At 38.6% G+C, this 128,370-nt stretch overlaps 2 protein-coding genes across 6 annotated transcripts; one reads left to right on the top strand and one right to left on the bottom strand.

Moving 5' to 3' along the window:
- The first annotated feature begins 13,836 nt into the window (after positions 1-13,836).
- On the top strand, positions 13,837-37,037 carry NSG1 (neuronal vesicle trafficking associated 1). Of its 2 annotated transcripts, none has more exons than XM_066185454.1 (5): positions 13,837-14,047; positions 14,508-14,658; positions 18,318-18,434; positions 29,018-29,128; positions 34,395-37,037. In XM_066185454.1, exons 2-5 carry the CDS (start codon positions 14,530-14,532, stop codon positions 34,593-34,595), a joined length of 558 nt encoding a protein of 185 aa, XP_066041551.1. In that variant the 5' UTR covers positions 13,837-14,047; positions 14,508-14,529; the 3' UTR covers positions 34,596-37,037. The 2 variants fall into 2 exon arrangements, with proteins under 2 accessions (XP_066041551.1, XP_066041550.1); XM_066185453.1 differs by having other exon boundaries at positions 13,838-14,047; positions 14,419-14,658.
- Positions 37,038-37,378: 341 nt separating this feature from the next.
- STX18 (syntaxin 18) lies at positions 37,379-96,941 on the bottom strand. Of its 4 annotated transcripts, XM_066185450.1 has the most exons (12): positions 96,729-96,773; positions 92,939-93,051; positions 63,589-63,656; positions 53,254-53,369; positions 52,086-52,163; positions 51,916-51,982; positions 47,813-47,928; positions 43,277-43,365; positions 40,259-40,317; positions 39,449-39,518; positions 38,795-38,875; positions 37,379-37,498 (listed from the first exon to the last, which is right to left on the bottom strand). In XM_066185450.1, the coding sequence occupies exons 2-12, from the start codon at positions 92,957-92,959 to the stop codon at positions 37,403-37,405; spliced, it is 861 nt and encodes a 286-aa protein (XP_066041547.1). In that variant the 5' UTR covers positions 92,960-93,051; positions 96,729-96,773; the 3' UTR covers positions 37,379-37,402. The 4 variants fall into 4 exon arrangements, with proteins under 4 accessions (XP_066041547.1, XP_066041546.1, XP_066041549.1 ...); XM_066185449.1 differs by lacking the exon at positions 92,939-93,051 and having other exon boundaries at positions 96,729-96,941; XM_066185452.1 differs by lacking the exons at positions 63,589-63,656; positions 92,939-93,051; positions 96,729-96,773 and adding an exon at positions 60,251-60,307.
- Positions 96,942-128,370: the final 31,429 nt, after the last annotated feature.

The raw sequence follows: 128,370 nt of genomic DNA, 5'->3' as shown, positions 1-128,370 counted from the left end.
GCACAATGCAGTGCTGAGGAGCGTGCATGCATGAACTACAAGTCTGCCAGCTTTTTGTGAAGCTCTGCATGGGGCAGTATACTGAAATAAAGCCTTTCAGACCCTTTTAATGTAGTTCTGACCTTCCACTCTATATTAAACAGATGACTGGAACCAGAAAGATAGGTCATTGTGATTGCAGTTAATATTTGTAAGGACCAAAGCAGCTCTCAGCCTTTGAGGTAGAAGGGAATCATCTTAAGTGTGAAAATGTATCATCACAAGAATGGAGAGGATCAAAGGAAGGCCAGCTGGTGCTCGGACATCTTTTCATAACCTTTATTACAATGCTAGAATACACTAACCTCAATGGGAAGTCCATTCAGTTCATGTATTTCAAATAGATAATCTGTATTCTGGTGAAACAAAGAATGTGAAAAAAAGGCCTTTTCTAAAAAGGGGGTGGTCAGCACAAATTGCCTATGATTTAATCATTTTGGTTTTTCTAAAATCAGCTTAGCTTTTTCAATGCAAATATATGAATGTTTAACATGCTTATTTTAGAAGTAATTGAAAATTTGTAAAATTTATGTGCAGAGAGTTCCAGCTGATTTTAATGTGGTCTACTTCCACTTCAGAATAAATGCCCTCCACATATTCACTTGCCATGTACAAAAAGTAAGATACAGTATTTACAGAAAAAAAAAAAAAAAAAAAACCACAAAGCAACAACAACAAAAAAACCCCAAAACACAGAACAACCATAAACATTAAATCATCCAGAAGGCATGTATATGTGAAATTGTGAAAAGGCCAAGATTAAGGCTGACTGGTTTTGACAAATACCCAAAACTTAAGTTTGGGCCTTCAAGGAACATCGCATCACTGTAAACATTTATGAAATTAGCAATATCAAAGCAGAAAATCAATGAAGATTGCTCTTTGTTGGTCAGTTGCTACAGTAAAGTCCTGTGCCCACAGGCTGAGGGCTGTGCTACCACATCCATGCTAAATGGATAGGGAAAAGCAGTGGGACTGTAGGTACAGACCAGACATGGAAACTTATGCCATGATATCTTTTAGATGGGGAGTCCTGTATGTCACTAGAATATCAAAGTTCAAACTCAATTGGTAAATTGTTTAGTCATTGCTTTTGGATTTGGATTTCAATCAATCGCTTTCTGGATTTGCTCTGTGGATGCAGATCATGGAAAGTATCCTTCCACGTGTTGAGCAGGAACTTGCTTACAGCCAATTCTATCTAATTTTTTGACTAAAGATTGACACCAATGTCGGAGTTGCATTATTTATGAAATTAAGACTTGCCAGGAAATGCAGCAGTCAGTCTCTTAATATTGCAAAATGCCAAATGGACAAAAGAATAATACCTTTTCCTACCCAGAAAGTGATGGCAGACAGTCACAGCATCAGCTGGATAACAACAGTAGCCTGTGGAGCAGATTTGAGGGGCACTGAAATTCTGACAGCTCCAGGAGATGCAACTTCATTTCAATTCAAAAGTCATTAAAATAATTCCTAATTTCTAGAGTTCAGAAGAAATGGTATTTAATTTCTTTTTCTCCAAGTAATTTGCATGTCAAATCTCTCACCCTCTCTCTCACACACGCTCTCCCCCTCTCTCTCCTGTCAGTGATGTCTCTCTCAGCAGCTGTCTAGTCATGAATCACTCCTGTCATCTCAAGCATATTTTTAACGCTTCTGGACGTGCTCTAAAAGCAAATGCTGTTAAGCAAACAATTTGCACTGTTTTTCCATACACTTCCTTCACTTCCCAAAACCCTTCAAAATCATTACTTTAAAAGCTGGGTCACAGGGGAATCAGGTACTGGAAAATACAACCTTTTGTACTTGTAAGAGTATCATAATGTTACATCAAGTTCTCATGTAATGCAGATATTGTCTGACTTGCAGAAGACTTGAAGTTGCCTGAAGCTTGAGAATTCAACTTCATTAAGATTCATATAAATGTTGCCTTTGGTTTCACCCATTGTATTCTGCACCCTCTCAAGCTCAAACATCACTTTGAGTTTAGGAATTGAGCAGGCAAAAAGAAAATCACTGTCAAAGCTTAGTTCAGCTGCTGTTATGGTAAAGTAGATTAGATTATGCCATGTTTGCTTCAGAGCAGTTACTTTACAGCCTGAAATGGAGAACATAATTATGGAGCTGATAAATTATTTTCCTTGTAATCATAAGTTTCAGAGCTACCAGAAAAATTACACTGACCAAAAATGTTTTGATCTTAAAGGCTTCTCTGTTTTCTCATCTATTCTTTGGCAAAAGGATGCCCGCTGGGGCCTTAGGGCACCAAGGATATTTTCTAAGTGCCTAGAAGGCCTTTGGAACTATCCAGTAATAAGTCAGAGAAGAAGAAAATGTTCTTCTGCCACTGGCTAGTAAGTGACTCTTCTGGTAACTTTAACATTTGTCAGGAATACAAGTTTTTGAGCTCCAGATCCAGATCCAAATGATTACATTGGCACATGGGCGAAACAGGAATTCTGACTGTGCCCAACTGGAAAACACCTCCTTTTTCCAAATAAAATGTGGTTTTTAAATACCCAGGACCAAGTTATGTTTACTTTTTCAAAGACTAGAAGCAATAACCCTAAAGAATGCTTTTCTCTGAAGTACTAATGAAAGTGTTATACAAACTATGAGCCATGTATTTCCACTTCATGTTTGCATCTGGAAATTTTCTTTCTTGCTGCTTTCATGTCACATCCCTTTGTATTTTGAAGTGCTTAGAAGAACACTTCTGTGACAAAACACTAAATAGTACTCGAAGTTTAGAAACTATCTAATGTACTTCTGATCAGGAGTGCTCTTATATGTGGACTGTGATGTGGATAAGCACCTTGAGTGCTCTGACTGTCTTGGGTATATAATTTCATCTTTCTGAGTAGCCTGGCTGTAGTGGAATCACCAAAGCTTTATCACGTTGGAAAGCTTTGTTTTAAATACGGAAGCTTTGTCAGCCACCAGTAATCATATCACCACTATTCAGAAACTTAATTATATGATTTGTGCTACTTCGTGTTCTCAAAAATCCCTCCCTTTGAAAAAAGGATTAAATAAAACCTGCCTTTGAAAAGGGTTAGCCCTTGTCATTGCATGAAAAGCCTAACATACTTTAAGTACCTAGAAATCGGAAGACAAAAAGCATTTCAAAATATCTGTGGCCATCGGCAGGTCACATTCATGACGCTTTAGGATGTACCCACATGATTCTTCACTGTGTGGTTCGTATCAAATAACCGATTCTTTACTTGTCCCTTATTCCTCCATGAGTATAAGCTGAGCAGTTTATTTTCTCCCGCGAATCCCCAGAGCCAGCGCACCTGATGCACCACTCCCCATCGGTGGGTTCAGAGCCCGTTCGCCCGCCGGGGGGCAGTGAAAGCCCGAGCTACAAAGGGGCTGGGCTGAGCTGGGCCGGGATGGGAAGAGCTGCGCTGGGCTGCGCGGGGCTGCGCTGGGCTGCGCTGGGCTGCGCTGCTCCGGGCTGCTGCGCTCTGTGCCCCCGCGGGGATCGTGCGTGCCTCCCGCACATCCGCGGCAACGAGGCTGCGGCGGGATCAACAGTGATAAGGCTCCTTCCGTTTTGTTAGGAAGCGATAATGTGTTAACTGCTTTGTTATCCGCATCTTTAATAAACTGCAAGGACGTAATTTCTTGCCCTTGGGCATTCCTGCCGAGCAGAGCTGGAGATTGCATTGCCGGCGACAGCCAGAGCGCGGCCGTGCTTCAGTCTCGCGGATATTGTGATGTGTGACATGAACACCACGAGTTCTGTGATGTTTTATCTCTGTTCTTTGTGACCGTGCCCTCCCGCCCCATGCCTTAGCCCTTCCCAGCTGTTCGTCTTGCTGCAGGTTGTCACACGAAGTGCGTGCCAGTTCCCTGGCACTCCTGCAAAAGTCCCTTGGGAAAAACTGACCCCTGGCAGAGCTCCGTGGGCTCTCGGGACCTCTTACATGTCCTGAGACTATTTCTCACACAAACCCTTAATCATTTCTTTCACATGAAGTGCAAATGCTCAACACAACAACACTCCTCTGTTTTGATCTCACTGGTAACCACCTTCTGCCATTCTTCGACTGCATGATGCCCACCTGCCATTTTAGGAAGTCATTCCCCTTTAACTTTCCCCACAGAATAAGTGTTTTGGCTTCTGCTTCTGGCAAGGATCTGGAAATATTGCACAGCTGCATGTGTTCAGGCTGAAAGGGCAGGGATTGCAGAAGCCAGACTAAGCATAAACAGTGAGAAGTCTGTGTTCAGAATAATTAGAGTATGAGTGGGAAATGAAAAATTGAAATTGTTCAGCAATTTCTTCTCCAGAACAGGAGGAAAATAGGTCAAAAATAAGAATAATAAAAAATCTGAAAGTACTTCCTGTAAGAGTTAGCAGAAATTATCTTCAAAAGTTTTCAAAAAGAAAACTCTATTAGTAAAGTATGGATTTTGGTCTCTACGTGTAAACTCCAGGGATGTCCTGATAATGGAGTTTTAATATTTGGCTTTGTGATTTTGGCTGTACAGCTTGGTAAGAGATACAGATCAAACACTATCATTAGTTTTAAATCTACTTACACACCTGGAAGCAATAAAGGTATCTGTACCGTGTTAGGAATCAAACAGAATGACTTTGTCAATACCGCAGGTTTACGGCCCAGCTATATTTCATTGCTGTACCACTTGTGGTGAGTGCTGGCTGTGACTGGCATTTCCCTGTTGTTAGTACCTGTACCATGGCAGAACAGCAGATTGCCAAAAGTGATACAGGATGTGCCCCTCCCTCTTGCTCCAACAGGAATTTAACTGCTGTAACATTCTCAGCTCTGTTCAGTTGTATTTTTCCAAGGGAATGTCACTGTTTATTTTCACATTATTACTCTTTGAAAGCACTGTGCTTTCACAGAGTAACAATTTCCAGAAGTTTGCAGAGTGCACAGCAGCTGATAACCTCAAGTACTACTCTTGTTCATCATATTGTAAGTACTCAGCTCTGCCAGAACTGACAATTGCTCTATTAGAAGGCAGTTTTGTAATACAGTAATACAATACTCTTCAAATACTGTTCCATAAAACCCTTCTAAAATGACTTGAACCAATTATTTTCTAGAAAACAATTACTTTCCAAATATTTTTAATATTTTGGTAATAGTATTTTCTTGTTAACTGGATTTTCTTTAAGTAATCTAAATGAGTTACGTACATTGGATGTAAAGGATATTCAGGTTCTTTGTTAGGCTTATGAAAGCACTTACGTGTCTCAAAAACACACCCTCCTGTACCTGTAACCATAGAAACATGTAGAAATGTCTCTAAAAGTTGGGTTTGAGTTTCCAGCACAGCTGTGTAAAGTTTGTGTATACACAAACTTTAGAGTTTGTGTATACAACGCATGTTGTGTTAGTTACACTACTGAATGAATGTAGGGTTCATCTTTGCGCTCTGTTTGTAGTCCTTGTTATTTGGAGTCATTATTTATGCTTGACATACATAAATGTAATTTTTCCCAGAAGAGAGGAAGAATAAGCTTGATAAGGATGAAATGTCTTTACAGAAATGGAACTGCCATTGTGTGTTGTATTCTGTAAGCATGATGACACTCTTTGTTATTTTTTTAAACTAGACCATGTTCCAACTCATATAGCTGTAGCCTAAGCAAAAAATCATGCTTTGAACGGGCCTAAATTACACTGAAATACCATGAGTTAATACACTGATTCTCCAGAAAAATGTTTTAAGAAAGTAATTAAAAACCTCTATGCATTAGGATCACAAGTTTTCCCCAAAAGAAAACATTAGAGACTTAGACTTACTGAAGCTCAGTGGGATCTAGTTCAAGAAAAAAATGTCTATATGGATTAAAAGTTCTTCCCTTGAAGTGGGAAGAAGGGAACCAATCCTTGCTGCTGCTACTTCTAGATGTTCTCTAATATCCCAAGCTGCCCAGTAGGACTAGACTGGGAGAACAGACAGGATAGCTCTTGAACGGCTGATGTCCTTCTTTAGGAGAAGTGATGGATTCTTCCTTGTCACTGCCAAATATTTCCTTACACTCCTTTTTGATTTTCTAGGAGTTGACATTTATATGATAATTGCAGACAGATGAAAACAAGACCAGACTACTGGGAAACAACAAAAATATTCACCTGCTCCTCTCTATGTCCATTGAGCTGTTGCTTTATGATCCTATGACTATCTGCAAATTCTTTTGCTGGCACAAGCCAGTTGGATTGAGTTCAGCCAAGCAAAATACAGTTAGGCATCTGGGAGTGTATTAAAATATACCACTTTGGACTTTTCTGTAGGAATTATCACTTGGAGATATTAACTAAACTACTACTATTAATTAGTTTGACCATCCCAACACTCTTGAAGAATTGTCCTTTTCTGTCTCTCAGGCCTGAGGCCTGATTTGCTTTTCTTTTGGAATTCATCTTTGTCTGTAATGTGAAATGGAACAGGGAATTGTTAGTTCATCTCTGTCCAGTGCTTTGAAGATGTAAAATATTTTTGGAAGCTACTTGGTACAATTGCTCATATTCTCCTCAGGGAAACTAATATAACATTTGCTCTCCACAGCCCTTAGTTGAGTATTCAAGGAAATCTCTCTTCCCTTGTGTCCACAGAAGGCAACTGGATGTCTTTACTGCCAGTTCTGACTGAAGGAGCTGATTCAAGAACCCAGTTTACAGGGAATCTTGAATGTGTTTGGTAGATTTCTTCAGCTGATGTACTTTAATGTTCAGTGGGAATCCTGTCTTTCTGGAATTATTCCTCATTTCTCATTCTTACTTTCTATTTGTCACAGTGTTTTCATCTTGACTAATTCTTTTTAGAATGTGCACCATGTTTAGAGATTTGATTGATTTAAAATTCATAAGTACTGGATTTAGACTTCTTAGTGTGTAGGGTGCTTAATGCCCTCAGTTGCAGTTTCCTAAAGTAGCAGAAGTAATTCAAATGCAGCAGTGACAATGTTGTGCATTTTACAGAATACAAATAGAGGGCTTTAAGTTCTTAGATCTCTTGCTGTAATCCTGTGGTAGTCAACATCTGTGCTGTCTGGATGTAGTTGGTCTTGAGTTTAATTTTTTTTTTCAGCTAGCAGGGAAAGAATTATTCCTGTGGCAACAAGATCCTGCAGAGTTAATACTATTTCTTTGAAGTTAGGACTGAAATTGCTTGTTACATCCTTTTGTCATTGTTTTTCAAAGTATCTCCTGTTGCATGGATTGATTGTCAGTTTAAAGGAATGCAAAATGGGTTACCAGGAAAGGAAAAATTCTGCTGTTTTAAAGCTCTAATCTTACAGATGAGTGTGATATGCAGTGCAAATAAGCTGCACTCTACACCACAGTTTTTTGCTTTTACAGTCTTAATCACAGTCAAGTGTAAAACCCTTCCCATTCAGAATATAAAACTAATGATGTTATATGTAAACAGCAGTACATTTTTAATCCAAGAGTACCCTTGTGATATTAATTAATTAGCTACACAGTTCTATTTCATTCATTGAGTTACTTTACTTCACATGGGGATAGTTCAAAGGTGCACCACGAGAGGTTCCAACTGGACATCAGGAGACATTTCTCTGCCAAGAGGGTGGCCAAACACCAGAAGAGGCTTCCCAGAGAGGTGGCTGATGCCCCAAGCCAGTCAGTGTTTAAGAGACATTTGGACACTGCCCTTAATAACTTTTTATAACTTTTGCTCAGCCCTGAATAGGTCAGGTAATTAAACTAGAAGATCAATTTGGGTCCATTCCAGCTGAAATACTCTATTCTACACTGTCCTATACCATTATTCCGTTCCCATTCTCCACTCTCCCTGAAAAATACGAATATAACAGTAAGCACCTTGTTTTTTTGTAACATCTCTGTTTGCAGTTTTGTTTTCCAATGTACCACATTGAAAGCTTTCTAAAAACAAACAAAAAGCAAAAAAAAAACCAAAAAAAACCCCACCAAAAAACCCTTCAGTAGATAGCTGCTGCAGTGTAGGCACCTAATTCTAATAATTCACTTCTTTCTAAAAGGAATAATTCAGCCTTTCAGTAAAGGTGGCTGGCTCATTCATGAGCTGCTTTGCAGGCTCCCTCTTATTTTTCACTTTTTAGTCATCTGGAGTGAGCAGATGTTTTGTACATCCCCCTCTTTTGTCTTTTGACATTTAGATATCTGTGTAAATAAGCACATTTAGGAATCCACAAAAACCTGCCATAGTCAATAACAGAATTGCCTACAGGTTTAGGCTCCTCTGTCATTTGGCTGTTTTGGACAACTTTTCCCATAATGCTACACCCCTTTCCATCCTTTTCAGCATTTCTTCTTATCTAAACTTTAAATATCAAACATCTTTTTAAGGTGCTGACCTTAATTATCAAAAGTGATTTTTAATTTCCTTGGCCTCAGATTTTAAGTGCCCAAAAAAAGAGTGAATCTTGATGAGCTGCCTTTCTTCCCTTGAACCCTGTGAGATTCCCTGCTAAAGATACCCCAAAATCACTTGGTGCTTTGAGCAATTTCAGTCAGCAAATACTGAAGTGAAAGTGCCATCTTGGAACTCCATCACAAGTACAAATTGAATGAAAGAGTACAGACACGAAAGATACAGAGCTTTGAGTTTACATGTACATTAGAAAATGTCTGATTGCTTTTTCTCCCCACCCCCAGCCAAGTTCTATCTGCAAGCTGAAATAAATCAAGATCAATGCCATGTGCAAAAACTTAAATGGCATCTTTTGAAAAATTGTCCCATTAACCTGATGAGTTTCTAATTACAATAAGCTATAAGAGCTTTTTTCCTCATGCTATGTAGGATTTTGTCCTAACAGGTTTTTTTTTTAAAGCTACCCTGCTGTTAAAATAATTTAACTGCAGTGTTTGAGTATAATTTGTCCTATATTTCTTTTGCTTTCTCTGAGGAGTTACATAACTTTTTCATTTCTAATGAGGTTTCCTAAATATAAATTGTGATGTTATATTATGCACCTCCTTTGGCTGCAAACCAATTAATTTGAAGTGGTTCAAGGCCAAAGAGAAGTTTAGGATCACATTCCAGCAGTCCTGGTAAATGGTTTGTTTATGCAGTTTTGTTCTTTTTTTAATAAATGGTTTAGTGGTTAAGTCCAGCTTCTGTTGGAATTGATCTTATCCTTTAAATTCATGTAATACTCTAAATTTAATAGAGGATCATTTTGGACTACATGACCTTGTGTTACTTAGATGCTGTTTGAAATCCATTTGTATAATAGCCAAAACATTATTGTGCTTCTCTAAATCAGGTAACTTTAGCCATTCAAATGACTGTTTAAATCATAAGCAGGATTAACCTGGGAAGAGATCAGTAAAAGATCAACCTCCCTTTACCCCTAAAGCTGTTCTTCCTTGTGTTTAAGTATATCCCATCACTGCTGTCTCCCTCAATCCCTCTGCCAGACAGAGCTTTGCCTCTTCATCACAGGACTGTCACTTTTCTGCCCCAGCTTAGCAACGTGGTTATTTGGGAACGTGATATTTGGGAATAACAGGAGGCCTGGAGAACAATTCATCTGCCTTTACTGATCCTCTCCTCCCCTCCCTTTCTACGCAGACCCAGAGCACTCATCTCCCTGCTGTATTTTGGCACCTTCCCTGCACCAAGAGGTGAACCTGCAGGCCTACAGATGGTGTGAGGTGGCACAGGACATAATCTGCCTTGCAGCACAATTTATCCCTTCTGCTGCACCTGCAAGCCCAAAGCACTGATTCTCAGAGCAATTCTTCTGGCTTTTACTGCCCTGTATTTTATGTGGGTGTAGCACCAATGGTTTTGTCACCCTTTGAGGAATGCTGCTCTTGAGAATCTGAGTGCTTAGAACTTGTTCTGTCTCAGCACTATTCCAGTGTGTGGCCTACATTCTTCCTGAAAAAATCTTATTTAGATATCTATGTATGAATTCAGTATGATTGACCTAAGGATGCCATACTTGAAAAATGGTTCAATGTTTTAAGAATTTCACAGCTTTCCAGTGACCATTTCTCAATTTTCCCCAGAGAAGAATGCAAACTCATCCTTTTCAGTAGTTTTGGAAATAACAGATCTGCATTCTTCAGTGTCAATATTTTTATTTTCCTTTGACAGTTCTACAAATCTGACAGTAAGTGAAAACCACCATTTTTCATATTGCTATTTTCTGTCATCAAGGTGTCACTTTTGTTCATGCACAGGTTCACTATTCCTTTATCCATTACCCATTTCAGTATGAATGCCACAATTCTAGAGTTGTTCACACATAAGCCTCTCACATATAGAAATCCAAGAATAAAATCCTAAATGCAAAGTTAAGTTTTAGCTTCTCTGCTCTCCCAGTCTGGATTTGCTGGGCAGAGGGGGGGACAAAAGGGGCTGTATAAACTTAGCACTGCCTGGTGAGGTGAACTGCTGGTTGTATCATGTGCTAGTAGTCATGTAGCTGGCTCTACCTGGCTGGCTTCGCCATACATTTCCTGTACCTCCTTCGGTACATCACTTAATCTCAGTTCCCCTATTGCTGACCAAGAGTTTAACATAATTTCTGAAGCTTATTGGCTTCCTAAAATGGGTTGGCGAGAATGCTCTTCTTTGGTATTTGTAAGTAACCTCAGACACTGGAGGGACTGGATGTTTTAGGGACAATAAACTGCTGGGACACCTGACAAACAGCAATAGGTAGTGCTGCTTTCCTTCAGCAGAGCTTGTTCCCTTTCGTGAATGCTTATGTTGCACAAGCAATTGCAGCATTGCACTGCATCAGCACTGTTCCTAATCCTGATTTGGAAACATCAACTGTTAACTTGACAAAGCGTGACACATGGCATATTGAAGTGTTTTCAGCTGCACTCACACAACAAATTGTAATGGCTCCAGAAGAGCCATTTCAGTTGATTGTGTCAGTAAACTACAACCCACAAAGACATGTGGCCAACCTGAATAAAGCATCATCAAATAAATAATAGATTAATTGTCACAATTTTTGCCTCATTTTTAGAAAAACTATTCTAGATTTTAGAACTATTTTAGAAAAAATGTCAGGAAAAAAAATCCTGTAATTTATAGATATTTTGCCCATGATGAAGCAGATGTCCAGTCCTATGGAGCATAGCAGTTTACAAGATTTCCTTAATTTCCATATGTAGAGACTGTGTCACTTTATTCTTAACGTTTCTGCTTCAAAATGAGGGTTTGGCAAGTGGTGAAAATGTAGGCTGTCCCATGCAATTGGTCTTTCTCCTGCTTTTGTGAGACATGGGCCTAGTCGTATTTAAAAAAGACTTCTGTATCATTTCCTAGAACAAGTGCCAGCAAACACAAGCTTCACATTACTTCCAATTTTTTTTTCTTCATTGGGAAGTACTACATCTACCTGATGTTGAAGTGCAAATTTTCTGCTTTCATAGTCAGGCTGATGGTACACACGGTGAATTCTAACCTCACTGAGACCATGAAGGTTTCAGAGTAAGTAAATCAGGGTACAATCTGACTTAATGAGAGTAGCCACTAGATCATCAATTCTGTGCGTTGGCTGCTTTTCCTGTTGCCCACATACCCACAAGGAGCTATCATGTTTCTTCAGAGGTAACAAACATGAGATAAAGATTGCTGGCTATGATACTACAGTGGCTCAGCAAGGATGTGGGTTACTTGTTAAGCACCTGGAACCTGAGTTACTTTGTAGAAGATAGAGGACAGTTCCTTCCCCAAATTTAAAACCCCCTGAATAACCACAGCAAAATGACCTACAGCAGGACCCCTAGAGAAAAGAGGTGTGCTAGTTCTGACAAATCAATTCATTTTCAAATCATGTCTATGCTAATATACACCTTTTTGCCTTGTTAAGGCAGCAACTTCTGACTAGGAAGCATATCACTTTTGTGACCACCAAGTTACTTCATTTTTTCTTCTAAAACCATCAGTAGCAAGCTGTAGTTGGCTATTTGATACCAGAAGTTAAAGCCTTTTAACTGTTCATTTTACATAGCTGGCAAATAAAGACGCTTATTAGTCACAGATATTTGTGCGTGCATGTACATGCACACAAAAACACGGCTTTTTTTTCTTTTACATCACAGTACATGGGATGACATGCGCTTAAAATGAAAAAAATATAAGCCACTGAGTGTAAAAAATGTAAGTACTGAGTGGCAAAAAGTGTAGTGTCCAGTTCCTTAACAAAAATATTTTTTCTGAAAGACTAGAGAACCAGGTAAGACTAGTCAGCATAAGCTCCTAAAAGGCAGATACCATTAAAGAAATGCACAGTGGCAAAGAGAATAACTCACTCTTTAAACAGGCTATCAAAATTTCTCATTTTCTGTACAACAGACACTAAACCAGAGTAACCTGTGCACATGCTCACGTAACTAAAAAAAATACCTCACCAGCCAACTGGGGAATTTACATCCATTCATCTTAATCCAACACTGATACTTCCTCAGGCATACACTTAATACACAATTGCCCTAAGCTTTTGACCTTCTTCAGCCAAAATGGCTCAAATACAAAATCACAAAAGCTAGACATGAAAGAACCTAGTCAGTCAATTTGTTAAAACATTTGATGTGTTATTTGGGCTCCCTGTAGTATACTGTCAAACACACTTCTGATCATCACTTTGACTTTTGATGTCATTTGGATTCTGTATGACTTTGGCTTCACATCCAAATGAATGGATTACACTCATCCATCTGTGGGTTATTCATCTGTTCTGTTCAAGAACACTTGTAAGACAAGAGCTTTACCAAAATTAAATAATTCAAGTGTTTCTTGTTTTCTGAGAAACCCCTTCATTTCCAGTCGCAGGTGCAATTTTCTATATAAAATGAGACCCTTTTTCTTCTACTTAACACATGCAAGTATGATTTATGAAACGTTACTCAGGTAAGACAAGCTTATTTTACACTTTATTTACTCAGGACAGAACACTGATAGGAAAAATAAATGGGATAGACAGGATGATCCATAGCTGGAGACATGACTTGCTTTGTGCCATAGCCAGAAAGGGCCTTTGGCATTACAGACCATCGACCTCAGGAAAACGGGATGCATGTCGGATTGAGCAACTGGAACAAACCACGCAGAGAGGCTGCTCATGACAGCACCTGCGAGAAGAGGTTGGTCGGTTTTGAAGCATGAAACTAGCTCCAGGCTGAGCACCTGTCTCCTCTCTCAGAGCTGCCTACCATCCCAAGCACTTGTTGTATCGCCCACAGCGCTTTCCCTCCGCTGGCTGGGAAGCAATGCACCTGCCAGACTACAAGAGGAGCATGCTGGTTGCCTTGGGTTATAGGAGACAGCGCGGTGAATAGGAATCACTGTGGGGTTTTTCCGCCCCGAGCCAGCCGAGCTGTAAAGATTCCTCTCTCCGTCTCTCGGCTGCAAGGCTCCGCAATACGCCTTTGCCCCGGAGTGACGCGAGCGCCGGCTCCAGCGTTCGCATCTCCTTCGCTCTGCAGAGCGGACACGGGGCCGGACTCTCCCCGTGCTGACCGCACGCTCGTCCCTTCCCCGCAGGAGCGGCCGGAGGGAGCAGAGCCGGCGAGCCCGCCCCGGCTCCGGCGAGGGAAGGGGCCCCTCGCCGCAGCCTCGTTTAGCACAGCTACCCCACCCGAGCTACCGCCGCTGCCCTCACCGAGGCTGCCGGGGCTCGGCGTGCCGGGCACAAGCGGCACCGAGCGGGCCAGGGCGGCGGCTCCGGCCCCGTTAGCGCCGGGCACGGCGCGGCCCCGCCCGGGGAGGGGCGGGGGGCCGGGCGGGACGCGCCGCCCCCTCCACCTGCTGCCGCTGCGCCATCGCCGGCCGGGGGGAGCCGCCGCCCCCTCGTCCCCGCGGGGCCCCTTTGTGCTCGGCTCCAGAGCTGCCTCAGCCAGCCGGCGGCTGCGTCACGGCCCCGGCGCTGCGGCCGCCCAGAGCCACCCGCGGAGGGAGAGCCGCCGTCTCGCCCCCCGCTCCGCCATCGCTGCGCGGCCGCGGCGGAACGACGCGCCCCGAGCCAGCGCCGGCAGCCGCGGCGGTGAGTGCGAGCCGGGCCCTGCGCTGCCCTGCCCTGCCCTGCCCTGCCCTGCCCTGCCTTGCCCTGCCCGGGGAGCCCCGGGAGCGGCGCGGGGAGGGGGCCGGGGCGGCGGGGATGGCGCTCCCGAGCGCTCCGCATCCCGCGGGCTGCGGGCGATGCCGCACCGGGCCGCGCCGGCGGGCATCGCTCGCACCGGCCTGACGTGTCGGGGATTTGGGGTGCTGCTTTGTGTGCGTGGTGCTTTGGGGCTTTTTTAAATTTTGATAGTAGAAGCTCTGGTCATCGTACTTCCCAGAATGCCAATACCTAACCGAGTCATAGCGACCAGCACTTTTTTTTTTTTAATTTTTTTTTTTTTTTTTCTTTCACAGAAGATATTTCGGGTCCCGCGAGGGCTGGGAAAAGGTCTGGTTTCTGATATTTTGCATTTCTGTGCGCGTGTGCCTGTGTGTGCCAGCAGAAAATCCCTCTATCCTGGAAGAATGGTGAAACTGGGGAATAATTTCAGCGAGAAGAGCACAAAGCAGCCCCTTTTGGAGGATGGATTTGACACCATCCCCCTGATCACACCCCTGGATGTCAATCAGCTCCAGTTCCCACCTCCTGATAAGGTACAGTAGGCTTTAGTTTCCACCCTGGAGAATCACACCCAAATCTCAGGCAAACAACAAAAGAATAGGTTATGGGTAAAGAGCAGCTTAGAAACGACAAGAAATATAGGGTGTTTCAAGGCATGCTAGTTCCCTCCAGGGAAAAACCCAAATAGCTAAGCTCATGAAAATCCATTAATGGGGATTTGCATTTAAAAATCAGTGTGAAATATTAGCAATAAGCATGTAGAGATTTCGGTGCTGCTGTATGAAACATACACGATACAAATGCAAGCTTCTCTATGCTGTATTGTCACAGCCCTTCCTATTCTGTATCTTTCTTGCATCTGCAAGGTCCTGTGTGTTCTCTGTGAATAATACCAATTTTCTCTGCCCAGAAAATGCCCCCCTGATGGGGGAATAGAGCCCTGCCTTATTTCACTGTAAGATGGACATGGGCATATTAGCAACAGAGAGAACTTCCATTTTCCTTCTGTGCTTCAGTAAGAAACTAATGCTAACCCCAGACAAGCTAAAATAGTGAGATGAGAACAGACCATTGAGGTTTTTTCCTTGGCAATTTATTTTGTTCAAAAATCTCCAAATAGGTGATTCAGATACCCCCTGTAGCTGGAAGGGGGCAGTCCAATGAGCTGCTTACAGGTTGGTGCTTCCTGCGTTCCTCATTAAATGTCTTGATTATTAGGGATTTAATTTTAAAGATTCAGAAAGGTGATGTGGTAGCCTGTAAATATGTTTATTGTCCTCACAGTAAAGAATTCAGTAACTGCTGCTACATGTTAGGCACACAGGAGTAGGATTTTGTCAGGGTTTTCAGTATCTTGTTTTAATAGGATTCTTACTTGTAATTTCCCCCACACATCTGGTAATAAAAAGCTTTATGGTCTTCATACAGTTTTTATTTTTTGGCTTTTTGTCTTCCACAAGCTGAATTCTACTTCTAGTTAAACTGCTAGGTATACATCCCTCAAACCTAAAAAAAAATTCACATAATCTTAACTTAGGGTAAAGAATTTTAGCTTGTAAAATTTTCCTCGGTAGAATGTTGCTTGTGGGCAATACAAATAAATGTGTGACCTCCATTTTAATTGCTAACACCATTCTGTGTTGTGTGTGGTGACCAGTTGGCAGGCATAAATGGAATAAGCCATAACAGCTGTTGGGGAGCCTGAGGGTCCATTTTATGCCTTCAGTTACATGGGTGTAAATCTTGTAACTGAGGACAAAATCACACCCTAAGGCTTTAGAACAAGTTAAGTCTTACCGTGTCTGATACGTCTGCCAACTGGTGATTGGACATAACCGATTACCAAGGACCAATGGCCAAAGGAATTTGTTCTGTTCCTGCACTGCTGAGCAGAAGGCTGAAGGAGGGATCTGCATGGTAATAGCTTTAACCTGAGCAGAGCCTCTGTAGAGAGCCCGGGGGTTCTGTGCCAGCCCCTTTGCTCCTACTAGAATGGGGCAGGACTCCTCCCACCTGGATGGCATTTGCCTTGAATAAAAGCAAATGTCCAGCTAAGCTAGAAACTTAAATAAAGGAATATTTGATTGGTTCTTCTACTCTCCACTGTCCAATTGTATATTAGCTTTCTTTTCCTTTTGCAAACAGAGGGGGAAAATTAAATCCACTGGTCATGCTGGTGTCCTTCTGTAACTGGTTACTCACGTCAGTGTCTCTTTACTGGTTGCTAGAGAATCAAAGGCAGGAGCAGAACAACTGATGTGAAAAAAAGAAACAGTATTAAGAAAAGATTGACACACAGATCAAATTCTGAAGTATTCAGACACTCATGTATAACGAATAGGAATACATACTTCATATATCTGTGCTTATTATTCACTTGCAAGGCTCCAGCATGGCAGGGAAGCATAACTTCTTGAACAGTAGTGACTACAGCGCTAAGGATTTGATGATTTTGACAGTTTCTAAATTAAAGGGATGAAGTTATTTAAATTCATATTTAGATATGTTAAACAAAAGAAGACATTACATAACCAAGCAGTTAGAACTGTACATTCAGTGTCAGCTGAATGTGATTTGAGTTGCCTGAGATTATGCAACGTAAAGGGGGGGAGGAAGGGAAGTATAATGTTAAAAAGTATTCCAGAAATCATCAGGCAGTTAACTTCCATGATGCTGTTAGGCAGTTATAAAGTTAAATAGGTAATAACTACTGTCTTACTGATTACAGCTGAAAATAGGTACTTTTAAATAAGTAGCTTTTAAACATATGTCATGAGCAAATATCTGTAATACTGTGAAAATGTCTAATAAACTTTATGGTACTGAGTCTAGGTACAGTTCCACATTACAGTACCATTCAGGGAAGTGAGAAGAAGGGAACTCAAAACTTGTCATTTCAGTGTCTGGCTAACTGAAGTGTCGCCGTCTTAACTTCAGAAAGACGGAGAGAGATTATTTACAAGGGGATGTAGTGACAGGACAAGGGGGAGTGGCTTTAAAATGAGAGTAGGTTTAGTGTGAGGGTGCTGAGGCCCTGGCACAGGGCCCAGAGAAGCTGAGGATGCCCTGTCCCTGGAGGTGTTCAAGGCCAGGCTGCATGGAGCTCTGAGCAGTCTGGTCTGGTGGAAGGGGTCCCTACCCATGGCATGGGGTTAGAACAAGATAATCTTTAAGGTCCCTTCCAACCCAGGCCTTTCTGTGATTAATGTATTTGCTGTTAATACCATGGGCTGTGCTAAAGGTAGAATTTGGTTCTCAAAAATCTAAAAGAGTAGATATTTTTTCCTTGGACGAACAGAGGAAATTGAGCAAATTGTAGAAGCACCATCACTGCAATAAACGGTACCCTAGCTTGAGAACAATACTTGGAAAAAGTTCCTGAAAAATGCAGAAGACAAAAATGAGGCAAATAGGTTAGGTATGTGAAAATTTTGTATGATTAGGATGCCAAGGAGAACACTAGAGATACGACTGACGTAATGAGTATTTTGGGAATACAGGTAAGGTGCTAAATTGTGTAACTTGGGGCAGTAGTTCATAGCAAGGAGTAGACTGAAGAGCCTTGGTGTTTGAAGAAATCTCATTAACACAAGGGTTTGTGTGTATCTTACTGCTTGCAGCTGATAAGTCAGAAATTAGATGTTAAAAATAAGAGTGCCAAGGGCCATAGTCTATCACATGGTGAACAGCAACTAGACTACATGTGTTATTTCACTTTTTTTTTTAAACTCAAAATCCTGCCATCAAAGAACATGGCATTGTTATCTGAAAGATTTTTATGGGTACCCTTCAATAATCTTCTGTTGGTGTCAAGTTTGAAATCCTGTTAATGGAATTTCCTGAAGCAAATAGAGGTGGCTATTTTCAAACTATACAAAGTGGGAAGGTCCATGATTTGGATTTGACCTATCCTTGCCTAGTATAAGATCACAGTTATCACCACAGATGAAAAAATTTGAACCCTTGTGAAACTGTTGCATAAGAAGTCTTCCTGTAGGTCCATCAAAACCACTTTGAGAGGTAGGTCTGTTGATGATTGATAAACTGGAAAAAAAATAATAATTTAGAGCTTTCAAAGAAGAATTACACAAAGTGGGGATGGGAAAGATATGGTGCTAAGAGTTAAAGAATAATTAAGGTTTTTATGGCCAGCTTTAGTTGACAGTTTTGTGATTGCTTCTTTTTCTTAAAGGTTGTGGTCAAAACAAAAACAGAATATGAACCTGATCGCAAGAAGGGGAAGTTCCGTACTCCTAAAATAGCTGAATTCACAATCAGCATCACTGAAGGGGTTTCAGAAAGATTTAAGGTAAGCAGTGCTATGTGAAGATGTTAATGACTCAGTGCCTAAAATCAATTGCTGATTGTAGTCAGAACTGGCTATACCAGAGTGCCTGTTGTGGATATAGCTGGACATGAGAAAAATTAATTCCATGTTATAATAGTTCAGTATTTAACAGCTAGAAGCAAAATCAAATCCTGCAGCATTATTGGTTGTAATCCCTCACTGGCAGATGAATTCTGAAGGCGTTTCTGTCAGTGTGTGGGTGTCAGAGTGTGGCTTGCCAGGGTGTGTGTGGGCTGCACACAGGGAGTGCTCATGGCATGGATAAAGCTCCTGTTTGTGCTGAAGGACAAGAACCACTAAAACATTTATTTTCTTTTTGGCTTCTTATTTATCACTGTGGCCAAACCATTCTCTTAAAAGCACTGTCATAGTCTATTATATATATTTTTTATAGTTATATGTATGACTTGGCAACCCAGGGATATATGCCAGAGCTCCTTCCTATCGGTTTTCCTGGTCCAGTTTAATCTTACGGTTTGGTGATGGCTGTTACTGTCACATGGCAGTTCAGCAAGAATCTGACTCAGATTGTGTCCACACCCTTATCATTCCCTTCATTAGTCCTATAGGAAACCTGAGAGTTTAACTGGTGCAAGGTTTGAATATCCTTTCCCCCTTCCCACTAGAGGATAATTTTTCTTGTTCTGTGTAATTCAAACAAAGCAGGAAAGTTGGCACTTCAGCTCATGCTCCCCTATTCTTTTAACAGTAAGACTGCAGGTTTTCAGTTTTTAATTTGGCATCTTACCCAAGGATACCAAAGCATGTTTAAGCAGTAGACAACTACACTCTTCGATGCACAAGTAGAAATACCTTTGGAAAGCCTAACATTTAGTATGAGGGGAAAATACAGAGTTTTAGTAAAGGTGTGGATTCTCTTTCTTTTGCACAGTTCTGAACTGTCTGCATGGTAGGAGTTTTAGGACACACACAGATTTTGGTACTGTTGTGCCTGAGCAGTGCTCTAAAAACTGCCCAGGCCCAAGCTGACCTTCAGAAGTGTATATGCAGCTCTCAGTGGAATCAGAGCATGCTAAACAAACAAAGTGAAGGCTCAAGGAGGGATTAGACTATATTTGGAAAGGAACTTTGCAGAGTGTTGCTGCGACAAATGTTTTAAGTGCCATTCACCTGGTGGAGTCTTCAGCCTTACAGTGAAGCATGCAGGTTCCCAGTCAGCTGTGTGGGGAACCACCCCAGACAGACAAGATGATGTTATGTTATGGGATGTGGTAGGGTCTTACCAAGGAGCTAAGAAACCTAGCTCCAGCTTTTCCTCTTCCTTGGTTTGGGGCAAGGACATCCCGTTCCTCAAGGAAAATGCTATTTTCTGACTCACATTTTCTCTTCGTCCTCCTGGCACCATAGTACCAGTCCTTGAGACTAATCCCCTTCCTCTCAGGTGAGGGTAGGGTAAATGCAAATGGACAGCTCAGAACAAGGAGAGCTTATGTCTGGCTGTCTTTGTGCGTGTCCTGGTCACACTAAGGTGATTGGAAAATGCTTACTATGTTGTAGAAAGAAAGGAGAGGCAGTTTTTAGTTGGAGTGCCCTGACAGGACTTTGGTTCCGAGCAGCTGAGCAGAGCCTCTACCTGAAGAACTCTGCACTTATGGTTTAGCAGTAGGGCCTAAGGGATTTCATTGCTGGAACATTAAATTGTAGCTAAAGAAGGGGTTTGAATGTCTTAGTCACATCTAAAAGGCTTGTGCATCCTTTTGTAAGTATGGGGAGTTTTATCTGTCTTTGTTGGAAGAGCTGAGCAAATGAGACTGCTGAAAACAAATAAATAGCTTGTTGTGCTGTTGGGTTGTGTTTTCTAATTTGTGTAGCTGAGCACCTAAAAGCCTGAGGATTTTTGCATTGCATTTTTATATACCTTTGGATGGCATACTTAAATAAAATATCCTTTAGATATTACTTTATGTGATCGCTTTGGGATTAAGCTCACACTACAGGGTTGCTAGGTTTTGCTGCTAGGTAACTACTGCATCAGAGAGAGGCTTCTGTAAGATTTGGTATCTCTTGGGAATTGCAGGGTGATTCACATTGTGGCTGTAAGTCTAGGTTTCCAAAGAAGAGTATAGGGATGGATCAGTTAGGAAAATTTTGGTTCAGTTAATTGAAAACAATGTTCATGCAGAACATTCAGGTCCTAAAAATGTCCCTTAATTGCTCTATAACAGTTCTAGAATTGAATTACGCTGCTTGTAAGATCTTAAAGAAAACTGACTAGTTGTCTAGCGAGGATGATGGTTGTATTCGCCACTCCCAGTAGTAAATATTACATGAATAGTTGATAACATTTCATAAATATGTAGATGAAAAGTACTGATTATGCGAGGTTTTCTCCTGGGTTCCTATTAATTGTGAGCCATCATGTTAACTTCTGCTGTTGATTCTGAGAGAGCAAAAAGATATTTGTTTGAAAATTAAATATTTGCTGTAATTATGAAATGCATTATTTAACTGGTGAGATATTGACTTTGGCTTGTGTTCATGAAAAAAACTTTCAGATGCCGTTTTAATGACTTCAGTATGGTACATCACCAATGCACAAGCTTGCCACAAGACACAGCCCAAGCCTTGTGCTAAAAATAAAGCAAGTCAGTCATATTTACAAATAATTCACATGTGTATTCTAGGATGTACTTTGTAAATAATGACAAAGCAGATTGCATCTTTGGGATTCAGCAGTGCAGATCATCTAAAGCTGTTCTTGAGAAGTTACACATTTTTAACAAATGCAGTCACCCCAGCATGTGCAGATGTCATGTAGATCATTTAGTGTTTTAGCACCTGGTGAATAATCAATTATAAAATGTATTTTTCTGCATTCAATTCACATTACCACAGTTATTAGAGCTGAGAATGTTTTCAAAGAAAACTGCAAGTGTAATTTTCTCTATGAAGCCACATTCTGAATTCAAATCAGAATCTCTCAAAAAGAATGTGAAGATTTCCTGATTCTGGGAACTCTGTTGTCTTATTTTTCTGGCACTAACCACACCAAAGATGTTGTTTTTTCACTTAAGGTAAGATTATTTCCCATTGAGAAACAGAAGTCTTGCTTTTGTTCTCTGAACAGTGTAGGCTGATGTGGGGAGTTGGTTCTTCACATCTGGAAAGCAATTTTGAACAAGGCAGATTCTTCTCTCTTGTCAATTGTCCACTCTACAGAGTAACAAAGGATCCTTGTGAATCAGGAAACAGGAGGAAGTTAGGGCAGAAGAAAATTGATGGTGTGACTTAACCAAGGCCAAACCTTTGCCTCCCCCATTGACAGAGCAGTGTTTTTGCAACCTCCAGTTGGATTTTGTAGTGGGATGTCTACTCTGGCACCCACTGATTGGGCTACAGCTGGCAGTTGTGTACAAACACACCAATTTAAAAAAATCCGTTGTAGCAAAGCATGACTTTTCATTCTGTCTTTGAGGAAACCTCAATAAAGAACATTTGGAGGTATTTTGAAAGCAAGCACTGTTTTTTTATAATAAATTTCAAGCCCTTAAATCAACCCAAGCTGTGATACGCCTTCAGCCTTTGGTTTCTGTTCAAAGGCAGTTCAGTTCTGGCTTTATCCTTGACATCTTTACATACATCTAACTGCAGAGCCAAAGCCTCAAGCTTACCCATGCAAACTGTGTACCATCAAGTAAGCAAGCAAGCAGCTGTTGAAATGTCTGCGTGAGGTTACGGAAGAGGAATTGAAACTTCAAGATCAGTTCTCGCAGTGTTACCTGGTCACTTTAAGACTGCAAAAATGTATGCAATGTATATCTAACTGTTTAGGGTTCTTCTTCTACCTTAAAAGGGGCATCCTTCAAACATGTTTCTGCCTCAACACTTTTGTACCTTTTCTTAGTAATGCCAGTCATTTTTATTGCTGCAAAAATAATCAGAAACCAGGAGAATGGTTCTCTCTTTGCTGCTGTGTGATTACTTGGTGTGTTGAGTAGCTCTTTGCTCCCACTTTAAAAGTCTGTTAAGAGCAGGGGATATCAACTGATTCCTGTACAGGTATCACTTCCTTAAGTAGATTCTGTGTCTGTCACTTAGTGCTAGAAGAGTGACAGGTACTTACTGTCACTAGTAGTTCTTTTTCTCCAGTGGAACTACTCACAGGATTAAAGCTGCTCACAAGTATGTTTGGCAGGCTTCAAATTTTTTTCATTACTATTTCAAGTAAGAAAAATAAAGGAGGTGATTCTTTCAATGTAACAATTATTTTAAAACAATTGATGTAAGTAAAGGCACTGCATGGTAACTGTCACTTTTTAACATTTGATATTCTCTGATATGACACCGACAATCCTCCTGCTAAATTTTTAGTTGAAAAGAATTTTATAGTCAGAGTTGGAAGATTTAAGTAGAGTGGATGCTTAACACAGCTCCCCTGCTATAAGTCAGGTGTCCTCTGCCACTGTCTCCATTAGAAATCCTTTTACTGGAACAGAACCAGTCACACGGGTGACACAGAAGATGTTTTGGATCTTTCCAGATGCATCACTTAAATAACCTTTCCTCTTCTGTAATAACATTATGCAGCCTTTTTCCTGGCCTCAATAATGTCTTCTGGGTTTGTATGGGAAGGTAGTAAGGTTCTTATCTTGGTGCCACAGGGTTTCTTGAACTGCTTCCTCAGATCCCTGTTTTTAAGAAACAATATATGGTGCTGTGTGATAGAAGATGACAGGAACATTGCCGTGAACAGCTGAGTTAAGCTGCAGTTCTAGGATCTCAAGGCCAGTGCCTTGTTAACCTGCTTTTGTGTAACAGTGTGTCCCTCAGGTTTCATTAATTAATTCCCTTGCAGACTGGTCCTGTTGTCTTGCACTGTCGCTGTTAATGAGCTCTGGTTCTGTAGCTTCTTTTTGGTTACTGTTCTGTTCTTTTTTTCTGTTCTGTTACCTCATGAATCTGCCTGCCTTTTTTTGCCTTTTTTTGCTGCTACTCCCAGGCATATCCAGGAAAGCATCCAAGACATTCATGACTCTTTGTAATTTCTATTTGAGAAGGACAGTGTTTTGATTTTTATTGCTTTTTCTCTACAATCTGCCCCCAAATTATCACCCTCTTTGAGTGCAAAGTTTTGATGGGAATGTTGTGGTGAAGAAGCTGAGTTTAATAGATGGATACCAGTCATACAGCTAAATGTGACATGTAATGTTAGAAATACTCTTCTGAAACAAGGCATCTGGTTGTCTTTTGGAGTCACTGGTCATCCTATATATTTCCATAGCAAGTACAGGGCACTGCACCAGGCTTTCCTGTGTAATTTGCATTACTCTGTAAATGAATAGAGTCAAACGTTGCATGTACAGATGTAAATGTTCCTTTTTCTTTCACATTGCCATTTCCCACAAGGTGGTATTTCTTAATCCTTGAGTGTGTTGTTTCAGACATGTTTTTCATTTAAACTTCCAGGGACAGGCTGAGGTAATAGCAAACAAGGACATAATTTTGCAAAAGCAGTGATAAGTGGAAAGCTGATTTTTGTGTTCTCTAAGGTGCTGGTAGAGGGCATTGTGTAGCTGGAGATGCAGGATTTTAGTGGAGAGAGGTGAAATGGAGGTCATGGCCATTAGCAAGAAAGTCAATGCAATATTTTACGAATTTTTGTCTGTGGGATGTAGCCAGACACAATCTATTGTAATTACAGGCCGTCTGCCTAAAATTCTCATGTAGTTTAAATTGGATAGCAATAATCTTAATTTCCTGTCCTAAGTGGTTGTACAGAGTTGCTGTATTTCACCCCAGAAGTCTCTGCATTTTACTGGTGAGCAAAGCATTAACTGGCTCTAAATCATTTCCTATGAAAGGTGTTCTGTAAGTGTATGTTTTCACTCTTCTTGTTCAGTGCTGACAGCAGGTCTGTGCCTTGCACTTTACAAAGCGCTCAGAAATGAAAGTTGTGTTCCCAAGAGGCTGCAGTTGAAATAGGTAATGCACAGATGTAGAGCAGAGATGAGACGTGACCAAGAGCCAGTGACTGAGTAGTGAAAATCACTGCATATCTTGTTAGTTCTTCTAATAACAGGAATGTTTCTACATGGGTTTGTGTGCTGACAGCAGGAAAAGCACGAAGGAAGGCGTGGTGCAGAACAGCACAGTATGAGTGGCTTAATGAAAGAATCTCAGGCAAGAGGAGGCATTAGACAAGTAGAAATGAAGGCAGAGGAGAAATGGATGGTACCCAGGCTTTAGTGGGACAGTGGGATAAAATAAACAGCAAAATGCATGGAGCTGAGAGGAGCAAAAAGGGCAGACTTGTGCATGCCTTGAAATACGATCAGGAAAGGGTGTGAAGAGAAGGAGGCATTGTTGGTGCCGTTGATGAATTTTGCTTTTTTCCCCCAAGTATTCCAGCTTGATTAAAAAGGGAGTCCAAATAAACATTAGTGGAGTGAGGAAGGAGGAGAACTGCAGTAGCCAGGCAGAGAAAATATGGCTTGCAGTTGAGGCAAAGTGGCATGGACTGATGGGGAAGATATGCTAGATCTGGTACAGGCCTTATCACAAGCTGTTTACATGATAATGTAGTTGTCAGATATGGTGAGTTTCATTTGTTCAGCTAACTGCTTACAGAGTCTGAAGACAGGTTTTCTTGCTCTAGGATTGCTTAGTTCAGTCATTAGTCATCTCTCATTTCGATTACTCTAATGGCTTCTGGCTAGACGTTGTCCTTCTTCTGCTCTTCACTTACAATCTATTCAAAAATCTGCCACATACATAATATCTTGTCATCTTCTCTGTTTGCTTCGTTTTGCTGCCAGATCCCCTTAAAACTAATTTTAAATGTCACACTCAAGATGAAAGCAAAATCACACTTTGAATTCCTAGTTAAAAGAAATGGTTGTTTGTCCTATCTTACAGTTACTTCAAGAAAAGTATTTTAAAAGCCCATCACTCTTGAGGTGTGATAGTGTGCAGGATGTATGTGGCAGTGAATGATCAGAGCAATTCACAAGAGTTCTGCTTGTGAATGTACTGTGTAGGGTCCTGCATTGCCAGCTGGCTACCACAGAAAAGAAGATTCAAGATTTCCTTCCAGAAGGGAAGTAGTGCTCGTTCATGCATTGCAGCCACTGCTGCCTGAGGGAGACAGCAAGTTGTGAGTAGTGTGCTAGTAAGAAGAGAATACTTTAGCTTTTAGCGAGTGTGCAAAGCTGTTGTGGAAGAAAGCAATAAAATCACAACGTTGGGGTTGCTTATGGTCTGAAGAGCTGCTTGTTGCCTTCTCTTTTTTCATGCTCTTATTTCTGAAAAGCTTCTAGGAGGAGGAGAGGGCTCAGAAGGTGAGGCACAGAGGTAGGGTTGCACTGTGTTAGTGCAGGGAAAGAAGCTGACTGCCTCAGGTTCACTAGTGGACTGGGGTTCCCTAGGGGATCTGACCACTGTGGACCATCAGTGGTGGGTTATTATGTGAAGAGAAATGGCTATCAGAAGAAAGAAAAAGGATTTTCAATTTAAAAGGGAGAAGTGGATTGGATTAACAGGTGATGGCAATCACCTTGGAAAGAAATCCATTGCTAGATTCAGTCTGTGCCATTTTCATCTGCAACTGTCTTTAAATAGAAGTTACTGATATCCTGAAGGATGGTGAGAGAAGGGAGCTTCTCTCCTAATAGGAAGGAGACAAGAGCTTACTTGATTAGGGATTTGCACATGGAGTGTGATTGCTAATCCTTGGAGATAATGAGAGTAAAAATCTACATGTTAATACCAAAATTAGTCACATTAGGAAATACAGTAAGTGAGAGAGGAAAATTCTGTGAGATTTTTGAAGCAGGATCCCAGAGAACTCTTTCCATGGCTTACTGTGTGGCAATGGAAGAACTTGTACAAACAGTGAGAACTCACAGCTCCACGGTGTCACTGAAAACAGGTCTCAACAAATCATCCCTGAGGCCATGGCTTTGCTACTTGCCAGGATCCAGCAACCAACACAACGCTGGGCTTTTTTCTTCTTTTAAGAGGCAGTTACTTCTCATAGCAGTTTTGCAGCTTTGAAGAGTGATCCTGCAGCAATTGTGGAAGTACAGTTTTTTCTTCCTATCTTAACATTTAGTCTCAATTACAAAACAGCTTGTTAGTGTGTTGTCTCAGTATGTTCCCAAGACCTCCTCTATATGTCAGAATGGTTACATCTGGGAAATAACGTTACAATTCTACTACTGGCTGCTAGTGGAAGGGCCAGGAAATACAGTTAAAATACTTAGGGACTAGAGAATATTTTTCAAAACATTTTAAACTCTTAGCTCCTATCTGTGGTGGAGAGAAATATGAGCTGAGTTGATCTGTGCCACAGCTGATCTGATGCCCATGTTCCTAAAGGGAGCAGCCTTTGCTGAAGGCTGTGTGGAGTCTGATAAAAAACCTATCAGAAGGGCTGAGCCAGGGCATAGCTGGGCCAGGAGTGGGGACGTGTGTGTGCGTGTTATGTTGTTATTAAACTGGGCCACAGAGAATGACCAGAAAGGAAGGTGAAAATGTACTTTTTCTCTTGGATTCACGCAGGACATACTAAGGCATGGGAGATGTAATGAGAACATACAAGGTTGGCTAGACAGAGTGAGCTATCCATGTTAATTTTTGTGAATACAAACAAGTAATAAACTTGGAGAAAGACTAATTAGATATGAAAATCATTTTCAATGTGAAGTTTTCAGAAGTTAATTAAGAATGCTTTTTTTTCTTTTTTATATCCAGTGACTGTTGAAAAACTGAACCATGTTGCTGCTATTAACCAGAAGGGTCCTTTACTCCATGTCTCATTTCAATTTTTTTTTTTTTTTAGGTTAATATCTACATTTTGTCTGCTAAATTACTTTTTGATCTGCAGTTCTCCTTACCTCTACTTCAGCCTTCCTTTTTTTTGTTTTGCTTATTTTCTTTCTATCCAAAGTCCCTACTAAATCCTTGGCTTCAGCAACACACAATACTCAACCTTGTTTCAGCCAGGAAATACAGCACTTGCTGTTGTCTGCCCATGATGAGATTTGCTTTCACAGGATGAGAAGTCTCTTAAGTTTACTGTTGCCCTGAAATGTCCTAATACCACTGCCACACACAGTTTGCAGTGTTGCAAACTCTGTTAGTTCAGGAGTTTATCAAAAGGGGGGTGTATTGTGGTTGTTTTCACCAAGAGGCAAAGATACAATTTTTTGTTGTTTTGCTTTTTCAAATACCAGATTATTCTTGTTTCAATTAATTGACCCTGATATGCCTAAGTTCTCTTCTCAGGAGGTGTATGTAGCTGGTTTACTCATCTTACTTTAAAATTTAGATCATATTATGCTTTGTTTTAAAAAATGAATCATATAATCTTGTTTCTGTTTATTACTGTTTCTTATGCTGTAGCACATGCCTGCTTCTTTCTAAATTGCCAAAAAGAAAATTCATCTCAATCACTCTTACCGTGCAATCTCCATGACCTACTAATTTGTCTATCAGTAGAAGTTTTAGAATAATAAAAACACACATCTGGGATACTCCCCCAGGTAATGAATGCTATTTGCTCAGCTCACACCTTCCACAGAAATGGGTCTGAATTAGAGAGCTTTGTACTGTAACTGCTGGACAAAATTTCGTGCTTTCTCGTGTCAATGGGTGATGTAATTCTAAAGGTAATCCTGTCTTGTGACACACCAGAAGGCTGCTGGTCTCCAGCTGCTCAGAGTTTGTGCCTGGGAAAGGTTAGCTTGATACTGACACTGATTTCAGGTTTGTCTTAAGGTGTCTTGGACTTCTCTGCAGCCCAGGTTCAGGGGCAGAGAGGTGTTGAAGGACATGGTGAAAAGCCATGCAAGGCTGTCTGTAATGGCTTCTCTGTGAGCACTGTGAAAGAGGAGCCACACAACTCCTGGAGGCCAGCCCAGTGTTGAACATGATGTATTTCCCTACAGATCTGGCAGTGAACTACTCCGGTACAGGCTCTGCGTGGTGAAGTAGTACTGGTTCAACCTATACATGAAGGAGTATTGAGCAACCAAGAATGCAGACTACTGGTGTAACTTTCCCTAAATTCAGAGCAGGTGTAACAAACTCTAATCCTAACAAGAAAGGGCAGACATTACTTTCTCCATGCCCTGCAAGTCACCTCTGGATGACACCTGTGCTAACTTATTATCACCTGACTCCATTCTTGGACAGGCACGGGGAAAACAAACATGCCTATCAGCTGACATAAACTAGACTTAGACTTACATCATCCACATACTGAAAAAACAGCAGACACAAAGCTGCCTTGGCATGTCCTGGCCTCATGTGCCTTTAACAGAAATGCAGTCAAAAAAAGCCTTGCAGTACACAGGCAATGGGCCACTGCCCAGATGATCCTCTTTCTTCTCTGAGAAGGGCAGGGTAGAAGCACTTCTGTACTACTTCTCTGTTCTCCCTCAATAATTAAGTAGCTGGTTTTATCCTTTGCTTGATTTTACTGTAAAGTGCATTCACAGCTGACTTCTGCTGCCTGCAGTAACAAGCAGCAATAGAATAAGCAGTGCATTACTAACATAAGCATGTTTTATTTTTCTTTACAGGTAACTGTGCTGGTTCTTTTTGCCCTTGCATTCTTAACGTGTGTTGTATTTCTGGTAGTCTACAAGGTTTACAAGTATGATCATACCTGTCCAGAAGGATTTGTTTTCAAGGTAAATCATATACCGGTTCTAGAAAAACAGTAGAGTATGTAATATTCTGTTTCGTTTTAGGCATAACCTTGATTAAGGTATGCCATATTGCATAATTTGGTGTTTCTTTACATAGGTTAGTGTGCTTCCTGCTATGCACAATACTACTATGTACTATTGCACAGTATTAATAGTGTTATTTTACTAATGTTATAAACATGGAACATGTAGCAAAAGTCTAAACACTGGTGTCTTTCAGACTTACTTCACCTGCAGTTGTCTGGACAAAGGTCTCATTTATGGATCATACAGTTTAATGTTGCATGTTCCTCCAAATTACTGTGTCTTAGGAAATAAGAAAATGATAAAGTGTGGAGAAAAAAATCTGGAATATGTGTCAAAGAAAAAGTAGAGTGATGTTCTCATTAAGAGTAGTAGAGTTACTTCAGGGTTATTTTTGTAGGAAGAACTTCTTGTTCTAGAACAGTGACCTCTGAGCCCTACTGCCAAAAGTGATGCCAAAAAAGGGAAAACACTTTTTGTAAAAAATTTATTGTAAAAAAATACTGGTTCTAACCAAAAGGGAGACTGGGCTCACTTATTTGTGTGAGATGGTGGTGCTGGCTCCTTTGCTATGACCTGGGCTGAAAGTCAGAAAAGTAACATTGACTTTCCAGTTGTAAATTTAGCAGAGTTGAACTTGGCTGTAATGAGGTAAGGAAAGTGGCAGTGATAATGGTATTCTTCCCTTTAATTTTTTAATAATACTTAGTCATGTAATAAATCAAATGGGTACCCAGTACAAACTTCAAAAGGATTTGAGAAGGGATGGCTGCCTCAGCACTCTTCAACAATCCTGTTCAGGATTTTATCTGTCACTTCAAGCACATAAATATCTTACAAGAATCTAGTCCAAAATTATAATTAGTGATGCCCTTCTGGATTAATTTAGGTTCGAGCATTCAGTTGGTGACTGCTTCCCCTTTGTTCAAGGGCAAAAATACTGTGGTTAGAATACTTGGCTGTAACTCAGGAGATCCAGCTTTTGGTTCTGCTGTTGCCTTTTTGTATTGTCTCAGACAGGCACTGAAGCCCCTCTTGAGTTCATGTCTCAGGGGACAATAAGCCTTTTTCCCCCTAAGCTTTCTCTTGGCATTGAGCAGTTTGGAATATGGGCTGTTACGTTACTTTCAAGCCTGTCTTGATGTGATCCTGACTTGACAAGAACAGCCAGTTAACATGTTCCTGTGTGAGTCTAGCAACAACCTCCTGCTTTTGCCTCCTTTCACACCAAGTTGTCCTCTCCTTTGAGTTGCAGCTTTCTGGCTTCTTGTTGCTCTTCTTGCCAGTGTCACAAATATTTAAGGAAAGAACACTTTCTCATTTTTCAGTTACATATTTCAGTTGCCTTGTGACCAGAATCTGGTTGTGTCTCTCTTTCGGATCCTGTGCTTGGGACAGAAGTTAGGCAGAACATCCCATAGCTCATGCTCTGTTTATAAGGTGCTGCACATACATAGGGCTGCATCATGGTTACTCTTGGTGGTTTTGTTGGAGCTGATGTTTTGCTTTCAGCTGCTTGGTGGCATAATGCCAGGAGACACAGCATCTTTGGTCATGTAACTCTTTTAAGAAAGAGTTCTACAGGATAAGGATGTTTGCAAATGACACAAGGCATGAAAACTGACACTGTTAGGATGACTTTGTATTTATTTGTGTATTTTTTTTGGTAGAGTCCATGATATGTGATGTCATAGCTTGGCGCAGATGACCTAGGAAACATGAAGTCTGTCACCTTGTGACCAGTGTCTCTGTGGACTGGCTTCATGTTTCGGGTGGACTCAACATCATTGTCTGGCCTGAATATTCCCAGTTTTTAGATGCTGATGTGATTTCCTGGTTAAGGGCAAAGGTGTGCCTGCCTCAGGAAGCCTGGTACTGCAGGAATCTCTGCATAAAGGCTGAGCTAACCACAGCTCTGAGTCAGACTCGCTCTCCTCTGCTTTGATGCTCTCATACATGGAGCAGTTCCAAAGGTTTCTGCTGTATTACGCCTCCAGGGCATGAAGGTGTGCTTAAAAAGGTGCTCCTTTTCCTTTGTACAGCAGTCTTATTTCTGTGCTTGCTTAAGCTTTCTGAGACAGCCTTAGTATTGCTGCTGTGCAGATTGCTTCTCTGGAGCACTCACCAGAACCTATTGGTGAGACTCGCCACAAAAACCTGAGTGCTCTTACATCCTGAAGAATTTCCCCAGGGTTTCAGTATGTTCTGTACTGGATCTGTTACCCAGCTTTTGCTGCCAAAGCACCTGCGTTCTGACAGACTTGTGGACAGTACAACAAAGTCATTTCAGTGCTTTGAAGATCACACCATCATCTGTTAAATTACTGACCCAGCAAAGTTAATGTGACAGAAGATACTATTTATAAGTGAATACCACTGGGGTCTTCATGTCAGAGGAACAAAAGGAATCCTCTTAATTCAGCGAGATATAGACTGACCATCAGGGTTTTCTTTGGCATCAAAGGTCATAACCTGTAACTAATTTCCAAAATAGAAGGGTTGTGAAAAAAAGACTGGCAAGTCACTCCTGGAACATCCCAGTTTCTCCTCATGGCCTTTCCTTCTTCTCTCACCTGGGAACCACAGAAACAAATAAAAAGGATGGAAATAAGTATTCTACATAGCTGAAAGTCTCAGGCAAGTGGCAGGGTTAAGAAGCAGCAGCAGTTCCCATCACTCAGTCACTGAGTGCTGCATGGCTTGCCTTGACTGGGAACTAAGCCAAGGGGCTGTCCTTAGGCAGTACACAAGGGGCAGTGAGTAAAAGGAGAGGTTTTCTCATCTCTTCTAGAATCATGAAATCCTGGGAGCAAAAATGCAGTCAAGAGGGAAACTGATGTGTGTTTCTTTAGGCTCTTCTGTCAGATGCTTTGCATGTTTGTGATTACAAGCCTCCCCCCCACAAAAAAACCCAAACCATTACTGAGTCATTTTTGCCTGGTACAAAGCAAATTGATTCTGAAGGCAACACAAGATTCTGTAGGGTTTTTTCAGACTGTCAGTAATCTTGGCTTGTCTTCAGCTCTAATAATTGTATTTGCTTGAATTTTCTTGGCAGATTTCATTAGTTCAATGGATTGTGTTCCTTTCCCCACTTTAAATATTTAGAATTGTGATTACATCCCATGACTGAGTGAAATAATTGCTACAAATATGTCTGTGTCTATATGCTTCTTAGTCATTTTATCACATCAGGACTAGTGAAAGTTATCCCAGATAAAACATGGATAATACTTCCAGAAGATGACATGGTTGATGTAAATGAATATGCATATCAAATAGCTCTATTCCCTATTCCTGGATTATGTTTTTTATAAATCAAGATCCCAGTCTTGCAGCTGGCAAACACATTGGCTATGAGCATGGGAAAGCCTCTCTTGTTTTACAGTGCTGAACACAGGTGCTGTTTAGCCAGGGTTAAATCCCATCTGCTTTGTGGTGCTCCTTCAATAAAACTGGGAGGGAGGCTGGCCCCGGCTGCTGCCTTGACAGAAGATTACAGATAAAGGGAAGCAGGGTGGCTGTGGAAACTCTGGGCACTCCTGGGAGTCTGATACACTTCAAGGCTTCTGTCACATCCACGGGTTTGAGCCAGTGAGGTGCTGACTGTGGGAGGGCTGTTAGTCTTGTGACAGCCAGGCATCTTTGAGCCATTACATGTGCCACGTGAGTGCACTCATCAGGGGCAGGCAGGTTCTAAGACTACCTGTGGGCCTCTTTGTTTTGGCAAGTATTCCTTTCGTCTTTTTTACCTTCTGATGATTTTTTTCATGCTAGCCTTTTTAGGAAGCAGAATTTGTATTAAGCCGTGACAGTGTGCTGGGTCTTCACCCATCTTGTGCTTTATGACTTAAAAACCATTTGAAACTGTTGTTACTGGTGCTTATTTATGCCTTTTTTTTTTTTTTTTGACATGGACAAAAGTCGACTCAGAAGTAAATGTGGACACTTTTAAGGGAGAATCTGGTCCTGAAAGCCATGGAATTTTTCCATGTGTTTTTCTGCTGAGAAATTCCCAATATAAAATTTTGTTTGCTGACTAGAAGGACAGTAGCAGTTCAAAGCTGCTGTGCTGTAGTATTATAAATTTTAGTCCTCTGGTGCTGAAAACAAAAAGACTGAATATCCTATTTCTTTTTTAAACAGCCAGAGTAGAAATTACTAAATTAATTTTTCCTCAAGCTACAGCTACTTCTGGCTTACAAGACTCAATTCAATTGCTCAGGTGACTGCCCTGACATGTTGAAGTATAAGGCAAGGCTGCCTGGACCGGCCAGTGTGGCAAGAGGACCTGCAGAGACCCCCAAGACCTTCTGGGGCAAAACCCGGGGGTCACAGTATATGTCTCAATAACTTTTTTCTTTGGTGCAACAAGCTGCTCTGTAGGCTTTTCCTGCACTGTGACTGCAGAAGTTCCTGGGTGATGATACATGTGACAAACCCACTACACAAGCACATTCACTTGGGCTTTTAAGATGACAGCAAAATGGATTTGACTTTTATTTTACTCTCTAAATTATCTATTTCACTTTCCAAAGCTCTGAGCATCTAGCAGGTTCTATTTAGTGCTCTTACAGTCTTGGGAAATGAAATAATGTAGTCTCACAGCTCCAGAGAGCTTTTTAAAAGCCTGCTGTTGGCTGCATCTTTCTGACAATCAGGAGTGAAGTATTTTGTATGTGTGTACACACTTGCACATACGCTTGGCCACCCACAGAGTTTTCCCTATAATGTGTGAACTACTGGGCTGTAAAACTGTTCATACCTTGGCACCAATATATTTGTATTAATTTCTGTCCCTCAGACTGCAAACACCAGGGTAAATTGCCTGAAGTTAATCTAACAGTAGGATACGAACAGCTGTAATTGTAAACCAAACAGTTGGAATTTGGTGGGCAGGAATAAACAGCAAAATGTGGCTGGAACTGAAGATTGAACACATTAAAAAATAATTTAGGCAAGCATATTTATTGTATGTTAATAATTCTGGCATATAAACCCAGATTGGTCTTCCTGGCAAATGCAGGAATAGTTTAAGGATTGCAGGAAGAACATTTTGAACACAGGACAATACTGTAGTTAATTGCTGTATGTTGCATCTTGACTCACAGAAAGTGACTGTTGGATTATGACTAAAAGGAAAAGGAGAAAAAAACCCTAAACTGCTTCATGTGTGTGTGGGGGAGGCTGTATCTGAAATCTAAGCAATGGATTTTCTTTTCAGAACAATCAGTGCATTCCAGCTGGGTTGGAAAACTACTACTCTGAACAAGACTCCAGCGCTCGAGGGAAGTTTTACACAGTCATAAACCACTACAACCTGGCCAAACAAACCATCACGCGCTCCGTGTCCCCGTGGATGACAGTACTGTCAGAAGAGAAACTGTCAGAACAGGAGACTGAAGCTGCTGAGAAATCAGCTTAGTATGATAAGCTAATTATTAAAACTATGTCATTTGAAGGTAACTAAGGGACTTCAAGGAACTTTTCATTAAATATAATTATGGATAATTTAGAGGTTACTCATGTTTATGGTGTAACTGCTTCTGTTTGCTGATACTGCTTTGCAAAAAAAAAAGAAAAAACTGAAAACAAAAACTTGCTGCAGAACATTCATGGGCATAACCCCAGGTGCATATCAGCATTGCTGTAGAGCTTTGACACCATTTTCAACGTTAAAAAAAAATCCAGTGTTAGATATGTTCTTGCAGTTCATTGGATACTGATAGATTTTGTCACTGGATTTTCAGGGCTTGGACCTTAGATAAATCATGTGTTCTGTTGTCTGAACAGATACTTAATTTATTAAGTTTTTGAATTCTTTGTCATTTTGCAAACTGAAACACCCCAGCCATAACTAGAGTGATCTCTTGTTTAGATGAAAGCTGTAAGTAATGTTTAGTTTGGACTCAAGCAAGAATGATAGCACTGACATTGGGGCGTAATGTAATGACTTGTGTGGAGAAAGAAACTGTCAGGTCGCATTTTTCCTTACATTTCCTTTACTGTTTTTTGTAAGTGATAATGAAATTCCCTGCAACAAGGCATGCTCAATGTTTTCTTATTGCTGTCAACAGGATTTAACTGCATTTCCACTGTGGCTTTAGCATCTTGGTAAGGATGTGCACTGAAACACAAACTAGATAGACATTATGGAAAAACACAGGCAGTTTTAGTGGTGGGTGTTGAGGATAGTGTAAAAAATATACAGTTCAGGATGTTCTAATGAGAAATGATATCTTTTGATTATAGTAAAGAGGCAGAAGGCCTGTTCACAGTACATGTAGTCCACTATGTCATTTGTTGGATACAGCTGAAGGAGTAGTATGTCTAAATTTTCCCATGTATTACATTCACATTTTCCCTTTTTATTAGTTAGAAAGAGCTTTCTGTTTAAGTATGGTTTGCAGTTTGATACTTTTTGAAACATGGAGCATCACAAGTGAAACAGTAATGTATTAGATCCCACAACTGGCTGTTAAAGCTCCATGTGAAACAGAGTGAAGAGTAGAACTGTTTGTGTATGGCTTGGGAGGGGAAAAGATGTAGAAGAACATAGTATTGTGGATGCACGTTAAAGTTCCATTGTAATGACAAACTAACGTATTCTTTGTGTGAAATCATGTTTTCATTTTTATTATAAATCTTAAATATACATTATAAAAAGACATCTTATTAATTTAATGTACAAAAGTGTGTGAAGCATCTGAGCAAGCAAGTTGCCTTTTTATTCATGTAACTTGAATGGGACAAGGGAGAGTGGACATGTCAAAAGTTCCTTTTTCTTGGTAGAGTCTGTACAAAAATTAAGGGAAAACATCAGTATAGTCTGTTTCTCAAGATCTACAGTAGAACAAATGTGGTCAGCTCTACTTCTGTTTTTCTCCAGCAGAAGCCTGTCATCCCAATATGGTAAAAATAACCATTATGACTCAATGCTCTAAATTTGAAGGAAATGTGCATTACACAGTGCAGCTGTAAAAGGCTTTTTATTAAGTCATCGTGGTGTGTGGAATGCCTAAGAAGCAATAAACTATAACAAGCTTATGTTAAGATCTTTAAAACATACCATGTTTGCATTTTCTAACAGGCATCTGCTTTGTTGAATATAATTAATCCACATGTAACTTTTGACATTTTCACTCTGTGCAGAGTAAAGAATAAGAATGATGCTGCCTGTTGCATAAAATGTATAGAAATGTACATTTCAGAAGAGAGATAGGAAAACACACACATTTCATGTCAATGTACTTGTAGGGGACATTCAGATTTTATAGGATGGAAAGGTCTGTTTCCCAAGACTGCCCTAAATAGAAATGATTCACGATACATCTCCTCCCCTTAAATTTAGGACAATAAAAACTTCAATGCATAAGTAAATACTGATGAGAAACAACTTTTTTTTTCCTCCTTGTAACAATAAACAATAAAAATTAGTAAGCCTTATGCTCTAGGAGAAACAGATTGTTTATGCTTCTTGAAGTCAAAACCATTTTCCCTCTGTTTTATCAGGAGGGAGTTTATTGAGTCTTACGTACACTTGGTCTTGAGACTTGTTTTAGTCAACAAATTGCTCCCAGTTTTAGTACTTTGAAGAGTTTGACTTTGATTGTCTATCCTTTGGCTTTGTTCCAGCATCCCAGAACATGTTTCTTTGCACAATCTGTTTGTGTTGTATTCTCTCTTTTCACTTACAAGTAAAGCTCTTTTGTTGACTCCTGATCATTATTACTACCATTAGATCAAGCCGATTTCTGAGTCAAGTAGTTTCAAAGGATTAGAAGTAAAGGTCATTTATGTGCGAAGTGATCACTGTGTACTGAAGTGGTGTGATGAAATAAACGCCTGAGACAGAGTAGATGCTTTTGCACAGTAACAGTTTTCTCTTGATCTGGGATGGGAGCTGGACTTTCCACAGCACTGGTGGGTAGCTGTGATAAAACCAGCATTGTTTTTTCCTCTGTTAGTTCTGCTCCAGCTTGTAGCTTTCTTCACAGCTCTTTCAAAGACTTTCACGTTCTCCAGAGGATAGGTGTGGTTTTATGTTTGATACAGGGATTTAAAATGAATGTACTAATGGATATGTGCACACACTTATTTACTGGAAAATATTTCCGTCATAGAGGTACGAGAAAATTAATAAAATACATAGGTATGCTGTTATACCCCCCTCCACTAAAAAAAAATATCAGACCATTTACAAACAGAGCATGGAGCCAATAGTATGTTTAATTAATTATCATACCAGTCCAGGAAAAGCAAGGAGAATGAACACATCACAAGGAAGAAGAGGATCCATACTCTAAATCCAGCATTGTTTTTGATGGCCTGTGAGGGAAGTCATCCCTGTTACCATTACCAGTAAATACAGTTTCAAGAGTGGCAACCCAGAATGCCTGTTTGTGGCATCACCCTTCCCTCCCACAAGAGAAACAACAAAATTTGCCCTTAATTTCAGGTGAATACAGGTCAGGTTAGCTGTAACTCTTTAGATTTTTCACACTGAAGTCACACTCAAAATCTTAAAATTGTGCATTTGGAAAAAAACTAAAAACCATCAAAATCCCAAGATCTCATGCAATCAAACACTAAGTACTATATCAGAAAGTACACGCTTCTAAACTAGTTTTAAGTTCCAAAAGTGAAATTCCTTAATTAAAAGTAATCAGGCATTCATCTTTCTAATAAAGGTCTGACTTGAATCAAATGAAAAAACAACAGACAGAAACAAAATCCCTGACACCTCTAGAGAAGACTCAGTCACTTACTTCAGTATTTTTCTTGGCTTCTCCTTTCCAAAACAGAGACCAGCAGGAGACTTGTTTTTCGCTCTCAATTTTTAGGTTTACATACAGAATTTTTTTTTATATGATACAAACACTAATGTGAGTAATAAAGTTTTTTGTTTTACCACCTTTCACTACTGTTTCTCAAGATGATTTAGGAAACTTTGTTCTCCGTAAAAATGTGAAAAGTGAAGCAAAATACAGCTTCAGTTCTTGCCATGTTTGATGCGCTTTTCAGAAGAGCAGAGCAGTGGATAACTCATCCTTGAGATACCTTTTTGGTGTGCTCTCAGGAGGGAGAATGAAGTGAGTCATTTACTCAGTAGCCTAATTTAGGAACTCAGTTTTTATTGAAATCTCAGTTCCCAAAAGAAAACATCCTTTCCTTCTAATTAGTAAAAGAGTGGAAGAGATTTGTTTACTAGGAACATGCAAGACATGTTCAGGGTGGTCAAGAGTCTCTTCTGCTAACACTCAGCATTGTTTCAACTGTTTCAGCATTGTCTTATAGTGGTAGTCTGCAATTTCTGCTCCCAGCCCCTTCTTTTTTAAAAAAAACTTCACAGGTGCTTAAATCCAAGCCAGGTGACCTTCATGTTTAAAAAACTGCTGAGGCCAAGTAGATTTCTGCAGTCCTGTGTAGCTATTCAGATCATGCTTAGCAAGTGTGAACTATTGAGAAGCTCAGCTACCTTGAAGAGTTTTCCCAAACCCCTCTCCTGACACCCAACACCCACTGCACTGGTCCCACGGGTGAGCTTGCACGTGCTGTTTTTAAAGCAACACCTGGAAAAAACTGAAAGTTAAGAGAGTCTAAATCACAACTTCAAGATATTACCTCTCTTATGTCTTCATTGCCTTCTTTTATATTCTCTGTTGCACCCACAACTAATTGATGGATATTGTCAATATCAGTTTCCTGTTTAAAAAAGAAATAAAATTGAGAAATAGTAAGGAATGTCACCAAAAAAAAACACTTCCAAGGACTTGGGGAACAAGCAGAACTCAAAAGTAAAATAAAATCTGGTATTACTGACATCTTTGTTTCATTGATGCAAAGGCAGAGAGTAATACATTTAAGTTGTAATTTCTTTATCAGTGATTTTATGAACCTGAATGGAAACCACCAAGACCACTAGGATATCTCCCATTTATCTAGAGTCAAATGTAACCTGTCTGATTTTTCCCATCTCTTTTGGAAGAGGTGCCAACATTTCCAGAAACGATGCTGTTAAATAACACATTTAACAGGACACCAGTTCTGAGGCAGAGGGATCATTCTAACACCTATCTCTCATTTTCCATTCCTGGTACGTACTAGTGAGTAACAACAGTAAATATTATGAAACTGAAAAACAAACAAAAATATTTTCCTTCACATTTGTATCGAAGATTTGTTAATTTTATGTTCACAAGCTGGCAATCAAGACCAAAATGCCCCCAAGAAAATCTTCAAGTTGTATTTACTGCTGTAGTATTACATTATACTAACCTGTTGCAAGACTTTCTCAGTGAATATCTCTTGTAATCTGGAGATTTCCACCACTTTTCCTTCAATTTGTCTTGGCAAAGAACAGAAATACTCCATTAGAAACTAGCACAAACATGTCTTGCTGCTGCAGATTCAGACCCTCCAGCCCAGTAAGTGGCTGCTCAGGAGGCCACTGCTTTGTCAGTTGTCTGTGAGGCAGCAATAGCCTGGGACTAGGCTTGGACAGTGCCTGGTCGCCCTGGGAAAGGCATGCCCAGAAGTGCTCGGTGAGCAGCTTTCACTGCCAGGGTTTGACCCTTCTTCCATTTCATGCAAGAACATCCATGCTGGGCCTTAAGCAGTTGATTTTGTCACACCCTTTTCAAGTGCTACTCTGGTGTGTGCAGTTCACCTTGCCTAGGACTGGTATCCAGAAGTCAATATCTAGCTCGAGTAGCTGTTTGGGTGCTTTGCACAGCTTGGGAGAATGAATGACACCACTGCCTGTCTCTGCATGGGGTCAGCAATGGCACCTCCCCTATTGCCATCTAGATGTCCAGCAGACAACAGGATAGAAATGGAAAATTTAGTACTTTAAAACATGGATAAGGGAGATTGTAAACCTTCCAAATGTAACCAGTGCTACCATTCTTGACACTGTGGGACAGGACATGGTTCCTTTCCTGGGCACTGGTGTTTTGTCCCCGCTCCTCCCACACCCCTAGAGCAGGAGCAGGCAGGTGTCTTGCAGCCAATGCCCTGCACTCGGGGGCTGACTGGGGCACAGGACTGGCATGGGCCACCGTCTGTTCAAGTAACTCAAAACTGTACCTGACTTCATCGAAGAGATTGTTCATTTCACCAACAAGTCTCTGGTTCTCCTGTTCAAACTGGAAAAAGGGGAGAAGGAAACGACACACAAAATTTATAGGTTTAATTTCCCAGAAGTGAGTCTGAAATGACAGGTATGTCTTCGAAGAAGGTAACACTAAATCTCACAGAGAAAGGTTCTGTCTTCTGACATGGGCAATTTCTATCATAAAGAATGAAGGAAAAAAAATTATTTCTTTTAACATCCAGATTTCTTTTTCTACTAGAGGCTCACTGTCTACCTCATGGGTAAGAACAGCCTCCTCTCCTGGGTTAAAGGATTCGAGTCTAAGAGGAAGGTTACTGGGCACTACCACCTTCACCGTGAGGTAGAGGTCTCAGGGAAAGTGCCCAGCTCCATGAATTGAAGGGGAACAGAGAGCAACATATTGCACAGTTCCATATAGTCCCACTGATTTCCACTCTAAAGATCCAGTGGTTTTGTCAAATAAAGTAATACCAGTGTTGCAATACATTCAAGTGTCATTGTCACTGCTGTCTGTAGTGACACCACCTCCAGAACAGAGCATTTTTGAAAATATAATCGCCTAAAATACAGTGATATTTACTTCACAGCAGCAGATGGCTAAAGGTGCTTCATCACTGCACTGCTTTACATTCATGACTGTTCTGTGTCTGGTTCTCGTGGAGTCACCTCACAACAAAGCCAAGAACAGAGCAATGGAATAAAGCCACAAGATTTAGCACTGCGATCGCCAGTTGGTCCTTGAGTGAGTGAGTGAGTGAGTGAGTGGGGCCACCATGCTGCAATTGTTTTTTTCTGACTTCTGTAAGGGTATCTGTACAAATAGTCAGCATTAGAAATTCCTTATTTTGCTGCCTTAAAAAACTAACATGGTAACTGATTGAGAAGACAAATTTTCAGTAGAGAAACAGTGAATGACTTTAATCCTTTACAAAGAGAACAAATCCACTTGAAGTATTCTTTAAAAAGTCCCTTTGATATTTAAAACCTTCCACTGGCACAGATTGCCTTTTAAACTGCTAAATGATCTCTGCAACTTGAAATCATGGCTGATGGAGCGCTTGCACAGACAGCAGTTAAGATATGCTAAAACAGGCAATTGAACAAAGGGTTTGAGCACTGAACACATCATATACCAGTGCATCACAAAGGGATTTACATGACCAGAACATAAAATCAAGCTCTAGCAATCAGTATAGCTCAGCAATTTATGGTTTATTGAAGTAGCCTCTTTTATGACAGTGAAATATTCTGTTACCAAAGTATGGCATAAAGTGAAACTGCTTAATATATGGCTAAAAATCCAAGGCATAAAAGAAATAATCACCACTCCTATTAGATATCCCAGGAAAAAAGTCATTAGATGTGTTGTTCCTGAATTTAAGACAAGACCAACCAACCAAAAAAAAAGGTAAAGTCAGAGAAAAGTAGATATTTTCATGACTCCAAACAGCAGAGACAGATTTTTCCCACTCAATGCAATCACAAGACATCTGCTCACAGTAATTGTAAAAAACATTAATATACCTGTATTCAGAGTTGTAAACTGAAATTTACTGTATAAATCATGTGGTAGCATGCGAACATTTTGAACAATGTCAAGCTCTCTCCTGAGGGTAAAATACCGATAGAAATCGGTGCTTTAGCAGTGACAGGGCTTCAATTCATTATTTTATCTACACAAAGGATCATGGAACCATGACTGAGGACTTGCTAAGCATATGACACCAACCATCCGGATTTAAAACCAACACAGCAGTTTACAGACTGCAAGCTACCATTTTCATAGAATTGTTTAGGATAGAAAAGATCTTGCAGATCGTGGTAAAAACCCAAGGCCACCACTAAACCATGTCCCTAGGTGCCATGTCTACACGTCTTTTAAATGCTGCCAGGGATGGTGACTCCACTACTTCCCTGGGCTGTTTCAAAACTCGAAAACCCTTTCAGAGAGGAGATTTTGTCTATGATCCTAGGCCTACAAAACACAACCTGCATTTAGCTTTCAGTCAGAAGGCCCTGTCAGAGCCATCACCCCCCCCCTCCTGTTGCCCCTGTTTCACGGGAAGCTGAAAGGGGCCTAACAGTATTGTGCATAAAGACAGGAGAATGAAAATATGTAAAGAATTATCTTTTCAAAGAAAACAGAAAGCAGTAACAAGCCTCTAGATTTTAGACTGGCACTCAAGAACAATATGAGAGCATACAGAGCAGCCTCTGAAGAACATTTTCTCTTTAACAAGCCATACCATAATTATGTGCAACTTACTCATCTCTGACTGGAAGAATGATGTGTGCTGTGTCTGGGAACACCTCGAATCACTGCCAAGGAAGCTTCACAAAGTCATACTGCTGCAGCCCTTTGCCCTGTAAAGCTCACTGTTCTGCACAGCTACTGACTGAAATCGGTTTTTCTTTATATAAACCCAAGGCAGTGTGTGTTAATGTAGAGAGGTTTTCTAAGAATTTTGAGCTATGTTCAAAATGAAAAATTTTAGGAATATCAAAAAATCTGACAGGCTGTCAGTAACCATGCCTATGTCAGAAATTTCCTATTCAAATGTAAAGAGAATTGGATCAATGTATAAACATGCTAGATCGCAGAGAAATGCAAAAATGTTAAAATTCATGAAATTCTGTTGTGACAGATACCTTGTTGCTGTTCTTTCTAGAAAACCAATCTGATTTTGATAATAAAAAAGTTAAAAGGAAATAAAATGAAGTATAACTTCACAATAATAGTTAAATAGTACAAGTATTTGTGTTCTAGAAACTGTCCAAGAAAGAAGGGCAAACTATTTATTCTTTCAAAAATTTCACAATGATTCTTCTGATGTTGCCTTGACTTCTATTGTTTCCTGACTAAACAAAGCAATGAGTAACTGTAATGGTAGAAAACAATTAATTTAGCTGAATCTGTACTTTTTTTTTCCCACATGTGAATACAGCAGAAAATACAATAAAATGGACAATCAGACACAGGATAAACATACCATTTGTATTTCTTCAGGTGACAGCTCATCTTCACCTCTGCCGTCCCCCCATAATCCAAGGTTACTTTGGGCATCAGGCAGATTCCTGTCTGTAAAAGAACCACCAAACACTTGAGACACTGAAGAGTACAGGGCACTGAATAATAAAGTCAAAATAAATTTTCATCCATGTTAGACTGATGATGAAATTGTTGTATCTGCTTTGTCAGTTACTGAGACTTACCCTGTATTTACAGCACAAAATTACATCAATAACCTTTAATTTCCAGACTGGGGCAAAAGTCTTCATATAGGTTTAATATTGTGAACTAAAGGGCGTTGCATTAACACACTGACAGAGAAGGATGTAAAACAGCTCATAATGCACTAAGAGTTTTTAGGGCGCAAAATACTGTAGCAGTTGTCTTTTAACAGATAAAACCACCCAATTTTCAAAATGACAGTCTATATACAAAGTATTATCTTCCAGTGAGACTTGACAGAACCACCAGCTCCTCCTTTCAGAAACTAAAGACAGAATTCCAAAGATGTTTTGAGCAAAGCACACAGACAAACTCGATTTTGTCATGCTCTTTAAACTTCTATTACAGTGCAAATCCCACACCACACTGCGCAAGGGGTCTTCCTGTATGTAACAGGAATCAGCTCCAACCCCACAAATTAACCATAACACATCAAAGCTGCTTCTTTCATTCCAGTAGTGTTTCCCCTTTGATTAAAGCTACTCATCTGCATAAATCTTTGTATGAGTTGGGCATAAAAGATCTTTAAGGGTTTTTTCTGGGCTATTCCCTTCTGGAAGATTTAATTTTAGGCTTAATTATATACTTCTGATTATAGAGGAAGAAGTTGGAATGGGAGAGAAAAGAAACTGTGCTACAGGAATCCACTGTTTCTGAAGCTGTTCTAGCATCACTACTTATAAACCTTTTAAGACTGCAGCCTTGACAGAGCCTCTCTTCTCCACGCTGGCTATAACAATCTTAAAAAAACCCAAGAGAGATCTGTACCACCCCACAATGGATCAACCCTCAACCTGCTTTGATGCATCAGATGCACGTTGCAAATTAAAATACAGAAAGATGTAGTTTTTACCTTTTCATACATTTCAGGCTTCCTATTTATTCCAGTCTATCTTTTAAGCATTTATGTGTATTTTAATTTAACTTCCTAGACATAATTTTTTTTCAATTGCTTAAGCAGCACTGATGCATCATCATTCAGAGACTGTCTTGTCTTGGGAAGCCTCTGAAAGGAGTAGTCCTATTTATAAACACATATATGAAAACAGATAAAAGGAGAAGTTTTTCCCTTCTATCTTTCATGACAGTATTTGTGCAAACTCTTGAAAACTTAATATTGTAAAAGACTATTGGGTATGTCCCCTTAATAAAACTTTTTTCTGGCCTCCCAGCAACCTCACCAGGATGCATAAACAATGACAATGTTACAAATGAGGGATGTGGATAAGGATTATAATAAACTAAAAAAAAAAAAAACAAAACCCAAACAAAAAAATAGATCAATTTTTTTCTTATGACAAGTAAAATATAAACCCAAGAATCTCTTTAAAGATTGTTTAGAAAGCATCCAACTTTTTTTTTTTTTTCCATGGGGTATTATCAGTATTTCAAATCTGTTTCACAGAAACAAGAAACTTACTTGTTTAGGTAATCAATGTATTTATGTTATATCAAAATTACAATAAATTATTTACTGCATTCAAACAAAATAAGATAATTAGTTTACAGAGAAAAAAAAAAAAAGAGAAAAACCCTCTTATTTTATCCCAGAGGAACTAATTAGTTTCAGGCCCTGCCAGCACTGTTAAAAAACAGCACCTGTATCCAATGTGATGGCTAATAAGCAAATATACTTATGGTAAGAGGTAAGCAAGAAACATGTAACTCCCCAGGGTTCCTCCTGTCACTGCAGTATGTTTTGGGCTTTCTGCAGCTTTCACAGAGCTGACATTAATGCTTTTCTGCAATTCAGCAAGCAAAAGCCAAACTACATTTCTATTTCAGAAACAGAAGTAGTTAACTCATGACAGAGATATAAAATAATGATCAAATCCTCTGAACCTTTTTCCATGCTGAAAGGAGACAGCTGCTAAGCTTGTGGACAAGTTCAAAAGCTACTCATTATTTACATTTATTTCCATAAACTAAATATCAAATTTGTAATATGCAATTAAATACTGTCAGTATATAAAAACACTCTCCAGAAAGACTATTTTCCTACCATGAGACATGTCCACTATAATTCTAATGTAAACAGGTGCTTTGCCTCAAAACAAAGGTAATCACATTTTGCTTTGGTTTCTGCCAAAAAAAACAGACAAAACCCAAGTGGTGCTTCAGCACATGAGGTAGCACATTCAGCTGTTTATCATAGTGTTCAAATTAAAGACAGGACCACAAGCTGCTCTCAAAAGTATCTTTACAGATGAGATTTAACCCAAGGGACCTAGGCATGCTGCTGATGGTTAATTCATAAAAAAAAAATTATCACCATTCTCTAAACCACCAACATCCTGAGGATGAAACAGCTTATTTCAAAATGCAAACATTTCTCTGGCTTCCTAAAAATTTGCAAAGTTACTTGGAAAAAAAAATATAAATCAAAGGCTGTAAGATTTAAACTGAGCGTCTTGTTTCCTAGTCATCTTGCTCATGCTGTTTTCATACTTCAGCAACCACCTACCAGCAAAGTCACAAGGCTGATTCCTATAAGCAGCAGCAACCAGCACTTACCCTTATGTGAGGAATCACAGGCTGGATGTATTTGCATACTGTTCCAGACAGATTTATTTTGATATACAAGTTCCACAGTTTTCTCGAAGTCTAGTCAGCAACCCCTCATAAGTACTGCAGCAGCACCACTTGTGTGGCAGGACCCCTACTTTCTCATAAAAACTAAAACAAAAACTCATGAAAGTGAGAACTGGAGTCATCAAAATTAATGTGCAATAAAATAGCTGCATTTCTATTTACTGCAGTGGTTTGCTGTGTCCAAGGCAACCAAGAAACAGTATTTTCCATGGTGTGGCACAGATTTTTGGAGCTAAAAACTGTAGCATCCAGAGACCGCAGGCACATTTGGTAACAAGGAAAGAGCACAGGGCAATGAAGATGCTACTATGCTGCTGCTTCACCAGTGGCACCAGCTCACAGCTGCACAACACTGATAACAGGTTGAGGTGAAACTCATCTATGTGCCTGTGTGCTGCATCACTTCAGACACACTATAAAAAGGTAAGCACTAGAAACGGCACATAATCAAAACCTGTACTTCTTACGATAAATACCGGGGGGGGGGGAGAGAAGTCACACTGAGAGGGCTACAGAAGTACAAACTGGCTAGGAAGATAAGCAAAGCCATTATCAGAAAATGAAGTCGTTCACACATTGTGAGGTAATTCAGTGTTAGAGACTTCATCCAGAAGTGAAGCATCCACTTCACATGAATCCACCCTCTGTATGGCCCTGGAGTCACCTAACAGGAACTTAAATCTTTTAATAACAATCACTAAAGAAACAACAGCTGTTTATCAGAATAATATGGCCAACCATTGCATTTTTTCTATCCTGATAAAGTATTATCCCAAGGTAATGTAATTAGCAGGAAAAAAAATCCTGCTGTAAATCACAGGGTACCTTTGTCTCCTTTAGACAACACAAGTGGGAGACCTCAAGCCAGGGAAGGCAACTTCAGAATCACAGAAACAAGATTTCTCTTTAGGCATGAAACCTGAAATTATCTGCATAGTGGTCGTACTCCAAAGGGCACTCTGCTCCAAAGCTCTGCCAGCCTACACATCCCAGGACAGGCTGAAATGGCTAAGAGAACTGAAATGGCTTCTATCTCTCAGCCTGAGAATCAGGCAACCAGGAATCAGAACCAATGCTCAGAAATCCCACAAGATCTGCACCATCTGAAATGACCCCAAGGTGGGAGAGACTGCTTTGGACTTCTAGCTATCTCCTGCCCACTAAAAGATGAGATGCAATCCTCCCAGCGGGGCAACTCAATGTCATCAAGAAGAAAGCTCCAAAACTACTGGATTTGAGCAGCCAATAACCTCCTCTGTTGTGAGCATGTTCCACCTTCGAGTTCCTACTGTAGAAGTGTCCAACTCAAGGTCTCTGGGCTTAAAAATGACAGAATGTTTCCAGAGACTCGTTGACCTACTTTCTATTTCCTTGCATTCAGTAAAGAAATACAGAAAAGTCAGAAAAATTTCAGAAGATATGATACTGATAAAAATAAATGAAAAGGAAACAGTTCATGAAGAGGTTATTAAGAAAGAGGATGAATAACTCAGCAAAGCATATGACTTGTTTAGCTGGCATGTCAAAAAGTTTAAGATTTTGCTTCCTCAGTCTCGCAATATGCTTCACCTGATCAGCTCAAGGAAGATGAAAATGGAAAACATGCCAGTCATAGAAATTTGCCCTTCCAAAGTGAATGAAGTACTATTGATTGGACAGGTCTTGCCACAAAAAGTAAAACATAACTAAATTTTACTCTTACCTTTGCTTTCCTCAGCAGAAAGTTTTTCTTCAGAATCCTCTAAAGGACTCTGTGAAGATTTTTCAGTGGAAAGAGTAGATTTGGACACATTGCTCTGCTCAGGTTCAAGTTTGGACCTAGAAGTACAAGAGCCTATGATTTAACTGATACTACACAGATGTATTTCTGTAAAAGAAGAACAGATTACTAAATTCAATACTTTAACTCTTGCGAATTTCACATTAAAGATTTTCCAGCCAAGATACACAATGTACTTAGCAACTGTCACTAAAATATTGTTACAAAGGCAAAGAAAGCATGAATAGTATTCCTGGACAAAATGCACCACATGCTCAGAGTTGAGAATAGTGAAGGCTACAGCCTAAAAATACTGACACTTTGTTAAATTTCCTTTCAAAAATCCAGTGTATACATTTTTTTAAAGCCAACATTTACGTCATACTGAAAAATTTTTAGTAGCAATAGCCAAGCACTACTTATTTATTTTTTTCAAATAATGATGATAATTTTACTTCATATTTTCAATTATCATAAAGGAAATACAATAGAATTAGCTTTCTTATACTACTTCTGAGTCCTTGTTAGGTAATTTTAATACAAAGGAAATGCAAAACATGAGAAGCTTATTCAGTGATTATAATTAAAGTACTTGTCAATTATGTTTCAGTGTGGCATCAAAAAACATTGAAAATCAGTGGTAACACATTTTTTCCAGTAAATTTCTGTGGATTATTGTTGTCTACAATGAATTCTGTAACTGCTACATAGCAAGCAGTTAAATGTTTAGTAACGTTGTTGGAGAAGGTAAAGAACCAAAAAACCAAAAACCAATGGGTGGAATCACCCAGCACAGCAGGTGATTCCACCCTAACCTTTTTCACTTCCCACTCTCTCACATATAACCAACAGTTAATTCCATTATGATTTGCGATTTTCCCCTGTGCCTAACAGAAGGTGTTGCTTTTTGTTTTCTTCTTTGCATTGTGTCTATATTCTAACCCATAATTAAAAAATTCTGTGAGTAACAGAATATAATGCAATTGTCATCACTGACTGATCGCTATTTAACAAGAAAAAACAGCAGCAGGGAATTCTTTTAGTTATAAAACCTCTGCAAGTACTGGGCTTTTGGTAATTTTACAGAGAACTCTACTCTCATCTCCTCCCTCTCAAATTTGCCTAATAATAAGAAAAAAGTACTTATCTACATATTTGTGCAGTTCAAGTAATAGTTTTAATACTAATAAAACACCAATTCCCCAGGTAACAAAAATAAATATCAGCTTCATTTGAATAACAGCATACATAATTCACAAAATCTTCAAATGGAGAAAGAACTTTAAAATTGAAATTAAATATAATCTTGCATACCAATAAACATTAAAATTGAAAATCACAACCAACTACCTTTAGATAAAAAATGCTTGTGTTTCTGTTTCTCAGCTTTTCTTTCTGCAGAGCTAATTCTAACCAGCAGAACTTTTTAATCAAAAAATGTGAGTGAATACATAAAGGCAACCTCTGTAGGAAAACTGTAACACTCAGGCAATTTGCTGAAGAGCTCAGGATAGTTACCAATATAAAAGGAAATATGATGAAATCCATTTCTATGGCAAACTTTTCAGTATTGTCTGATATGCACATATTTTAAATTCACTAAACTGCAGGAAAGAAGAGCTGCACTACGATTAATTTATTTCTAAAGAAACATTCCTTTATTGTTTGCTGTCCTTACTGTGCACAGTATAAGTGTCTTGGGTTTTGTAACCAAAAAAAAAGTTGATTCTATTCCATCTGTTGCAACCCGGTTGGGGAGGTGTTTTTTCTTTATCTGTTGTAACTCCAAGAGGGAGGGTGTGACTGCCTTTCTGATAACAAGCCAGCTGTTAAAACCAGGTGGGGCATTGTTTCTTATGTCTGCTCCCCTCCCATTACCTCCATCAGGCTATCTTCTGTTAATGGGCCATTAAAGCTCACCAATGACATGACACATTACATCATCCCACTGTGAGATGCTCTATCCAGGGAGGAGGAGCCAAGCCATTTCCACCTAGATTAAAAAGAGCCACAAGTGTCATCAGACATCCAGTGTTCCCATGGGACTCCCAAAAGAAGACTGGACCACCTCTGGACCCTTTTTCTCTACAGGACCATCTCTACTTTCAGCAGGACCACATCTGCCGCTCCAGGAGGGCTTTCTTTTGGACTGTTTCCAACACGCTGACCAATAGGGTGTCAGATTGTATTCTGACTCTGTCAGTAGTCTTTTGTATTACTGCATTTATTTTATTTTACTTCTTTTTTTTCTTCCTATTAAATTGTAATTCTGACTTGGAGTCTCTCACTGGTTTTGCTTTCAAACCACTACAATAGGAATACAGGAAACTTACAATTTAAAATTAACAAAGTGTCTGGGATGGACTGTTTAAAGGATGCCTAGTTCTTTTAAGAGAGGGTACATCTTCTTACCACATCAAGCATCTGCTGAAATCCTCAGGGAAATTACAAATCAATGACACTATTTTTCTTGAAGTCATGTCAAGACTGGGTTATGCCCTGTTATTATCTGAATTGAATTTTAATTCAAATGACAATTTAGCCATTATATCACAAGTGCAATGCATACAGACTCCACCTAGTCAACATCTGTTTTCTAGTTCTTGCATCCATAAAGACAGGCATAGAGGGACTGTCCAATAAAAAGAATGTATCTTCTGGGTTAAGAATTAATGCCTTAATGCTCTTTAGTTAAGTGGTGCTCTAACTTCTGAAATAAAACATCAAATGAGGTTTTTTTCTCTGTTTGTTCATCTGAGAAATCCTGAACCTGGGTTTTCACACGGAAACAGTAACGTAAGAGTACTAACAGAAGAGCTGGTATTCATTAGCTACTGCTACGACTGCAGAAAAATGCTATCTTTCTCTGAAGCTCTTTCACATGAAGAATACTGATAAGATTCTGTATTTTTACACATTAAAAATATCACACAGGTTTTTTTCTGTATTTTTTTTTTCTGAAAACTTATGGGAGCGACAAAAACACCAATGCCTCACTTTTCTCTCATTACTTCTTACCAAATTTCAGAAGTGGTTTGGGGTATTTTGTTTTCTTGGTTTAGGGCTCATTCTCCACATGCACTGCTGTTTATGTCTCATGAGGATATATTTGAGTGAATCTAATCGTGCTTAATCAGGCTGAATCATTCTGAATAAAATATATTTACGAACTTTTGAAAGGATCTCTCTGGGTTCAATGTAACTTTAGCAGACCAACCCAAACACCAAATTGATAAACCAGCATTAAGTCTTGGAAAAACACTCAAGAATTTATTTATGTGCACATTCTAGAGCGTTTTTTTTTTTAATTAAAGTATAGATAATGGACCTTGAAGTTACTATTCAAATAATGCAGAGTGAGAAGACTTGAAAAGCTTCTCAGATGTTAAATTGCAAACCTGCCCACTTTCCCTATCATTCTCACAACTGGGAGTGTGCAGAAAAAGAAAATGAAGAAGTACAGGGTTTAAAACTTGACTGAAAAAGAAATCCCACCAGATGAAAAAGGCAGCAAGCAGCAAGACATTTAATGTCTCCTAGACATTTTCAGCTCTACACTGGCGGCCTTTAAAAGTGCCATTATAGGAAGCTCTTGTTTCAGTTCAGAAGTTACATTCTAGGTTTTATTTTCATCACGTTTCTGCTTGCCATGAACACCTGCCATCTCAAGTAGTATTTATTAACAACACAGTCACTTGTTTAGCAGAAAGATAGGACCTTCAAAAAAAAAAAAAAAAAAAAACAAACCCCAAAAGTTGGTGAATTTGTAGAAGTCATATGGGTTCATTAATCCACATTTTACTGATTTGGTGCTTTTATCCTTTACCTAGATGAGAATAGTATAATGGCACTCTGCCACTTTCAGACTTCACTTCACATACCTGAAGTGCAAAGAGCCCTGGAATGCATCTGTTGACAACAGAAACTGCTCATTCAACCACAAACTTCCATTAAAACAATCTCCTTAGAATCTAAACATGAACAAGTTTTGTTGAATGTCCTACAAGTGAAAGGCACAGTTAAATTAATTTTTTGATGCTACTCACAGTCTCTTCTTATCTATCACTCGCTTAACTCGGATGGCTCTTTGTTCAGAATACAGCTTGCACACTCCTGTTTAAACAGCAGAAAACAAAATTTCAGGTTAAAAAAGCAAGATTCCTTTCTTGGAAAATGCAATCATCCATTTGTAACTATTTGGTAAATACTAAGTTACTTTTTAAGTAATCTTCAATGAAATCCAAAACAGCTGTTCTGTGCTCCTTCACCTGAGCAGACTGGACACCCTTGTGTGCTGAAATACAAAAGAAAAATATAAAACAATCTTTTAACTTTTTACTGAATTCCACAACAGTTTGTACTTTCAGTTGATTTGCAAGTTATATTCAAAAGCCTAGTTACATTTTATATATGTTATATATCAGTATTTATTTTAAACATAGCTATATTTAAATATAGATTCTCTAACACAGCAAGTCATTACAATAAACCAAAACCAGAAAATAACTAGTGTCCTATAGTATTTTTATATATGCCACAGAGTTCTATTATGTCAATTAAACTCTAAACAGGAATAGGCAGCATCTAGATAAGAACAGCAAAACAGATCTAGAGATTTAACTTGCTTAAATTATTGAACTTGTTCAAATTCTCTGGTGTACAGACTATGTGGTAATTTTTGGGATTTATTGTGTCAAACATCCTTTTAATTCACAGATATAGATATTTTTCATTTTTATACTGTGCAGTTCCCATGCATGACTGACATTCAGTGATTCTGAATAGTGCTACAACTGTGTTTAGATGGCATTTTTAAAGTTGATGAAAATCTTTAGTGCATCAGTAAAATACAGAGATGCAGCAGGTCAACTTGAAAATGACAACACAGAAATTCTCTCTCTACAACTTTTATAAGACAGTGTAGTAAAGGTATGATTCCATATTCAAGTTGTCAAAAACACTTAGTTTACCAGGACTCTGTTATTTAATTACCTCAAACTTGGAAGTATTATACCTGTAATACCTTACAGCTAGGCAAGCTAGTAAACGACCACCATCAAATTTAGAGAGCTTAGGTTTAGGCCTCTGTGCCAGTGCTGAATTACAACTCAAGTAGCAAATATTTAAGACTCTTTTTAACACTTGTTAACTGGTGTATTTGAACACATAAACAAAATTCTGTGCTCTTTCCACTGTCATTAAAGAAAAAGGAATTACGGGACTAATCAGCCAATGGGATTACACCAATGCAAACAAAAAGACAACAAGAGTTCCTCAATCTTTTTCCTGAAGCATTTAAGATTCACCATTATTCAACAGTATTCAGCATTACCTTAGTCTTTATCAAGAACTAAAAAAAATCATGAAAGAGCTGCTTAGTTTACCTTCTGTTCTGAGCTGATGAATGGCATCAGCACACGTTCTCATAAACACCTGGGCATCTTGATCTATCTGGTCACGCTCTGTGTCTGTCATCCTCACATATTCAGACATAATATGGCTGAAAACAAGACAAACTTGTTACTTAAAAAATCCCCCCCCATAAAATCCACAAGTACGCACCTTAGACCTCTTCCGACTCACCATCTTTGCAAGAATATTTCTGCAACACTGATTTTCACAGAAAAAGTAATAGAAAGTACTGTAACTACCACTGATAAAAATGCCACTCCTATAAAGTTAGGAGGCTTATTTTTTAGAACATTTTTACTACTAAAGTATGTAGAAAAAGCAGTATCTCCTATCATCTTGTACATAACCAAACACAGAGCAAGAAAGGAGAAAATACAACTAGAAAATATATCATTGCCCTCAGTACTTATTCCAATAAAATGTCCTAAAAACACAACACCAATTAAGATAAAGGAATGCCTCAAATACTGAAAGAAGTACAAAAAAATGGAACTTATTTTACTTAAATATGTTTTCATTATCCTAAACATAGAACTTAATTTTTAAAGTAGCTGTACTATGAAATTGTGAATTCAAACCAGAGGAAGAATACTGGAAAATAAAGCACAATTTTAATATAAAGTTGATTGCAATATTTATTAAAACCTGCTCCCATTGTTTAGTTCTATTTTAGATTATACATTATGCATTTAGGATTTTCTAATGCTAACATCTTTTTCTGGTCAATTAATAAAGATGAAGGCCTGTCCTTAAAATATTAACTCACTGCAGGCAACCAGCAGAAAAGCATACTGTATAAAGGTATTTAACAGTGTTTCCACAGCCATAGGTGACAGGATGATAAAATTCTGCTACAGCAAGAAAAAAAGTTCATCTTGGGTTTCCTGATGAGGCAGTGATCACAGCCTATTATATCTGCTTTTTATAAAAGGAAAGAAAACCTTAACCCATACCTGCACTTGAAATTGTTACTTTTATATGTGAAAATTTCCTCATGTGTAATGCGACTTACATTAATGCAGCAATACAAGTAAAAAGAGAGGATCTTCAATATTTAGCCTGATATCCTTAGAGATCTCTTACACACTTCACGGCAATAACGCCAAAGCTCCCCTGTGTCTGCTGCAATCCCAGCTGCAGGAATGCCCACAACCAGTTCACACAACCCCATCTCATCAATTCATCCTACATAAACCCAGTAGCTCCTTCCTGCACCATCAATGTACTGCAAGCACAGGTCCAGATCTCCTCCACAAAGCTTTAAGTATACTCTAAAGTCTTCAAGTATTGTATCAAAATCTATTCATTCCCATCCCGTATTACTGGTTTTACATAAAAAAATCAGCATATGGTTCATCTGACTTGAAAATTGGTTTCTGCTTATTGGTCAGCTAGTACAGAGGCACAGATTAACAAGTAAACAGTAAGACAAACTAATTAGAAGCAATATTCTATATAGCATGTGTTTGTTTCCAAAACTGTCATGTATTTGACCTCTAAATATCAGGGCATTTTTCCCCCTCTGGTTAAAAGTATTCTAAATGTCATAAAATGATTCTTTATTCCTTAGAGAAAACCAGCCATATGTAGTGTTTCCATTTCTCTTTTAGTAGTTGCATTGCTCTCCTTTGTTCAGGACAGATGGGTTTCATAAATTTGTGGCAAAATCCCTATCACAGCTAAACTCAGTGTTTTTCTAAACTGTATCTCTAAATCACACTTTCTGAGAAAGCAGCTTCTGAATGATGAAAATTTGAAATTGCCTGGTTTTAGAAATAGCTGATAAGAGAAGATTTCCCCAACCTGACTAAGATGACACATTGGCAGTTACAAATGCAAGATAACCCATACTGCTAAATATATTGGGGCAGACCTCTCCCTTAGTCTCTCTACACAGCTTGTATAGGTATTATCGTTGCCAGTCTGTCAGATAAGCAAGTTCTAAGCAAGTGTAAATCCAGGAAATCCATTCCTACATCCATCTCCACACAGGCCAAGACAGAAGGGGACCATTAAGACCATCTGGTATGGCATAATTCATAATATCATTCAGTGAGCCCAGCCTAGAGAGTTACTTGAGCATTTTGGAGTACACAGATTTAGGTGGGAAATAAGGATGGAGTAACAGCTGCATGACAGCTCCTTGACAAAAAGACCTCCACTCTTCTATTTCAGATTACAATAATAAATTCTGGCTGGTCTGCTACTGAACAGGATATAAAGTTCTTTATAGTGTTTATGTCTAGTTTCTTGTATACTTCCCAGCTTTGCAGTATTTGCAGAGCTATACACCTTCCACGCACTTTCTAACGTAAGAGGGTAAAATAAAGATTACAAAATGCAAACCAGAACTTTCCTTTAAATCAGACTTAGAAATAAATACGAAAAAACTTGCCTCAGGCACATTTCATTTTTTACTAACAGTTTAACTAGTGGTAGTGTAGAGATACACTGAGGATAATTCCAACATCTTTTTAACATTGGGAACCAACTTGTTGAGTTACTCTTCCTAGCTGCTTATAGAAAAATTCAGTAGATCAAATTCTTAAATAGCAGTTTTACAGCTTCAAAGCTAGTAAAATGCAGCTTAATCCAGTAAACAAGAAACAGAATACTTTTCCTTTTATAACTGCTTACAGCTTACATAGTGTCTGGTACCAGTGCTTTTGAACATGAGCTGGTCAAGACACTCAGAGGGAAGGATACCTGAAACCCAACCTCCTTGGGAAGACAAGAATAGAGCCATACAAGCACATACCATTATGTCAGAACACATATGGCATCCACTAGTACTAACAGGGTACTGAAGTCCCCACTGCACATGGAGATTATACTGAAAATCCATTTAATCACCATCCTCTACCGGAAGAGGAACTGTTCATTAAAATAAAACAGACCAAAGAAAACCAAAACCACATAAAAACATCAAACAAAAAAACTCCAACACAACAGAAAAAAAAAAAAAATACAGCTGTGTCTTGTATGTCAGAGATACAAATGTATGCTCAGAAGTGCAGTGGCAGTATCACAGCAGTGGACTGTTCCATCACTAAATCAAGAAGGGTCAAGCAAATCAGGTTTTTCAGAAGCAATAAGAATAATTAGCCAAGATATTCACAGATAAAGAATGGAGAAAGGAGGAAAAAAAATTCCTCTGGATTTTCATCCTTGCCAATATGAGGAAATTTCATAAGAAACTTGGGCGAGAAGGCAACTTGGTTTATTTGTGATTTTTATCAGTGGGTGAAGAATACAATGAAGACAGTGACCATCAAGTAGGCAGATTTCATCAGTCTAGAAAAATGAGTAGGTCAAATTGCAGAGAAAATGCAAACCTAAAAAGGAACAGAAGAGAATTCAGATGAACTAGTAGTTTTCATATAGAAATTACATTATGATAATTTGCAGTTCTGCTCTTGAAGAAAAGGAAGAGTAGGCAATACAGTGAGAGATCAACTGAGCTTTGTTGAGCTCAAACAGTAAGATCAGAATATGAAGTGCAAATTAGTTCTGATTTCTATTGAAAAGTCTGAAGGAACACAGCATGCAGGGACACACTCAGAAAAGGATCAAGTGCAGGATGAGACACAACTGGGAAGGGATGCCAGTGATAACAAGAGATTGCTCTGCAAACATTACTATAAGAAACACTTAAGAATGTGGTCTTGGCTTGTTACTCAACAGAGAAGTAAAATTACATGCAGAGTATGAATTAATTCTAGGTGTTTATTGCTTTGTTTTGGTTTTTTTTAAACTAACTTTCATCATTAATGTCACTTGAAAGCTGCAGTTACTAATCCTTTTAACTTACTGCTTCTAAATCACCTGGGCTAAATTTAATACCTCTGTCATTTTAAAAAGACCGTAATTCTTTGCTGATATGATCATCAGCGATAGCAAGTGTCAGATAATGTATCAGTCAACAGGCTGCTGAGTGAACAGTGTATGAGAGAGAGCTACATGAACCAGGTCATAGCATACAGGTGTACCTGAAGGTGCAGTGGCTCCTGGGACAACGCTGAAGGGAAACTTGGTGAAGTGCATATCCCTCCTATCTGTGTGACAAAGCTGGGCTCTTGAACGGAACTAACCAACTTCCAAAAACACCCAGGGTGTATGCACATTCATACAGTGTGCAGAGACAGGAGACCAAGCCCTGGAATAAAATGGGAAATGCATCAAATGACAAGATGTATCCTCACTGCCAAGAACTAGGAGAGAATAAGCAAATGACAGAAGGATGAAAAGACAAAGGTTAGTAAGTATCTTTGAAAATAGGGTTAAAGGGACAAAAAAAGCACAGAAGACTTGTGGACCACTCAGCTTATAAAAATACAGGAATAAATAAGTAATATTTAAGCACTTGGGAAAGAACAGAAAGATTACCAGTACCCAAGATGTATCAGAAGTAGGTCATAGGCAGTGTAATTTACTGCTGGGATGCAGTAACAGGTCTTAAGGATGGATGAAAAGCAATCACTGCTATATTTCGGTATGGCTCTTGTTATCATCTCACATAACATCCTCACAAGCTCCTAGCGAATAAACGAGTTAGAAGAAATAAGCACCATATGAATGTGAAACTGCAAAGCTGAACTCTGGGGTAGTTATACACAAAACAGAAACACTGAGTCATGTTTCACAGGATTTTGTCCCGAATCTGATGCTATTTAATACTTTCATTAGTAACTCAGCAGAATGGAGTATATACTTAGTAAACACCTAGAGGCATAAAGTTAAGCATATTAAAACCTTATCAAGAGAACAACACTTCAATTCAAAATAATATTGCCTGGAGAAATGACACAAAATTTGAATAAGGAATGATCAGAAGCTCTTTGCTGCAGCAAGAACAATTATCTGAACCTACAGAGAATGGGGAACAACAGTTCTTCAGAAAGTCATCTGGGATCATACTGGATCACAAACCAAACAACAAAAACAACAAGTTGTTGTATAAAAAGTCTGGGATACATTATTCTAGTAACATGGATAGGGAAACAGGAAAAAGCAGAATGAGAATATGAAATCTTCACAGAAAGAAATATTTAAAAGCAAGCAAAACACTAGTCATTCTCTTTTTGGATGTTTCAGCCATGGTCCTTCCAGCCTAACATTTCTATGATCCTATTTAGCTGGCAAAGCACAAGGAAGCAAAAACGATGCTACATTAGCTTTTGGAATTAGTAATTCCTCTGGTACATAAAATATCTTCTGCTTACTAATCCAATAAAGGTAACAAATCAAGAAGAAAAATCTGATTTTCTTCCGATAGTGTATTATAAAAGAGAGAGAAGAAATAAGCAGAAAAAAATGAGTTGTAAAATAATAGAGATTTGCCCAACTTACCAGCTGCAGATACTGCCTTGCAAATCCATACAAAAATGCTCCCCATGCTGTAAGTGCACATACGAGTATGTTTTACCTTTAGCTGCAAATAGAGCAGTCACATTCTTCTCTTTGAGCATCTAGTATATTTTAAATTGTTTGATTTCTTACTTAACTGAGTTTTATGCACTTTCATTTACTGCCTTTTTCCATCCAAATGCTGTCTGATATAAATCCAAGCTAAAAGGTCGTCAATTCAAGTGACAAAACATTCCACAACAACTTTTACAGTTTTTTTTTTTTTTATTCTGTGTTGAAGCTTCAGCTACTAGAATAGGCAATACAGGCATACCTGAAATAGCATTTTCAGTTTTGTAAAATACTGCTGAGATATTCCAGAGTGCTACTATGAAAAATTACTATTTCTGAAATGTGATAAATGAATTTAGTGTCATTAAAAAAGAAAATAAAAGTAGATAAATTATTTGAAAATAACTCCCTGGAGAACAGAAAAATATACTCCTCCAGGAAGAAGCCTTTAGAGACCTTTACATGTTTTACTACCTCAATACAACAAAGCAGGCCTTGCTTCTTGTAAAAGTGTGACTAAGTCAAAAAAATAATTCAGCCTGGCATTGTACAGGAGTCAGTAAAATACTACTTTTAGAGTCCTTTAATGGCTATTTCTTTTATCATTAAATACAAGGAAACATTCTCCACAAAACGCTGTGTAAGCATTCATTGATTTTCTAGTAAGTGGCAAATGATGTAACTGATTTATTGCCTTAAGACAGAGACAGATAAATGCTAGGGCAGGAGGAATAATTACTGGGCACAAACATTATTTTTCAAGACAGAAAGATAATTTGTTAGTAACTTTTTAAGGTATATTATTTGCAATTGACAACAAATGTTCCAACACTTAACTGCACAGAAGGACCATAGAAGCGAGTAATGAAGATACATCAAGAGCCACCCATGCAGCCTTTCTGATGGAAGAAGTGATATTTCTATTCCAAAGTAATCTACACTACACTGATCAACTACATAAGTATCTCTGCAGTTGCAAAACACAATTAATTAGATGTCTAATAATCCCAGATGGAAAGCTCTTCTCTCAAGTATTTTTCTTTTAAGTATGAGGTGTTCTGTGATAGAAATCTAGAATACTCACAAATCCTTTCCAATTAAACATTCTCATTAAAACAGTAGGAATGACTGATCTTTAAACTGCCTAAACCTTGAAAGATCCTTCAGAGAAACTAAAGACTTTGAAGGAATCCCAAGAGGATCATTTCAAATTTCCAGGTGTTAAGGCATTACAGTTAGTTCCTTGAAGTATATTAACACAAACATATGAATTGTCTTGGTGGTTCAGTGATCATAACCATGAAGGAGCTGATGATGAAATGCAAAGGCACAAGTTGTTCATAGATGAGACTTTAGACAAATCACCTAAGACTGAAGACAGGATCTCTCCTAGCACAGTGTAAAAAGCAATGTAGGAAAACATTATAGCAAATGGACTGAGAGGAAGAATATAGGATGTATAGCAGTCAATGTACTAAAAATGGGACCTCATCTGAAATCCTCTTCTGAAAGGAGTTACTGCTTAATAAGAAGATATGAAAAAGTACCCACATTTTGTAAACAACTTCAGGACTCAAGAGTCCCTGTCTTCTCCTTTCCAGGAAGAGTGATCAACTTGTGTGCACTGGTTTTGCTTAGGATACAATTAATTTTCTTCCCAGCAGCAAGTACGGGGTTGGCGTTCTGAATTTGTGTTAGAAACAGTGCTGGTAACTCAACACTGATAAGAGATGTTTTTGTTAATGCTGGACAGTGCTTACACAGAGCCAAGGCCTTTCCTGCTCTGCATCCCACCCCACCAGTGAGGAGGCTGCAGGTGCAAGGAACTGGGAGGGGACACATCCTGCTGGGGTCAGCTGTCCACATGGATATTTCAGATCATTTGGCTTCATGCCCAGCACACACAGCTGGGGAAAGAGGAAGGTGTGGGGGGGACACACATTTGGAGTGATGGCATTTGTCTCTGTTATGTGTGATAGAGCCCTGCTTTCCTGGGGATGGCTGAACATCTGCCTGCCCATGGTAAATAAATTCCTTGCTTTCCTTGTGCATGTGACTTTTTCTTTCCCTATTAAACTTCCTTGATCTCAGCCCATAAGTTTTCTGACTTTTACTCTTCTGGTTTTCTCCCCCATCCCACCATGGGGGCAGTGAACAAGTGGCTCTGCAGGGCTGAGCTGCCAGCTGGGGTTAAAACCATAACAAAAAATTCCTTATCACAAAAGGCAAAAACCCTACACTTAAGAGAAAGGAAATAAACCCTAATAAATGGGAGTATGAGAGTGCAGAGGCCTGTAAGCCCCAAGCTTAGATCACTACATCAAGAATTTCCTGTGTTTTGTCACTTAGATATTTTGTAGGTAATTGCCAAATCAAGAAGAAAGAAGGTGAACAAGCAATTACTAAGTCAGTTTAGGTATTTCAGTTAAGTAGTTAAAGTCTGATAAAATAGGTCAGGGCCTTGGTTTCAAATAACCACTCTGTCAACTGACTTTCTTACTGCTAAAAATTTTCCTCTAAAAATGAATTAAAGACCCTCTTTAGCAGGATATTTCATGTATGCCAAAAATAAAAACTCCATTATTAAAGAATTCATAGTCTTCAAAGGTAAGGTCAAAGAAGCACTCAAGAACCTGGCTGTAACACATTATGAAGAAGTTTTAAAAGGCACACAATAATATGACTTGGTAACTCAAAAGCTCAATTTCACCAACACGTGCTATAGTTGGGAAAACAAACAGCAGAACTGACAAAATAGAGAGTAGTAATTTTGTTCATGAAATTTGACATCTCCTACATAAATTTCAGCATAGCTTTTTAGTATTAAATTATTCAAAAACTGTCCCCATTACTTAAATATTGAAGAGTTGTTAAAACTGTTTCTTGAGTGAGTGAGGCATTTGCTAAGACTGCAAGACTGACAGCACAGATGCTATGATGCTCTTTGCACTCATGAAGTAGAAGAGCACAAGTAATCATTTGACACTTTTATGTCAAATTAAACATAAACAAAGTTTGTCCATTAAGAACAGATGAGATCTGCAGGACTATTTTGTGGTTTAATAAAGGAAATGACACTTCTTTCCTCTCCTTAATGAAGACTTCGGTGGGAGGAGAGGAAGGTGAAAAGCACTGAGAATTACCATGATAACTTGTTGCAACTTGTTTACAAAGAGAACATTAAAAACTTCTGGAAATTAAAATAACCCGGACACATTTTTACTCTAATCACTTCCATTGTATGCATACTACTGTTAATAAAATACAAACACTACGCAAAATTTAATCGCTACTGACTGCTCTTGCTGGAATTATTTGCAGTTTCTCAACCTCTGCACGCACACAAAGTTTTCATGCAGTACACCCAGTTTTGTCAGTAATAAATTGCTGGCTCCACCTAGTGTTGTTCATGCCCTATTCCAACAGGCATTGAAAAGCAGGGAGCCAGTCACAACATGGAGCTGTACATTGCTTCTGCTTGCTCCTTTGAAAAGAATCCCTCATCCACTTCACACACAGCACTGTGCACACCCCGAGCAGCATTTTCACCAGCATTGACTGAAAAGCTTCCACAGCCTCTCATATAAAAGAACTCATCTTTTTGTTTTGTTTTCAAAATAACAAAATACTGCTTTTAAACTCTTGTGGAGACAAAAAAAAAAAAAAAAAAAAGAAAAAAAGAAAAAAAAAGAAAAAAAAAAGAATGCCAGAAGTCTTCTGATAACTTATCACACAGAACACACTTTGATTCCACTGATGAGGCAGTATTGCTATTACTGTGACAGACCCTTTCAGGATTAGAGTTGTTTCTCAGAAAAACTGCTCCTTCAATATGAACTGAACCTAAGGAATAGCAGATGGCTCATCTATTCTCATTGTCCTTTTCTGGGGAAAGGATATCTGTCTGGATAGCACCTTTATTTGGTATCTAGGAAGCTTTTAACCCAAAACGATTTTAGGCTGCATTTTATCTACCTTGATCGAATCAACAGCTCAGCTTTAGTCAGGGCTGTGTCAGAACTGGAATGCAGACAGGGCTGATTCACCCGGTTTCCATGTAACAAAGTTTCACTACAAAGCAAATTTTACACTTCTCAAATGCTGGAATGATTTCTACTCAGTTCACTAAAATACAGGCTGCACTAACATTTAGATCTTATGATAACTTGATTTAGTATCTGCAGACCAGAAGATATTATTTTTTCTTACAAACATCAATACATAAATTTATATTTTAATCTTCTAAAAATCCTCCTACTAAAGTTACCAATAAGTAAACAGATATAGAAGTTTTGAATGCTTCCTAGTGGTTGAAGAGAATCAAAACTTTCATCTTCACACAATAGTAACTACCAGAGCTGAAGCCTACAGTTTTTGGCACAGAAAAACAGATCTTGTCCTGTTGTCCCCTGACACCATCTCCTCACTGGTGCCCTTCATCTGGAATTCACATTCCAGAACCTGAAGAGTTTGCATCATTGTCCTCCAGGACCTGCTGATGCTACTGACTTTATACTTTGGCATGCAGGTAGGTTTAGCACCATAGAGTAGAAGGGAAAACCTGAATTTCTAGGAACCACTTCAGAAATTTACTCTGCAGGTCCTTAAAAGGTGTGGGAGTTTGACTGCCAGGCTGTTTTCTTTCAGAACTCACTCCTAAGAGCCAGAAACCACGTTCAAATTCTGAGTCTCATTTTATTCAGGCACCCTGTTTCCCTGTGACAGCACTATTCTTCTATCTTATAATGGTTTACAGTAAGCCAATTATTAACAATCCCTGTTTTGGTTGTAGTCATTATGCCTGTAGGTTTTAAAGATGTTCACTTTATAAGCATTAAGATAAATAAATAAATAATAGATAAACCCATTTAAACACAGCGCACACTTACCTGTAAGCATTAATATAATCCTTCCTGTGTTGTAGGAGAAAATCTTTCAGCTTTCCAATATGAGAAATCTAAATGAATAGAAATCATAATTAAACTTCAGATAACTGATAATTTTATGTTTGAAGTTCAGTATTCCACACTTCAAACACGAATTCATAAATTTCTTATTCTATAATTAAATAGAACAATAAAATTTACTCTTTTATACTCACATTTTCACATTTTCCAAGCAGTCAATACATAAAAAATTATCTAAAAAGGTCTGTTGTATGAAGGTCCAGCTTGGAGAACAGAAGTAAAAACACGTCTTCTTCCCAAAAAGCATAAACTAAACAGTAAATACAACTACAGTATTCAACATTAAAAATATTAAAAGTGGTAATACAAAACATTATCTATATTGTCAATCCAGAATTTAATTACTCCAGAATTTAATGTACACTTTGTAAATAAATTCATTTTGGAAGACCACACAAGAAATTTTTCAACTCTCTACTTATCAGATATACATATTCAAGTTCAGGTATCAAAGCGCGTATGGCAAGGTAGTCTCACTTCTACTTTTGCCATAATACAGTAACCAGCTTGTGCCCAAAGTAAAGTAGTATCTCTACCATTTGACAATCATTAGTAAGCTTTGCCAGATCATACATCCCAATCAAATTTCCATTTCTGAATTTCCACCTCAGTCTGGTTAACTTTTACTATAAATCACTTCATTTTCTTTTTAAAGAGATCTTTACAAAGATCTTCTGGGAAAAAAAACCTGAAACAACTCTTGCAAACTTCAGTCTGATTTAAAAGATTTGGTGTAGCATAAGATGCTGCTTATTTTAGAGAATGCCCTACTGAAGTGTAGCTTAATTGACCAGAGAAATGAGAAGACACAATGAGGAGGGGGAAAAGGGAAGAGAATTCTATACATTAGCAATATATATTTTCTGAGGCAACTTTAAAAACCATATTCTCCAATATTAATTAATAATGCTGGGTAAACAAAGCATGCAAGGAAGTTTACAAAACAAATGTTGGTTTCATTTACAGTAAATGCAATTTATACCATGTAACTGGGAAAAAGTATCAGAAACTGTTCAAGTCTTAAAATCCCATTTTTATGCAAATAATCTTTGCAATTAAATAAACAAAAAAACCCACAGAGAAAGAACACAGAATAGTTTGGATAAATAGAAGATTAATTCCCCAAATTATTTTTTTTCAAAAGCAGCTATTTGAAAAAAAATGCAAGGAATAAAATGTACTTAGTAAGATGACAGTAATTTGTACAACTCAAGATAAGTGTTCCCTTGTGCAAATAAATAAGCCTCCATTTCTCTATTATTATTATTTGCTCTGTTTCAGTTTTAGTATAATTCATCATATTGGATGAGGATTTTCCCAGTTCTCATGTTTCAAGTTTTCTGTGTGATTAACACAGGAAATTTCATTCCATTCATAGCAAACTGAGTTCTGTCAGTACCTTCAGAAGTTTCCCAAAGTGTGTTAGCACCATTATACACAGCAAGGGAAATACTGCAATTGCTACAAGACCAATGAGGCACAAAGAGTAAGCTAAATCATTCTACAGATCTTCCTTCTCATCGCCACTTGAACTTACTATTTGTACAGATATTGTATAATCTCGTTCTCAGCTCAGACTTGGTATGTCATCGAATTTGCTGAATAGATAAATCACGCTAGACTATGAAAGCAAAACATCTAAAACAGTTATACAGTGTTCTAGTGGAACAATAATATTTAATAGGCAGAAAGAAAGTACTACAGATGACAAAACAAATGTAAAATAAGAAACATTCCAAAACATTTACATTAACGCACGAGCACTAAACTAGAATATAGATAAGCAAAATTTTGTAAGAAATAAATCTTAATATTACTGCAATAGGTACAATTTAGGAGTGATTAACAAGCAGAAAGAATCAGAATGACAAGCAAGAGCACTGTCTTACAGTAATTAATTCATCTAGTCACAAAGAGCATTCTATTTAGGCTAAAATTGTCATCATGTGTTTGAATTGCACTGACCCCACTTTGCCTCTCCTTCATTTGTAAAGCTATTTTCATGAATTTAGAATGACACCATTATGCCCATACTCACATCAAGCTCCTAGTTCCCAAGATTTGCATCAGAAGTGAGACTTCTTGTTTTAGTTTCCCTTAAATTCTAACAGCACCTTCTGCAATCCTGCACTGCAGATATTTCTTTCGCCTTTTGTTACCATGCACTACTGGCATAGCTTTGAATTCAATTTGTCATAACCATATGAGCAAAATTAACTTTTTTTTTTTAAAAAAAAGAAGGTTTCACTAGCATTAAAGGAAGGGAATATTAATTTTTTTTAAAAAACTGATTTTTTTTTGCACTATGCTTGATTTTCTGCAGACACAAAATATCCCTCATTATACAAACACAAATCTAGAAGATACCTCCAGGGTCATCAACTTGCAATTATTCCAGTGTTAGCAGAGGACCACCACACACTCTTTACAAAGTTATCAAGCTTCAGCCTAAAGGGAATAAAGCTTCTCCCTATTACTCCTGAGTGGCTTTATTAGAATCCAATTGCTCTTATTACTGTCAAATTATTGTCTAATTTCCAGGTTTACTAATTACCAACTTCTATACATCTCTTTTTGCTTCAGAATGGTCCTTTCCCTTAAAAGTTCTGCTTCCCTGCATGTTTGACTGTCAGTAATCCTATCTATCTATCTATCTATCTATCTATCTATCTATCTATCTATCTATCTATCTACCTTTTGTAGCCCAGACAAATAACCCCAACCTTTTATTTCCTTCTCACAAAACAGTTCTGAAGTTGCGGAACCCACAGCTTTCCTCTGCATTTGTTCTAGTTTGTAACTATCCATTTCCAATGCAAATGACTAGAAAGGCATTCACTGGTGTCAGTTACTTTGTAACCATTTTTGCTGGAAACACCTTTTTTCTACTATTTTTCTAGATCCCAGTATGTATCTAGCTTTTACCCCCACTGGTCCATGGCTTTTTCCTTATTAATTCAGTCCAGAGTACATGAGTAAACCATTACTCACCTATACTCCATTTGCATGACAAATCCACACTTTTTGCTGATAGTCTTTTTATTAACATAGCTAAAGAGTATTTTAACTTTAGGAGGGGTTTAATATCATTAGCAACTCATTGTGAATTTGGCCAAACCTAACTTTATCTCTGTAAAAAAGTCTTCCCTTCTGCAACAGTTTTCTTGGCCAGGCCATCTTTCTCATCCTGCTTTCCACTGCCTCTGGGATAAATTTTCATATCTTCACTAACTAATCTTTCAAGTGGATCTAGTAGAATTTTAAATCCCACTTGCATTTCAGCACACCCATTTTTTCACTCCATTTACCCATCCATCATAACTGCAGCTTCCAATTTGCTTTACATGCCTGTTTTCAAAACCTTTATACCAGCAGTTGACACAGGTGTCAAAAGGATAGATGAGAGCAATTTGAAGAAGCACAAACACATCTGAGTATTGGCCTCTCATCATGGTTCTCATTCTTTGCATCTGGAAAATGACTTTTTCTCCAAAAGTCTGGAGCGGAGAAACAAGCCTTTCTTTCAACCCTAAAATAAAGAAATTATTTCCTTTCTTCCCCCACCAACCCTGCAGAGATAGGAGGGCTTAGAGAAGAGCCCTTCGTAGTTGCAGCACTCTTGCACTACATAACAACTAAACTTATCTTACAGAGAAGAATGCTGCTGAATTTCCAGATAACTGACATTTCTAAGGGAATCAGGGGAATAAAATACCTTTCCTCACAATATTGTGAGAACCAGTTATATCATTACAGCAACAGCATCTTCTTGAGCTTCTGTTCACTAACAGAATCCAGTGGGTTATGTTCCTTCTAACAATGAAGACCACTTAGGAACCTCCAGGCTCTCTCTCTTCTCTTCCCATTCCCACTGACACTCCTTTCAGGGTCAATATCACATCCCAAAACACTGAAATTACTTTTTTTTTAAATTACTTTTCTGGAAAGGATTCATTTCTTACATTTCAGCTCCACAAACACGTGTAACAGCAGCAGTTGGGTGCCACCAAGGGAGGGCAGGAGCTGAAAAGCACCAGTAGGGAACTTCCTACAAGATGCATCTGCCATGAATGGATAAGGTATATTTAATTACAACCTAAAAATTCAACATGATAACCTCCTAGGCTCAGGTACTGAATCTGGAGACTCCAGGTATTATTTAAAAACTCTTAAGTGTCGTTCTGATCATGAAAAACCAATTGATTCTCTACAGTGAAGCAGCAGCAGTTTGCCACTATGTGGCAAACAGAAGCATCAACATCATCCAAGTGAAAAACACTATAAATTAACATTAAAGTATATAACGTAACTTTTAAAGTTACTTTAGGTTCCAGTTTGCACTTGATCCTCACTGTAAACTACCTCTTTAATACATATATCAGTGTTTTATTGCCACTACAGATTTTTTAAACAACTCTTATTAAATCATAAAAGCAATTATTGCATCTTATGCAGGTCCAACACAAAAAGAAGCTGTGAATGGATGCCATCTGCTACCACAGGTGGCACGCATAGCTCTATTTATACTTGGGGTCTGCACTAGAAATGGTAGATGTTCCTCTGTTCAGAGATTTTTCTAGTGATTTCAGAGCAGGCTAAGTTATTTTAAAAGATGAGAAACAGGAAAGCATTGCCTCCGAAGCAGCATCTTGATGAGACTCAAAGACTTTAGAACGAAGACGCTGACTATGCTTCCTTCAGTCGCTCAGCAATACATACAGCATTTCTTTCCACTCCCAACAAAGAATTGATCACTCATGAAACAGTAGGTTCCAATTTGCATGCATTTAACCCACTGCAAGAAGCAGCAGCATTGTTTACGATTAAAATGATTGGAGTAGGTTCCCGTGACATATTGTAGAGAGAATTCAACCGTGCTGAATAGACATTTTCACTGAACAAATATAGCGTTTTATCAAATTTACTCTTCCATCAGAACAATGCGCAACTATTTCCCACCGTATAAAATCGACCGTTACACTTCGCGCTGTATTGCCACTCTGAATTTTTTAAAAGGTGTACTTTGTTAAAAGAAACTTTAAAAATTACTTAAACCCAAAACATAATAGAAAAGCTTTTGTCAATGTTGTGAGAGACATGGTATTTACTGTTGATTCAGGAGCACTAACAAGTACTACTGACCACGGTGCCATAGTAACCCTTAAAACAGGGGGGCAAAAAACCCTGAGCAAAAGTTTACATTTAATTCTCCAATATGTTTGAAAAACATTATCTCCAACATCTTACCTAAATAGATTTCAGCTATAGATTCCATGTACAGCTTCATGGAAAGGCGACAATATTTTACAAGCCCCTTTGCAAAAAGTGGAAAATTTAAGATTGTTATAATATTAATATCTAGACACCTATCATGTTTTCAATTCCAAACATACAGTCAAGCCAAACATGCTCATTGCCTATGTCAAGGGGAATTCTGAATTTCAGTAAGACATTAGCTTATAAACAGGAACTGTATGTTTCTGACCAAAACAAGTACAATCTCAGTACTAGGAGGAGATACAGTAATTAGTGTAAGAACATAAACTTGTTTTTCCAACGTCTAAATCATATTAACAAAAAGTACAACCTCCCCACCCCACCCCCCCCCCCAAAAAAAAAAAAAAAAAAAAAGGCAATTTTCCATGATTAGTGCATGTAACAAAAGTGTTTTCAGAAGTCTGGAGTAAAACCCAAACAGAACAGACACTATAAATGGAAGCACAATTTATATTAACTTAATCTTAAAGTAAGAGTTTTGGCGCTTACCTAAACTATTGCAGGTGAAAACTAGTTCAAAACGTTTTGATGCAGAAATACTCCTACAGAGAACTTTTCCAGTACAAACTACCTTTGATTAGATATATGAACTTTTTAAAAATACAGGACAGGCCATGTTCCACACTGGCTGTATTTCAAGCACTGTCAGCCCATGGAATCAACACAGGCTGGATATTGCTAAGAACTGACGAGATTTTCGTATTTAAAGCACTGTAACTTGGATTCTACATTTCAACTGGAACCTTCAAAAGATATAATTATATAATTCGCTGGTACAGTGACTTGTAACAGAGATTAAACCAATCAAATTAAACCAAAGTTTGAACGGGGAGCCGGAACTCTGAATTTAATCGCGTGAAGCCTGTTCTGGAAAGGATTTGCTGGCGAGTTCCCAGCACGCCGTGAGGTGGAGCTGTGCCCCCAGGATTGACGGCAGGGACACAGCGGCCGCCTCCACACGTCAACCGGCCAGTTTGCAGCTGATTCGGCTCTGGAGGGGATACATTCGGTTTAGGTTTCCCCAGCAAACGTGAAAGTTTCTAAAATAGGTCACGCAGATCAATTGCTCTCGTAATCTGAGACCCAAAAGAGCAAATAATATCTAAACTGTGGCGTGGGGGTGGCCCGGAGCTGGAAGTGGGGAGCAGGAGGCGAGGAGACAGCCAGCCTGGCTACCTCTAATCTCAGGAAAATTGTGACTTGGTTCAGTTTCTGCTTTACATCAGCATATACATTACAGCAACAGGGAGAGAAACATTTTTATTGCAGTTTATTACTAGTCTTGCATTTGAAGCAAAGGAATTAACCAAGAATGGGGGTGGTCATGTTACCAAAATGTGTGTTATATGGGATAAGAACATTCGAAACTGAATTTATTCAATTAAAAGCCATGAAAAGGAAGAGGGAGGCTACTTGAAATTTCAAGGTAAATATGGAAAAAAAAAATTTAAATATTTTAGAAATGTTTAATATTATCAATATTTTTCTAATTTAAAACAACACCATTCTAAAATATAAAATTAAAGTAAAATTTTAAGGAATCACCGCAGAAGACTTCATTAGCCATTGCAGAATATTGGAAGTTACAACCTGTCTGCAGAATACCACAGGCAGTATTTGGTGCACATTAACAAAGTGATTAAGAAACCTTTAAATTGCAGTAAGAAGCAAAGCCAATTTCCTGATACCTGGTCTGGAGTAGAAAACACTTCAATTTGCTTAATATCAAACTGTCAAAAAGGAAAATGTAAAGAGCACTGTCTTGTACATTAAAGCAAACAAACAAACCCAATTGGCTCTAAACCTTTTTCTTCTTTTTTTACTTCCTGCTTTAATTAACATATCTTTATATATACTGTCTGTGGTTCAAAAATTGTCTCATTGATTTATGCTACCGTCAGTTTACATTTAAATACTTTGCCTCTAAAGTGCACTTTAAATCTGCATTTATTTTTATTTTTTATTCATTTTTAATTACCCACAATGGAAAATTTGGTAGTCAGTAACTCACTATCAGCCTAAAAGCCTCACATTTCATCTTACTATGCTTTCTATCAAAATAATCCAGAGTTAGTGTAAGATTCCTCAAATATATAAAGAAAAAAATTATTCTTCCAATTTTGTGACACAACTGCTAACATTTGACATTCAATAAAAATAATAAGAGTCAAACAAAATTAAGATCCAAGAGCTCAAAAACTCCAGTTCCCCACTGACCACAATAAAGACTGAAAGTACACAGTATTATCACTGGGTGAAGGTTTCACTGGACTGTTATTTGGGGATAAGGTGGATAAATGTTTTAAAAATGTATATGGTATTGACAGCAAATTCCATGTGTATACAAAAATTACTTTGAAGTCACTGGGGGTTTTTTGTTTTGTTTGGTGGGTTTTTTGGGGGGTTTTTTTGGGAAATTATCCTCAAATATATTGTATATCCTAAAAACTGTTTCTAATGCTTTGTACTTCAGGCATTTGTAAACAGAAAGGGAAAAAAAGTCTTATTTTTTAGGGTAATAATTCCTTAGAAATACTGAATTTCAGCTCTGAACCAGAAAAATGCAATACACATAGACTTTAAGATACAGGTCTGCATTAATTTTGTCACTGTTGCCTTAGCTGTTATGGGAACACACTGGTTTGACACTATCACATACAGAAGCACGTCTTGATATTCTGAAAATGGTCTGTTGACAGTCAATAGGAACATGAGATGACCCGAAAAAATCAACAGTAGGCTTCCTACAATGTAGCATCCTGCTCAATGGTTTTAGTAACTAGTTTTCATTTATTGTCAGTGGCAACAAATACTTTCAATTTAAAAAAAAAGAAAGAGCACAACATCTGATTTTAATAAAACTTACTATTTCCCTTTTCCTTGTTTATTGTCAAACTCTAATCATAACTTTCTTCAACATTTATATTTTTACACAATCATCCAAAACCTCATTGACTAAAATATATACCCCACAACAACTGTGGGGAATGTTTTGGTTGAGAGATACAAGGAAATTGGTCAAAATATGTATTTGCAATAATTGGCCTTTATCCCTGCTGTTGAAAATGCTCCATTTACAACCTTTCAGTAACTGCATTCAGCACTGCTTCTGTCTTTTCTGTAAGAGATATTTTCCTTCTCCCTTGTTCTCACAGTCTGAGCTCATTTTAGTACTACATATTCTTGACTCTAAGATGTTCTACGATACAAAGAGAGATGTCCAGCCTCATTTAACAGACACTCAGTAATACATGGTTACTCTTTCTAGCCATTATTATTATTAAATCTTTTGATTTTCTGAAAGGCTTTTGCAGTGCAATTCAGAGAGTTCCATGGCATGTGCTTCACTTTGGGACTAAGCGGAATCTGCTTCAGAGGAAAGCCACTGCAGGGCACCGCAGGAGCTGAGCCCGGGGCAGCGGCCGAGCCCGGGGCAGCAGCCGAGCCCGGGGCCGGGGCCGAGCCTCGCTCAGCCTCCGCACTCCCTTCCCGCTCAGAGCTCTACATTTTCGGTGTACTTATATTCATACACCCATACTGATACAGAGCACGAACCGATAGAACACATATTCTGTCTCAAAATGCTACAACTCTTGTCAAATACTATTCAGACGGGCAAGTTTTCTCCTGGATTTTCATCACTGGTACAACAATGTTCTTAGTGCAAAAACACTTCTACTATGTTTCAACACCCTAATTTGTATTATACAGACTGAACATTATTTTAGTGGTTGCTCTAGCATTTATACCAAGTAAGTTTCTCCCCCACTAAAACACCAAGAAAAACATCCAGTTAGAAACGAGATGTTTATTAATCCTTATGTAAAGAACGTGCATAGATCAGTCACAAAAGCAATAAATAAATATACTGGAAATAAGCCGATTCTGTACACATTAAGGTTTTAATCCAAGTGCTTTATGGTATCAGCATAAAAATTAAGACAAAGGGCCCTTTCTGCCCCTTCTTATGTAACAGGAAACCCCAAGAGTGGATCCTCAGCCCTAAATGATAGAGACTTCCTGGGCCCTGGTAGCTCTAAGCTCTTCCATGGCTGACGCAGGGTGATGCACTGAGAGGCATTCTCATCCTCAGGAAACCCAGAGAGAGCTGTTCCATGAGGCACACACATCTCCTCCTCTGCCCCACTTCAAATGCTCTGCTTCACTGCCTTTTCTGAGCAAGCCACTACTCCTTTGTTAGAGCACCTAGGAAACAGAACCATACAAGAAAAAATACCTCCTCCATCCCTGGGGGAAATAGCTCTTCTCCGCTAGTCCTTATAACAGCAAACTGAGGTGAGGAAAAATAAAGCAGCAAAAAAAAAAAAACCCAAAACAAAACAAAACAAAACAAAACACCACAAAAAACCCCAAACAAACAAAAAAAGGATAATCCTTTTAATAACTCTTGGACCACAGAGGAATAATAACGGTCAATCTGAAATCCAAGTATTATCCAATTCCCTTCATCCTGTCCCTTTCTGAGAAACAAGTGTCTTACAAATTGTTATCAAGGGAAACTATGACAGGTTCTCAACTCCACAGCAAGGGCCAGAAGTTTATCAGAGCACAAGTGGGACTAAAAGCATCACAGAACAAAGACACCTTGTAGTGTTCCCACTCGAGAATCTTCTGATATGACCAAAATCCAAGAGAAGAATCTTTTCCTTTAGAGCGCATTGCCCTTCTGCATTTCCATTAAGTCAACTACCAAATGACCACTACACTCCCAAGGTAACATATGAAGTGTTCAACAAAAGTAACTCTGAACCTCAGGATTTGCTCATCACAAAATGGTTTTCATGCTGGTTTTCATCTGACTAGGGGTATTTGCCAGCTGTTTTGCCCATGAAAAAGATGCCCCCACCATGGGGAGAATAATTTCTCCCTGAAAAAAACAGCCACACAAAAATTTCTCAATAGCAAGTGCTTGCAGAATTTGCGAGGAGAAAGTTTTAGCTGCAATTAAAAGGGAAATCAATGCTATTCTCTCACATCTGAGTAATACTGACAATTCAAACACATTTTTTTTAATCACTGAAAGCAGAAATCCCTGACAAGATTTCAAGTCGTGAAGTAAGGCACTTTTCCTTCCTCACTTTTTCTCAGCCATGAATCTCAGTAAGATTTTTTAAATGTCCGCTTCCTGTAATTTTGGTAATTTTAGAGTATAATTATTTTTACATTTTTATGATGCCTTTGGGGTATCATTACAAATATTTTTTAAGCATTTAAACTTAGAGAAATAAAACTAAGTAATAGCTTCTCTTGAGAAGAGACTGTCAGTCCTGTTTTGAATAAACAATCCCTTTTAAAGGCGATCTAGAGATTTATATCCACTGTAACCATAGAAATTAATCTAGACTTTAAACAAAATAGAGTAAAACATAATTTATTTAATGAAAATCAGAACAGTGCTATTGCAAATGAAAGCTGGGTTTCAGTTTTTTTAATTCAACAGACAGTTTTGCATGCAATTGTAAGATTTTACTTGATGGGCTACTTCTTACAACTTAGTCATACTCATTTAACCAATTTGAACAAAGTATTCAGATATCTGAGTTTTAATTTTACTTGATATAAATGCCAATCACATCATGCCGATCACTAAAAAAAAGAAGCTAAGGATTTTCAGATTTAAAAAGCTAAAATAAATATATGAAACATTATTAATGATAAGAACAACTTCTTTGACATTGCAAGGCCAACAGGAACTCAGCACAAAAATTTTTATGAGTTTCTCATATAAAAAGAGAAGAATAAAAATGCACAAACTGGAAAGCGTTTTATATGTCAGCATAGCTAAAATAATGTTCAGAAATAGTGGTTCCTATAGACTAAGTATTTACAAATTTGCCTGAAACCTTCCAGCATGCTGACCCTCAACAGCAATTGTGCTACATAAAGAAATTCAAGGTTAAACTAATTAAGTATTTATAGGTTAGTTAAGTAGAGTTCAAAGAGCAAAAGCATTTGTTGTATTTTCAAAAACCAAGGAAAAGAAGTTCACATGAGGAAACACTGATGTGCTTTACAATAAAACATTAAAAAAAAACAACCAAAAACCAAAACAAAACCATAGCCCAAACTCTAGAAAATATTTCACATCACAATAGACTGAAATAGTTTCCCATAGGAACATCTGTCATAGCCACATAAAGTTGTGAAAAATACTGAAGTAACAGTAGAAGGAAACTTGATCAAAAAATACAGTTTAACAGATAATATTTCTAATTCCTGTATGTTTTACAATAAACTATTCTGTGGCACTACGAGAGCCACACTAAGGCTCACATGGACATAGCAAAGCTTGGCTTGTAATAGAAATGCCAAAAAAGACCCATTGAAGTAAACTTTGCAAGACCATGCAACACACCTCAAAATACAACTTCTGTCTCCTAGTTAACTGACCTGTATCCTGTAACTTGGCTACCATTCCCTGCAATATAGTACTAATTTCTGAAAGAGTTTTATCTATCTCTAGAAAGCCTCAAATTCGTAAGAACTGACTTCACATAATAGGTGGCTATTTGATGGTACACATCCACAGAAAAGAAAACACACAAAGCATAGATAGGGAGAGAAACAGAAACAAACAAACAAAAACTAAGGCAAAACCAAGACATAGAAGAAAAGGAAAGAAAAGGGCTGGCTGAAATAAAATTAAATAGCATCTGCACTGAGACATACCACCACTGTATACTACTGCATTAAGTCTGAGGTTCCCATCAGCAGTCAACTCCAAAGGGCCTCCAAGAAAGAGGGCTGTAAACTACAGCACTATCCTCATGGCCGCTCAGGAAAGGAACAGAGTCTCCATTCTGAAATTACTAAGTGCCCAGCCAGCTGTGAGACAATCTTAGAAAACAAGATGGTGACAGAGACAGTAACATGTATTAATTGACAGATTCCTGTTCACAAGGATTTTAGAGTGAGAGGCACATTGGCTATCCAGCACCTTGGGTACACTGAGATATCATCACAGACCAGTGCAATGAAAAAGACTGTGCTTACTCTATAAACTCTGATGAATCAGAAGAGCTTCAGAAGACAAAAATCTATTAAAATACTTACTTCACAAAATCAATTTGAATTCTTATTTTATCTGAAACGCTCTGTTACAGAGAATAAAACTGAAACTAATTTCCTTTGTCCAACTTTCTATTTTATAGGCGACATCACAGTTTTTCAACAGTTTGGGGCACACACATTTCATAGATGCTACTGTGTTCACAGAGACCTTCTTTTCACAACTTTCTGCTGATATCCATTTGGCCATTGCTGCAGCATGTAGGCCAAGAAGGAACCATCAGGTAACTAAACCACGACCATGTCAACAAGTAAACACACACAAATGGTCCACGAGATTACAGATTAAGCAGTAAAACTTACTAAAACGCTTTGTGTTAATACCCAGTGTCTATCAAACATTTTCACTCTATCTCACCAACCCATACACAGTGAAAAAAAATCAATGTTACCTCTGTCTTTTGCTGTAACAACTAGATTGTCCAGGCCGGATTGCAGTAGCCAAATGCTACTCCATTGTGTGGGCAAGTAACAGAACCACTGGATGAAAAATACTTGTGTTTCAGCAGACAAGCACAGGGAGAGATTGGAGTATCTCTTGTTAGATGGATACTTGTTGGTGTACAATTTTCACTCAAGGTTAGACTAAAATGCTACTGTAATTTGCCACAATGTTTCACACAGCTTTTACATGAATTAGTGAACAGACTCTCAAGGACAGAAGTGATATTACATTTTCCAGTTTCTATTTGGGTTACAAACACCTGATTTAACAAACGTCATGTCACTGCTCCGCAGCTCTGCTCTGCATTACAGATGAGTCAGTATTGCTAAAATACATTTCATCAGTATTTCAGCAGTCTGCTCATGCACTGGCATGAGCTCAGGAAAAGAGAAAAGTAAACATGAAGTACCTCCCTGCTGAGGAGCTATCTCATTAGCAACTTTAAGATGAAAATGTTATGGCTATGAATCACAATTAGAACATGAAAACTTAATAGTAGCAAGAAAATTTACCATAGAGACTGGTTGGGATTAAGTGGTAAATGTCAAGCAGACTTGACAAATGTTCATCTGACTGTATGAATAAATGGAACAGGAACTGGTAAAGCTCATTGTGGCACAAGGGTGGAAAAATAAGAGAAACACTGAAAAGTGAAGGAAGGGAAGAATTGCAGACGGAAAAGGTATTAGAAATAGAAGCAGAAGGGCAATGTCTGAGGAAAAGAGTGAAAAACCATGAAAACTAAAGTTTTTTTCACCCCAGCTAAAGCAGTAATTATAACTACAGTGCAAATGAGAGACAGATATCAGAGACACAAGAGCCTTGCATGTATTGGAAGAACAGGACCCTTATTTGGGGTAACAAACCAAAATATAACCAAAAAACCCCAGATCCCACACTTAAAGGGGAAAGAAACAAACTCACAAACGAATTATTAAATCTCTTAGGATGTAAAACATTCTCCTAGAAAGTGTTCAAAATAGCCTAAGCAAAAGACTTCATGCCATATATATGTTAGCAAGGAGAGGGTTAACCTGACCTCATGTTTTAATAACAAGTTCCACTCCTTGGCACATCAGCATTAGAACCAGAGCATTCCAAAATTACAATTTCCCCCCCAGAAACACAATTTCAAATGCCGGTAGCTCTAATGTCATACCAATGGAAAAGCATATTGCTGAACATGGGGTATAGCAGTGGTGCATCCTTAAAGTCAGGATATCTAAACTAGTTTGAAAATATTTAATATTTTTTTGTACTGAATGTTTTTCAGTCCCCTACAGAGCAATTCAAATGTGGTTCCTGCATAAGCAACTCAAGTGTCTGTCTGACTACAGCATCAATAAGCATGGAAGAGACAAAAATGAGTCAGGATAGAAAAATAAAGAGAAGGAAAATAAGCCCCAGTGTCTAAATACAAAGTTTTACTCACTTAACTTTGTTTAGTTCTATATTGTTGCACTGTATCAAATTAGCCGTATTGTAACTTCTTACTGTAACTTCTTATGTAGCTCAAGTAACTCAACATGATTTTTCTTTTATTTAAAGTGATTTGAGGATTTGCATTTTAGAAAGTTTTTTAAAAGTATAACTTTTATTACTGCAACTATCTTTTATTGCTTAATTAATAGGCATTATTAATACTAATTAATGTCACAAATGGAGTCAAGAAAAAGTCCAAAAAGCAATAGCTGGACAAGACAAGAAAAAAAAAGACAAAGGAAAAATTACTTACAAAGATTAAGCTTCACATAGACAGCACTTTGAATTCCTTTGTCTTATACAACAAATTAAATAGCAACAAGAGGAAAAAGCTTCCCTTCTACTGCAGAAAGTAAAACAACTGACTAGGTATTTTTGGGCAACCAAATTATCCTTCTTGCAGTTAACAGGTTGTTACCACTTAAATAAACAACTGTCTGCTAATTCTGTAATGTGTAGAAAATCAGCCAAAAATCAGGAAATAAATATAGTAACAAAGAAATCAAATGGAGTGCGAACTAGGTATACCAACAATAAAAAATCAGTGACTCTAAAATTGTGACAGATTTCAATAGACACCTATGACAAAATCCAATACACAGAACCAGAAAGAAAAGCACATGTCAAAAACTGGAATAAATGAAGGGAAAAGAAAGTTGCTTCTTTTAAATAAGTGAAATAGGAGAAAACAGGGTGGCTCCTGAAGAACCTCAATTTTTTTCCAAAATTAATTGCAGGGATTATAATAAAGTTAATATTCCCTTTAGATTTAAAAAGGATCGTTCAAGGGAAATTCAATGTATTTCCTTGAAGGGAGGCAGCTAAAAGATGCGTGCTCTCCGCTGGGTTGGGAGTGCCTGCTCTGAGACAGGGGACACGTACAATTACAGGAGCCGACTCAAATGCTCTGACTTGAGAACAGCCAACACACAAATATCCACTGAAGCACGAAGGACAAGTGCTTTCACTTTTAAAATTACTCTTTCCATTAAACTAAAAACACTGGGGGTTTTTTTAATACTGTTTTTATCTTACACTACAAATATAGTGTATGCAATTCACACAGTGGAAAACCTATCAAGCAGTGTCAGAATGCAACTGAAAATTAACAGTAGTTTCTTGCAACAGTCACAAAACAAAGTCCTTTTTCTAATGAGCAAAGAGATGCAACTGAACCAAACAACCTTCACTTGGGAAAAACACTTGAAGCGGTCATGAAAAATCTCGAGACTATGAAATAGTCTTTTTTTCTGTAACACAACTTTTGTCTATTGCAGTCAGCATAATTCTTAAGTTACTGTCAGTAGCCTTAGAATTTGGGCTCAGTAGTGTTATTATCCTTCAGAATTAAAATTAGTGCTAAATCTAGACTCTCCTCATTTCAGGTAACCTGCAGGCTACAAATACTGCCTTGGGTTACTCTCAGAACATACTCATTTCAGCAGTTGGTCTTAAATGCTTTCCTTCCTTAAGTTCTGTGCAATACTGAAGCTGCGTAAAATGAAATGGAGCACAGGAAATAAATCCACAAATTAATCTGGTCAGAGCAGATTTTTCCTATGAAGCTGTAACACAGAATTATTAAACATTCAGAAACTTACATCAACCATCCCTACTTTCCATCGCAGTCTGGTGGAACATTCTATGGCAGCATAAACTTTAACAGAATTTCTAGGTGAATTTTATTTCTTATTGTCATAATAGTAAGGAAGAAAAAAAAACAGTGCTAGGGGACTTACTAGAAGCAGATGATGATCATATCTTCTATGATAAATCTACTAATACAAATACAATTGTGCAACAGACGATGACATTTGCTATTAGCAACAGCTGAAAGGTCTTCTTGGCTCCTGATGTGGAGTTAAGGCACGGAGAAATAAAGAACTGCCCAATGCTTTTGTAAATAGGATTCTGATGAAGGACTAAAATTTTAAATTGGATTTCCTGACTTCTGAGTGCATGACAGTCCTTCCTTTCTGAGATGGAAAAAAGCCAAAACAACAAACCAGACTGATGTTACATACTACTATATTTCCTGATAACATACTATTACAAATTTAGCTTTAAAATTATGATTATGAATATAATTTTATACATTTATATACATTTTTATACAATAAAAACCCAAACCAAACCAACCAACCAACCAAACACCTCCCACCCAAAAAAACATGCCAAAAGAGAAATATTAGAGAGCTTTTCCCATGCTTACAAAATTTGGAGAAAAATACATTTCATGCCATCTCTTGGGCTTCAGCTTTACAGTCAACGCCACATTCATTAGATCATTTTTTTCCTCAAGTGTTACAAGGAAAGCAAATTAAACATCAAAAGACTCCTGCTTGTCATGTCAAATTTACTACTTACTGGAACAGTGTGCTTTATTCATTAAATATGTGTTGACTTGGAAGTCATCATGAACCGCATTCTTAACTAATTACAGCAACTGCTACAAAATACTGATTACTATTAAGAATAAGTAAGTTAAACTAAACACGCTAATTATCATAGGCTTCACTTGCCAAGAAACACCATTCTATCTATCAAAAGCACACTGCACAATTAAAAGTTAAAAATAAAGCGTTTATTCTGTCCTTAATCATTGCTCCTCCATGGCTACCCAAGAGATAGGAAATGTTCTCCTGCAACAACCTCAGTCCTGTGCACTGCACTGGGTGCTGCAAACTACACAGCTTTGTTGCCAAGAAGGCCAGCCAAGAGAAGGCTGCTCAGAGCTGTCCTGTAAGGAATAACAACACCATGTTGGAAATGTTATGTCAGACAGTGAACACAGCACGAGATTCCTCTCAGCAAGATGTATATCATATATTATTACATAATATGTGGTTTGTTCTACTTGTGGGATAATATCAAAAGATGCCTGGGCCTCAGCTTGGTGGTCAAAGTGATAACTTACACTAACTTCTACGACTTGTAGCTGTCTATGTATTCTCCAACACTAGCCTGTGAGGCTGAATGGATAGTTTACTTGCTTTAACTGAAATAAATTATTAAAATAATTGAAAATCTATTTTCAGCACAGTTTCTAATCTCTGTCAACTACTGGTAATATTGCAGTCAGATAGTCAGGGTTCATTTTTCAAAAAGAGCCAAAACCATCAAAGGTGGGTGTTTTAATCTGAATATTAAATATATGGATATGAGCACAGACATTAAATTACATAATTTTGTTCAGATTCTTTCATAATTTCATTGTGGCAATATTAAAGATTCAAAAGAGCTGTTTAATCCCCTTTTATAAAATTTAAAAATTATTTATACAGTAAACTCTTAGGACTAGGTGTCATTTTATTAACTTCCCTGGAATAAAAAATGTTGCCATAAACACTAAGTCAACAAATAAAAACCTTCATGATCCAGCAACTAGGTAGCAAAATAAATCCTTTAAAAACTATCAAACAACGCTAAACATAAAATTAGATATAAATTCAAGTTTTAGACTGTGGTCAATTGAGGTCTAGACAAAACCCTATGTTTGTTCACTGCCTAGTCTCCAGTCTGCTCCAAGTTTGAAAAGGTAATTGAACTCAGTCTATAATTACTGGATTAGATACAGATGGGCTCTGTACATTTCAGGGGAGGAAAGAACTGTTTTGATTCATTTTATGATTGCCTGTAAGGTCAGACTTTTCAAAATGTACTTTCATCTGTTAAATAGTTTCTCTAAGTCCCAGGGGGACCTCTTCAATAACTGATGTTTTAAGCAATTTGAGTCTATCAGATCAAGTCTTTGAATGTAATATGCTGTCCATTTTCTAGAATTATAAATGTGCATGTAGGTTAATTGCTACAACTCAGAGAGAGTTTCAAAACTACATTTTTTCAGAAAATTGCTAGTTTTACCCAACAACTGTTATGCATAAATATTTTCAGAATTATTCTGGTTTAGGATACAGCATATCTTTGGAAATACAGATAGGTGACACAAATTAGAAATGTCCTTTCTCATAATGCTTTCCCATTTGGGGAATGCTCTCACAGGACCCAAGTGAATAATATTTGAATAATCTCAACTGAATTAGTTCATTTCTTGCAAAACAACAACAAAAAAGTGAAATACATCTAAATAAAAAATCCTTAAGAACATTTGAGGAGACTTCTCTTTTTATAATCTCCTATTTGAGCCTTCATCCTCACTCTCAGTCAGTATAAAATGTGGAACAAACAATGAGCAAGCATTAAACTTTCACTCAGCTAAGAATTTTTTGCCAAGTATTTTCTTCAATTAAATCAACCATAACTCTGCAGCCTGTTTCAGTACAACCAGGATTTCATCTTGCATCATTCAAAGTCTTGCTTAGTTAACAGTTCAAATGCTCTGCAAAGGGAATCCAGCTCTGCTCTCAGTTAGGGACTCTCAAAGCTACTGTAATAGCAATTTAAAGCAGAAAATACACCATGCAATCAGAAGGCCATATAATAGTTCAGTTCATAGTCTTAAAAGGGGTAGGAAACTTAATTCCAAACAACTTACTATTCAAGAGTTTCAGTTTCTTTGTACTGCAACAATCCTCTTCCTTATAAAATTCCAGTAAGTTTTTTTTTTTTTTTTTGTTAAAACATACATTTGTGTTTAATCAACAACAATATCTCACTGGCAGCAGTCTCAGTACAACAAGTTATCTTTGTAGGATCTATATCTAGACATCTATAGAGTTGTTCTGCCAGAGCCTTAGTATTCAAGCACCGGCAGTAAGGATAATTGGAAGTATGTTAATATTATCTCTGTCTCTGAGTGGGCTAATGAAAAAACATGTTATCTCATGTAATTTCCATGATTAATATTTTATTCATATTATTTCAAAGTCGCCCAAAAGAGGGACAAAACCTGAAGGCAGAACCAAGCCTCACAAAGCCCCAGCAGAAAGACACATTCTAATAACCCAATTATTTGTACGCCAGACAGAAAATCCTGTCCACCATCACCAGGCTGCACAAAATTCCCACCACAACTTACAAGTCTCACCAAAAGAAGAAACTTCTTCTGCTTCATTTTAAGAACTGAATGATACAAATCACTTTGTTCAAGACAGTTCAAGCCATAAAATGCCTGCAAGCAGACTATGGGTTTCTGCAATAGCAGTTCTTTTTCAAACGTAAGAGCACCAGTAGCAACCGTGTATAAGCAAACAAAAGTTGTCTTTGAAACATGCATGCAATTTTACTCAAAATATAAAATCCATTAATATTTGCAGTATCTTCTTCCCCCACACCTCTAATAGATGCTTTTAAATGTATTTCTTTAAAATTGAAATAATACTCGTACATAGAATTTGAATTAGGTGCTTATGCTTAATCCAGTAAATTAAGTCTCAATCTTTACTTAGGTATATGGAAAAGGCTTCTTTCCCCTCATTGTAAGCAACAAAAAGTTTCCTTCAAAAAACACACGCCTTATTTTCCCTAAAAAATGAAACTGTAAGTATTTCAAGTGTATTGTGGGAACACACAAACTATTTCTGAAACTACCTTAATTTTTTTGACAGTAAACTGTGAAGAAATGGTCAAGTAAGTGAACTAGGCAACCCATAGCACCACACATTCTGTATGCTGTAACACGGCAGAAAATAAATACAGTATAAGAAGTTACACTAGGTCACATTTCAGACCAGCTAATCAGCTCTTTGATATTTTTTCCTTTTCCTTCTTCACATTTTCACTATCTGTAATAAGTAATTTCCTATATTTACTGTACAGTCCTTTACATCATATTCAAACCCAAATGAAACAGTATCTGAGCTCTCGCAAGTATTTCCCATCTATGCTTTAATGGATTCCACAATGAGGTAAAAATTTGGGGAACTGAAAGCAACATCATCAAGAAAAATAAAGTGTATTCTTACAAGCTAGTCTCACTCATGTTGTATCATTGTGTCTTTACACAATCTTTAACAAAAAAAAAAATATCCTATTCACGTATATTAAACAGATTCAGTATGCAGACTATGGCGATGTCAACAATCATCTCATATTGATTCCTTCAGTCCTAATACCTATATCTATCTATATATATAGAGAGAGATATAATTTAACCATCTTTGTACATCACTCATCCCCTGAAATTTGTGGGGAAGAAATCTGAAAACAAAACAAAAAAAAAAAAAATAGAAAGTGGTTGCTTACTACACAACAACAAACTTCTGTGGTAGATTAAGCATTGTAAAGTCAAATACAGTCATTTTATTTTAGAAACACTCTAGCATGCTTTCCTATAAGTTCATTTATTACTAAAAATGAAGAGAGAACATTCATACATTTGCAGAGTCCAAGGTCAGACTGATCAGAGTCACAGGTCACTGGAGCAGTAGTCTGGGATCTGGAAAACCAGTATCCAATTCCCTGCTCTGGTATGAGGCAGTGTCCCATATGTAAAAAGGAATTCCAGAGCCATCTCTATGCATTAACTGCTGCATTATTTGTTGAGTACCATACATATTTTGAAATACATGCACTTGACTGAAGAGATTCCAAGTGATGCAGAATTTACCAAATCAAGGATCAGCTGAATCACATTTCAAATAATGCACAGTACTTGCAGCACTGTATCTTATTTTGCTGCTCATTGGATCCACAAAGAATTCAGAGACTTTTTTACTTATGATCATGAGCCGTAACAAAATAAAGTTAAGGGATTTCTCACTACAAGGTAGATTTTTCAGACTTTAGATCATCCTTTGTAGTTCTTTCTATTTTAAAAAACCCCAAAGCCCAACAAAGCAATATCCCACCACTACCACACTTCTGGAAAAGTGTGATATCAGAAATGGACATAAGATTCTGTCATTTTAACAGTGCTATACACTTTCCCTTTAACTGATAATTCCCTCTATCTTTCATTAAATGCACATCTTATAAAAACTTGAGTTCCATTATTTTGGTATTGGCTTCTATGTGCAATATTTACTAGGAGGCAAAAAGGCCCAATTATGCCCTACCACACCCACAACCAGAATCAATAAATGCCACCCTTACACATGCAAAGGTAATATCATGCCCAAGAGATACATTTAGGTATTTCACACATGTTCATTTGCATATATGTAATAATTTCTCTATATAGTTGAATGAGAAATGCCTCAATTTAAGCCTACACAAAGGAATGCTTTCCCTAGAATATCATGGCAGAAACTGCAAGTTGGCATCACACTGTCCAGCTGAATAGATCCAAAGAAAATAACACATAACAAAGACAACTGAAGAAAGCAGAATTTTAAATTAATCAAAGATTTGTAACTGTCACTTGAACACTAGTATGCAACAAGGTTCTGAAAGAAGAATATCCCAAGAACACACACATCTGTTTAATATTACAAGCAAACTGTCAACATCCTAAGTGAAGATTTAATTTAATATTTTTTCTTTCTTGATGTTTTACCTTTAGTCAATTCCTTGTGAGAGTATCAGCTTTCTGTAAGAAACTGTTAGATATAAAGAAATGTTATTGTAGCATGTTTATAAAATCATAGTTCAAGAACTTTTTATTTTTGTAAGGCCTGACCACAACTTAATTATCTGCAGGACATTCCAAGCTCACAACTGCAAGCTCCAGTTCCCAAGCAATTTTAAACAATATCTACTGTACAGGACATACAGCACTGCAAATACCACAACATGGTAGTGTTTTGAGAAGTCATCATTAGAGCCTTTAGACATGGTTTTTATTTTCAATAAATATGTTTCTCTACTAATCATTAAATGGTTTTCATCACCACTACATGTTTGTCTTTCACGCCTGCTTGCTATCAGTGTTTATTTTAATATAAGCAAAGTAGTCATAAAAGGGGCAGATACAATGTATATAATGCCCTATGTTACACACAAAGCCTCCTAAGAGCAGTATGCTCTTCTACAGCTCACACAAGGTTTTCCTTCTTTTCCAGGTAAGAACTAGAGTAAAAGCAGGAAAAAAAAAACCTTGCTAAATTTGAGATTGGGGAAAAGTGAGACCACCAGCTCAGCCAAAAGTTCTCAAAGGAAGGCTAGAAATTTTAAGAGAGAAATCTCAGAAGTCCTGGGAATTCAAATTTGTTTTTCAAAACACCCAAATCACCTAAAAACAGTCAAGAAAAGAAAAAATCCATCATGCAATTACATCCAGATTTTACCCATCAGTCTGAAAATCAGCAGATGACGCAAGACTTTTGCAGCAACTCTGTTCTCCAAGAGTCTGTTTTCCTCCCCAAAACACCAAAGTCCTTGGTTTCAACCCATTACTGACAAACTTCTCTATTTTCCTACCCTTTTAATCAACTCTCCCCTTTTCTGGAGGCTGATGACTCTGGCTACTCTACACTCACAGGCACGATGCTGCCACAGAGGCAGTGAGCAGTCCCCAGCCCACTCGTGGTGGGCTCCCGAACAACCTGACGCTCCCTTCGCACCTCCTCTTTCACTTCACTTTGGGTGTGTGTTTTATTCCAGGAATCCCCACAAGTTCTGCAGCTAGATTATTTCTGGTCTTCTAAATATAGTGAGATTTTACTTTCACCTTGACTAAACACTGGAGGCCTTAGGTTTTTTCACCATAAGAAAAAATTTAAAAATTCATGGAATGACCTTATTAAAATTACAGTTATTCTGGTTAAAATATTAGAATTATACTTCTTATTAGAGGTCGAATAAATTCAGCAGAAAACCAAGGCCCCTTCTCTTATTTGCCACCATTAACCAACATAACATTTGAGAGCTTATGGACATCTCCACAGAACCTCCACCAACTCTCACTTGAAACCCACTTCACTCTTTCTACCCAACTGAAAAATTGGAAAGGTGGGAAACACCAGTCAGTTGCATCTACAGAAATTTCTCAACAGAAATGATATAGTCAATTTAGAATCTGTGAGATTTTATCCATATTCAAAACTGTTTAAAAGTCCACAAAAACAACAACAACAACAAAAAGCCCCCCCCAAAAAAAAAAACAAAAAAAACCACCAACCCCCCCCACACACAAAAAAAACCTATCCAGTGTGAAATGACAAGCAACCCACTAATAGTGGAAAATCAAAGAGTGAAAGGAAGTTCTGCATTTAATTGTACCTGGTTTTCATTATGTTTGTTTTTCAAATGCTGGACAATACCTGCAGAAATGGAATAGGTGCAAATTTGAGTCAATGCAGCATATGTACTTCTCCACAGGTCTCACCAGCTTCCATCAAAAGAGAAGGCAGAGTCAGAATGAAAAGGTAAAAAGGGACAACAAACACCTGATCATTACAAAATGTGCTTTTTTGCCAGACAGAAAGTTTTGACATACCACCCTGAAGCCAGGAAACTCATATTTTCAAAAAAGTATCCATCATTTAACTTTCTATGCAATTATACCACAGTGTAAAATTTTCAACACTAAAGAACATTTTCCTCGAATTACTGGAAATGATTCATACCTCCAATTTTCACCCTTTAATTGCTCTTACTGCTGAAGCTATCATGCCAGGTTTTAATATCTGCCAGTTTTAAAAATATTTTCAAGTATAGAGGACTGAAGTTTCAAAGACAGAGCATATAATTACATAATCTTTCATGGAAAAAATTGTATCCATTTGTCTATGGTGAAACATACAAAAACTTAATCGACTCATTACCAAAAAATCACAAGCTATCAGTTCAGCACTACAGTAATAACAAAACCTGATGATCAAAATGAGCCTCAATTAGCAAAAACACAAGTGTGAGTCCAAGAACATCCCACTCTACGAAAATGAAGAAGCAGGATACACCCTGAACACAGAAAGAACTGCAGGAAGCTGGGAAGAGTCACAGCTAAGACCTTCTCTGGGCTGCTATCGACCAAACTTGTTCTATTTTCAAAAAAGCAGAAGAGGAGAATAATCAGACACCTTAAAGTTATCAACTTCCAGGGAAATTAGCTTTATTTTGGCCTCAGTATTAATAGCTGGAAAAATAAACCCCACAGTTACATCTCTTAACAAATCACACTGATATTCTTTTGAATTTGCTTACTTTTATGTTCATTTCTGTCCCAAACAAGAGATTATATTTCAAAATACATAAATACAGAGCCCAAAGCTTGTAGCAATGGCAGTGCACCAAAGTACTCAAAATAATGAGCTGTTCTTGCTTCAAAATCTTTGATAAAGAACTCAGACAAACAATAAAAGTATAAATGCATCAGTTAAATTCACTAACCTTAAAATATTAAGTTCCATCTTTTTTCTCCCTTCTTCCACTTCCCTTTCTCTTCCCTACTTAGATGAACTATATCATAACCTCATATAATTTCCTGATATTCTTTTTTTTTCACTCATATTTCTACCTCTTAATGTTAGACTGTCTCTTCTACAACCTCGATCATTCCATTTTTTCCAGCTATGCCTGCACACTTTCTGCTGTCTATCTTTTCCACTGTGTCTCTCCAGCTTTTCAGATGACTCAAGGCCCACCACCTTTCCCCTAGCCCATCTTTCTCCTTCAGAGGTTATGCTAATGTAAACTACGTTTAAGAAAAGAAGGAGGCTACCTATGATAAACCTCAGCTTTCTTCTACTTCTGCACACTCTGCAAACTTCCACAAATATTTTCCTTATTTATGGCAGGACGAAAAGGCAAGAACTTGCAAAAGCTGTCAGCTTAATGGAACACCGGGGTCAGGAAAGAGTTCAGAGTTACCAGCTGCAGGATGTAACAATTCCTCCAACTCCAAGCCAGGAAAGAACCTCCCACAAGCAGCCTGGAAGGAGGTGAGGTGAGGATGAAGACAACATCCTCAAAATGGGAACTGCAGTGTTAAGATACTTTTGGACTCCTCAGCACCACATGAGGCCCAGTTAGTCAAAACAAAATTAAGAGGCAACTAAGGAAAGTTGTCTCCCAAGCCAACTTTCAATCCTGCTGTTCTGTTAAATTCAGAAAATAATTCCCATGGAGTTGAGAATGTACTTTAAAACAAACAAACAAAGCAGGGGGAAACAATGACAGACACTTGCACAGACATTTCCCAAAATGCAAGAGTTCATAATTTCTCCCCAAGGTCAACCAATACCCTCCTCACTGTTTCTGAAGTGATTTTTGCTAAAACCAGAAGCATCACATGGGGAGCATTAGTGATTTGGCATTTAGTACTAATGTACTGAACAAGGTCAGCATTTCATTCTTCTCCAGGATGGCTTTTTTTTCAGTCTTTGCTATTTCTTTAACCAGCTTTTTAGATGTTTCTCATCTCCTAATTAATTATCATCTTTCCCTTCCATCCCTCAGACTAAACTTCTCTAACAAGGATGAAGGAAATAAGAAGCAAAACCAATAAATACTCATAATAAAAAACTAACATTAACTGTAATTTGCACAGGGGAAGAGATAAATCTGAGGTATTAGACAGCAGTACACTGTAACTCCCTATTTGAAAAAGTACAATTTAAAATTACATTTTCTGCCTACAACATGGGGGAGGGAAACCCACATGTACATAAGTGAGTACAAAATGCAACATCATCGGTGAACTTTGGGGGAAAAAGGGACTGTTCATAACTGTTCATGGGAGAAGACAGAATTAATCCTAATGACCTCAGCAATGGGCCAAATTTAATAGAACTTACCTCTCATTAAAAGTTAAGTGAACTGAAATATCACTCACTGTCCAAAATTTGGCACAGTCATTCATTTCTAATAAAGACTCTAATTTGGCTACACCACAAACAGTATATATTTCCCCTGCATTCAAATATTCTCTCATGGGAGTTATTCTTATGTAATCAGTAGAGTCAAAAAATTGTATTAAATAACCTTATTAAATCAGGTTATAATTTTTTAGTTGGAGTATAAAACCAAAACCATTAAAGCCCACAACCTTAAACATTTTTGGCTGTTTCCCTCACAGCACTGGTAAGTATCAGCTATTCAGTTACAACAGAAGGAGTTCACTACATGACCATGCAGTCTTTGGTGCTCTGCCTGTGTTTGCCCACAATGGTACCACTCTTGGATATGGAAATTTTAAGAATTAAGTCCCTTTCAGTTCTGTTTTAGACCTGGAGAATACATGTCCCATCCTGTAAAAGTTAACACAACAAACTGACTATCTCATTATTTTGGATATTTTCCAGCCTTTTGAAAAGCTCATATATAACCTGACTGTTCTGGAGTCATCAACCTGAACTTGACTCAGAAACAGCATCATAATAATAACTGTATATGCCAATAAAACACTCAATATTTGGAACTTCCATTTTTCCATACCTTTTACTTTTAGAACAGGGAAGGTTTTAGTCCCTGCATCAGCACATTGGTGGCAATCACTGAAGTTATACATATCTGAAACCAGTAGGCAGTGGAAAAGCCTGTCGTTCTCCCAGCCTGCAAGTCAACTTTTTCTTATCATATTAGAATTGTATTAAGCACTAGGAATCCTCTGTTTGAAATCTAGATCTTCAGATTTCATCTATCTTCTATTCTAATCTACATCTAATATTTTTCAAACTTTTTATTTGTAAACACCTAGAAGTTTTCCAGGGAGGGTCTTGTCTTTCTCTATTAGCACTGCACACGTTACACAATTTCAGTGGCTGAATTTTATTCTTGGTACCTCTTCAAACAATCCTGAACACTCTGAAAGGGATCAGAAAGTATGTATGTTCAAAAACACTCCCTTTTAGTTGTGCTATGTCAACAATTACAGCATGCTATTCAAGGTGGTCCCCCACAATCAGTTTGGGGAATCAGCTCCTGGTTTGGGCATTCCCCAGCTTTTTTTAGGCTTTATTTAATGCAGTGACAGTGGCAATGAATAAACTGTAACACCATACACAAACACTCCTACCCTTTTGCTGTCCTAAGGGAATGCTCTAAATACCAATCTGTATTTATTTGCATTTGTAATACAAAGATGTGCAGGAATATCTCAAATCTGGCACCAAGGACAAAACACCAGCTGTCCATCTCTTCTAATAGCACTGCTATTTTAAATTATCCCTTAGGCTGCATTCCAAATAATGAAATAAGTTGGACTTCCATAGGTACATGTGAAAAGCTGTTTTACATAGAGTATGTAAAATTTTAAAATAAAATTATAAAGTCACCACTGCCCTATGTGTAGCCAAAGCAATGTACAACAAAAGTCAAGTGGCCTTGTAATTAAAACGTTTGCTTAAAATTTATATTCAATGTCATTTGTTCTGGCTCTCATAAGAACTAGTTTTGGAGACAAGTTTTATGTGGGGATTTTTCCTCCTCATTACACATTTGTACAGAGCAGCTGAACATATTTTTTGTGTGAATATTGGCCTATTGTACCAATTTTTTTTTTTTAAGAATCAGTTAATCATCCTACAGAATCCATACGCAGAACTTATATGAATAACAGATGTTGCAGCCTCATGAATCTGGCATCCTTATGTGTTCAACAGCTTCAAACAGGGACATTTGATCATTCCGAAATTTTGCATTTAAAGATTTAAAAGTAATTAACCTTTCAAATATTCCATTCTCAAGGATATTTCCTCAAATATGCCTGATATTGTTTTTGAATAATTCATGCTACAACTCTTCCGTTTTTAGCTTTTCACAAAACCTTAAAGAGAATTTTCCAAAGCAAAACAGATTTTATTCATGACTGCAATTAAATACACCATTAAATTCTGCTTCACCATTACTTTATATTTACTTCTGTTTACAGGCTGTATCAACCTTGATTCCATTTCTCCAACAAAAACTGAACAGTCAACAATCAAAAAAGTTCTCGTTCCTTCAATATTTTCAAATATCTAAGTAAATCTGACAGATGATATTCCCAATTGCTCATACTCACCATAAAAAAGTAAAAGGGAAGGCCTAAAGAGTCAAATTTCCTAATATTGTCCTAAAACAGAAGTTTGAATGCCAAATACTTTGCAAAACCAACAATCTTTTAAAACATCCAAAACAACAGATTTAAGGCATTGTAAATCTGTGTACCAGTGTCACATCAACTAGGGCTCTGAACTGCTTGTTTGTCACTGAGCGCTTACTGCAAGCCCATTTTTTTTTACTTAAATACTTTTGCTCTAATCTTTAAATTCTTCAATCATTTAGCTTAATCCCAGACCTGACACCATACCAAGGAACAAACGTATTGGATTTGTGTGGCAAGGTTTTGGTAGTGGGAGGCTACAGGGGTTGTTTCTGTGAGGGGTGGTTTCTGCGAGAAGCTGCCAGAATCTTCCCCCATGTTCAGTAGAGCCAATGCCAGCTGGCTCCAGGACAGACAGGCTACCGGCCAAGGATGAGCCCAGCAGTGGCTTTGCCTCTGGGATAACAGAGTTAAGAAAGAGGTGAAGAAGTGCTACTGCACAGCAGTAACTGCATCAGGAGAGGGGAATGAGAAGATATGAAAGGCCAGCCCTGCAGACACGCAGGTCAGTGCAGAAGGAGGGGCAGGAGGTGCTCCAGGTGCTGGAGCAGAGGTTCCCCTGCAGCCCCTGGTGCAGACCACGGCAAGGCGGCTGTGCCCCTGCAGCCCATGGAGACTCCATGGTGGAGCAGGTGGATGCCCACAGGCAGCTGTGACCCCACGGGGAGTTCATACAGTCTCGTGGGAGGACCTGTTGAGAGAGAAGCCCACATTGCAGCAGCTTTGCTGGCAGAACCCTGTGAGGAATCCACACTGGAGCAGCTCCCATAGGACTGTCTCCTGTGGAAGGGACCCCTCTGGATCAGGGCAACAGTGTGAGCAGTCCTCCCTTCTCCCTTGTGGAGGAAGGAGCAGCGGAGACAACATGTGAGGAATCTCAGCCTCCACTCCTTCCCCCCCTGTGCCACTGCAGGGGAAGGAAGTAGAGAACTGGGAGCGAAGTTCAGCTTGGGAAGATGGGAGGAGTGGGGGAAAAATGTTTTGAAGATTTAGGTTTACTTCTCATTATCCTCCTCTGATTTGATTAAAATTCATTATAAATTAAACTCATTTTCCCCAGTTCAAGTCAGTCTTGCCCATGACCCAACTGCTGAGAGATCACTCCCTGTCCTTACCTTGACCCATGAGCCTTTCATTCTATTTCCTCTCCCCTGCCCAGATGAGGAGGGCAGTGACAGAGCAGCTCTGGTGGGTTCCTGGCATCCAGTCAGGATCAAACTACATAAGCCTATATAAAAGTATGAAGAAATGCAAATTTTAATATCCCTGGATACTGCATTTTTAAAAGCCATGTCACTGTAAAGTCTAAGAGAAAGAAAATGTTTTGTTTTCATTCACTAGAAAGCACTAACATACACATAAGGAATTCTAAGTCTCTTACAAACTGCAAGTAATGGAAAAGTCTATCATTGTAACTGTAGCTTTCCTGTAGCTGATGCTACAGGATCCTGTTGATCCTTAGCAACAATTTCTCCCCCGGTCCTAGTCAATATGCAGCTGGTGAAGAGATTGAGAGGTGCCAAAAATATTCAACATAAGAAAGTGCAAGTCACATTACATATCAGACAACCCAATGGTTGTACAATGGCAACTGACAGACCAAAAAAACCCCAAACCAAATAAACAGTGATGGGTCAATGCCAGGGCAAAGAAAATCCTTTCAACAGCTCAGAGCTGTGACACTCATCTTCGATTTATATGAATGGAACTGTTTTACCACAGTTTAACAACATCACCAATGACAGCTGTCACTAACATTTACCATGGTTATAGGTGAGGTTATAACATCCCTGTGTTAAGAACTTAGTCTCAATCCAAAAACTTTCATCAGCTTCCCAGAGATTGCAGCAACACAGTACACCTGAGCATAAAATAGCCAGCTTAAAAAACCCCACAAATTAATACAGAATGCTGAAATATTTTCTTGTGATTAACACAAAACACCAAGAGCACACATCTTTAAACCAACTTCCCCACACAATATTGACTCAAGTCAAAAATCTTATATTCTACATTCTCTGTGCCTCCTTCAATCCTCCTTCAAAAAATCATGTTGAGTTTGAAAGCATAAAATAGGAATTTATAACTTTATCTCCCAGCTGCAATGAACCTCTACCATAAATATAGAAGCTGTGTAGGATTACTGGTTACAATTTTGTCAGCTTCTTCTCCAAACACTAAGCACCTTCAATCTTCCCTCTTAAACATCACTTAGAGACTGCATACAAATAAGTCAAAACTCAAAAAAGTCTCCGCAGTCCTTGGATCCTACAGCAAAACTCAGAGTCCTTCAGGGGCAGAAAGGAGAAAGACAATATTTAATATATGATAGTTTAATATTGCTTAATACAGTTCAGCAAAGTGTTCAAACACATTATGTGATACAAAACCTCTGTGGGATGGGCTAGAGAGATCTCTGATCCTACAACTGAGTGCCCCCCCAGTCCCCACATTCCAGATGTGTTGCAGCTGTGAGCAACTGGCTGCTACTCCTGGAGCTTGGAGCACAAGCAGCATCAGCACAGCCCTATCTGCAAGATGCTATACAAACCCACACAGAATTATAATGTTGAAAGGAGTAGTTCTCTGTGTAGACTCTATTATTTCACTACTGCCATATTTGCATGTCAGATGGAGAACTTACACTAAGGACTTTGGGCTTTTCTAGTTTGGAGAAAAAGAGGCTGAGAGGCAACCTCATTGCTCTACATTTTCCTGAGGAGAGAACATGAACTAGGAAGTGTCAATCTTTTCCCTCTGGTATCCAGGGACAGGATGACTGGGAATGGTTCACAGCTGTGCCAGGGGAGGCTGAGACTGGACATTAAGAAGCATTTTATAATGAGCAGGTGGTCAAACACCAGAAGAGACTTCCCAGAAAGGTGGTTGGTGCCCCAAGCCTGTCAGTGTTCAAGGGGCGTTTGGACAATGCCCTTTATAATTTGCTTTAACTTTTGCTCAGCTCTGAAGGGGTCAGGCAGTTGGAGTAGATGATAGCTGCAGGTCTTTTCCAACTGAAATATTCTATTCTGCAACCAAGTAAGGCATAAAGAAAGAGGTGACTAAGTGTAACTGATTCAGGGTCTTCACTATTATCCTATATGGATTCTAGCAGTATCATTCATTAAAACTTTTACAGACAACACTAGTTAAACATTTGATACCTTCCTGAGAATAAAAAAGAAACCAAAAACTCATTCAGTGACAAGAATTCACTAGCTTTTGGAGAGCTTTTAAAAAAGAAATACATTAAAGAATTAATGCATCTGTCAAAAGATTACATTTCCAAGCCAAGGTGCATAGTCTTGACTGAAGGAGTTAAACTTTTAATCAAAAAATTACAATAAAGTATTTGAAAGAGGGTTTGACACATACATAATCAAACTGAACTGTATTTGGATGAAACAAACAGGTAAAATCATAATTTGTTTTAGTATAAAGCTTATTTTTCAATGTTTTATTCACCCATTAAAATGATGCTCTGTGGTCTGGTGGGCTGTTGGCTCACTGTCACAAAGATACAGACAGGCCAGTCCACCTCACTGACTAGCTGTCAACAGGCACCATGTGTTCACACACAGCAACACATTTCAGCTTTTGCTTCTTCTCCAAAGCTATTATTTGTATAAGTACCATTAATTAAAACCACTGTCCCCCTCACACGGTTCAGCTCATCCCCACTGGCATTACCTGCTTATTTCCCCTGATGCTCTTACAAATTAAACAAGACATTTCTTTGTCCACACCTTTGTCCTTCTTTCTGTTGTCTGGACAGGGCACTGAGGAAACTCAGAAAGGGTGAGGAGTTCAATGAAAAAACTGGGATTATCAGGAAACAGCAGCTGTGAACAGAGGGAAGCAAAGAACCAGGGCAGGGAAAAGGGGACCTGGCTATAGCATGCTATCACTGCAGGACTACAGCAGGGCAAGGAGAAGATGGAGGCGGGGGTAGGCTTGACAGACAGAGAGAATACTGGTTGCAGTGGGGCAAAAGGCTTGTTCAGAGGGAACAAACAAATCTGTGGCTGTAAGAGCATCTAGAATGGAACCTAAAAACCTCAGATTTCCTTGTGCTTCCCCTGCTACTATAAACCACTCGTACATTCCTCATTTAGTCTCAAACTTGCATATCCATTCTGTAAGTCTGTCTCCTCAGGATTCCTCTTAGTTTTTTCAAAATACAGTCCACTGCATTATCGAAGATATGTTATTCAAACCCTGCCTCTGACTCAGTATGGAGAAAAACAACATAAACCAGAACTGTTTTTACAGAACGACTATGGACTGAGGACTGCTGCTAATGACGATCAGCTTTCACCTCTGTAATTCCTTAACTTTTCAGTGCTTGTCTTTTCAAGTCCTGAAACGTTCCGATTACCCTTGTACATGTAATCTGCCTAGGGCTGACACTGAACTGCCACACCGTGTGACAGCGGAAGAGACCCAGCCAAAGGCAGCATGTAGGGAGCAGCACTGCAAAGGCTGACGAAGGCAAGTGCTACGGCAGCGCTCTGTTACGTGGCAGCCGGCAGGAGGAAACACCCGTGCGCACGCAGGCACGGCCCGGAGGGGCGGCGGATCCGCACGGACCCAAGCGCAGCCCGGGCAGGAGGGGCGGCGGCCCGCAGAGCCCCCGGGAGCCGCGGCGCCGCGGGGAACGACAGGCGGGCTCGGAGCCGGCCCCGGCCGCCACGGCAGCGCCGAGCCCCGGCTCTCACGCCGCGCTCCCAGCCCACACCCGTGTGGGAAAGCGCTGCCCCGGGGCTCTTTGCGGGCGACTCCGGGGCCCGCTCGCTCTCCCCGGGGACGCTCCGAGGCGGCGGTGAGGGGCGGGCTGCCCGCCCGGGCGGAGCCGCTGCCGGCGGCCCCGGCTACCCCTCGCCCTCCCCCCGGGGCTGCACTCACCACTTCCCGCGCCCTGCTGGTGAAGTCGCTTTTAGAGCGGGCGGTGCCCCGCTTGAGCAGCTCGTCCCTGGCGTTGTCCCCCGCCGCCGCCACCCCCAGAGCCTTGTTGCGGGTCTTCACGGTCTTCACGCTGGCCTTGAAGAGCAGCGTGATGTCCACCGCCATGGCGGCCGCCGGTGCCGCCGCGCGCCCTTCCCCGCGCAACGCGGCCCCGCGCGGTGCGTTCCGGCTGCGCGGCGGGGCGGGAGGGGCGGGGAGGCCGCGGGATGGCGGCGCCCGGCCGGGGACGGGACGGGAGCGGAGCTGGGTCCTTCGCAGCCTGCGCGTGTGGCCAGCGCTGTGTAAACGCCGTACGGAAAATAGAACATGTGTGGTGTAACGAGCCCCCGCTAGAGCGTCCTGCCGGGTGTCGACAAGCGGTGCTGGTGCAAAGCAGGTTAATTAGAGTTGATTAATAAATATTAACCAGACCTGCACAGCCATCTGGGGTAGGCGCTGGTGTGAGACTCCCCTACGAAATGCCCTCAGGAGTGATCAGGCACTGATCTCCGTGGTGACGGGGACAGGACCCGAGGGAATGGGCTGAAGTTGTGTCACGGAGGTTTAGGTGGGATATTGGGAAAAGGTTCTTCAGCCACAGAGTGGTTGGGCACTGGAACAGGGAAGCAGTCACAGTGCCAAGCCTGGCGGAGTTCAAGAGGAGTCTGGACGCTGCTCTCAGGTGTGACTCTTGGGGGTGTCCTGGGCAGGACCAGGAGCTGGACCCGATGATCCTTGTGGGTCCCTTCCAACGGAGAATATTCTGTGTTTTTGTGATTCCGTGTGTGTCCCATGACCACCTATTCCTGGTGGGATAGGTGCAGCAGATGGTTTCCTCTCCTGAAGAGAAATCTGACTTCCCAGGTCCCCCGATCTGCTGCCACCTCCACTGGCACAGTGTCACATCAGTACCTGTAAGATTTATCCCAATGTTTGTAATCTGATTGCAGAATAAACTCTGTGAAATAACCTTTGTTATTGAGGCAACTTTATTACCCTGTTCTGTGCAGTGGCCTAGCTACGTGAGATCGCGTGGCACAGAGGGGAAAGCTTTTGACCAAATAACTCATGGTGGTGTTTATATAAATATGCTTATGCATACATATGTGCCACCCAATGCTCTGGGATCCAGCAGACACCATGTAGTCTTTAGCTGTCCTTTCACTGACCAGAAGCACATTCATTCCCTGACATAGTCTCCAAAGAACACAATTTCAAAATCCTACCTCACCCCAGTGGACTGAAACTCAATCAACCAGAACTATTTTTCCTATCTACTCCGGGGTATCAGACTTTATTCTCATGTTGATTACTACTCTGCTTTCAGTTCAATTCCCATCAATTCAGCCTTAGCTGTGTCTTAGTGGTTCCCTCACAGCTATATTATAATTAGCATTCATTCATACTTTGTTATTATTGTTCTATTTTAAATTGTGTTTTGATTGTGGTATGGCTACATATTTCTAATTAAAGGAATGAACTGTTTTAAGTCTCTGTCCTCGGTGCTGGATTTACCATGAGAATATATTTAAGGTATTAAATAAGTGGACAATGAAGGAGATTAAAGTTGTCATTCCAGGAATGCAAGCAGTACTTGATTGAACCTGAGCCAAATGCTTTCTCTTTCGAGATTAAGAAATTCGGTATAATGATACTTCAGCAAAGGACATGTTTAATAAAGCTGTGTGAAACACACATATAGGAAATCAGACCCTTTCAGGTATGTTTCCTAATATTGATGGATTTTCTTTTCCTTGCATTACCAAAACCTGAGCAGTCACATTTAATAAACTTTCAGGAATGACTTGATCATGCTGACATCCTCAGTCTTAAGCTCCTTGAAGACACTTCTGAGACATGTTCATGAATGCTACCAGTTGAGGTAATTTTCATGTGCTGTGGTTCTGCCATCCTTATCATAACTAATAACTCATTCCACATACACATTCTTTCACAGGCACTTGCACAGGTTAGTTTTTGTCTGTGGAAATAAGAAGGCCACATCTTGGCCCATGGCAGTAAGCTGCTGAAAGTGTAGGTGATAGCATTAACATTCAACTATATGCTTTGTTCCAATATTTAATGAAGCAAAGATTTACACTCCTGTAAAATAGTCTCATTTAAGTGGCCATTGGATAAGAATCTACAGAGTTTTTCCTATTACAGTGCTGCTCTTTTCACATTTAAACTGTAGAAATATGAAAGCTATTTTGAAATTCTGAACTTCACCTTCGCTTACTGCTTTTAGAAAAAAAACAGTGCATTGGTGCCTCTGTCAAGTGATAGTTTAATTATTTTCTAATGAGATGTAGATTCTTTAAAATAACTGGAATATTCTATACATATTTTGACCAAAAAAAGGAATCTACAGTTCATTAAAGCAGAGTAAATTTTAACAGACATACTATAGTTTACCTCCTAATTTTGCAAAGATTTATACACATATTAAACTACTTTGAATACTCCCACTGAGGTCAATGGAACCTCACAAGGCATGCACAGTTAAGCACATAACTCAGTTAAGCACATAACTCTTTTACTAGATCAGGACCTTTGCTGGAAATTCTTTGGGAACAAGATCATGTCTTTATTTCTACTTTTACTTATTTATTTCTGTTTTATTCATGTGACCAATAGTTGCAAAAAACACCCCGAAACAGTAATAGTAATATTACACAACCAATTTTGAACCTCAACAGTCTTAAAACTTCCATTTCAGCCCAAGGAAATAAACCGAGACGCATTTTAGAAGAAACAGAGTATTAAAATTCCATATAGCTGATCTCATCTGTGAGAAATAAACTGAACAGTTAATCTGGCAAAAGAAAAAGCTAAAGAACCTTTTTAATGTGAAAGAAGGTTGCTCAAATGGTCTAACTCATTAGGTATATAATACCCAGGGCCTCTGCTGTAGAGATAGATAGCTTTGAAGATTACAACTGCTTTAAAATCAGTTGCTAAGAACTGGTGCCCAGAGCTTTCATTTGAACTTGATCCGAGCTTCCTGTATACAGTAACTGCATCTCCTCAGTAGTCATTTGCACTTCCACAGCCACCTTCTTTAAAAGCTTAGAGTTTACTTTGGAGTAGATAGGTTTCAATAGTACATGCTGGAGCTTCCTGTAATTGCTAAAAACACTCACCTTGAAATTTAAGATTTCAAGATTGGAGTAAAATTCCAAAGACACACACAAAGCACGGCACTTCCACCACAATCAATGCAGGTAAATTGGTGAGACCACATACACTGTGCACTCTGTTGTGCCCCAGCAGGAGCATGTCTGGAAGAGAAGAAATTAGGAAATTGTGAACTACAACAGTTTTGTGTGCAGTGTGAGGACAGCAAGCTGATCATCAGGTCTTGGTATACTTACCTGCTTAACAGGCAGTCCTAGGAAAATCTGCCAGTGAAAAGGCGTTCATGTTTCCCTGTGATTTTCAATCAATGTGCCCATTAAAGAGGGGCTGGTGGGCTTGTCTCAGAGAGAGATAATCCTCAAATTGTAATTTCCTTTGGTGTGAATGACAAACAAAAGGGATAAAGCTCCTGAGCTTCCTCCCAGTGTTACAAAGGTCCTAATTCGGCACAGGCAATAGAAAACTACATGTGGTCCATTTTATACATTTTTTTATTTTTCTGGCATAAACCCAGTAACTTTCTTTGTGTGATGGCAGTGTTGCAAACTGAAGAGAATATCAAGAAGAAAGCCATTTGCTCACAGTGCACATTTATGACCAAGACAATTCAAAAAGAGAGAAACTCCATTTGATGACAGTTTGAACTTTTAAGCCAATAGCGTGCATACTTACTGGCTTACACTCAAAGAAAATACAACTTTGTGGATGTGCAGAGAATTCTTCTTCAGTGTTTAAAAGTGGAGCTGGAAGACTACCTGTACAAGGGAAGTATGGACACTTCATTGAAACAAAGTTTTGTGGAAAGAATGTATATGAACTGCGACTTGTATTGTCTGTGGCCACAAATATTGGCTGCTAGAAATCAGTTCAATTGGCAGGAACAACAACATTCTGTTATTCCTCTTGGAACTAGACCATCACAACAACATTTATACCAATAATGCTTAAAAACCAGAATCCCTTTTTGTAAAATATATTTTTGTCTTAAAACATGTCTGTCTATGTTGTCTAACAATAGGCATTTTTAGAGAAAATTATTACTGGAAAATTATTCTCCAGATTCATGGGTTTCAGAGTGAAAACAAACTCTTTAAAGTTCCAGCCTCTTAATAAAAATTGATTTAAAAATCTGTTATGAAACATTAAGATGCACTTCAGTCATGAAACACAGTGCACAACATACTAATGGTTTTTATTAAAAAGGAACTCTATTGAGAAGTGACCTTTCATTGATTCCGTGCTAACAATGTGCGAAAGTGATGGTAAGGTGGCCCTTACAAGAGGATGGGTAAAACAAAAATGCAAAAAGGGTAGAAAAATTAAAATGTACAAAGAACTTGCATAAAGAAATATTGTAAAGAAGAGGGGAGAAAATGGAAAGAGCTTTTCTGAAGTTATTTACAGAAAATGATAGGAGAAGGTGGGTTGTGAAATCTGGACCATTTTTCTTCAATTTTCTCATAAGAAACTCAAATCCTGCTGTGTACATAACAAACCATCCAACATGATGGTTGGACGGGCATTGAATTGATGTTATTTTAAGTGCTTTGAAAGTAAAAGAGGAAAAATCAAATTGGAATTTTAATTCTGTTTCAGTTGATGTAAACAACAGTGACCAACTGATATGTCAGGGAAACAATGTCTTTCTTAATGCCTGTGTGCTTCCCACATTTACAGGGTTAGAAATAACAATAAGCCAAATCAAAGAAATTTCCATTGCTGGGATTTGAGTCAGGCCCAGCATACGTCACTAGAAATCCTACAAGGTCTTTGCCAAACCCACAAAAGACTGGAGTAATTCCATAGTTCCATTCAGACATTTCTGAGGTTAGGCAGTGGCTCACTATCTGCTGGATATCATGGAGATTAGCAGGAGAGTGGCTTGTCACAGACACCTTTAAAGTAACTAAAGCACCAGCAAAGACACCAAATTAATTGACATTGCAGTACTCCAAATTAAGTTATCTCTAGGTCTATTAATTATGGCTTTAGGCTTCTGTATGTTCTCCTAATATTTGCCTGGTTTTATTACAACTAAGCTCCCTGACTCTTCTCATGGCTCAGTTGCCCAAAGCACTACTGTGGGTACAGCGGAAGGGATGAGAACAAATAGCTTATGGAAGAAAAGGTAGGAATGTACTGCAACAGCCCCCAGCTCAGACTGGTTTATTCTGTCAGTGAACAAACACTAAAACAGAAACCAGCAGAAATAAACCAGGCAGAGTAGCCTTACAGAGAATAATTTTATCCTCATTTGTTTAATAACTCCACAAAGCCAGTGGAAGAGGCATAGAAATAAAGTGTTTGACTCTTATTTTTGTTTATCTTGGTAGAAGCAGGAGTTGAACTAGATGTAAATAGGTGTTAGAGCACTTTTGGCAGGTTTGTAGCCTGCATAGCAGCTCTGTATAGAGATCCCTGAGCTGGCTCCAAGCAGACTGGCATGTCCACAGCGTACTGGATTCAGTGCCCTGGTTGGTTTCTGCCAAAGTGTAATCATATCCCTTTTCAGCTTAGATTTGTACAAAGGCATTATTATTGCAATATGGAATGTACCTTACCTGACAGGGTCTTAAAGCCAGCCCTGGTTTTTTTCATGTTGATGTCTGAGAGTCAGTGACCTGGTTTTCCTGGTCATTTTGTCTTTCCCAACTGATGAATCTGCAGTTTAGAACAGAAATCTTTCTTGTTAGTCCCTAGACGAAAATAAGGAAATAATCGGTACTCCTTACCTCTAAATAATCTCAAAGTTGGTACATAGTTTCAGCTCATTGTCACCTCTACAGCCAGCAGCCCTTTTGGCACATGTGCCATTCATTCTAAGGGACATTTGTGGTGGGTGAGGGGCATCTTATTCTTCCAGTGCCTGTTTTCACAATCAGGTTTAGATCAGACCTTTAGCCCAGACTGGGCATTCTCAGAGGTTAGATTAATATAATCTTTCTTATCGTGATGATTCCTGTGATAAAAATGTAATATACCAAAATGAAATGATTCAATACTTCCTTGAGAACACTGGAGGGAGCTCACAGAAAGAGACAGGAAGAAAAGAGAAAAGGTGGCAAGAAGTTGTTTCAGTTCTGTGAAAAGTTTTGTGAATATTTACACTTACAGATTGCATTTCATATCAATATATGTACAAATGTAGGAAAGAGGTATTTTTGATTATATTAAAATCTGGTGATTTCTCTCTCTATTTGTATCCTGGCGTCATTGTAACTTTCTATTTTGAACACATTTACTCAGAAAATATGCTTAAGAGGCCTTTTCTTTTTCATTTAAATTATGTTTATTTGAGTTCTCTTGTTTCTGTTCACTTGGCTTCATGCTCTGCAGTCTGATATTTAATCTAAAATGAGGGAGAGGGACTTTGGCAAACTGTAGTTATACATCCCCCAGGAAAATACCATCATCTTTGGTGAACACAATATAATGAGGAGGTGTCCTATTACATAATTGAGGAGGCATTGTCTTTTATATGCATTCTGGTTCATTTTTCACACTAAATTAATTTTAATAAACATCTGCTTTGAGTAAAGAGAGTTTTGTGATATTTCAACCATGACCTCTCTGGAAGTCCAAATGATTTTGCTTTATGTTTCAGACTGGAGTATTCTTTTGAAACATTTCCCTTTACTATATGATAATCAGTGTGTTAACATGAGCTGATTAATCCCATCAGTCAACACTGATACCATGACTCTTGTGCCCTTTCCCTAATAAACTCCTGGTTACAAGATCACTGGGTTCTTTAATGAATTCAGGGCAATTCTGCAGATTGTGGAGGTCAAATTTGATGATCATAGTGGTCCACTCTGGCATATAATCTATGAATCTGTAACTCAAACTGGAAGAACCACAAATAACTGTACAACAGCAGTAAATGAAGAAGCAAAACTAGTTGCTTTTAAGAGAGATCTTGATATATTCATGAAAACGGTTATATAAACTGGTTGTCTGCAATAGCTGGAGCAAGGATTTGGTGGCTCTGCAGCACTTCCAGATCTATTTTACTGTATTCCAATTGCTCATCAGCTTGCTCTCATTTTTAATATTTGTTTTATAACAGTTTTTGATACAGTTACTAGAATAACAAATTAAAGATGGATTTTAGCTTTTTAAAGAAAGGCTCCCTTTCATTTCAGATGACAGACTGAATTGAGGCCTATGAATAATGCTTGTGTTGACCTGCCAGAATATGTCTTCACAGCAATGAATTCTCAAATACCCAGGCTGAGCTTATTCATTTTGAAGTCAATGGGAGGGAAGGCAATACAGCCCAGTGCTGAATCAGGCTGCATTTTAGCATAACAGCAATCATATAGTAGGTTTTTTTTTAAAAAATAAGAAAATATTTTGCAAAGCCACATTTAGTTTTCTGTCCGTGACTTTTGCTCTAGAGTTTAACTGCTCAAAATCCTAGTGCCATACAGCATGTGTTTAAAAAAAATGTTCAAAATGTGTTGCAGAGTTCCAGAATTACAGTTCTTTCCTGTCCCAGTAGCTTGTAAGATTGGACAGAGTTGCAGCTCAGGGAAGAGCTGAACTGAATGAATATGGGTTATGGAGACATTTCTAAGAAAAGTAGGAAGTGGGTTTGGTAATTTATTTGGTAACACACTAAGGATCTGGTCCAATTAAAACAATGGGTAAAGTTTACCCTGGCTCAGAGGGAATAAATACACAGCAAACCATTTTAAAAGCAAGCTTCTTACTCCAGAGATACATCTCAGATGAGAAAAAAAAGGAGTCTCCCATTCCTTTTTGTCATTACCAGTTTCATGGCTCTTTTTAACAGGACTGAGACAAGGATTGTAGACCATCATGTCTTGGCTGAATTTCATCTCCAGTACCTATTTAAGTACCTTCATTTCTTCCTGTGGTTTCCATTATTTATAGTGGTGCTAGATTTTACTGCCCCCGCTGCATTTTCCTCAAAATGTACTTGCCTTCCACTAACAGGTGACTGGCTCCTGGTATGTTTTGCTGCCTCATGGAAAGATTTATGGAATTTTGTAGGTATCTGTGAAACACTTAGAGCTTGGTGATGCTAGTTTAAATTCATAATCACTGGAAATCTCAATATGTAAACCAAAAGATTAAAGCAAGAACATAATTTCCTTTTTTTTTTTTTTTCTTTCCCACTTTCCCCCTCACTCTAACAGGCAGTTAAAGTACCTGTTTTATTAAAGGTTAATATTTATCGTGCTGTTTCTGTTCCTTTGGCTGCTCCTTGGCAGAGCACCGGCAGATTGCTTACAGGGCAGGAGAAGCAGACACACACAGAGAGCCCCGGGATGCAGTTACACCGACTCTCAGTCAGGGTAATGCAGGTTGGGCTGGTGCTGACAGACCCGTCCTGCCTGCAGCCAGCCCTGGCAGCCTGTGCCCCTGTGCTGTCATTACCACTTGTGTGGCTGCCCAGCCAAGCAGAGCGCCCTGCATTTTCTGTAGGCTTATGTTTCCAGCATATTGGCTTGCTCACGAGCACGAGTGCCAGCATATTTAATGCAGCGAGAGTGCATAGCCAGAGGCGACTGGGAGGTTAGGACTCCCTTTTCCAGCAATGACCCCATGCAAGGGTGACGTGAGCTGAGAGAGAAACCACACCTGAGGGATTTAAAGACAACTAGTGATTATGGCTGTCCTTGTTTCTGGGTATCTAATTTAAGATATTTTTAGAACATGTGAAGTTAAAAATCCTCTAATAATCAGATACCTTTAAGGTTCTCAAATTTAGCTCATGCACACACAAAAAAAATTTCTGAAAATCTTAGCTACAATTCTTTTTGTTGGGGCTTTATCTCTAGGGAAATCTTTCAAACATGGTTTATATGGCTGTTGCCTGTATGGAGTTGAGCATCAAAACTCTCTTCTTTATGAATATGAGATGGCATAATACAAATGTGAGATAACAAAATAACACTAAATTCATATTCTAAGGTTAGTATCAATGAGTGGATTTCAAAGATACAGTAAAAGTCCCATTTGTTTTGTTTTTTAAAAAAAGTTATAAACTTTCCTAAAAGTCAGAAAAGTTTTAAAAGAAAAGTTAACAAATAAAATTTAGAAAGATACACCTTGCAGTGTATCATGTCATGTGAATTTTAACATCTCTGCCCATAATCCAAACTGTGAATGGAGATTACTTGAGTGGGTATCAGCCACCATGCATCACCAAACCCATTTATTCAATTCATTGTCTCCTTTCCTTTCCTTTCCTTTCCAATTCATAATTGCTTGCAACATACATGCTTAAACTTGCAACTGTAATTCATTTGTCAACACATTTCCATTAACTAATCACAAATTATCAGCTTCAGTTCTATAGGTCTAACTACAGGTAAATTTTCCCTTGTCCAACGCACTTTAGAGCTCAAATGGAGATTTTGAATGTGATTACAAGTGATAAGATATGTAATGACAGCAATATAGTGTGCATGAAAGGGTATTTTTAGACTTCCGTGCTCGTGAATGCATTTGCGTAGAACTAAATTACTATGAAACCATATATGGTGTACGTATAGTCCAATGCATATGCCTATGGAGTTATACAGTGTTTTTAAAAAAAATTTTTAGCAATTTTATAGCTTAACAATTAACTTGAATCATATGAACGATACGTATATAATTTAAGAGAATTTTAAAGGAGTATTTCCTGTAGGAGGAATATAATTATTGATTAGAATATTCCTTGGAGAAAAATATTGCTTTAGTGTGGGCAGGGTGGTCTTTCCCAGCTGATTCACCAGGAAAGAAGGAACATGAGGTTCCTCCACAGCTCAAAGCCATTTCCCAGAAGTTCTGACGTAGCATTGTTAGAGAAGTCTGGTTCTCTGGGGTGCTTTGTGCACACGGATGAAGGGGCTGTAGGTCTATAGGGAACAAGCCAACATCTTCAATGCATGGAAGACTCTTGCATTATTCACAGCTGCCACTGAGGGAGCTGAGCAGAGCTGAGCTTGTTTGACTCAAAGAGTGAGAGCAGGGCGCTGGCAGACAGTCATGTGTGTTTTGAACAGCTTTGTGAATTCAGGAACCTTGGATAGCCTGTGTGATCTCTGGCAACTTATGAGGGCTGATGGACACATGCCTCTGAAGCCCACTTACTTATTCAGTGAAGTATTTTCTTTCTCCTACTCTCTAGCAAAAGAAATTAACTTCTGGTGCATTCAGTTTCAAATAGTGTTAGGTTGGGCTAATTGCTGATATTAGTTATAGCACAGAGCTTGAAGGCATAGGTTTTCATGTCAGCATGCAGCAAGTATTACCAGAAATCACTTACTGGATAATGCTGTCTTGAAACAAAACTTCAAATCAGAAAACTCTAAAGCCTTTCCACAGGCACATCTGTTTTATTCATACACAAACTACACAAAAGAAAAGGCTTTTTCTCTATACTTTCAGATCCAAGAGATTGCACTTTTCTCACTGACTTGAAGAAAGGAAGCTGGGCAGATATAAAGCTAGTAAAAATATGATTTTTTTTTTCTGAAAGAAGCCTCGTTCTGTAGTTCTTGAAATGGCAGCAATAATCTTGCTCTTAGTTTAAAAGGGTAGGTTTACTTTTATGAAAATTTCTGTTTCTCATTTGGTTTATTTCATTACTTCCTTATTTGAATGACAGGTTTTACAAGCAAAATAGTTGACTACAAAATATTAAAACTTGACAGCTTCCAATTTAAACAGTGTAATTCCTGAAGCCACTTGTTCAGCTTTTTCACCACTTTCACCACGAAAGTGACTACAGATTTGCCCCCAAAATAGTTTTTGATTGTTTCATCCAAATTGTTAAGCATGGTAACTCATTCTTACATTTGTTTTCACATATATTTCATTTATGCTTAGAAGTCAAATTGGTGTAATACTGCAGATCCCCAGTCTTCGCGAGTTGATTTTGAAGCAATGCCTATGGTCAGCTCTTGTCAAAATTTAGCTAAATTAGTAAGGGATTGTCAAATCAACACAACCCTTTTACATTGAGACAGTCATATTAGCACAAACATGGTCATAGACTATTTGTTCATACTTGACTGAATTTATGACAGCTTAACTATTTTAAAAAGAAAATGTTTTTATGATAACATAACTGCATCCAGATTAAGGGATTATAGTAATTTAATTTGTCTTTTTGTTTGTTTATTTGTTGCTGGCTTTTTACAAATTATTGATTTGGTCAAATTATTGGGTGCAAAAATCGAGTGTAGATCGGGCCTCAGATCATGCTCTTATTAGCAAACCAAACACTGGTTTTGTTTTTGTTGCTGACGTTGTTTGTTTTCATTGCTGTCTGAATGAGCCTTTTATGGTCTCTGGCTCTGCCTGGCTGACTGCACCCGATTGTATTTAATTACATTTACTCAGTAGTTTTAGCCGGGATCCCCGGCCATTACCTATCAAGTCCAATCGCTATTATTTAAATCCAATGACTCAGAATCAGAGAATTTATCTTTTACACAGTTATTGCCTAAACATCCAGCATAAACATGCAGAGATCTGGAGGACTCGTTCTGACTGTGCTGATTAAAGGCAAAGAGCAAGATGGATGGAGTCAGTTGTGATCAGCAGGCTACAGCGTCCTGCTGTGCTCCAGTCTCTGCCATTGTGCGGGGCTCTGGGTACCAGACTTGCCATGGTCCTCTCAGGTCTAAAAGGAAAGCTGGCTTTGTTTGCCCGTAAGCATCTGCAAACTGTTCTGACACATGATCTACCCTCTCAGCAAGGCCACTCATTAGGCTGATTATCACTTCAAAGTTTGTATTATCATCCATCTCTAAAGGCAATTAGGAATGGGTGGCTTTGAGTATCAGACACTGGGTGACACTAAGTGACTCATCTTTATTGATTCTTTTGTGAGCAGAGACAGTGATTGAGATGATAGGATTGCAGCCTACCTGCCCCTTTGACTGGTAAATACTGAAGAAAAACGGTGTGTAATTAACTGACAGTTAATATAGGTTCTGTTTAGTGTTCAGAAAGCACAATAGTGGAAGCTGCCCAAAAGGAACAAAGTAATGAAACTCCTTTGACAAGTTAAACTCTAAAGCCAACTGTGTAATTATCTGACAGTTAAAGGGGGGAGGGGAGGGCCGGGCTCAGTATTTATGAGACCAAAGGAATTCCTGCGCCTGAACAATGGGGACAGATACTGACAATAATCATAACAGCTACACAAAATATTTGTTTGTGCAAGCCTGCCTTTCAAGTGAATAATCATCGGTTTAGGGGTCAGAGGAAGCTTTGCCGTTTTGGAGCGCCGGTTGTCCAAATTCCCGGGGCCGGGGCCAGTGCGCGGAGCTGGGACTGGAGCTGGGGCTGGAGCTGAAACTGGAGCTGGGGTTGGGGCTGGAGCTGGAGCTGAGGCTGGAGCTGAAATTGGAGCTGGGGCTGGAGCTGAAACTGGGGCTGGAGCTGGGGCTGGAGCTGGGACTGAAGCTGGGACTGAAGCTGGAGCTGGGGCTGGGACTGCAGCTGGGGCTGGGACAAGGGCTTGGACTGCAGCTGGGGCTGGAGCAGGAGCTGGGGCTCAAGCTGAGCTCAGTGCTGCCGGGGCTGTGGGACATAAGTGAGATCAACAAAACCACTGCTGGGAAAGTCAGTCCGGCACGAAAGGGTCACAGCCTGGGCTGCGTGAAAAATTGTATTGGCCAAACTTGATCCATCCTGGTTGGCATTCACGTGTAATGCTGTCCCACTAACAAACTCTTCACTTTTCCAGCATAGTTATGAACATTCCTGTTTACACAGTGACACAAACCTGTCAGAACAAGCCTTCTGTCGATTACCACCGAGGCCTCACCCACCGGTCCTCTCCTGCAACACGATAAACTATTCTCCATGGATAAGCTCTCCCACGATGCAATATTCACTGTTGGAGTTGCCCACCTGGCATCATTTTGAAATCTTCTTCGTGAGGATCACAGTAAACAAGGAAGAAAATGTTCACTTTATGTTTGAGATTGACCCATATTATTTCAGAAAAGGAAACAATATACCTCTGTCGTTTTCCTCCTGGAGTTGTTAAGGAGAGAGCCACTGACTCTTAAAGTTCACAAAGAGGGAGTTCAGTTACTGAAACGAGCCCTGTAGTAGGTATTGTAGTCCTAAAGAGATGATCAGGGTGTTGGAAATGTCAGAGTAGATCCTTTCAGAGTGTTTAGTATGGCAATTTGTGGACTGAAGGCTATTTAATATTACTTGTGATTTCATCACCCTGGGAGTATGGGGACTTCTGTTTGAATATTGTATAAGTAATGTTTTATGGTTTTTTATCAACTGAGAACCACAAAGTACATGTCAGACTAAATAAGCCTGAGAATGTTTCCATGAGATGGGCAAAAGAAGGAAACATGACAGCCCTGCAAATTTTAAAGAGTGTATGCTGTATACAGCATACAAATGAAGAGGAAGTAGCTTGTTGAAAGAACACTGCTACATGTTTTTCTTTCCTCTTGTCTTCTGTTAACTTCCCATTGACCTTTTCCTTTCTACAGAGCAAGACTCTGGGGACACATAGTGATGATGCCTAGGGCCTCTCATTTGGGCTGTCTCTGATGTAAACGATTTCCCGACAGATAGCACTGATCACGTCTTGTTGGACACGCTCACAGCAGGGAAGAAAAATTATCTGCGGAGTTTCTGGGGTTCAGTGAAGGCCCAGGCAAGGAAAGAATTAGGATGACATAGGGAGCTGTGAGGTTAGGCGTGGGAGGGAAGGTAACATGATGGAGGATTCAGTTAAATGGGGTGGTCAAATCTTCAAGCAGGATCAGTAACTTGTGCAATGGGAGACTAGCAAGTCGGTGTGGGCAGAGGCATGTTCAGCTTCTCTACTTTTTTCATCATGGTAAATAATGAACTGAATGTGGTATGGCTGGAAAATCTCTAGATGTGTCAGCAGAGGACTAGGCAAACACAAGGAAAATATTGCAACTGTTCATGGTCTTTCTGAAACTGCTGCAGAAGGAGAATATTGTACTAAGTTTGGATACTCGTTTTGCTAAGGGAAAATACTGGCAAGGTAGAAGTAGAGAAAACAGCTATAAATATGCGTGAATGACTAAAAATCCTAATTATTTATTATCTAAAAGAAGCTTAAGACCATTCAAAATCTTCCATTTAGCTGAGATATTTTAGTCTCTCAGACAAACGCTTAACAAGAATCAATATCTGGGAAACTGAAAGTGTCAAATCCAGAAAAAAAAAAATCATATGTTTTTAAAAATGTACCATTTAAAGATGTTACACAAGAGTGCAAGGTTACATATGGGTGATGTGGCCTGGGTTTTGGTTTTGAATCAACAAGTCCAATTAAGAAATAGGCCAGAGGGAATGGAAGAAGGGTGCCAGTACAAAATTATCCAGCTTGTAGGATAATGAAGGGGCATTGACTAGATAACTGTTTTTCCCTCAGCATTTATTTTTTATGAAAGAGTGAAGTAAAGAGGAGCTGAGGTGAGAGGGAGAAGTGGAAAGATGCATATATAGCAGCTGGCAGATTCTGCTGAAGCGCAACAGCTCTCTGGAATCCTGGCCCTGATGCTGTTGGCCTGCTGTGCCTTTGGCAAGCTATGATGTCTTGCAAGGATTTTAATTCCCCAGTCATCCTGTGATTATCTTATCTACTTGAAATGAAGTCGTAAGAGTGCTGCTTCTGAAAAAAAAGGTTGAACTGTCACAAACAGGTTTTATCGCAATACAAAAAGAGAACAAAACCAGAGAAGTTTAACGTGGTTAGTGTCTCACTTCCAAATCACATCAAGTTTCTGAGTCTTCCTGCAAAAAATTTAGGATCAATTTGAAACACTTGCATTGATACAGCAATTAAAATTAATCAGGTGACAAATGCAGAGTATAACAGAAAGTAATAGCAGGCACTGGAAGAACTGTCAGCAGGCAACAGTGTGACAAAGGAACTGACTATTTTAGCTTTAATTGTGTTAGATTATTTTATTCTACACAAGATATTTTCTTCTTACAATACATAGACATTTCAAATTCACATGATCTAAAGAATTTCCTTTGGACTTACTCTTATAGATACAAAGTGCACAGAAAAGTCAGACAAGAGGAAGAGAAAGCTTCAAGCACGATGTTTGGTAATTAATTTTGACCTTCACTACTCATTTGTAAGTGCATTCTACTTTCTCTCTCACTTTTACCTTCTTTCCAATTTAATCTGATCCAAACAAATTATACATGAACAGTCATTTTCATTTGGGTCTTGTTCACTGAGATACTTAGCAAACAATCAACTGACGAACAAGATAAGGACAGCAAAAGAAAGCTAAGCTTTTGTTTAGATAGTGGGATCACAGATAAAGACCCAAGCAGGCCTGCCTAAACTCAAGAAGCAGTGATACTATCTTTGAAGCTGTGGCACTGTGGTTGCATTTGCTTGCTATACATGCTCATGAAGGCTAATTTAAAAATAATTGGAAATGTACACAGTCCAAACTTTTTTTTCCCCTTTTGGCTGAGAGAAAAGTTTATTATCTGCTTTTGAGCCTTTGTGGCTTTAGTCTGGGAAAAGCAGAGCAAAAGAACCAACGCCCCCACACCACCAAAAACATAGAAATCATGACCTGAACTGACAGGACAAAAGGAAAGAGAAAAAAACCCGTTGCAGTATGGAAGCCACTTTTCTCATTAGTTTTATTAGTGGTGTTGGAGAGCTGGTATCAGGACTATAAATGTAGTAGCAATTCTATGGAAAAAAACAACACCATAGGAAAAAAGCTTTGCTTTCGAGTAAAGTATTTCAAAGCACTCAAAGAACATTAGCAAAATAAGCTTCATAACTTCCCTGTGGAGTAGATAGGAGAGATTAAGCCCCCCATATGGATGGGCAGACTGAGTTAAAAGAGCTCAGGTGAGTGGCCTGAGTGAGGCAGCAGCTCCTGCAGGGTGGAGAATGGTGCCCTGACCTCCTGACACAGCCTCCATTCCCTAACCACAGGACCTGTACCTTCCACAGTTGTCAGCGTAAAGTAATAGTCTCTAGATGAATCCCATAGGAAGCTGCAGTCTGAGGACATTTGTTTGGCACTTTTTACTAGCACTGCAGTCATACATTGTTTTGGGAAAGCATGGTCTCATTTAAAATGCATTGAAAGCTGTAACTATTCATTTATTCTGTGAGAAAATACATGTATTCCGTTAGAATATAATCATATATTTAACTTGATGAATAAAACAATTATTTCATTTGATTAATGTGAGCTTTGCTAGCAGGTTTTGCTAAGAAGACATATTTGAAATGTTGTTTTAACATATATACTATATATATATATATATATGTTTTGTTATAAATATGTCCTCAAATGATATTTAAATGTGGATCTAAGGATTTTTTTTAAATATGGGCAACTTAAAACTTAAGCCTGCAGATTCTCCATGTCAGAGGGATAGGCTTTTTTGTGAAGTTTTGTTAGGATGGCTTTGTCTATCTGAGGAATAGTTTATTTCTTTTAGTTTGTGTCATAGAGAAGTTTTAAACCACCACTTCTACAATTACCACTGTGCAATGAGAAAGCTGATTTTTCCTATAGACACTCTAAAGAGTGGATTTACATGCCAAGAACTGTACTGATTGAAGCCTGATGCTGACTGCAAATGAACAGTCCCAGCTAAGGCACCCTCTGTGGACACAGGTGTTCACATGCTTTTTAAAGATCTATGAAAAGTGATGTTGTGCTTGTCTCCTCTTTCACCTCTTCAGAAGAGCAAAGCAGAAGCAAACGTAAAACTTTCCCAATGTTTTGTGGCACAAAACTCGAGGATGAAAAGGTGAAATTTGGCTGCTGGGGAGCAGAAGGGTGTGTATGATCAATATAACACAAAAACGGAGAGGCAAGGAAAAGGAAAAGTTTAAGGTGTTCTGAGGGGAATAAAGTGTGAATGTGGTGCAGTGGAATGAGAGAATCTAACAAAAGGATTCTACGTAAGGCAAAGACTATAAAAGCCATGTTTTAATCAGGCAGGTGGTATCAGATGGGGACAGGAAAGGAAGAGAAGGAGAATCAACTGAACGTTAGAAAAGTCAAACATCAAGGGAGGAGGTGAAGGGAAATTTGAGCCATCAGAAAAAGTCACACTATGGAAATATTAGAGGGAAAGCAGTAATATATTTTATCTGTAGTTTGGAAGCTTGGAGCAAAGGACAGGGATGAGCTAAAGAAAGAAAAAATTCCTGAATCAGATCTAGATCTGGCTCCAGGTTTCACACATCCTCTGGAGTTTTGCTCAGCTTACAAAGGGAGGCACCATTAAAGTCTGGATTCAGATTCAGTCACACTAAAGATACAAGGTTTTGGTTTGACACCATCTTAAAAGAAAACCCCATATAAAAATGCTTGGAGTTAGGTCTCTATAGAAGCCAAAATATAGAGTATTATGGTGATTGATATTTGTTTAGGAGTCAAATTTGTTCTGCATGAAAAAGCCAGGGAAAGGGTTCCTCTTCTCTGATTCACTGAACAGAAGGTAATTGAAAGATCTCTTTATGGCAGGATTTACAACCCCTGAGCCTCAGTCGTTTTGAGCTAAATAATAATGCATTTGCATCGTAAGTGTATCTAATTTGAATTTCGCTTCCTGCCTAAACACTTTGAAAAGATGCATGCCTTGAGGTGTCTGCATGAATAAAATTCCTGTGGAACTAAGGCTAACAAATAAAGTATGTCGTGGTGTGTTAGAATCTGCTCTGCCCTGGAGAATAGCTCCCCTGATAAACTGTCTGATTTATAATGACAACTGCTCCCACTGTTGTATACAAGTATACCTTACAGTAATGGGGTATTAAAGAGGCTTTCATGTGAAGCAAATATTTAGCTTTGAAGTCAGTGGGAGCTGAGAGAGCCCAGCACCTCACAGGATTAGTCCCTTGGGAATTAACCTTTTCACCTTACTATAGAAGAAGGATGAAATTTTAAGGCAGGATTTTAATGGTGTGAGCCTACAAAGTAATAGGAAGGATGAGAATTCGTAACAGTGAATTACCTTCAACTGACACTGGGATACTTCTATAAGACTTTATGACTTTCTCAGCGCCTTATCCTTGCTAAGACTTACACAGAATTAGTTTTCATGGAAAATGTAGCCTATGGTCCTTTATCATAAACTTGATCACGTAATACCAGAGCTTCAGGATGGTATTAAGTTTTTTATGTTGTTTAAGTTGCTGTATTAACTATTTCATCAGCACCACATCAATTGTGCAAAAGCAAGAGCAGTTTTTACATTTTCCTGTGAGAAACTTTCCATCTGCTTTTTAGCTTCTGTTCAGTGTTTGAATTAGCAAAAGTGATCATAGAAATCCAACTCATTCTGCAGTTTCTCGGTCAAAAGTGAACACATTTTTTTCCAGGTATTCTTTTGTTGATGATGATATTAAAAGTGACTTTTAAATTGGCTGTTGTGAAACAAACAGAATCTGCCATTGAGGGAAAAGACAAACTGCTTATAATTAGTTCTGGCAGCTGGAGGATGGCACTCCTGCTGTTTCTGCTGCTGGCACTGTCAAGTACATCATGTCACAATGCATGAATTATCTGAGGTCAGCTCTTCAACACACCCAAATTGCTACCAATTATTAATTAATTAGTATCATTATGGGACTGCCTTAAGGGCCTTATCAGTCCCCTTGAAACAAATAAAGTGACTAGGAAAGAAATGGCAGTAGAACTGATTAGTGGTGAGTAAAAAAGTAATTCTTAGGACAACATCACATGAGTCTAATCTTGCAAGATATTTATTGATCCCCACCTGATCTCCAATCACATCATCATGTCCAAATGCATTTGATTTGCATGGGAATATAAATGACCTGTTACATGTTAATGTATTTTTCATGACTAAAATTTTGCTATTTAAACATTCCTGTTCAACTGTGTTCTTTTATCTTGCTTTACCTGCTCTTCCTCTGAAAGCTTCACCCACCATACTTTAGGAGCTGTGTCTCATAAGATGTGTAGTTATAATGCTTAAATGATGCTGTAGCAAACATTTTGTCATCTGTCTTCTTAAATAATAACTTAATACTGCAAAGCTTCCAGTGTAATGCAAAAGTTAAATAACTTAGAATGGGGTTTAAAAGAAAAAATGCAATGAGAAGGGAAGAAAGGTGCAGTTTATTATCTGGTGATAACATGTTAAGAGTGGGTGAGACAGAAAGTTGCTAAGTCTACCTGACTGCCACTTTAGGAGTCAAATTCCCTTGTTTATGGAAAAAAACCCCTCACCATCAGCATATACTGCAGTCATTGTAACTGTGCACAAATTGATATATATCTAAAGCATATGCCTTTTGCCATGACATCAGATTATGCAGAGTAAAGGATATGCAGACTTTGTCAGATTGTGATAGCTTAGTATCATCCAAGTTTTCTAGAAGTCTTCAGTCATTTTAAAGTGCTAATTATAAAATTTTTAAATATATGAGATGATGATGACTAAAAATATAGTGAGTCAGGCAATATGGGACCATAGAAATGCAGACTCTGTGGCTATATGCTGATTGTATGCTCCCTCTCTGCAGAAAAGTCTGTCTGATAAAATTCCCATCGATTGATGTAGAATGAAGGTGAAAACATAGTTGATTGATAGACATTAATAAGGAGTCAGTAGATAGTTCTTTAACTCAAGTAAGAGTTAAATGTGCTATTGGGAGATAACACCAGGACTTTTTCCTGAAAGTTAGTTGTAGTCTAAACCACAGGAAATAGATATTTGTAACCTTTTCATTTCTCTAGAGTTCATTACTGGAATATCAGAGAAACAGCGTTTCAGATAAATTCGGCACCCACCTAGACAAGGTTTACCCACCAGGAAAGTGAGACTTACATTTCAAATGCTCATGGTGCACAGCAGATCCCAGAGTAGAGCTTATGGGGAGGGATTTTCTTCTGTCAAGTGGTGCTGAATTCTTGAAAATTAGCCACTTATTTTGGCACAGAAAGAGTTCATGTCCTCCCAAAATACTTCCTAAGAGCCTCAATTCTGCATATGGGAATAAAATGTTTAGAAATTAGAGCAATGCAGTAGGTGACTGTCATCTCTGTTTTTAGGTCTTCTTTTTACGTCTTGCCACAAATCTTCAATGGCAACTCTGTGTTATACTGTTTTAAATACTTTCCATAATGTTTCTAGGAAATAAGTAAGGCAAAAGAGCTATTCTCAGACAAAAGTGATTTAAACCGTGGGTGTTCATTATTGTTTCAAAGCAGCTGTCTCAGTGAGGCTTTTAAAAAATATATTGCCACTATTATGTGTAATTGCTGTAATTGTATTTTGGGTCCATAATGAATGAGGAGGTTTATCAACACATACTCTTTCTTCAAATGCACCACAATCATGATGAATATAGTAATAAGCAAAGAATGCCAAAGAAGAAAGGAGAGGAGAGTTCTGGAGAGAATAAGAAAAAAGAAAGGAATTTTTCCAACTGAGAAGAGATCATTTCCTGTGTGGGTTCCAGTTTTCAAGAATTTGGTCTGCTTTTTCGTGTCCTTAAAATTGTGGCTATTCTAATGCATGCAATAGTGAAAATATCAGTCTTACTATTTATTCCCTCCATCCCCAAATCTACCTACTTTGTTGGTTTATCATTTAATTATTACTTTTTAACTTGAATGATGTTTTTCTTTGCTAAGATAGTAAGGATTGAGTCAGGACTTCAGCAAATGGCCTGCTAAAGTCAGTAAATAAAGGGGTCTAATGCATAATCTTACCATTCTTCTATCCAGTTTTGCTTTTCCAGTTTTCAGTTTAATTGCTATTCAGTCATGGTTGTGCCCTTGGATGCATTTTCAGGGAGCAGTTAGACTTCAAATATGTGATTTGACCTGACTATTAGGAATTATGTCACCTGAGACATTCATGACAAAGAAATATCCCAGTGGTTGTAGTTACTGTCTTATAAAACATGTTCTATAATAAATTAATTAATTACTCTAGAGAACATAGAGTTTCTGTGCTACATTTGGATTTCTTCTGAAATACATGTGTGAGCAGTTCAGAAGGCATCCTCTATCAGCAAAATTGCACTGTCACTGCAATTTTGCAAATAATATATGCAAAAATATATTTTTTGCATATATTAGACAAAAAAAGAGTAGATGTTTCTAAGAATTGGTGACATCAGGTTTGAAACTACAATGTCAACACTGTCTTCCCAAATAACCTGATCTCCAGTAGGGTGATGTATATCTAAAGCTAATTTTTCCAGTACTTTCAGTGGAAGAACACATTCTGTTGTGAGTTTACCCAAAACACAAAAGGGTTTTCTACAAGCACCTGTTGCCCGAAACAGTCTTAAAGAGAGTTTCACTGTGTTGTGACAAACACCACAAGAGAATGAAGATTTTTTTGGTGATTTTTTTTAGAATCTGGATGTTCATAGTAAACTGTTCTGAATAGACCATATGTTTGCCTTATGTTGTTATGTTACTGAGAGTGCAAACAACTCAGTCTTTCCTGTGAGTTAGGATTCCTTTACCTCAGGTTCCCATTGTTTAGCTCCCTGAAAAAAACATTTAATCTTTATGCCCACTTTTGGGAGATGTTTCCAGAACAGCCTTTGGACACCAGTGTGATGCAGGATCTGCCAAACTGCACCTCACAGTGATCACGTTTGGATGAGCGTACTCAGGGCACTGGGATTCATGGACAATTCTTTCAAAGGTAGGCTAAGGAAAAAGTCTTATGACATTCCTGTGGTTTTGATGTGACACATCAGGCATGTTTTGTCTTCTACAGCACTGTGTACATTGTACCACAAGTAACAGATCCAGATATGAGAGGTAACCTGCTACTGATAAGACCAATATTAAATTACTTTCAGAGAAGACAGAAGAAGAGTCGCAAGAAACATACTTCAAGTTCTGATTTTTTTTTTCCTGCATCAGATGCAGTAAAGCCAGCTTATCAGAACCAGTATAAGGTCTGCCTTTTTCCTCAGGGAAAGAGCTTTCACATCATCCACAACTGAGTGGAAATTAAAAATTGATAACATTCAGAAATAGTAACTAGTAGGTAAAATAGCAATTCTTTCAGATTATTTTTTACCACTAGAAAGACTATGTCATGTGGTTTGAGGCCTGAAGTTACATTTCATGAAGTTGGTTTTTGAAAGACAGTAGGAATGGAAATGTTGCCATGATCTCTGCTCATTATAAAGGGAAATGTTTTGCATTTGAACATTCTCTTTCAGTGCTGTGAGCCCAGCTAACCTTCTATGAGTTCCTGAGAACCAGACTATGAACCAGCCAGAAAACAGCTATAAAAAAGTAACATGGATCTCTCTGTTTTCCATTTGCCTTTACTTAAGTGGAAGGTAATAATAAGAAAATTGGATTAAGAAATGTTTTGGTCTCAGTTCTGGCATTTGGGCTCCTTGTACAGGCATACAGTATATTGTACCTTCCCCAAAATCTCCAGACCACAGCCACCCTGCAGAAGTTCATGAAACAATTCTCAGGCAGCAGACTAGGATCAGAAATATGCACTTTAGGGCCTGTATGGTCTTGTTTGTCTCAGCTCTGTGTAGTCTTTTTATATTAGAGTTTTTGCATTTAGAACCTTTTCATATTAGTGTGCATGGCCACGCTGGATAGATGGTTGTCCCTACAGCTGCTCCTGTCAGCTGTGCCAAATGAGCTCAGTGTTCTCACAGAGGTGACCTAAACTGGTGCCACCGCATTGACACCTGGAACTTTAATTCTTTGAGGCCTTTCAAACTCCTTTTTGGGTGTCTACAGACTAAGAGATTAATAAAAAGGATCTGTAACTGTGACCCAACTGCTGCACAGAGACAAAACACATCTGTGTTCTATTCTCCCCTTCAAATTAATAAGGTTAATTTGGAAGGAAAACCATGGAGTCTATAAATATCTGTCAAGTAGTTATGAAGATACAAGGATTTATTAATAGAACTGGCTCATTTTCTTACCACGAAGTTTCTGCTTATCAGAAAGTGACATTTTTTTGATCAGTCTGGTATTTTTAAATGAGAAAATGGTTGATTTAAAGGTTTTTTTATATTTCAATTAGAATTTTTTCACATCTTCTTTAGAAAAAAAATTAAACCCCAATGTTATTTCCTGAAAAAAAAAATTCTGTTGCTAGTTGCTAGAAATGTATAGATTTTTTCCCCCCCGTAAATACATGAATACTATGTTGACAACCTCCCTATAAACATTTATCTTTTTCTTATTTACACTGTCACACAAAAGTATTGGGACTGACAGCTCTTAAATCTGAAAAGGGTTCAACAATGCAGGCTCAGACGCATTTCTGAAATGCCAAGAAGATGAAATGCAACCGCATCTGGTTGAGTATCTCTGGGTAGTTCTGACACTGTGCAAAACTTTGAGACAATGTGTCCCAATTAATTTACCTCTTTGGCCAGGTTCCTTTTGTTTGGTGCAAGTTGCCATATGGAACCTCTAAACTCTTGCCTGACCATGAGTGGAGAAATTGCTAGATATGCTCCCGTTATTTAATTCAAAGGTAATTCTGAACATTTTTTGAAAAGGTTCTTTCAGGTCCTACTCATTACCAAAATGCATCTCTCAGCCATCAAGGTCAAAATAATTGTCTGTTGACAATAAAATGTAATGCATTTTACTGATGTGGGTGAACCAGAATAGTCCAAATAAGAGTGTCTGGGTTTGGTTTTGGTTTTCTTTTTCCACAAAGCCAAACGGAATCAATTATTTTCTAAAGAAAATAAGTACATGATAATGGTTTGCCACCAGAGGTTTCCTTGGAGGATTTTTAAAGTCCTTTGAATTTTCATTTGTCCCATTTCTCCCTGACTGGAGATTTATCTTTTGACTAGTGTTCTGTCAACCTTGTCCCCATCTCAGCCACAATGCCAAACAATCTGTAAGTCACGCGAGAGCAAACCTGTTTGAGCCCTAGGGCCTGATGGCCTCCCAGCTGAAGTCATCAGAGTCTGTTAATTGATTTCAAAGGGAGCTGGATGAAGTCCCAGTGTCAGATATAACTGTTTGGAGAGTTTTGGGGGGATACGGTCTGGGTAAGCAGCTAAACATTTGATTCATTATCTGAACCCAATTGAATTGCCAATGCAGAAGGTTCATCCATCATTTTTTTTCTGCTATCCAAGTTCAGAGCTCAGGGGTTTATCTGCTCCTCTTTCATCAGTGAATCACATAACTAACATGATTATTTCAAGCAATGCAGAAGCAGAACACTCCCCAGTGCTTCTGTGAAGTCACTTGGAATACAGTGGATAGAGGATACTGTTAAAGGGGTACTGAGCACATCTGACATAAAAGGAACCACTGACTTTTCCTCTGGTATAGCTGAACAGTCTGTGCTGTCTAATATCACCTCAACAGTCTTGGCTGAGAATTTAGGCAGGGAGCTTCAGACAATCCCTAGCCTGAATCCTTTGGAGTCTGGAAAAGTTCAGACTAGTAAGTTTTTGCTCCAGGTTTCAGCATTTATACACAAGAGTTTTTCTAGCAAAGGAAATTCTGAATCCTATTGCCCCAGTTTTGGTAGCTAGGTGAAGAAAGGACTATGTTTAATTGACACACTTTCTGATGAATTTTGTGTGTTTGAAGCAGTTTAGGTCACCTTTAACCACAGCTGCATAATACACAAGGATGCTGTTTCACGTTCAGAGCTCAAGAGTCTTTGGGGACTGGGGGTCCTGGAGATTTTTGGGTTGGACAAACCAACAATCTAGTGAGTCCAGAGTCCCTATGCCCTGCCTCCCTACCTTCAAAGCATCTGTGGTGCTCTCACACTGCAATTTCCTCCTCCATAATCTGACAATGACAGGGTAGCCATGGGACTTTTTCTGTCTTTTCTTTCCCCTTTTTTGATGGTTCTTTCAGCTTTAAGGCTGCTACACTGTTGTCAGAAGTCTGGCTTCAATGGTCTGAAGGGAGACAGATACTGATAAATTTCCTTTTGATCTCTGCTCTGCAAAGCCACTCAGTCAGGAAAAAATAGAAGGGTCTGTGTGCGTAGGGGTTGGAGGATGTGAAAGGCAAAAAGCACCCTCTCATGCCAGAGTGAGTGCAACTCCCACTTCACATCGGATCTGAAAGATGAATATAAAGAGTTTTGTATACATTTTGCAAATCAGGACAATGCACTGTAAGAAAATGAAGCCAATGAGTAAAATGGGGATAATGATACTGATCTCCTTTCTAAAGTGCTCTGAGATCAGTTGATGAAAAGGACAGTATGGGAGCTAGGTATTATTATAGTTAGATCATTGCAATTGCTTTTCTCAAAACCCTTATCTTTTTGTTGCATATTCATCAAGATCAGTGTTGAAAGGTTACAGTTTATAACAACTACTTTGTTATACTATAAAATGAGGCTGAAAAAGAACGTTTTTTCATGGGGCTGCAGAAGTTTGCATGTATCATTTGAGAATGCATATCCAGAGCAGGTGTATATACACAACTTTCTGTGTAAGTCTGGATGAAGACAATGCCCCAGTGATCTGAACAATGTCAAGTGAAGAACACAATATATAAACCACAAAATGTTAACTGTGATTCTGCCTAGACAAACTGTCATGAGCTTGGTGGGCACAATCCAGGAGCCACACCACTGCGTTAGGGAGCCCTGTTCCCAAAACTCACTCCACCTCTCAGCAAACGTGACTGCTGAGACACCACGTTGCCCTGACACAAACCATCTCTCTGACTAGAGCAGGCTTGGAGGAGGCCATCCCAGAATAAGGGCAAGGCACACTCCAGTCTGCTGTGTCTGTGAAGGCATATTCATATGTTTCTTTACCCAGTGGAACTCAGCATTGGTAGAACAGACCCCTATTTGTCAGAACTAGCAGAGGTGTAAAACTTATAGATTAATAAAAAAGCCAAAATGATAATGTTCCAGTAGGATTGCTAATGCAGCTAATGGTGTCTCAACATGAAATAAGATCCAAGGAAATGACACAAAGTATTGATACAAATCCCAAATTAGCTTTTTTACCCCACAGCTACTGGGAGACAGTAATTGCATACTGGGTATGTCCAGAAGATTATACAAACAAATTTAGAATTGAAAGCACAAAGGAATAACTAAGGCAATTGAAAAGGATTCTTCCTGACAGAAATACATTATGCATTTTTTAACAAATCACAATATATTAGACTTTACAAGATAGCTTTTAGTTAAAATGTGCTAATAAAAAGTGACAGCAAAATACTAGTTATGGAATGTGTGAGTGAAACTACTGAGCTCTTACATATGGTTTAGCAAGGGCTGTACTACATTATTTACAGTTTATAATAAAGTCTGTGATGTACCTTTTATTCATGACACCACCAAAATCACATGACATAAACAAATAGCCACAAGTGAGCTTCCAAAGGCACACAAACAGCAATGCCTAAAGCTACATGCTTTAGCTAAAGCTACCTACGTTCTGGCTGGGTTTCTGGCAGGTTCTGAAATGGGGCACAGTGAGTGGTATTAAAGGACTTCTACTACTTTTGTCTCTCTTACTGCATAAAAAATCTCTTTCTTAAAATTTTAAAATGAAGATGTCTCAATGTCTCAATGTAAATGTTGTATTTCCAGTCATCTGTGAAAAATCCTTTATGTTTTTGAGTGAAAGAGTTTTTCCAGAGATTTATATAGCCAAAATACAAAACCAGTTTTATTATCTGTTGGAATTTTACAGACCATGGAGCAAAATCCATAGTAAATGCATCTGCATACAATTATTGAAAGAAGTGTCCATTTAATTGATGCATTATTTGCCTTGAGATGAACTTGCTGCTTATTTATAATATTTGTAAGAGGTATTCAAGCCCTTAGTGTAGGCAAGCAGAAGTTTCCAGATTCAAAACAGAAATCCAAATAAAAATAGTGAAGCAGTTTTGCTTAGCTTGGTACATCCATAGAAATATGTGTATGGAGAAGAGGCTTCAAATTAAGAAGTGGAGCAAACCTCAGTAATAACTGGAGACATAAAAAGAACTAATGCTCATGTATGCCTTAGGAAAAGTCCACAGTGTATATTATTGCTTGGGTACTGACTTGGGGATGCATTATTTCTGGCAGCTTGAATCCCGATGTTTTCAAGGAACAAGTAATTTCTTTCTCAGAAATAAACCTTTTCAGAAATAAAGAAAAATAAACATCAAAGAATATTTACCCCATCAATTTCTCCATCCCTTGGGAATAACCTATGAGATCTCAAATTATGGTTAGTTGCTCACATCAAAAAGAGTAACCATATGTTTCTCACTATTGCTAATTACAAAGAAGACTAAATTACTGAAAAAGGCCTTAAATTTAAACAATTCCAATAAAAATAAGAGCTGGTTTATTGACAATTATGTGCTTTTAGGTACAGCTGAAATTCAATTAGGCTTTTAAGGTATGACTGTTACTAACAAAATCAAGTGGTGCCTTAGTCATGGGCTGAGACTCCACTGTGGGAAGAGTTCTGTGAAGTTTGGACTGACCCCACTTTAATAATAAGTCCTGCCTCAAAAATCACCTAAGGATAAGACAAAGGAACAGATGCAGACAAATGAGTTCAAGGAAACTAGGCAATATCAAATTAATTTATCAAAAGTGATGATAAAGGTCTCTGCAGGCCAGTAATCTAGCATTTGTCTAATCATCCACAGAGATCAAGGAAAGAGCATTCTGACTGTAAAGAAACCACATCCTGTCAATGTTTGTCAATAATTCCTTCCAAGCATAATGAACAAAGTTCGAAGAGGAATGAAGATCCTTGTTTTAGAATTACTGAGTATAAGCTGCTGAGAGCACCATTATGTTTGTATTAAGATCTGTAAGCCAAAAATGGAAACTGAGGAAGAGATACTAAGCAGAAGGAGTACACCTCATGTAAAGGTTTAAAAATACCTTGGCAATCAACGTTTTGGTAGAATTTGGCCTTGGATGGAACCAGAGGAGAGAAGCTCAATTTTTCATTCAGTGAACCTGTAAAGTAAATAGGGCACTTGCTGGAGAGACAAGGGCGGGGAGGTGACTGTGGGATCAAATGAAGCAGGACTGTACTGAAAGGGAAAAGCGACAAAAGCTATAGGAAGAGTAAAGGATAAAATGGAAGAAGGAGATGAAGGGATGGGACTGCTGAAGAAAGCAGAGCTCTGAGAAGAAAATGCCTACAGCATCTCTGCCTCAATGGTAAAGGAAAGTTGGGGAGAAGAGAAAGCAAGACAAAGCAGAAGCCTTTGCTGATTTCCTCTCCAAAGATTTTAATGACATGTCATCTGAGTAGAGAGATAAGTGGGTACAGGAAGATGGAGAACTTAGGGAGTAAGTGAGAGATGTGGAAAAAGGTACTGTGATTAAGTAGATTTGCTCTGAACAGTGTTACATAGTGAAATGGCAAAACTGGGAGAGACAACATGTTTATGATACAGGAAGGCTTCCAAACCCCCAAGTCACACTGTGCTGTGCAAGATCAGGAAGAGCGGAAAGGAGCACTGGGAGTGAGTTAGAGTTCTGCAGTCAGGGAAGGGATAAAAAAAAAATGAAGAGTGGAAGATGGGGAATAACAGAGGCAGGAGTTATCAGATCAGAGAGAGAAGGGAACAGAATGTGAGCAGAGAGCTGTGAGTTTGCTAGTCAGGTTTACAGATTGTTCTGGCCTCAGTTCAAGAAGTGGTTTATTTCTGTGAAGCTAATGACAAAGTCCTATCAATGCAGTCCATCAGATCTTTAATTATCTTTCCCTGAACTCCAAGTCCTAGGCATGATTTGTGTGCCACCTTTAGGAGGTCAAAGTCAAGGAACAATAGTTTGGTAAATGGCCATTTGACACTGTTTGCCTGGTCCAAAAATGTATCAAGTAGTACAGTTGAGCTTAAATTTGGAAGTAGAATTCTTTCTTACATCAAAACTTTATAGAAACACAGCAAAGAAAACATGCTTTAATAATAAACAGATAATTAAAGCCACTTGAAACACATGTATGTGTTTTATTAGTGACTAAAATCAATGGTATGTTGCAATTTAGTTATGCGGGCTGATTTAGTATCATGTTATGTACCAGTTACATAGACATGTGCTATGGGCTTAGTCATAAAAGTGTGGAATGCACACTAACAAATTCAATTTTTTGCCCTTAACGAGTCACAAAACTCCTCTTCTTCTAAAGGGAAACCACACAGCATCTCTTATAAAGGGCTCAGTCAAAAGGAAAGCCAAAATAAAGACAGTCTTTAACGGCCCACTGGACCCTCACTAAAACTATGTATTTTGGGGGAAAAAACAAAGAAAAGGAAAAGTAGTTAGGAAACTTCACCCCCATCCTTAGAAGAAACTGCTGTTCTTAAGGGAGTTCAAATATTGCAATGGGATATCCATGTCATTTGGAAAAGCTGAATGTGTGAGTGTCTAAGAAAATGCTGATGGTTACATTTCCTGTCATTCTGGTTAAAGAAGCAAAGCACATGGCTGGCTCAATAGCACATTAAGGATTTTGCTCTTTAGCTTTGTATTGGAAAATGTATTTCCAAGTAACTAATTTATTAGGGCAAACATCTGAAGAAATAGGTCTTCCTTTGGAATGCAACGTCACTAATGCCAAGAAAATTAAAGCTTGGGCATTTTTACAGATTCAAGCCCAAATGCCCAGCCTTGGCATGCTGCCCTAGGAATCCTTCAGCTGCCACGCTGCCTCATGGGAATTGTAGCTTCAGTGACTCAAGCCTGGTACTCCTTCACTGGCTGAACATCCATTATAAATGTCCTTGAATGCCCTGTGTCAGACAATCCCTCCTGCACAGTGTGCCAGACGGGAGATGCGACCTTGCTACATCAGGAACCCCACTTCAGAGGAGAAAAAGACCTGAATTTTAACACTGGTGAAGCATTATGGCAAATGTATGCTAACATCAAATTGATCCCAAAATAAAATGTATGGCTAGACACCGAGACATACCTATTTGCTTTCTAGGTGTCTGTATGCTCCAACAGCATTTTATATAAAAGCATTGAGCGGCTTATCATACTTCAGATATGATCAAGTACTTAGATTAAACCGAATTCTTAATTCTACACTGATTGCACACTGGTCACAGAACTGATCTTTCCCTGTAGACTGCCTTTCTCCATGAGGGAAATCAACTTGTAAGTTTATGAATGGTGTGTGAAAGAAGAATAACTTTTATTTTCCTTTAAAATGTGTTTGTAAATTAGAAATCCAATGGCTATGAGAAATAAATTGCACAGGAAGGGAACAGCATGGAAGCTAATCATCCAGCTGCTGTTGGCTTTTGGTGGAAAGTAAGTAATCCAGTGCTACCCATGCATTTGAAGATCTATGGTGTCATCAGTTATTAAAATTTGCTTTGAGACTGGCCCACGTACTTCATCAAATTTTGACCTTCACTGTGCAAAAGTCTATATTGACCTGAGCAATGTCAGACCTGCTCTCCTAAATTACTTACGATAAATAAGCTTATTTTAGTAAATGTTTGCACCAATGCAGCTACATTTAAATATTGTAATTAATTTAGATATATTTAGTCAGTTTCTGATACAGGTAAGACATTATCCTTACTCAAATCCACTTAAATTGGGATTTCCTCTGACACATATAAGTGGTATATCTGAAGAAGCTTATAAATCATGCTTGGTCTGATGTGGATAATATGGACACCTTTCCTGTAAGTATGACCTCTGTGGAAGCACAATGTATGAATTAGAGAATAGAACATATTAATACGGAGAGTCAAAACTTAAATTGTAAGTTTTAATTCTAAGATTTAATGTATACTAATGTGTGAGATGTGCTAACAAGGCAGAGTGTAAATAAAACATATTTAACTTTTCCCTGTGCAAAATGTCTGAACTTAATCTCACAGGAAGGTTGTGAGGAAGCTCAGGGCCTGTAGCATTCCTGGGGAAAAGGAATAACACGAGTTGTTAGAACTGTGTTATAAACGTTGTATTGGTGGTTTATTGCTTATTTAGGTGAAGGAAGGAGTGCCCCTAAGCACTAAAATAATTTGGCAGTCCCCTGTGAAGAAGTTGGAGTGTAACCTGCGTAGTATTGGCTCCTTTCAAAATGCAAGTATTATTGTTCTCCTTTTAAAGGTTAAGGCTTCATTTTATCCTTGAAATAATCATGTTGCAGGGAATGCCAGCAGCAATATAACAACAGCAACAATGACAAATCCTGATCAGTCCTTTTTTAAAGGTGTAAATAAATGTGTTACAGTGAAAGTTAGTTTCATGAGCTTCAGAAATTTATTGAGCTTAGAGGATTGATCAAGTTAGGCTTGTTATTTAGTTTGGTGTTTGGTGCCCAAATCATGGAATATGCTTAGAAATTTTACTTAGGCCGCTTTTAGTCAAAATTTAACGAGCATTTTGCAATGCAGCAACCATGGGAGAGATTGAATCCTGGAATATCTCACCTTTCTGCGCTTCAAGCCTTTCACTGTCAGTTTCTGGGATGTAATGGTTCCCAGTAAGA

Source organism: Chamaea fasciata, unplaced genomic scaffold (assembly GCF_029207755.1).
Source record: "Chamaea fasciata isolate MVZ Bird 193981 ecotype frontalis unplaced genomic scaffold, bChaFas1.0.hap1 SCAF_6, whole genome shotgun sequence".
In the NCBI taxonomy this organism is placed as follows: Eukaryota; Metazoa; Chordata; class Aves; order Passeriformes; family Sylviidae; genus Chamaea; species Chamaea fasciata.
This window is presented reverse-complemented; position numbering and strand designations above follow the sequence as displayed.

Excerpts from the sequence above, each read along its gene's own strand:
- NSG1 (XM_066185454.1), top strand. The coding sequence starts at position 14,530 with ATGGTGAAACTGGGGAATAATTTCAGCGAGAAGAGCACAAAGCAGCCC. Across the intron at positions 14,659-18,317 it reads AGTTCCCACCTCCTGATAAG|GTTGTGGTCAAAACAAAAAC; the intron begins GTACAGTAGGCT and ends TTTTTCTTAAAG. Across the intron at positions 29,129-34,394 it reads CAGAAGGATTTGTTTTCAAG|AACAATCAGTGCATTCCAGC; the intron begins GTAAATCATATA and ends TTTTCTTTTCAG.
- STX18 (XM_066185449.1), bottom strand. The coding sequence starts at position 96,893 with ATGGCGGTGGACATCACGCTGCTCTTCAAGGCCAGCGTGAAGACCGTG. Across the intron at positions 47,929-51,915 it reads GTGATAGATAAGAAGAGACT|GTCCAAACTTGAACCTGAGC; the intron begins GTGAGTAGCATC and ends TTGTACTTCTAG. Across the intron at positions 38,876-39,448 it reads CTGAGAAAGTCTTGCAACAG|GAAACTGATATTGACAATAT; the intron begins GTTAGTATAATG and ends TTTTTTAAACAG.